The following is a 102935-nucleotide window of genomic DNA, read 5'->3' as shown; positions in this document are numbered from 1 at the left end:
GTGTTTCTCCAACAACAAACCTTGGATTACCCCAGAAATTAAAGCTGTCCTCAAGCAGAAGAGGAGGGCCTTCAAATCCAGAGACAAAGAGGAGTTGAAAAGGGTGCAGAGAGAGCTGAGGGGACTGATAAGGAATGGGAAGGACAGCTACAGGCAGAAGATGGAGAACCAGCTTCAACAAAACAACGTTGGTGAAGTCTGGAGAGGCCTCAGAACCATCTCAGGCCACAAACAGCAGAACTCTCTGCCTGGGAGGGATGTGAGATGGGCAAATGAACTGAATCATTTCTTCAACAGATTTGATTCAACCATGAGACAGTCTACAACATCGGCTGCAGACTCACCCACCCCCACTGCTGCTGTTCCACCTCTGACACCTCAGACACTTCACACCTCCTCTATTCACCCTGCTCACTCCTCCCCACCCCCAACAACAGCATCCAATACACACTCAACACAAGGCTCCAGCCTGTCTCTCTCAACCACCCAGGTTAGGAGGGAACTGAGGAGGATTAATGGCAAGAAGGCAGCGGGCCCAGATGGCATCAGCTCGAGGGTCGTCAGGTCCTGCGCGGACCAACTGTGTGGGGTGATGGAGCACCTCTTCAACCTGAGCCTGAGGTTGGGAAGAGTCCCACAGCTCTGGAAAACCTCCTGTGTTGTACCAGTGCCAAAGACTTCACGCCCCAAGGACCTCAACAGCTACAGGCCGGTGGCTCTGACATCCCACCTGATGAAGACCCTGGAGCGGTTGGTCCTGGCTCAGCTTCGGCGCCTAACAAGCTCATCACTGGACCCACTTCAGTTTGCCTACCAGCCTGGCATTGGCGCGGATGATGCCGTCATTCACCTCCTACATCGTTCCCTCGCTCACCTGGAGACCGCTGGAAGCACTGTGAGAATCATGTTCTTTGATTTCTCCAGTGCCTTCAACACCATTCTTCCCTCGGTTCTAAAGGACAAGCTGGAGAACTCTGGAGTGGACCATCACCTCACTACCTGGATTTTGGACTACCTCACCGACCGACCACAGTATGTGAGGACTCAGGGCTGTGTGTCGGACAGGGTCGTCTGCAGTACGGGGGCCCCACAGGGAACGGTTCTGGCTCCGTTCCCCTTCACCATCTACACTGCAGACTTCTCCCACAATTCCACCCAGTGCTTCCTGCAGAAGTTCTCTGATGACTCTGCAATAGTCGGCCTCATCACTGATGGGGACGACAAGGAGTACAGAGGTCTGACCCAAGACTTTGTGGACTGGTGCCAGCTGAACTACCTCCAGATCAACGCCAGTAAAACCAAGGAACTGGTGGTAGACTTCCGCAGGCACAAGCATTCTCCACTGCAACCACTGAACATCCAAGGTATGGACATTGAGGCTGTGGACAGCTACAGGTACCTTGGTGTTCATCTGAACAACAGACTGGACTGGACTCATAACTCAGACGCCCTCTACAGGAAAGGGCAGAGCAGGTTGTACCTGCTGCGGAGACTCAGGTCGTTTGGGGTGGAGGGCCCACTCCTGAAGACCTTCTATGACTCTGTGGTGGCTTCTGCTATCTTTTATGGTGTGGTCTGCTGGGGCGGCAGCATCTCTCCTGGGGACAGGAAGAGACTGAACAGGGTGATCCGAAGGGCCAGCTCTGTTCTAGGATGCCCTCTGGACCCAGTGGAGGTGGTGAGTGACAGGAGAATGGCGGCTAAGCTGTCATCCCTGTTGGACAACGTCTCCCACCCCATGCAGCAGACTGTGACAGCACTGAGCAGCTCCTTCAGTGGGAGACTGCGGCACCCACGGTGTGGGACGGAGAGATTTCGCAGGTCTTTCCTCCCCACTGCTGTCAGACTCCATAATAAAGACTTTAACTGAACAAACACACACATCCACACATGTGCAATAACACTAAGTGCAATAATCTTTTCTGGCATCGTTGTATTTTTACTCAGTTGTATATAGCATTCGTATTCTATTTTTATCTTATTGTATATTTTTATTCTATTTTATTCTACTGTATATAGTATATTATTTTATTCTATTCTGTACAGCTGTGTACTGTATTTATTCTTATTGTATTCTAATTTTTGCATCATAACTTTTGCACTGTCCACTTCCTGCTGTGACAAAACAAATTTCCCACGTGTGGGACTAATAAAGGTTATCTTATCTTATCTTATCTTATCTTATCTTATCTTATCTTATCTTATCTTATCTTATCTTATCTTATCTTATTAAGATATCTCAGAGGTTAAATGTGTACTTAGACTTCCTTACTTCTGATAGAAATGTGAGTTTTCATTGGTGTGGCCCATTTAGCGTGGGCTGTATTTGCTTGACATCTCTCACCTACAGACTGTAGCGCACACCTGCCTCTCTTTCTCTCTCTCCCTCCCAGTAAGCGATACCTGCTTATATACACGTGACATTAGTCAACAGATGGGGAGAATAAAAGCTGCTGCAGCTAAATGCTGAAAGCCAGTCTCCACCAGAGACAAAGTCAGTCAAAAACACTCTAAAATATGCACAGTTAACCACTTTTCCATTGTTACAGCTCACGTTTAGTGTAAGTAAACATGTTTCCAATTAGTAAATGTGAAATACTGGTTTGAAAGTCTGAGCTCACGCTCTATCTCATTCTCAATTTAAAAGATGTAGACTGATTGTTCTGTATGTGCTCTGACTGGTGTATTCCTGGTGAGTTTTTAATGGGGCACCTTTGGCATTTGTGTATTTTGACAACTTCTTTCTGTTAGTCCCAAGTATTTTATACTTGTAATATGAGTAACTGTTGTCCAAACATAGTGGATAGATGCCAGACTGAGGGGAAGTCACCAGAACCAGAATGTAAGTAGCTACTTCAGCTCACGATCCATGACAATTTACAGGTCATTTCCTGTACAAAACAAAAAATGTGACCTTGACCATGATCTTAAACACAATTTGGTTGAAGAACCTTTAGGTCAAGAGTGCCAAATATAAGGCCTGGGGGCCAGAATCGGCCTGGCACGACTCCAATCCGGCCCAAGGGACGGATTTGGAAAATGTGAAGCAGTGCATAAAGATTTTTTTTGTAAATTGACGAAAACTGTTTGACTTTCATACCTTTTTGTCCAAATTTAAACATTTATCTCGCAGTTTCGCTGGTCCAGCCCACTTAAGATCAAAATGAGCTCCCAACGAACAATGAACAAAGCATTCAGTGGACCTGTACACATGATTATGTCTTAGCACAAAAGCTGAGGTGTAACCAATAACATTATAAGCATGACAACTCTCTCCGCCGCAGATCTGATGACACATAGTAGCTAGAAAGCATAGGTGTAATTAATAAACTTAATTATTGATGGATGCAGTCGTCCCACATTCACATTCCTGGCATCATCGACAGAAGTGAAACAGATGCAAGATTAATGTGAATATAACGCGACCTCTTCACTTGTTTTTGAACTTGAAGTTCTGACATTGTGTAAAATGTAACTCAAAAGCAAAATGCAATAATTTAAAGCCTGCATGTAACTAAAGATAGTTTTATGTTATTGTTTGATGCTGGTTTTTTGTTTTTGTTTTTAAAGCTTTTCATACAGCAACACTTTGTGTTTGGGTACTCGAGAGAGCAGATGCTGTGGTTTTGAAAGCCAAATGTCCTCCCACTCTTGCTTGAGATAGGATTTCATCTGCTCGCTAGTTCGGGACCTCTTTTAATGGAGTCATGCTCTTTTTACAGCAGCTCATGTTACTTTCCTGTTGCCAATTTACCTAATTAGTTGGGGTTATGTGGCCTGATATTCAAAACAATAACAATCCTCAGGGCGCACCAATGACTGAAGTGAAATGAGGGTTTTGAAGGTTTTTCCGTCTTTTTCATTTTCATGCTGTTAATAAAAACTGAAATCACACGCTCATCCAACGTGAATCATAATGTAGCTCAGTGTGTGTGTGTGTGTGTGTGTGTGTGTGTGTGTGTGTGTGTGGCCTCCACATGTCTGCATACACTCTCAACAATGTCTGGGCATGCTTCTACTGAGACAGACGAGATTGTTCTCGTGGACCTCACAGACCTTCAGGGCATCAGTGAGCTCCTGGACTGTCTGTTGGCAGCATTGGATGCACTGACACATAACATATCAGAGGTTCTCAATTGGATTCAAGTCTGGGGAACGCAAGGACCTGTCACTGACATCTGTGTCTTCATCATCCGTGAAGTTTTTACATATTTTGGTGTTGGTGAATACATGGAGAGCATGTGGTCCCAGATATTGAATGACCCACTGCCAAATCTGTTATGCTGGATGATGTAAGCAATGTAACATTCACCACCATGTGCTCTGTGGGAACTTGCTCCCATGTATGAAGAGAGTGGTGATGCCCCTCTACTGCCCGCCTATCTCTCCTCATACCAGGAGAGATGGTCTCCTAATAGGACATATTATGTGATGGCCCATGTCCTGGTATCTGGCCCATGAGTTCAAGGTAGCGTCTCATGCTATTTTTGTTACCTTTGCCTTTTTTTCAGGAATTTTTGTTACTTTAGGGTCATTTTGCATGTGTAGTCTAACGCTACTTTGTAGTCACTGTAGATGTGTGGTTGTGTGGTGTGACTTTGTGGTTATTTTGTGTCAAATTGTATCAATTTGTGATTTTATGTTACCTGGTGTCCCTTTATAGCTGTTTTTTGACTCTGACACTCATTCATCAATGAGTTTATCAGCCACAAAGAGCAAACATGTCATACAACTTGCGTTCATTGCATTCAGTTTTATTATTCTGCTTTAGGTTTAAAAAATGTAACATTAGTGCAAGATGGGATTCAATAAGCTTACATTCAGCTCCAACCAACCGATTCAGCACAGGGACTAACAAGGGCCGCACTCCAAAAGACGATGTACAAAAAACCTATGTGGTTCTAAACAGGTGGGCTATTCAACCCCACTATTATTCTGTAGAATCGTATTGTGTAGCACCTTTTAATGGTCATAACATAATCAGTTGCTTTTGAAGCGGGAGAGCCCTGGAGAAGGATTCATAAATACAGAGGCGTTCCTCAGCGTGAGTCAGGACAGGAACTGAGACACGAAGGTCACGGCCTGGTGAACATCATCTGTCAGCTCGTCTGGCAGTAACAGCACCATCGATGTTAAGCTTTGAGTTATTTCTAATATCCTGCACAGAGAACAGAACATGTTTGCCATCAGATTCTTGCTGAATTAATCATCACCTCATTCACAGCTAATTATTTCAATGTAAACCCACCAGTTGATATAATGAACAGCCAGCTGAGGCTCATGCCTTGAGCCTTCCTCTACCACCAGAGACTGTTTCATCTGTTTGAAGTTGGCCTCAATATCCTTCTTTATTTCTGAGAAGACCTGAATTCCCCTGAAAGAGCTGAGGACTTGCTGTAAAACAGAGACATTAAATAGCACAAAGCAATTTTTTGTGGAATGAAACAAAATGCACACATTTTGCAAAAGGCACAGCTAAACAGAGGATGGTTATAGTTCATCACTCTTACATATATAACTGAGAGCTGGTGGGCAATGTACTTATGACTTCCAAGGTGCCTGATATCCTCTTCTAGCTGTTGACTCAGCACAAGGAGCTGGTTCAGTTTGGCAATGTGGAAGTAGTATTCTGCAACAGAAGTATCAAGGCAGCAGAACTTAAGAGTCAAAAACTGCAATAAAAGGAAAAGTCCTACAAAGAAACTCTCACATGCTTGTTTTTTTTGTTTTATAGACATTGTTAGTTAAGAAGCATCCACGTAGTGGTGCAACGGATCACGGTTTATCCGTAATCTGAACCGATCCCACTCCACGGTTCGGTACGCACGTGATCTGAAGATTCGAAAAAGAAGGAAAAAAAGTATGTGTATGGTGCGCGTGGTGGGTCTGTCAAGCGATAGTTATGGCCCGCGCTAGCGGTCCAAGTGGAGGAGCAGAGGAGTTTGCGATATTTAAGCAGCCCTTTGCTGCCCAGTCCGACCGGGCTAAAGCTATTACAAAAGCTATTGGGGTGTTTAGCTGCAGACTTGAGGCCATATTCCGTTGTGCAAAACAAGGGGTTTAACAAGGGGCAATGATATCCCGTTGCACGTCCACTTTAGTGGCAAGATCGTTCCAAGCATGTATGAGCAGGAAAAGATTTAAGTTATGGCTGAACTGTCCCAGGCATCTTCTGTTGCCCTAACTACTACAAATGGTTGGACGTCCAGGGCAACGGAAAGCTACGTGACCGTGACAGCTCATTATATCACAGCGGTGTGCGATATAATTAGCGGCATGTGTTAATGTAGGGTCTACCTTACAATATAAAGCGCCTTGAGGCGACTGTTGTTGTGATTTGGCTCTTTATAAATAAAATTGAATTGAACTGAATTGAGATACAAAGCCCTATACTGCCCTATATTGTATCTTTTTTTTTAAATAATTGCGTGGAATGAGTCTTGAGTTGAATGTTTTTAACAGGCAAAAATAATTCAATAAGTAAATGTAAAATTTTCGTCTTTTTTCTTTTTTTGCTGATCCGAAAATTGATCCGATCTGTGACTTGAAACCGTGATCCGATCCGAACTGTGAGATTTTTGATCCGTTGCACCACTAGTAGGACGTGTTCACAGAGACTTGACCATGACCACAAGGAAAGGAAAGTAACAAGGGGATGGTCTTTTCTCAATATACTGTCAGTCTACAAACACATTAAAGATGCCTTATGCTCAAAGATTTAACAATAAATTAATAATGTTACTGTCAACATACAAGAAAAGTTACGTGTTTGTGTGTATGAATTGGAAACACGTTCCTCTCACCATCCATTGGTGGCCTTTCCAGCATGTCAACAGGACTACCTTGAATAAGGAACACCTCAACTCGAGGAAACATTGCTGACAGTCCCACCATGTCCAGGTAGTCCTGAGGAAACACATGCACCACTTGATCCTTGATATTGACAGTTACAACTCACTGTTTTAGGGGTTGGGGGCGGATAATATGTGAAGTGCTCAGTTGTTTCTAATGTTACTGTTTCATTAGGACAGAACGGTTTAAGGTCATACCTCTAACTGTGGCATAGGCTTTGGTAGATGTTCAAGGCACTGCAGCATCTGGTCAAGAATCTCAGATCCTTTAAGCCATAAACAAAATATATATATATATACAGAAGATCAGAAAATATCCAAGACATCTTTTGTTCTTAGATTTCATCACACATACCTTGAGCCTGGAATGTGTCTGACTCCTCTGGACTACACCCTTGTCCTAACTGCTCCTGGAACTGTGACAGAGTAACAGTGATTAAACATCAAAGCAGTACAGACTGAACAATGTTACACCATAATTACTATTTCCTGGTGTTATTTATTGTGTTATAAACATCATCATTAACATAATAAACATCGTAATTATACATTGTTATTTAGTTTTAAGCTCGAGAAAAGCTGCTGGAAAGAAATGACGATGATGGAAAAAAATCCATGTGCACGTCCCAAATTAGGTCACAATATGTGTATGGGCATTAATTTGCTCATTAGGTCCTATCCAGTGCACTTCCTGTTCTCTTAATACAATGATCTAAGGTCTGTGTGTGACAGTACAGAGTAATTAACCAGCTACCCACCCAAAGCTAATTGACTGATTTATTAGGTGTGTAGGAACATTAGCTGTGCATCCAAAATGACTGTTTATTTGCTGTAGACTATGGGGATCCAAGAGCACCAACATAAAAAAAAAAAACCAACAACAACTTGTGAAGTGAAAATTAAGTGAAGTTTTAAAGTACTGCAGTTTCTGTGTCACCAGCATAGGAGCACTTTTGCAAACTGACTCTATCTTGACAAATCAACCAGATTTTTAAGATTATGCCACAGTGGTCTCACCTAAAAATCCTAAAAAATTTATTTGGTGACACAGAAAAAGTAGTATCACAAACCTTTACTTACAGTTTGGGAACTGCTGCTTGTAATGTTTTTCAAAATATATTCTGGGATCCCTGACCTCCTCAAGTCCTTACCACATACCAACATGTATAAGTCATATTTTTTCCCATTTAGATTAATTGATGACACATTTACTTTTGTGTTTAATGATGTGTGTGTTTTATTTTATTATTTCATTTTGGCACTTTTGGCCCTCCATATTCTCACCAGATTCACATTTGAATAATGAAATGTTTGATGGAACATCTGACTGAAGTTTCACTTGAAAATTGATGAAAACTAACACAAAGTTGAGGAGACATACATATACCTGCTGCATCTGTGCCCTGATGAGGAGGTCCAGCTGCCCACAAAGACACAGCATCTCCAGGCCCACCTGCTCAGGACTCAGCTGGACAGGCATCAGAGGTCTCTTCACCTGTAACTCCACTGACCACAGAGCAGTCACATCACTCCATGACATTTCTCACATTTGCCGGAAAAAATAATCTCTTAACACACACAAGCACACGGGTGCACCATTGCAGACTATAAATCAGTGCGCACACGCTGTCTATTCTACAGGTCCAAGGAAGGATGGTTGATGAGGACTGAAGGGGAGTGGTCAGTGGGCTGTAAGGAGTCGGAGCCTGCAGGGCGCACTCCTCCGAAGTGAACTTGAAACGCCTCAAAACGCTGCATGAACCCGACTAAAAAGCGTGATGCTGGGACTTACCTTTAAATGCTTCATGGTAACCGCAGGGCTGACAGAGCGGCTCCGATATCCTCACTGCCATGGCTCGGACCGGCTGTGTTATATCACTCCTATTCTCCTGATTCGGTCCCGCTAATTAAAGCCATATGAAGACAATGAACGCGATGACAACTTGCTAGAGTGGGACTAGATAATAACAGATCAGATCTGTCGGTTTATTTTATTGCATTTGGTCGGAAGTCTCTTTCGCAGGTGGTGCGTTCGAGTGTCAAACGTTCAGGTGAAACACTGTTTCTTCATCCCTGATTCGCCGCTTCCTCTTAGATGACGATGCCCCCACGCAACCGCGCACTGATCAATAGAGCCTCGTTCATGCAGCCGCTGAAAGGTTGATGCAACGACGGTAACAATAAAAAGCCCGCGCCCCTTTTGCAACAACGGCGGCGCAGTCACAGCCCGTGATTTGCGGCAGGGAACGCCCCTCAAGCGGCACGCGCGCAGAGGACCAGCCTTTCACAATGATGTCATGCTTTAGGGATGAGGAGCACAGCATCACTTTAGTGAGGATGCAGGCAGAAAACAGCGATTTTTTCCCCTGGGAAACAAACCTCCTTTCACGACCTGGATTGAGTATTTGTGTTATTTATATTCACAATCAATGTTCAGAAGAGGTTATTGCACACTAAAAAATCTATATAATTATTGTATTTTTGCAAGTGATAAATGATGTAAAAAAACCAAAAAAAAAACACTTCCTAAAACGTGAGGAGTCCAACAGGCCATAAACTGATAATAATCAGTTCATAAATCCCATAACATGTAACTAATCTTCACAACATAATGAGATTGCAGAATAATTTTGGAAAATAAAGGACTGAAAACAAAACCGCAACATGGTGGAGCAGTGGTTAGTCCTGCTGCCTCACAGTGAGAACATCAGGGGTTTAAATCCTCTGTCTCTTCTTATTGTGTGCCGTATACATGGGTTCTCTCTGGGTACTCCAGCTTCCTCCCACAGCGGGGTTAGGTTAAATGGTGTGAATGGGTGTTTTTCTATGACAGGTTAAGTGTACTCCACCTTTGACAGCTGGGGTATGCTCCAGCTGGGAGACATTGGATGGAAAGCAAAGCCTTGGCCTTTTATATTTAAGTAGGCCATCCAGTGGCTCTTTTACTTACTGTGGGTCATTTTTTGGTGTTGTTTGGGTCCATTGAACTTTTATCCTACAATGAGAATTTTCTCCCTCAGTGGAAGTGATCTCTGTGACTCAGGGTCACTGAATGGCGTGATGAGCAGGAATGACACTTTTGGGGAGATTTGGGACAGATTTTTTAAGACCGTGCTCACTGTCACCATGAAAAAACACCAAATGGAGGAAAAAGAATAAATAATGCAAAGTTTTTCTTTTAACACCGTTTTTTTGTTGTTGTTTTGTTTGTTTGGTAACTTACCCGATTCTTTTCCATTTCTGGTGCAAAATCCTCAAACCACAAACCAACTCAGAATTTGGTTAAATAAAATACCAAAAGTCAGAAAAGATGTCTCAAATCCTTTAATCAGGACTCCAAATGGTTCTTAATAAAATACAACTGGCTTATAAAGTTTATCACAGTTTTTACAGTATCCAAAGTGTACGTCTGAAATTAGATTGCAGAGGAATGACAAGGTAAAGGCAAGAAGCCAGTTAAATAGTGTGCTAAGGAAAATATCTCCTGATACTACAACAATATCAGTTTTTACCAAAAAAAAAAAAAAAAAACAAGTCAGCGGTCTAGCAAAAAGAAAAATCTCTCACCTCATTCTTTTAAACACTTAAATATACATATTTCTGTAAAAAAAAAACAACTCAATACATAAGTTTTGTTTACAAGTGCACCTGGAGGAAGAACAAACGAACATTTATATCCATTTGCATCCAATGTCGTCCTTGTTTTAAGGTCTACCTGAATGGCAAATCTTAAAGACCGTCTCCAAGACTGTCAAAATTGAATCCCCTTTGAAATCATCCATCACATCAAAGTCCAGTGGCTGTATCAAAGGGGACGCAAGCTGGATTTTGACCTCTCGGGACCACAGCTTTTACACTCATGCGTCGAGTAAGCTCGTCTTCTGTCTTTAAAGGGACTTGGGTTGAATTTCCGCTCTGGGTTTGACGTCATCGTTTCTACTGACGGGTGCCAGGGGGAAGGGTGAGGCTGGCCATCAGGTCGTGAACAGATGCAAATATGGTGCACTCGCCTGGGAGGAAAAGAATACAGTCAGTGTTAGCAAAGCTGTTTTACATCTAATTAGAATATTCAGTTGGAAAAGGTTTAGGTACAGTAAATTATTCAGTGCTCGTCAGCTGAGGGAGGCCAGAGTCTCACCCTGTCTGGCAGGATGCAGCTCATTGAACCTCTTGAGGATATTAGAGACCAAGAGTGCTGCGGCTCCAGAGGAGCTGTGCTGTCTGGGGATGTCAGCCTGCTGAGTGAGGCCTGTGGCCATGTCGTACACAATGGGTACGATAATGCTCACTGGTTCCTGGGGTACCGGGATGCGCTGGGTCAGCTGCAGCTGTGGGACAAAACAGACCAAATACAAAGGGTGAGGTGGCTTCAACATATTCATGTTTTTTTTTCTCTTTTCCATCAAATGAAAATGAAGTACATGTTTCAAAAAGGTAAAGCACTGCAGTGACTTACAAAGAAAAGCATTTTAGATTTGAGCACCACGGCAATGGTTCCAGGAGGAGCGATGGGTGGAGCGCTGGGGGGGATGGTGAGGCAGAACTGGACATTCCACTTCAGCTGTGCAGCCTGGTCAGGGAACTGCAGGAGAAGAAAAGGCTTATTCATGCATTACCTTTCAAACGCAAAGACTATTAAGTGGGGGTTAAAGGGGCGGTCCAAATGTGCAACAACACTCCATATAAAAGAAGTTCCTCACCAATTCAAGCTTCATGATGCGCACACAATCTCTAAGGATATTAGTGGGTGCACCCAGCAGCTTAGTGAAGGCATTCAGAGTGTTGTACTTAAAGGGAGGACCAGCAACCTAGAAGGGAGGACAGCAGTAGATGGATTAATGATTAATGCTGGTGTCTGTTACTAGTCATATATCATATAATATTCAAACTATGTTTTAATGGATACAAAATAGCAAGGGATTGTTTACCCATTTTTATGATCAGTTCAGGAAAAATCAATAAATAAAAACATGAAGACTTACACGGGTCTCGAAGAATCTCTCCAGCACCTGAAGTTCTTCCTGGGACCAGGGACCTGTGTTTTCTGGAGTGACTTTGAGCTGCAGCGTCTGGTAGTTATTTGGGTTGAGAGCCACACGGCACTTGAGCACTTCAGTTTTAAACATGATCACCCCCGGCTCGTTAGAGTTCACGATAGTTAACTGGAGGAGAGGAAAGATGACACAGTGATTACTGCACTGGGGAGGGGAAAAAACCCCAAACAAAAACAAAAAAGCCAATCGGGCAGTTGGTGAATTTGCATATACAGACTTCTTATAGCCAACATGACTGAATTCATATTTCAGTTTAGTCTTTTACGTGTCATCCTATATTTAAGGATGTTTAATCTATTACAATCCTTAGGTATACCAAAACACTTTACAGAAAATGTTAATTTAACATAAAGACTCATGTTAATCTATAAAATGAAAATGATCCAATTACAACTGAGAAAACTCATGTTGGCTAACATGGCCTTGCTGCGTGCTTCCATAACTCAGTGCACAGTGCAGAAAGGATATCATTTAGGAAATGAAAGACAACAGACTGATTTTTGGCTCTGCTCGTCACTCACATTGGCTTCCTGCTGGATGATCCTCTGTAGGTGCCGTCTCATAATAACTGAACCCAAAAAGCGCTCCAGAGGTGAGCAGAGGTAGCTTCCTGCCAGGCCGGGCACATGGCAGGGAGTGGGGGAAGGGAGCAGAAGCACATGCAAGGCATTGTGGGTGAGGATAGTAGGAATGGAGGCAGCCCAGGGGCGCTGAGGTAGCTTGCGGGGTGGAGGCATACTGGTAGGCATGACTTGTGAACCTAAATCAAAGACAGAGACACATGTTACAAAAAAAAAAATAATAAAAATAAAAATAATATATATATTTAAACTCTATTTTTACAAAGTGTTTGTCTTTAAATACAAGGATACAAAGACAATGTGAGGCAGTACTTACTGGACCCAGCACGTGGAGAATTCGGGTCAGGAATGGGTGAATTCAACGAAGGGTTGCCAGGGGACATGCCGTGGATCCTTGCCCCAGGAGAAGGCCCTGAGACCTGGGGTGAACCTGGCCACTGGTTCCTATTGGTGGGAGACACCATGGCATATGGAGAGCTGGGGTCTAAAACACCTAGGTTAAAGGAGAGTCAGTCATCACCATCACATTAACACTTCTCATACAACAATAAACATAATCAGATGAATGAAAAATAAACCACTGTGTGCCCGTGCTGTGTAGACCATTTGTCATATGTCTGTTAATGTCTGCAGCCTAGAAAAGATATTCAGTCCAGCCCGCTCCAGCCCATGCCCAGCAGAACAAAATTACTACCAGGCCAGTATTTATCCTGCTGCTTACCGTGGGGACTGGCAAAGCTGGTCTGGCCCATGGCTATGCCCAAAGAAGACGGGGACGGGGTTGGCCCAAAAGGAGAAGGTGCCCTTAGAGCTCCACTAGGGGAGCCAGAGGCATGGATGTTCCCTGCACACATCCGCACAACACACACACGCACACACATCAAAGGGCTCATCAGACTAAAGATGACAAGTACTCTTTACACACACTCACTCCATGTGCACACAAGCTAAAGCTGGGCGGAAGGGCTGTAGACTCTGGCTGGCGGGCTGAGATGGAGGGGAATGGAAGGAGCATGACTAAATGCATGCTTTGTTCCCTTTTGGCTGCGAGGTGTGCATGTTGCAAGAGAAACAACTGATCGCATGGTTTCACAAAATTAAAATGGGCACACATGGTTGTGCAATCGCATTCTTTTTGCATAATTTGCTATTGCAACAAATGCATAAGTCAGCGGGGTGGCTGATGACACAATGTGTGGTGAGAAAACAATGCTGTATGGCAGCTTAACAAGCTTATATGACACAAACACTTTACTGCAACATTCACACAGGCACAATTAAGCAATCAGTGTACGATAGGTCCAAATACCTGGTGATGGGGTGGGCATCATGGATGGTGAGGGAGTAACGTTAGCATAATAATTGGGTGGCGGTGAAGTTAGGGGAGGATATACCCCTCCCGGACCACCTCTCATAGTCTGTGGTTGTGGTTGAGGCTGCAACTGGTTCATAAGACTGTCCATAACATCTACACCCACAGGTGAAGGCGGGTTGTCATCTTCATTGACCGATCGCCTGCGAGCATCCTGATTGCTGTCTACAAACATGTTTAGGAATGTCTAGAAAGAAGAGAGAGAATAAATTAAGAAGTAAGTACCTGTACACTGAATTGGATCCATTTTAATGTCTCAATCTATTTTAAAGTCATTCAACATCTGGGAAACTGGCTTATTTGTGTGCTTGGCAAGAGTCAGACAAAAACAGTGATAATTTAGCGTATCCCTGCAGCAGAGCTGGGCTGGGCATCCTTTTCTCTAGTCTTTACAGTAAGGAAAGCTAATATGGTCCAGGAAGTGGTTTAATATTTAGCACCCAATATTTAGTGTCCTTTCAAGAGGTCACAATGCTTGTAATGACAGCTTCAAGTGTAATGACTTTTTGTGTGGAAGTTCAACTAATAATTTAAGCTTAAAGGACTTCTGCTGCATATTGTCTGTTACATTATTACTGTGCCAGTGTGTCTGGCATACCTTTAATCCTGGAGCAGGATGAAAGCCCTCTACAATCTTAGTGTTGTCAAAGAGACTGTAGGCTCCATCTCGGATAGCAACCACTCCGCGGCTTCGGCAGTAGATGTCGATGCAGTACATGTTTCGGAACGCCAGTCGGATGTGTGTGGGTGACTGGGGCAGGATGGAGAAGCACTGGTAGGCAGTGTTGGTGCGCTGGGTGAGGCCCAACATGGGCACCGTAGGTAGCTTGTTGATTGCATTCAGAGGAGCCTGTGTGTCTGAAAGGACCTGGAGAGAAAGAAAATGTAAAAATTAAAAACATTTTTTCATTTAAACAAAAAGCAAATACATTAATTTCAGGTAATTATTCATCCGCTGCCACTCGCAAAATTCAGTTCCTCACACGTAAAATCAGGACGCAAAGCAAGTATTACACTCACGAGAGTGTCTACTTGGCTTGTGCTGCAGGTTTCACTTTCACCAGCAGCTCTGCTCTCAAACCTGAATTCTCCTCGTCAATGACTCTCACCTGACAGTTTGAGGGGCGTCGCTCAAAGAAGGAAGGGAAGTAATGTGAGTGGTCACTTTCAAAGTAAGTGTTCTCTGATTGGCAGGTTGAGTTTTAACTGCTAAATTCAGTTACACCATGTCAGCAACGTGGGCACTGTTTTATACAGTATAGGATTACAATTTGGAAAAAAAAGTTTGGAGAATCAACGGCTGATTTATTTAAAGGTGTATCAGCCAAAGTACTGAGAACTGGCAGTGGATTACTTTAATGCTGAAGAAATCTTAAAATAATAAATAAATTAGAGGATCCTAATAGGCACGTTTTGAAGCAGCCCCATCCAGTCACAGTGCATGCAGTTACCTCGCTGAAGACTGGGCAACTTTTTTTGGTAGGTAAATATGCCTTTGTTTTGGCTGTTATTCTAAAATCCTAGATACTGATCCACCCTTACTCTCCGGATCCTCAGTTTCTGTTCTATTTTTTTAATTAAGTATAATAAAAGTGTGAGATATTGTACTACAGCCTAATGGTTCAGGAGTGCGGAGGCTTATCGCACAGATCTTTAACTTGAATACAATTCCATAAGCAAAGCAGTGTCACAGTGGGCAGTGTGGGTTTGGATTTTAATCGGTACGACTGATAGAAGAAATAAATATGGTTCAGTCTGATGTATTTCTCCTCCACCTGGACTAAACGCACAGCTTTTGAAGGTCTGGGTAAAGCACTGCAACTCAACGGCACCACAGTGCTGCATGTAATACGACACTGCTGCATTCACTAAGCCACACCCAATGTTTGAAGCAATCCAATCACATCCTTTTGATTTTATTTAATTTCAAATCGTCCCTTAATCCAGCTCCAAAAAGTGCATGTGTTCATTCCGTGGTTACATTTTGTAACTGGGTCACAGTGTACCTGTAGCAGCTGCATCACTTGTGGGTTTTTGTTGAACATCTCTTGAAGCTGATGGAGGATGATATTATGGCAGTTGGAGCAGCCAGAGTTAGGCCCCACAGTTCCCAGGGCGAGGTGGAAACGCTGAGTGCTGGAGTTCCACTGGATGGTGACAGAGCTGCCCTTGGTGGTGCCGTAGCACAGCACCAGCTTACGGTAGTTATACAGCCGCACCTCTGAGAAGGTACTCAAATGAGATGGCATCTCTAGAGGGGGGGAATCATAATGTGCAGCTACGTTAAACAGGTGTACATGTGACAATACAAATCTGGGATTTACTTTTCGGAAAAAAACATGCACTCACCTGGCAGTGCACGAGAGAAGGTGAGGACACACTGGTAGAGCTGACTAATGGCATTCCAGTCGTTAAGGAACATCTCAACCACTTTCCGCCCGCCCACTGGCTCCGACAGAGGGTTCTCATAGGTCAGATACACGTGTCGCGTGGAGGCTAATACAGCAAAAAACATGGGGTTGTTTAGAAGCTGGTATATGAAGAAAATACAGATTCCTTGCTCTCAAACACTAAACGCATTTTATTCTTTTTTGCTCCAGTTTAGAGCCTTTTATGGAGTTACAGCTGCTGTCTTTGCCATCTAATTTGGACACAACATCCATAAAAACACTAATACTACAGTTGTTTCAAGACTAAATCAAAGTATATAAATAAGACTTTGTAAATGCTGTGCACCTTGCTCCTTACTATGGGTGCTGTTAAGAGGACAGTTAGCCAGCACCAGTTCAGCCACCCAGGTTCTGTTGTTCCTGCCCTGCAGGCGGAAGGTGCAGTCCAGTAGGGAACGCTCTAAAGCTCTCCTGGTCTCCTCTCCTACACCTTTACAGGGAGGAATCCTGTAAAAGAAAGCCCAATAAACCGTGGAGTCACTGTGGAGTTTTCACTTTTCCTACAGTTTATAACACTTTAATTAAAATAAATTGTGTCAATATGTGTCTCTATTATAATTACTTTATTAGACGTATTGCATGACTGCTGCCATCTCCTTCCACTTGGACGCCCTGATTTGGAATCTCCATGTTGGACATCTAAAAGGCAGAGAAAGGGATCCAGCATCAACCAGAAAACACTAAACTGGGCTTGTCTAATCACCACATGTGGGAATGATTCAAAGTATCCAAGCACTCTGAAGTACCTCTGCTCTAAGGCCAATAAAAGGCATGTTGATATCACACATTGCAACTAGGTGAGCCAGCTCTTTGTTGAAGGCACACATTTCTCCAGACCGTTTAGGCTTTTTTGGCTCTGGCTCCCCTTGGTCTCCAACAATCTACAGAATAACAGAAACAAAAAAAATAAATAAATAGCCCACACTGAAAGGACATAATTGCAGTTTTAAGTGTCCAACTGACCACAAATGTTTTTCCCTAGCAATGCCATGCCACACATAAGAAAATGAGTGTGTGAGTGGGTGATGAAAGCAGTCTGTGCAGCTACCTTTCTCTTAGTCCCAGGCTGAGCCCCTCTCCCTGTTGTCGAGTCCTGCACAAGGTGCTCTAGATTGGGTTTGAAATGCTGCAGAAGCTGCGCGCACATCGGTCCATCATCTCCTTCCAGCTGAGACACTGACAGGAAAGAGTACTTGTACTGCAACGCTGTGGGAGTGCTAGGCACTTCAAGCATCTCCACTATCTAAAAACAAAACAAAAAAAATAGATGTGAGGAAAAGATTCAGAGTTGGAAGGAGGATATAAAAATCTAAGTAACAGAGTTGTTCGAGCTCAACGTTTGTCGGTAATGTACTGGCTGAAAAACTCACTATGTAGTACTGCGGTAGCCGCGTGAGCTTGATGAAGAGCCTGTGTTTTGACAGGCTGCCGATGGGGTGAGAAGCTGAGTTGGAGAGGTGAAGGACATCGGTGCACACAGTGGGAAGGTGTTTCACAGACTGCCGGCAGCGCTGCTCTCCCAACCAGAACCTGGCCAGAAAGAAAGAAAGTGTCAGTCTTCATGAGAGCTGAGTTGCAGAAACTGATACTCACTGACCAATCACTGTTCACTCGTGCAAGACTCACAACACAGACAATTCATCTCAACACCCATCATCCCACCAGCTGAGCCAAGTGTTGCTACTGACTGCAATTAGTCAACTCTGACAAGCTACAGTCAGCCGTCAGACTCCATCTCCTACTACTGACTCCTTTGTGCATTTGCATCTTTAATGTGTGCTAACAACACTTTGTTCTGTTAGCTGTAAAGATATACTGCTCTGACTTGTATCTCTGTTTGATGTGGACTTACTTCAGTTGCTGAAGCCATGAGATGATGCGCTTCATATCATCGTTGATGGTCTTTTCAATGTCATCCAATATGGACTGATCTATAGAGAGAGAGAGAAAGCACACCTAGGGTTTTATCTTCAACAAAGGGTTGAAGGTGTAGGCTCATTCTAATAATGTGATCCACATTACCATTAAATAAATACATGTTCCTATTGTAATACAACACAAACACAAGCTTACCTAACCCATACAGCATTGGCTGGAACATGCCCGAGTGCAGGTCTACGAAAATGTGTAGACACTCTGAGCGGCCGCAGGGCTCAAGTATTGGAATAACAAGTGTAGGTAAAGCAGTCTCGATGAATGCTGAAATAAACAAACAAACATTTAAGTGTACGTCTTTTCACTGCGAATGACTCAAAGGACTGGTTGCAGATACTAGTTGACAGAAGGAGAATGAAGTATGTGTGAACGACAACATCTCTAAGTTTTTTTTAACTCATGACCACAAACACTCATCAGTCTTATCTGCAGCCTGCTGATTAAGTCTGGCTGCAGTTGATAGAAGGAAACAGAAGTTTGAAAGGCTTTGCTAAATAAACACGTTTGAAGGGATTAAAAATAAATAAATAAATAAAAAATGAGGAGTGGATGCATACAGTTGTCGCTGGGATTGCTGGTCTTTAGAATTGCCTTCAGTTCCTGCAGCTTCTGATGTGACCGGGCATGCACACTGTCAATCAAAAGCTTCTCCACTGACAGGTGATCAATCTAAAATGTAAAAAAAAAAAAAAAAAAAGTAGAGAGGGGGAAAAGTTATACTAAACTGGAAGGTAATTGTACTGTAAAACAGTGAAAATACTGATATTTGTGTGAATTTCACCTTCATTGCTCTGTCCATTAATTTGGAGTCACAGACAGGGAGAGGGGGCTCATGAGAAATTTGTAATGGCTTCGATCCATCTGATTCATCGATCCTGATAGTGACCTTATGTACTGATGCTGTACCCGTTTTCCTACCCAAAACCTGCTGACTGGAGAAACAGTAAAAAAAAAAAAAGTCAGCTTGAGCCTCTCTCTGTGTGACTGTTCATGTGTTCACGCATGTGAGGGCCGCTTATAAGCTCTTACTTCCAAACAGAGAGTGTGAGGTATTTCGCTGGCACGTATCTCTCCTCCTGCACCAGGTCTCCCCAGCGCTCTCTGATCAGCATCAGAGTCTGAGAGTGGAGCACTTCTAGCTGTAGCGACAAACAGAAGGAGTCTGGCAACAATGAGGTTAAAGAAAACACACCGTGGGAAAATACCGGGCCAGGTGGGTAGAGGTAGAGTGATGTACCCATCTTCCCATTAAAATTCAAAACACACAGTCCAGTAGTAAAAGAGGTATCTGTGCCTCATACAGACTGCTCTTTGACATGCTGGGGGGAAAAGGCGGAGCAGAGATGTACTGATTAGCATTGTGATAAGCACAGTTGTGCTCAGCTCGCATGCTTGATTAAGGACTCTGATTAAAGTGAATACTGCTCACTAACAGTTTTTTTTTACCTCTCTCTGCATTTAAGCTACACTTAACCAAAGACTTACAACTGTCTGACACATGGGAACAAATCGGCACTATTACAAGATATCATCTACACATATGCTCGCTCAAGTGATTTTCAGGTTGACAACATAATACTTGTATTTTGCAGAAAACTGAACAAAGAAAAGGACTATTTTCTTCACTGTGACTTTAACAAGCCCACATCTCTCAGGGAGGTTAAAATACTGAAGCACCTGACCTGGATGGGTGACCTCGCTATAGTCAGAACAGTGCTGCTCTTTCCTTGTCATTAACAAAAGGCTGTTTTAGTGAAGGGGGGACTACACAGGATTCACTCCTGCAGCTGTGTTTCTCATTGGAATTCTACACTCATCTGCTTGACCGGTCAATACTCTATATGCTCCGACACACACTCCCGCCCTACTGCAGCAGTTGAGAGCAGACTGGGATAAAAGCCAAGTGGATGCAGGCAGGACATACACACGCAAACACATTTTCTGTATGTGTAAATGTGCATGTGTGTGGTTAAATACAAAGGAAAAAAAGGATACGCAAGCAGTTGTACATGTCTTGAAGAGGCTTTTCATCAGCACAAAGACGTGCCTGGACCAACTCGTGGATGAAGTTCACCTGCAAACTGTGGACCAAGGCTCGGCCATCTGTTACAATAGAGCGGGAAGGGGGATGTGACAGAAAGACAAACCAGTTGAGTCCATTAGCACTCGAGTACATTATCAATCAGTTTGTGTTGGAGTGAGTGAGTGCCCCCCTGTCCCTTTACCTCCAGTTTCTTTGTCCTCCACCAGAATATCTAACTTCAGCAGCCTCCAGGGAATATCAGGGTCATCCCCCATCACGGTCAAGGTGGCCTCGAACTCTCCTTCCACACGAAACTTTACGCGCCCATTAGCTACATAAACACACACACAAGATCTTTTCAGCACAGATGAAAATAATCTGATTAAGACATGAGAATGGTGCCAGTTAAAACACCACACAAACTGCTTACCGACTGTGAGATTTGCTAGCTGAGGTGGCAAGTCTGTGGTGACAAGGCGGTGTCGTAGAATCTGATTAAGCTGGTTCAGAGTGGTCTGCTTCTCTGCCTTGGTGATGGGGTCTGGAGGAATGATCTTATCCTAAGCAAATAGACACAGAAACAGTTGAGCTCACATACCAAAAAGCTTCAAGAGAACAAGTTTTAGCTACATCCATCATTTCATGCAGGGAAAGAAGTCCAAGACTTACTCTTATGCAGGTGGGCAGACGCGGGTACGACCCAGTGGTGAGCACATCGATGGCAAAGGGGATGGCAAAACTGGGCAAACGAGCATGCACCAGGGCCTCTCTGGCCAGTGATGCCAGTCTATCAGCTGTGTCTACAAACAAGATGGTCTGCTGGTCCAGGAAGCTGGAGATCATCTGTTACCATGGAGAGTTCAGCATAACTTAATGTAGTGCTCTGATGACCAGAATGAATGTTAATAATAATTGTACTAATCCACACACACAACATACCGCACACTTCTCCACTTTTCCTGCATTGCTCGCCCACTTCACCAGCGCCAGGAGACGGACGAACAGCTGCCTAGTCCGGCTGGCGAACTGAACGATTTCAATTTTCCTAAGGTGGGAACAGCAGTCTTTTGTTATGGGTTTTAAAATATGACACAGTAACTAAATGTGTGAGTGGATAAAGGAGAATGAATGAATGAAATGTGAGAAAACAAACATACCTCTCCATGTCTGTTTTTCTGGGCAGCCTGGAAGAGCAACAAAAGATCTTTAAGCATCATTTATTAAGCTCTTGAACTCAAGACCTATGTCCTGTCAAATGATCAAATTATGTATCCTTGCTCTTTACAATGAAAACATTATTCATAATAGTATTTCGGTCAAAGGGTACTAATATATTAACTCTATGGGAGCAATCAGATATTCATCTCCAAACATAATCACCGATCCTGGCTCTATATTCCTATAGTCATGTATTGTTTACATGTACGCCCTTAACATATCAGCAGTTACCTGTGCTGCTGTGCTAATCGTCTTTACTGTTAAAGCTTTTTGCTCCTTTGAATATAAATATAAAACTGTTGGTCCCAGTTTGATGAGCCTGTTAGGCTTTCTTTTAGCATCTGGAAGACGAACATCCTCACAGTTTACTCAAGTTAGAAGGTTAGCCCGCCAGGTCAACATCACTTAGCTCTGAGGCCTGCAGCAGTAAATGCTACTCACAGTTCCGCCAGTGTGGTGATTTCCTGGTAGGTCCTTTGGAGAAGAAACTCAATAAGCATGCTGAGTCGGACCCCCGGTGTACCCGGGGCACCGAGCGCTGGTGCCTGTGGACCCGAAACAATCATACCTCCGACGTGAACGAGCGGCCCGTCTGAGCCGATCTGCACCGGAGCCATTTTACAATGACGAGACAGACTCGTTAGCTACGCCGAAGCCAGAGCTGCTACACCAAACTGCTGTAGCAGCTAACTGCTTCAGAAAAGAAGCTTTTCTGTCCCTCAAAATGTCCTTGCCCAGATGAGGTTCTCCGCACGGAATGGTTTTTCTTGTCCAGAAGAAAACTCAACAAATAGACAAAATTTGGTAACTCATTATAGAGAACAGTTAGTGCCGCTCGGCCGCCATCTTTTCTGTCGGGTCTGATCGCCTAGAAGGCGGTCGGACAGAAAACCCCGACAAGACCTTAGAGGAACGACAAACAGGGACACCGCACAGTCTATACGTTTGTTTCCAGAGCAAAAGCACGAGTTTGACATCTGCTACAATACTGTGAAAACTGTGCACAATGTTTCGTGTTAACAGGCTCAACTTGAAAGCAATTCTTTGTCTCAAATTATTATAATTAATAATAATAATAAAAAAATATTAATGACAAAGAAACGCATTCTGAACAAGTCTCCCTTTTCTGTTTCCGACAAATTCTACTAAAACAACGCTGTTTAATACTACTCATTTAACCTATTAAACTCGTAATATCTGATTGATAAATAGAGTCTTCCTAATATCTATTACATGAACTTGATCTGTCAATAGCTTATTTATAGCGGTAATGCCAAAATTATTCTGCTCAATTCTCCTTGTTTACACCCCTCAGAAATATAAATATATTTACATAACCTAAATAATCTCATATTTATAAATGTATTTATATATTCTACGTTATGAACATTTCACAGTCTTTAAATGTTTTAGGTAATGTGCAATATTCTCCTGTTTAACTCTAAATGTTTACATATCCAGATGTTTATATAATCACCATTTTTCCTGTACATTTCATAGTCTGCAGATGTGCTAATGTGCAATGTCCTCATTTACAATCTTATTGTTTACATCCTTTAAACGCAAAAGCACTTTTATACATATGTACGCATATGCAGTATAGGTGTATCTGTTATCTCCATGTTGTTGTTGTTCCTACATCATCATATAAAATGTTGGTCCAGGATCAACGTTACAACTGACCAATCGTGTTGTTGTGATGTCATAGCTTTGAAATGTGGTGGGAAAATTAAAAAAAAAAAAAAAAAGAAGCTTTGTTTACATAAAACTATCTTCTGAAACAAAATGTACAAAATTTAAAGCGTTATATTTATCAATGTATGCAATTTAACAAATATATTATCAATTTGCTGTTAGCCAAATTTAGGTTAATCCTGTAGCTTTTCTAGTTTTTAATAGCATTAGCTTACTTCTTGGCTAATGCTAACCGAATGGCCAGACAAACAACAATGCTGTGATGAAGTAGGAACAACATCAGGGGATGTCTGATCATATAATTGTATATGGATAATATACATGTATATGTTATACTTATAAACATTTTATAAATGTCAGTATATTTATCTGTTCTTCTATTTTGTGCACCATCTAATTGAGTATAACTGTTATTTATACTCTCTCACATGCATACAGCCCCTATATAAATTAATGGTCACCAAAATTTGTATCCACAATGACGTTTTCTTTAACTCATCACTAAATACAGAATAAAGAATCTGAAGAAGTTGGATCGCATATTTAATATACTCTGTTCTACTTTGCAATTTAGTCTGTTTGTTTATAACAAACAGGTAGCACTGTATGAGCACTCTGCATCAAAGTTTGAGGTGCATATGCATGTAGCTATTGAACCTTATATGCCTTCTCTAGGTTTATATGGCAGGGGAAAAAACCACGGATTAAGTACCAAACTATTCAGTTGGCTAAAGACAAAGGAGGGTTGGGGTTCCCATGTTTGAAAGACTATTATATTTCTGCTCAATTGAGGACATTAGTGTGTTGGTGTAATGTAGATTATCAAGCGAGATGGAAAGAACTAGAAACAGTGACCTTAAAAGATTCTCCAATTCAGGCAATTCTAGGGGATGTGACACTTATTAAAAAACAAATTCATCAAGGAAACCAATGGATTAACCTACCTTTAAAACTCTGGTTACAATTTCTTAATAAGAATGATTGGATTGAAGAGGTTAGGATTTTAAGATGGTGCGCTTTTGACAGTGATTTTTTACCTAATGAATTAGACGTAAGATATAAAAAATGGTCTGGACAAGGTTTAACGGCATATTGTATGTTTTACGATAAGGGAATTCTTAGGGACTTCCAATCAATAAAAGATCAATACCAGTTAAGTAAAACGGACTTTTTTAGGTTCTTACAAATTAGGCATCATCTATATAATTTTATACCTAAGAGAACAGATCTTTTTTCTTTACCTGTTCTGAGTATATTTGTCAAGGCTTATCAGGCTGACACAGGCCTTAAGGTGATTTCAAGATTGTACAAGGGTATACAAGAGGTTAAGAAGTGGAATACTACCTACATCAAAAAAAAATGGGAAAATGAAACAAATATAGCAATATCAGATAACATTTGTGTCATGCGGCGGCTGTGTGAAGGCAAGAGAGGACCCAAATGCACGGCTCTAGACACATGGGGATGAACTCAAAGGCCGGTCTTTATTAACAGGAACATAAGAAGTCATATAAAACTATACTGGGAGCAACTAAAAGCTGAGGCGCTGGGAAGACACGGAAAATGCACACAACCTAGAGGGACGACGCAACACAGAACAAAGGGACACTCTGACATAAATACACAGAAGGTAACGAGGGAAGTGGGAACACACGGGGAACACAGCTGAAGACAATTACTCATGGCCGAGCAGGGAAGACACGAAACTGACGATACTGACACCAAGATGTGGACCTTAAACACAACACAGTACACAGAGATGAGCACAGAGAGAGAGGCAGAGAGGCAGAGAAGAAGGATGAATACGAGGGGATGAGGAGAACACAGAACACATAGGATGGGAACACGGTACCAGAGCAAACACCACAATAAAAACATGGACACAGAGGGAATCCAAATACCAAACCAAACAATCCAATGGACATAAGAAACAAAATACAAAACTACAGAAAAACTAAGAACACCGGGTCAAAATGACCCAGGACCATGACAATTTGGTATGAGCAGTGCGCTTTTCAGTGGAGAATTTCTAGTTCTAATACATGGAGATGTTACGGTTGGAAGAGTATCTGTAGGTTTTTTATTACCCCTGCACAAAGTAAACATTATTTTAATCACTCTAATTGCTGGAGAAATTGTGGGGCCCAAGGAGTAAAACATTTTCATCTGTTCTGGTCTTGCCCAAGGATCAACATTTTTTGGGTATTGATCCACTCTGAGTTGCAGATTATTTTTGGTATGCAGCTTCCCTTTAATTGGGACGAACTTTTGTTTGGATATTTATACTCAGTAAATGTAGATAAAATGTCTAAGCAGTTGTATGGTATCCTGAGTTTGGCTGCCCGTAAAATTATTACCAAGAAATGGCTTAGTGTGAAAATTCCATCACTGGGTGATTGGCATGAGACTGTACATGGGATGTTTAAAATGGAAAGAATTACCTTCATTAAAAGACTCCAGTTTGATATATTTAGTGAAATTTGGGGTAAATGGAAACACTACATCCGGTTAAGGAGACCCGATCTTGTTTGAATCTCTGTAACTATATATGCCACATTTCTGAATCGTTATGTGTTTATATGTATATGTTAGTATGTATGAGACTACAAGTGAACACATATGTAAGTAGGTATGTGTATGTATGCTTAAGAATATGGGTGTGTGAGTGAATATGTGTGTGCGAGTACATACACACTAGAGGGTACACCCGTCTGTTTTTCTTATTTTTTTTTTATTTTTTTTTATTATTTACGTCTGTTCTTGATTATATGTTTATTTTGGATTATTTGTGTTTATATAGGTTGTTTAATAAAAAGAGAATAACAAAAAAAAAAAAAAAATGAACCTTATATGCCTTATCCCTTGCATTAAGCCACACACAGACAATTTACATATAAAGCACACAAATGTTATCAGGTGAGTCTTCAAGACGCCTTGTCTGTGAAAGCCAGCTTAAACAGCAGTGAAGCAGTCACGTTGGAGGTGGGGTCATTTAAGCTGTTTCGTGCTTTGATTTCTGTGTTTTCTCTCAACATCTTCCTGTAGTTGTCAACACATCTTTCATCACTTGGCCTGTACAGCATGATAAAAAATGACCCCCTTTTTTTTCAGTTAGTGCTTACAGCTACACAGTCAAGCTGCCATGGCAACTGGGCCCTGCTGAACTGCTTTTACCCCTCACTGCTGCTTACAGCTATATTGATAATTTTATAAGCTGTCTCTGTAATTTACTGTTACCTCTCCCCACCTACTTGCATCTACATCTCTCTTACCAGGACCTCTTTTGCATGCAGCACCAGTGTGGTCAGAATGCTGCATTAGTGCACACTGACAAAACAGAAAGAAGTGTGCTGTTGATCAAACTGGAAACAAACCTGTGAGATTTGTTTGCTGTTTTAGTTAAGGTTAAGATGTTAACAAGGTTGACCCTCACCATGGAAAAATACCATGCGGTGCTTGTTTGGAGTATATCTTGCTATCCCATTATTGGCACTCGAATGCAACAGTAAAACTGTGACGAATGTGGTGCTTATATTGATAAATTAATTTGTTTATTCAAATTACTATCCTGCATATTCGAGGCTAACATTTAAAATTATAAGTTCAAGGAAGAAACCTTTCTACTGCCTGCAAATGTTGCTATTATGATTTTACATTGTAATATAGCTATAATATAACTTTTACTTATGTGAGGGATCTGAATTTTTCTTCTAAATTTGTAATTTTCCATCTCTCATGCTATTTAACGTGACATCATGTGTACTGGGGTGGAGGTAATCAGAGAATTCATCGGCTGGTCTGCTGCCTTGACCTTTGAAAGACTGGCCAGATAATTAAACAGCCATATTGTTATTAGACCAAGGGTTTAAAGATGACATTTCAACAAATGTAATCCCTGTTTTGCTCACAATGCGGGCTGTTAACTTATACACAATCAAGCTTCATTCTTCAGTGGAGCTTTCACAAGAAATCTTGTCTTGTGCTAATGTGTTGTTCACGTACACATTTACGATGCAGGGCACTGTAAAGGTGTATGAAAAAACCTGTTCAGTGTTTTCCAACTCAATTTTCAGTCCTGTATTAATTTCTGATAGATTTTTTGTTTAAATTTCCTTCAGACTCCTTTTCACTGGTTCTTGGTCCCTACCATTGCCATAACATTTAAAAGATCCTGGAACCAGGCCTGAATATACTTTAATATATGAAGTATGCATTTGCAAAAATGTTTCTTGATTTGAATTCTCTTCAGTCACAGTGTACTGTGTATAAGTCTTGAGCCACTCCACATATTGTCCTTCCAAAGAGCCTTGTCATTTTTAAAGTGGTCTTAAGCAATAGTTCCCCAGGCATTCTGAAAGCCTTTCAATGTTTGTAGTTCTAAAACTTGCCATATCTAAGCTTGCTATGCAGTGCGTCCTTCAAAAAATCTGGGGGAAATGGACAAGTGGAGTACAAAAGAAGAAGTGGCAGGCCTAAAAATATCTAAGAAAAAGATCCAGCAAAGATCTGACACAGGGCGTGAGAGATGCATCTGACCTTTCAGTTGATCTGTCTACTGTTTATTGGAGCCTCATGAGAAATGATCTCAGTTTATGTGTGGCTATCAAGAAGCCATTCTTCATGAATGGAAACAGGAAGAAAAATTACACTACAACTAGAAATCAGTGGCAGTGGGTCGTATGCAGCGATGAATCCAAATGTGAAATTTTTGCTTGAACTCATCACCAGTATGTACAGAAGAGGTCAGGAGAGACTGAGTGTCTACAGCCAACTGTAAAACAGGGTGGAGGCTCTGTCATGGTTTGGAGACTGCATTTTAGCCAGTGTGCTTAAAGAGCTTGTTGCAATTGATGGGATAATGAAGAAAAGTACTATTAGATTTTGATCCGCCATGCAATATCTAATTGGCTTAATTTTATTAGCATGACAGTGATCCCAAACACACTCCCAATGCAGTAAAAGCATACCTACATAGACAAAGGAACAACAGAACACTATCAGACCTCAACAGTATTGAAGCAGTGTGGGATCATCTTGACAGAGAACAGAAGAAAAGGCAGTTAGCATCTAAAAAAAGAGCTTTGAATGTCCTTCAAGATGCCTGAAGAACTATTCCCGAAGTAGTTTTTGGGACTAGGTCTCCAGAAAAGACAGAAATGACATGAAAGCTTGCCTTAGACAGTTCAGACTGTGTCGAAGAATAAAAGTGATCACACCAAATATCGACTTTCAAGCTTGTTAGAACTGAACAAACTGAAAAATCTAAAGAAATGAGGGGTGGTTCAAGACTTTTGCACAGTACTGTACCTTCTTTGGTAAGTGCTCAAGTTTGAATTTGCTCGCATTCTGTTATTCATTGTCATTACTTTTTAATTGATGACCACCCCAAGCGATAGGAGGCGATATAGTCAAGTGCATCGTACCGCTCGGCTTTTTTCCGCCTGGTTTTGTTCAAACTATGGATCGGATATCAATGCCGGAGCTGGAGTGAGTTATCAGAATCGAGAAGGGGTTTTATTCGCTTTCCATTCAGCGGGTGTTGTGTTAGCTGAGCTGTGCTCGGTTGTGGTGCAAACTAGCTTACAGACATCGCTGACTGTTGGAGTTCACACAGTCGTCTAGTCTGTTTTAGTGAGCTGCATTTGTGTCCGACTGCGCTTCCGCCATGTTGAACTGAATCAAGTTGTGACTGACTGCTGGGACCGAAGTGACAAGCCCCAGAAATCGGACTAGATAGAGTTAGGGGGGCTGTTACCGCGCCGGTGACGCAGGAAAAACACCCAGAAGCAGAGGAAAAAAACGTAGGAATTAGATCATTCTAGTAACAGGTTTGTGTCCTGTGAAACTGTCACTGATATAGGCCACGTTTATGTAATACACGACGACACCATCGTTCAAGGCTGGACGTAGCCCGTGAATAGAGGGGAAGTCATATCAAATTCCTGGTGAGTTGTTAGCCAACTAGCTCGCTGTGCTGGCTGGTGATTGTTAGCTGGCTACTGCTAGTACTAGCGTCAGCTGTTGGTGTATGAAAGGTAACATTATAGCATTTTGGGTTGTTGGTGTTATTCACTTGCTGATGGAGTTTTCTCTGTTAGCTACTGCTTACTGAATCTTTGACAATGTCAATGCGATTAAATTGCAATTCATAGTCCTGACAGTACGTGCAGGCTGCCTAGCTCATCCCGCTAGATTCACTGAAGTCAAGCTAGCGCTAGCTACCTGCGATTGGTCCTGTTTAAAGACTGAGAAGGAACATTTCCTTTAAACGTCTAATGTTTACATGTTGGCGAATTTAAATTTCATCCACCCAGAGTTGTTAATTGTTTTATTACAGCGGCTTTATCAAAACTACATTGCAGCTAACCTGTTCTATAACCCGGGCCTCTGATATGTTATTTTCAGTTTGTTTTAGCTAAGTTAGAACTTAGCGTTAGGCGATACGGGTCAGAACAGTGAGTTAAATTTCAGGAAATAGACGCCTCCACTGTCACTGACATTTTATGCGTTATCCCAGAAAGCTAAAATGGCCACGAAGTGGCATTGAGTTGAATAGGAAAATTATAATTTTATGGGTTGAACACTAATTACTTGTCGAGTCATCTCAGCAAGCCGCTTGTCAAAACAGAAAGGTTAGCTACGGTGAATACATTTACTTAAACAGAAGCTAACGGCTGGCTAACATTAACTGTTTAGATTACTTCTTATTAGCTCGACTAATGTACTTTGCAAATGGCGTTATGGTAACACAGATGGTCGACAGTAGTGAGGAGAAACGCGATATTCTCTCAGTATTGGTTTTAGCTATTTAACCAAATTCTCTACGTATTTAGGCTCATCGGCTATGCAGCAGAGGTTTGCAGGACAACTATAACGTCAGGCCTGAGCGAATGATGAGGCCTGTGTTTCTCAGCGCAGTGGGCTTTGGACGACCAGGCCTTCACTGCTGTGCTGTCTGGGCGGATCGCCTTGCAGGCTAACCATCGTTAGTTGCCGCAGCTAGCTAGCAGCCAGGGTTATTAACTAACTAGACCACCAGCTGTTAGTAGTAGTTGACGGCGCTAGTTTGCGACGACAGTTACGTAATGTCACCGTTTACTTCATCTGCATCTGGGCTGTGTGTCATTTTGAAGATATTCCATCTTAGAGCATATGACATTACATGACCGATTTACCCGTTAATAATGTCGCTAAATAACACTATTATTTCAAAGCCGGGCGCTCCAAAAGGCCCCAGTTGCACCTAGCATAGAGAGCTAGCGTTAGTTATGGCTGTTGTTAAATTTGTATATCACTTTGTTGACTGTGGTTAAAAAACAAACAAAACATGATAGTATGTTTTTTTTTTTCTTCGTGCGTCATGAAAGTAACCCACCGTCCCTGTTTTGGCAGATAGTTAGTTAATAATGGCTGGCTTTACAGATAGCACACTTGGCTAAATGCTGTGACATTTAGTTCTCTGCAAGCTAAAGATACTCCTAACGTTTTGCCTTTATTAATAACTGTTATGGACTGCATGTTATGCTACCTGCTGCACCATCAAAATGTTGGTGGTGCAGCAGGTAGCATGTAAAGTGGAATTTGCGCTAGTTTCACCTCTGTTAAACCAATAAATATTAAATCAGCTATTTTTCCACACCCATGTTAACTTTCTTTCAGATAGTTGGTATGATACAAGGGAGCAGAACAGCTGCAGTTTATGTGTATCTCGTTTTGCTTGTTTGTTTTTTGTATAATGTACAACTAGCACTCTGTTTCAATTATGTTCTTAGTTCTAGTCTTATATTGAGCTGCTAAATGATGTTTCTAAGTTGAGCTGCGGTTTGAGTATTTGCTTTGTTAGATTTTATACCACGCCAGCTGCTTTCAGCTGGTAAAATGGTGTAGAGAATATGTTGATATTCCCTCTTTATTACAAGGGCATTGCAGAAGGGACTAAGGTTCTGGGTTCAGACCTTGTCAGTAAATCTCTCATATATGCTCCTTCTTGATTTGTGTGGGGAAAGAAATTAAATGGAAAACATGTTCACTCTGAATAAGAATATATCCTAAGTGCTCATTTTAATAACTGAAAACCTAGAAGGTTTGCTCCAGCAACATAACATTTTATTTTGGTAATTTGAATTTTCACTTATTTTTTGACTATTGTAATGGGAAGACTTTCTAGTGGTGGTTTTAGGCAATGTGATAAATACAAAATATTTAAATTAACAATTGAAATTGGTTTTCTTTCTGTATTCTTTTGAATATGAAAAAGTGATGAGCTTTAGACTATTTGATGTAATGAAAGTGATCTAAAGGTCTGATGGTTTAGAACTGAAATCCAGGGAGAAGGTTAAATGACATTTATTTTCAGAAATATGTGGTTATCGGTGACCCCACACACAGTGCCAGTGCTAAACTGGTGTCTAAAATTGCTTACTGATGAGCATATCTGACCTTAAAGGGAATATATGGTCCATTTATTTTGTGGTTCTCATTAAATTCATTGCTGTGATGTGTTCAGTCTATGGTACTGAACAAAATAACTCAAATTGGTCAGGGAATTTGATTTAAAATGTGAATGAAAATTGTATTACCCAAGCTCTATTTGTTAGACATCCTTGACAGTTTACAGGAAAACTTCCTGGCTTAACTTTGACCTGCTCTTCTCATCACAGTTGCACATGGACACATAGTTTTGCAGTGCAGTGAGAGAATTTTACTGACATAACAGGTTTTCCGTTCAAGTAAAGCAACGTGATTAAATAATCAGGCCAGACTGCCTTACTGTCTAATCATGAGCTGCTTGGGGTTCTTGTCCCATTGAACTGTACCATTTAGCAGTATCACCAAGGTCGTTAAATCTCAGAAATTACTTTGGCAGGCACACTTGTATTGTAATCTAAAAAATGATTGCTGAAGAGTAAGAAACAGAATAAATGTGAACTAAGGTATTGTGAGCTAATACATGACAGTGCTCAAAAGGCGTTTCATGATGGTGTAAAAGCTATAATTTTCAGTCTTAAATGGGAGTATAGTTTAAAACAAGGGATCAATTAGCTGATAACTAATGCAGTAGCACTAAATCTGTTTTTTCCTATACAGTCCATTGTTAACCCGTTCCTTCATATACAATCGGATGTTTATGTCTGCATTTGAGATTATTATTTTTCTTGTTGTGGGATTCAGGCAGACAGCATCTTCTGGGTTAAATATTAGAATTAAAATGAAAACTGGCTTTTGGATGATGACTTATGGTTTGCCTCATATTGGCTAATCCCAGGGACATATATCAAAGTGTTACAATAGTAGTTTATTGTTCTTTATCTTTCTTTTCTTATTAAGTTAGTAAGGGGTAATGTTATTACTTTAAGGCTTGATGGGCTGAGACTGAACTCTCCAGTTTTGTCCTTTTTGGCAAATCATCTTCCTTTCTGAATAAAAGAGAAAAGAACATGTAGGCAGTCACTGAAAAACTGAGTGATACAAGCTGAACTGAGCTGACAGGCACAGCTCAGTTCAGTTTATTTTATTTTAGATTTAAACATGTATTTTAGATATTACAAAGTCTCCTAACCCATTCAGCTTTTACATGTTAAGCAGTCAGCTGATAATTCTGACCTTTGCCCCCTCTTCTCTGCTCCAGGTTATGCAATGGTCTCAGCAGCACACCCAGATCTCCAGGTGCTTGTGTCCCTCTCTCGTGTGTTCCGGCTCTCTTCCCTCTGCTCTACAGCTGAGGTGGCTGTGATTTCCCTCCTGGCCAGCGCTCCCTAAGAGGCCAAGATTGCCAAGATCTGCCCCGTGGCGAGCATGACGGCCACCACGCGTGGCTCTCCGGTGGGGGGCAATGACAGTCAGGGCCAGGGCCAGGCTCCTGATGCTCAGAGCCAACCCCCACTGCCACAAAACCAGGTCAGCATCATCTTTCTAACACTCGTTTTAGATAGGTGAAATGAAGAAAAGAAAAAAACCCAAAAACGGTTATAGGAATGAAAAAAGATATTTGTTTTTGTTTTGTTTTGCTTTTTTCAGTCAACACAGCACAGTTTTTTTTCTTTTTCTTTTGCTGATATTGCTCGTACCTAACCACACACAGATGCCCAGGGAGATGAAGAGAGAGGGGAGGTGGGGGTGGAAAAGGAGGGAGAAAGGGAGAGAAGGCGAAGCATCAATGAACAGAGCCTCCTGAGTGATGGATAAAGGGTGTGTGTGTGCGTGTCTTTGTGCGTGTGCAGGCCTGTGTTGGTTAGAGATGAGCTGTGGTGAGACGTGAGAGGCAAGCTGCCTATGTAGGTCAGCCAAGCAGAAGGAGCCTTCACCACACACCCCCACATTTTATATTTCTCAGTTATGCATCTCTTTCCACGTTGAGTATCCCTCCTTTACTCTTATACACAGCTGCTCACACCACCACCACTGTTGATGCGCACTCAAAAGATGAAAGAAAAAATAAAGTGGTTAAATGCATATTCATCGATGTACATTTTTGATTGTATTTCTCAAATACTCTTACTGTAGCCCTAAGATTCACCCACATACTAACACATTTATACGTGACCCATGTCAACTCTTATTATATTTCCTGTATGGTGAAATGAGTAATACTTCATGTTTAAAGTATCAGAGTTATGATCACTTGAATGACCTTTCTTTTTTCTTTTGTTTTAAATCAAGCTTTTCACCAAAACTAGCGTAAGCAGGAAGTTAGAAAATGTCTATAATAGGAGCAGGTGGTCACAAACTAGCAGATCCTGTCCTAGCTGTTTGGTAACTATAGGACCTAATTTGGAGGAAAAAAATCCCTTTACATGTGAAAGGTTAATGTTTTTTTTCAGTCCTACCTTATTTTTGGGAATCCAATCTTCTCTCATGACAATGCATGCAAACTTCAGTATTTATTGCCTATTGACACTATCTCATCAAGCCAAACAGTTTAAAATCTGTTTGTCGGTTGAAAGCTTTTGTTTCAGTCAGTTCTCTTGGAAACTGTATGTAGTGCAGTTTCTTTTAATTGCACCCCTACTGGGAGATCCTTATGCAGCCTCTCCAAAGCTGACCCTAGTTGTTTGTTTAGTGTAGGATCATGGCTGTGCTAGCCCATATCTACTAACAAGCATCTTTGTCATGACATTGTTAGGCTTTGCCATAAGCCTCTCTGAACATATTCCACTTGTTGATATTTTGTTGACTATGTAAAAGCCATGCAGATTACAGAAGTTGAAAGTTGGCTTTTATGTAGGTTTATAGCGGCTGTATTCTGCTGCCAGGAGTACACAGAATATATCTTAAAACAAACAAAAAAACTTGTGTTATCAAACCACAGTCCAAAACGAATAAAATGGCTGTTTTGGCTTGTGGGAAAATTCTCTTAAATATTTATCATCACATAAGGTAAATCATTCAGTCCCTAACACACTGGTTTTTGTATCTTTAGTTTATTTGTTTTAAGTTAGCTGTAAGTGTTTTTGTTGTTAGGACAGATTTTTAAACAAAATGTGGGACTTCTTGTCCAACGGCTTTAGCCTGAACTAACATATTGTCTTGACTTGGCCACTGTGTCTGTAAAGGAACAACCTGCACCTGTTTCACCTCATCAGTGATGAAACTCTGAGACACACACTAATGTGATATCAGTAGCGGTACAACCAGCATTAGAGCAGAACATATTTCCTTTTCTAAAAGCAGAAACAAAAAGCCCCTGTTTTGAGCAGGTCTTCTGGTGCATCTCCAGCCTTGCTTTTGGTTCTTGAATGTACCTGGTTGACACATTCCCGCCCATTGTTATGCTTTCTAGCAGTACCTCACAGGTGATGTGTAAATCTACCATTTTGTGGGTTTTTATTTTTTGATAAAGTTATAAATGTGACTAAGTAAGCTATGCAATAAATGATCTTCCTTTGTGAGACGTAACGCATTCAGTGATTTGTTTCTATATTTTGGTAAATTCCCTCTTTACTTGCTTTTTGTGGTTGAAAATTAAGCTCTAAACCTCAACCCAGTCAAAAATACAAAAAAACAAAACAGATTTACACTTGCCTGAAAAAGTAAATGATCCTGAGTGATAGTGTGACCTTCAGCTATACAAGCTAAGGCTTGAGTTAAGCATGCCTAGAGACCAGTTGGTGGCCTCTGTCAACCGTTGCTCATTGGGGGGGGGGGAAAGTGTGCTGTGTGACCGGTCGGGAAGTGGTTGTAGGCAGTCACTGTAAAATTGATTGCTAAAGCCCCAGTCATACAGGCCTAGAAATCAGTCAGTCAGTGGTAATCCCAAGTTACAAAGGAAAAAAAGCATTATTCCTTCACTGGTTAGCTAGTGGTTCCTGGGTGATGTTAGCAGACACTCTGTGAAATTGGTCATAAAGAGAGAGGTTTTTTTTTTTTTTTTTTTTAAAATCAAAGGCATGTGGATGTGTTTAAAAAAAGAAGAAAAAAAAGATAGGGGTGATATTTTATGACTTATGTCTTTTGCCCACTGAGCTAAAAAAATGAAAGATAACTGACTGTTAAGTGAACTGGATTTAATGGAGGTAATTGTCAGAAAAGATGAGAACAGTGAAATTGTTAGACAATGCTGCTTTTAAAGGTTAGGGTATTAAAGTTTAAATAAACTGAGGAAAAATGAAAATATAATTAGTTGGCCACTAACACTAGTTAGATGTTTTAGTAAAAACAAAGGAGTGAGTGTGCTGGAATAAAGCCATTGTTTTCCAAAATGCTGCCCAGGTGCAGGTCTTTTGAAATGAGGCATACTGCACATCGAGGGCCGTGCTGTCGTGTGTTTGTAAGCTGGTTCAGGCATTTTCTTTACATCAACTTATTGTTTGGTGCACTTTTTTGGAATTGGTGAATTTATTTGGATTTGTAGAAGCTAGGAATTGTTAATGTGTGAGTGCATTTTTTTTCAATTTGTTTCTGCATTCGTAATTAACCACATATATATCATTAGGTTTTTAGTTTGGATTTTAAGCTACATTTGCTTTTGATACTTGGTCTGCCATTGCATTTTTTTCCTTTCATAGCAGCATAGACCTGAAATCCAGAAAGATTATTACATGAGATCTGATTTTGATGGTCTGCATTTTTTCTAGACGTCATCTCCTAACTCATCTAATGAGAACTCTCCAGTGAGCCCACCAGATGAGCAGGGCCAGGGGGATGGTCCCCCTCAGCTGGAAGAGGAAGAGCCAGCTTTTCCTCACACTGACCTAGCCAAGCTCGATGACATGATCAACAGGTAGGTCACATTTAAATCTCAGCTATGACAGAGAGTAAACTCAAATTGTTTTGTAAGCATACATAACTTGGTTAAAAACATTTTTTAAATTGGGGGGATGGGAGGACCCATGTCTCCTGGCATACTCTGCGGAGTCCATTTAAAGTTTGCTTCGTGTTCAGTCTGAACACATCACACCATTCACACTCTCACAGCAGAGTTGCCTAACAGCAAAGTAAATATAGCTCTTTGGGGTGCAGGTAGACAATATCAATGTAATATTTATGCATTTTACACAGGTGAATATTACAAATATTGCACAGTATCCTTTTCCTCTTTTTTTCTGGCGATTCATGTCTTTCTGTTCTCCTAGGCCTCGTTGGGTTGTTCCAGTTTTGCCAAAAGGAGAGTTAGAAGTCCTCTTGGAAGCTGCTATAGACCTGAGTAAAAAAGGTGGGAGTGCACAGAATGTTCTTTTTCATAGAGGAGCTTTGTGGCACTGACATCCTGCAGTCTGTGCTTATGGCTTTCACTGGCTAGTTTTTTGTCAATATAATATAATGTGAAACATCTAACACATGTAGGAAATCTCTTTCCTTTGAGCTTGTTAAATAATGAAACACTCAGTAGAATATAAAATAGTCAGTGATTTCTTTTGCCTGTTTTACTTAATTTTCCTTGCGTGCTTTGCACATCAAGAGTTCCTGGATGTGTAAAAATACTTAAATAATTTACAAAGACATAAAATGGAATATTACAAAATCTTCATGTGTAGTTGTAAATTTCAGATGCAAGTGTTTTTGTAACTTTTTTAGAACTTCATCATATTGATTAATTGATTAAAAAGATTAGCACTAAACTCAAACATTTTCCCATTTGGTACTTGGTTTTGTACTTTTTGTTAAATACACATAACCTTTACTTTTTACTTAATCTGCAATATTGACATAATTATGTAAAGAGAACAGTGAAGAACTGGCCTTGCTATTGCAGTGTAGGTGTTCAGCTCTGTGCTGCCTATAACATTGCTAACAATTACCTTTTAAATGTTCTTTAAATTGATCCAAGATTTACAGTTATGCAATCAAAATATGTTGTTAACATATGTTTTGTATTTCTTATATGAAGTATACCAAAAGGACTTAACTTTTAAATTGCATCAGTGATGATATTAATCTCGTGCATATAGGGCAGTTGTCTCTTTTGATGAAATCCACCAAAGTCAGTGAGGAATCAAAAAGAGCGAGTTGTATACAGAGACATTTTTTGTACTGGAAGTGCCCATGACCTCCTTAGCAGAGGCTTCTCTCAGGTGCTTGTTGTTGCTAGGTTACAAAACCGTCTTCTTTAAAGTTTTCTCCTCTGTCATTATTTTTAGTGTTGCTACTGTAAGTTATGCCCCTTCTGATTGGTCTCTAAGAGAGAAGTGACATTGATGAGAGCAGGAGTATTCCCAAAACTGACCTGTGTTCAGCTGAGAGGCCTGTAAAGCGCAGCGGAAAACTGCTGTGTGCCTGAGGGCATTTTTTCTCTGAGGACTATGAGTGGTATCAGTGCTCAGCTTCATAGGATTTCTATAGAAAAGATGTGCTGACAGCACATAAAACTGCATATGGACACGGGTCCTTAGTTAGGTTCTTATTTTATGTTTATGTTAACTGAACAAGTTTATTATTCTTAGGCTTCAGACTCCTCTAAACACTTTTTCCAAGTGTTTTTCTTTTTCTACTGTTTGCCCTGGATAATGTCAGAAAGAAAGGAAATCCTTGACTCTCCAAACGTTCTGTTTATTAGAGGCACCCAATCAGAAGATAGTCAACTCAAATATGTTTTTCACTATATGAATGCTTTGTTGTTGTTGTTGTGCCTCTCATTCTTATTTTTCATCTCCTTTACCTTGCTATTATTATTATTATTATTATTATTATTATTATTATTATTATTATTATCTAATGGGTGACTTTTCTTGCAGGACTGGATGTGAAGTGTGAAGCATGTCAGAGGTTTTTCCGAGATGGTTTGACTATTTCCTTCACAAAAATCCTCACAGACGAGGCAGTCAGTGGTTGGAAGTTTGAAATCCATGTGAGTTTTTTTTGCTTCTGCCTTACAGTTTGGTTTGATTTTTTTTAAGATGACCATGCTTTCAAATAATCACAATAAAGAACCTATATAGTATATTTAAAAGCAAATTCACATTTTTATGAGATACAAAATCGTTCTTGTATGTTAGATGCTTTTCTAAAATTTGATTTAAAGGTCCAGATTGTCCTGATGAGGGATGGCGGTCTGTAAAACCTGTTTCTTCATTCTTTGCCTTTATCTCATTAGATACATCCATTGTTCAGATCTTAGGTTGGTCTGCAAAGTGAGTTGTTATGTAGTTTTTGTAGATTTAATAGAAAGAGGCATTTCCAGCAGTGATCAGTGATCTTTTTTTCTTAAGCTCTTGTTCTTGAAATTGATCTGTGGAACGTACTTGAAATAAACCAGTAAGACAGATGTGTGAGGATTTAAAGGCGGAAAAGGGGTTTTTGTTTCTCTTCCTCACTGTGGATTCTTTTTTAAAATCTAATCTTTTTCAGTATATTATACATCATCATGCTTGTCACCTGCAGCTCCTTTTAAAATGAGACACTGAGAAGATGAAGCAGTCAGAGACTTGTAAAGTCTAAAAGCTTGCTGGGAATGCTGTGATGAGTCAGTCCTGTATTGATTGCTCATATCTGGTTTCTACAGACATGTGAACTAGCCAGGAGCCATGCAGAACAGCCTGGTTGCTGGAATTTGACCAATGGCGTGACTAGCAGGAGTGCTCTTCCTTTGTTTGTGTGGAAGTGTAATTTCTTTTGTTGACAATGTGGAATCCTCATTAAAGGCAACAAAATGTGGGTGTAATGAGTGAAATGTGCAATTTTTCTCTAGCTTGGGAGCTGAAGAGTTAAGCCTGTCAGACTTCAGGGTTACTAGGGAGAAACCATGAATAGTAAAATGTGTGTTGTAAGGCTGACCAGAAGTTAATCACAGCAGCGTCGAGGCTGGGCTTTTTCCAGTTCTTGATATTGTTCTTGTGATCCTGCCTTTCTTTCTTTTAAACTCGGGTTTTATTCCACAGAGGTGTATCATAAATAACACACACCGGTTGGTGGAGCTATGTGTGGCCAAGCTCTCTCAGGACTGGTTTCCTCTACTGGAGCTGTTGGCCATGGCCACCAACCCTCACTGCAAGTTCCACATCTACAATGGCACACGGCCCTCTGAGACCGTCCCTGCTGGAGCACAGCTGGCTGATGATGAACTCTACGCTCGACCACCAGACCCTCGATCTCCCAAGGTGACTCAGTACAACAGTTGACCATAAAAACTGTAAAATGACTAGTTTATAATCTGATTCGCATTAAGTGATCCAGACTGATCCAGTCATGCGTTTTGTATTGTATAACAAATCCTTAGGTGTATGGAAAATTGTCAAGATATGTCATGCAGAAGATGAGCTTTGAGTTTTCTTTCTTTTGAGGAGAGTTAGCTCATCTTTCTTCCTCAAGACAAACTCCATCAAGTGACATTTTAGTCTCGCCCTGAAGACCCTTTTGAAATAAAGAATCCCTCTCTGGAGCTGCCTGATAAAAAATAACATGGACTTCACTGTCCCTAAGACATTTAATGCTTATGTCAGAAAGCAGATTGTATAAAAGGGAAGGTGGATACACCAGAGAATAAGAATTGTACAGTAAAGGAGTGATGAATGCAGTGTGGGCACAGGGTCAGTAGAAGCAGTACTGCAGTATTGCTTGCCTGTCTGGCTGTCTATTGGCAGGGGGCCCAGGACTACTTAGTGTTTTACTGTGCTGTTACGTCAGAGATTATTATTATTATTATTATTATTATTATTATTACTATTATTTTTAGGAAATTTAAATCAAATTACTCATTACTAAATATTTAACAGCAGTGCCAAATTTAAAGTTAATTTTTAGCTAAAGGAAATGGTAAATGGCCTGTATTTATATAGCGCTTTACTAGTCCCTAAGGACCCCAAAGCGCTTTACATATCCAGTCATCCACCCATTCACACACACATTCACACACTGGTGATGGCAAGCTACATTGTAGCCACAGCCACCCTGGGGGGCACTGACAGAGGCAGTGGAAGACCAAAGGAAGACCAGCTACATTAAAATAAGAGTTGAAGTTTGAAGCTTGTTCTCCTTAGCAGTGTGCCTCTTTCACAAGCCATGCATCTCAACTGAGAATAAATATAGAAAACCAAAGAATAGATATGTTTCTTCAAGCTTGCCAATAGGAATTTAGTTTGAGAAGTTGTTCATTTACACAGAGAAAACAATTTCTGTTGTAGTTTCAACCTAAAGTCTCTGAATGGAAACTGATGATAGTTTAGCCTGTGTAACCAACCTGACTTCACATTAAAGGGTGCTTATACAGTTTGTTTTTGTCCCTTGTTTATTCTGATCACAGGGTTGGTTGGTGGACTTAATAAACAAATTTGGCACGTTAAACGGGTTTCAAATTTTGCACGATCGCTTCATGAGCGGCCAAGCACTGAATGTCCAGATCATCGCTGCACTTATCAAGTAAGTGCTGACACAGCACAAGGTTTTACACCACGTTGCAAAGTGCTTTTGGTGCAATGGTCTTGTTTCTGGAACTGACTTTCTGTTTCTACTTTCTGTTTTACAGGCCTTTTGGCCAGTGTTATGAGTTTCTCACATTGCACACAGTAAAGAAGTACTTCCTTCCAGTCATCGAGATGGTTCCCCAGTTTCTAGAGAATCTCACAGATGAGGAGCTAAAGAAAGAGGCCAAGAATGAAGCCAAAAATGACGCACTGTCCATGATAATCAAGTCTCTGAAGAATCTGGCTTCTCGTGTACCAGGGCAGGAGGAGACCGTGAAGAATTTAGAGATTTTTAGGTTAAAAATGATTCTTAGGTAAATATCAAATTCAGTCTTCTCTGATAAAGATTTTGTTTAACTTTAAGTTTGATCAGGTTTTAAACATTTTATTTTTGTTTTTTACCACCAGGTTATTGCAAATTTCTTCTTTTAATGGCAAAATGAATGCACTAAATGAAGTTAACAAGGTCATCTCCAGTGTGTCCTACTACACCCATCGGCATAACCCTGAGGAGGAGGAATGGCTGACTGCAGAGCGTATGGCGGTACGCTCAGCTCTTAACATTTGTGTTTTACATCAGGGATTTTAATGTCTGTGAAATTCATTTCTCCTTTACACATCTCATTATGGTGCTTCAGGAATGGATCCAACAGAACCACATCCTGTCCATTGTGCTGAGGGACAGTTTGCATCAACCACAGTATGTCGAGAAACTGGAGAAGATCCTTCGCTTTGTTATCAAAGAGAAAGCTCTTACCATGCAGGATCTGGACAACATCTGGGCTGCACAGGTACTCTGCAATTGATCATTTAAAAAAAATAAAAAATTATAGCCTAAGAGCCCTTACTCGTGGTTTTATCAACTACTCTTATTTTCATACGGAGGCAAAAATCAAAGTTAGATAAAACCTTGCAGATGGTTGAACAGATGCAGCAATACAGCACAGTACGGCATTGTTGCAAGATTACAAAACATGTTTTATGGGGCTTTGATCCAGGACGTGGTACGCACTGTGCTTGACGTTTGCGTTCAGTGCACTGTTTCAGGGACCTGTGGCCAAAGGAGCAAAATGGGCACTTTCAAAAACTTGTGCAAGATGTCAGTCATCTAAACTATTAACCCTTATTGCGGATATGCAGCAAGCTATGTCACTGTTAAAATGCATACCTGGTGCAGCTCTTTCCAAGAAAAGAATGCAGTAAATGCAGTACAATGGTACAAGCATACATGCACCAACGCACAATATCAAATTTTCCTCCCTTTTGTATTTGCTGTAGCAAAGGCAACTTCATTCTTCACAAGAGCTCCTGAGGTCTATGTTTGGGCTTTGCTCTGCATGGCGACAGACTGCCATTGCACAGTACAAGTCATTAAAAACGATGGCTTTCAGATTGCAGCGTGAAAGCACCTTTTAAATGTGTGGTTTTGTTTTGTCTTTTTCTTTTTTAGAGAGAGATTTTACTAGTGGTTTCTAAGAATCCTGAAGATTATAATTGTTTTGCACTGGCGCCAGCTTTATTGGACTATGTTTTACAATTTTAAGATTTTAAAGATTGCCACATTCTTGTCAGTAGTGCGGAACAAATAATAAATAAATAAAAAGATGTGTCCTTGCCCAGGTATGTTTTATAGATTTGTTTTTTTTCTAACCTCAACCCTGTTTGTGCAGTATCTGTACAAACTGTGCCTCCATGGTGTGATCATGGCACACAGCTCTAGATTTCTGCAGTGCTCACACCTATAAATCGCTGAGAATGTATACGTCATCTTTCAAATCTGTCTTACAAGAAAGAGCTGGCAAAGATTCAAAAGAATACAATCAGCTGACAGAACAGAACAATAATCAACGAATCATTAAAAACAATTGCAAGGATAATTAAACCTGTTAGCAATGATCACAACTTTAATTTAAGGACAGGTTCGACTTTATTCTAGTTGAAGAGTGCGTATGTACTTGACATGCCAAGTTTGCTGCTTGCATTGGGGAATATTGAAGGTTATGTTTTTACTGGGTTTTGAATTGTAGTTAGAAAATTTAAAGAGATGAGAAATATGAGGAGGATTGGGAGCAGTAATAGTCTCTTATAAATGGATGACATGTACAAAGCACCACTACTTATTGGCTAAAAGCAATTGAATCCAACCTTTTCAATACATAAGTTTAAAGTTTTTCATAACTTTTGAAGTGTTGTATTCTATGGTAGATACTGATGTAGTTTTGTTTTGCAGCAGGACACTAAAATGTATGCACATAGTCAAGGACAGACATGAAGGTTGGACTGCATGATATTTTTTTTAAGCTGGCAAAATACAGACATCCTTTTATTCTTAGCAAAAAGGTTAGATAGAAAGTATGAGATGGAAGGTGAGTCAGGGCTGAGCTGGGGTGGAGCCTGAAGCATGTAGAACACTGTCATCACCAAGAAAAGGACGTGATTTGGAAAGTAAACTTCTCTGGACCAGACTTCACGCACTTTCAACATTCTAGTAAATTGACTTAAAATGATCCACTGTTAATAGGGAATTTTCTCTCATTTAAACAAGCAAATTAGAATATACTTTTTGTAGTGTCTTTATAATAGCCAGAGTAAACCCTTTATCACAAAGTTTCTGGTAGAATATAAATATTGTGACCCTGACAGCTGAACTGTTCTGTGTATGTCTGCAGGCTGGTAAACACGAGGCCATCGTTAAAAATGTCCACGACCTGTTGGCTAAGCTGGCGTGGGACTTCTCGCCTGAGCAGCTGGATCACCTTTTTGACTGTTTCAAGGTGAGTAAGACTTGTCCTCAGTAGTTACAGGCGATAAAGGATTTTTGTCCACAATGTATATTTTTCATTTGCTTTCAGCTGAATCGTGCTGCAGTGTAATTGTTCCACTGATACTACTGTAACCCCCCCCCCAACTTCTATAGGCAAGCTGGACCAATGCCAGCAAGAAGCAGCGTGAAAAACTGTTGGAACTTATTCGCCGCTTGGCTGAGGATGATAAGGATGGTGTGATGGCCCACAAGGTCCTTAACTTGCTGTGGAACCTAGCACACAGCGATGATGTGCCTGTAGACATCATGGACCAGGCTCTCAGTGCTCACATCAAGATATTGGACTATAGTTGCTCACAGGTACATGCTGCGGTTTATGTTTGACTCCAAAAATATGAAAATAATAGGCTGGTCTTTCTTAACTCTATACTGATGATGTTTAATTTTCATTCACAGGACAGAGACACCCAGAAGATTCAATGGATAGATCGCTTCATAGAGGAGCTGCGAACCAATGACAAATGGGTGATCCCTGCCCTTAAGCAAATCAGAGAAATCTGTAGCCTCTTTGGAGAAGCTCCTCAAAACCTCAGGTAAGGTCATGGTGGAAATATATTCCTACATAAATGCACAAAAAGCACAGTTCTAATACTGGCAATTATTTTTTTTTTTTAAAGGTATCATTTACTGTACTTTTAATGCTTTATAATGAATTATTTATATTTATTTTGCACAGAATGCCTGAACACTCATAAAGAAAACATAATTTTCTGTGTTTGAGCTGAGCATTTATCCCAATGGCTGAGGCGTGTCAATTTTGCATTTCAGAAAATTAATGGCATTGCAGTTTACATTTTATTACACCGCTGTAAGATAACATTTTTTGTCTGCAACTCATTCCAGTGCACTAATTATCCATCAGCACTAACCAACAAAGCTGGACAACCTTTTTTTTTTCTTCCTTATTTGTTCAATATCTCTCAGTAAATCAGTCAAGCAGCATGGGTTGGTGAGCATTGTTTTGTTTTGAATACACTGGAAAGAGCTGAAAAGCTGCACTTTCCGCTTTAATTCGGACCAAAAGCTTTTACATAAGATCGCATCATGCCAGTCAAAATACACAATACTTTATAGACACGATACTAGTTCTGTCCAGTAAATAATATTAGTTAATTAAGTTCATCTGAGCAACTTTACAGATCACAAATATACCTTAATGGAATTCAGCCATTATCAATTTAATTATTAACACTTGGCTTTTTCCCAAAGTGTAAGTCAAGCATACATTAAAGCTTGTTCTGCGAGTGAATCAGGTTATCGTGCAGCCCCCCCCCCCCCCTTTCTTTTTTCTTTTTTCTTTTCTTTTCTTTTTTTTTTTTTAAGCTGTGTACTCTAGCAACTCAGGGTCTTCAGGCCCCAGAGTAGCATTGATTTAAAGTTACTATAATAAATAATTTTAAGTTTGATTGTGCAACATTAAATTGTTTAGACTTGGAGTAGTGTTTTTCTTTAATAGTAACTGTAGAAAATATGTAGCACACATGCCTGTTGTTTTTCAGAAAGAAAATGCCAATTTACATACAAACGAGCTTAGCGGGGTAAGTTTAATGCTAATTCCAGGGCTCTTCCTATTTCTGTGTTACGTCAAGTCTAACTTTCTCTTTGACATATTAAAATGTATAAAAAATGCAAAATCCCTGCCGTGAATACGCTTAAGCAATTCCTTCATGGGTTTCATCTCAAATGACTTACTGCTTATTCAAATTCCTTAAAGTTTGTGCATGTGTAGGTCAGGCAAGATTAGGACAGCTCTAAATTGCATTAACTTTTATCATTAATGTTGTGTTGTTTGAAACCTTGGTGACCCAGGTGGCAAGTGTTTGCTTAGCTGTCAGGTTGTTTATAGGAGCAATTCCCCTTAAGAGCAAAAATGAGTCCTACAGAGAATTATAGCTTATATACCAAAGTTGCATCAGTTTGTTTCATAATTGTAATTGATGACTGTCTTTAGTAAGGATTTTTGTTTTGAAGTCACATGAGGCTTCTAACAACTTAAGTGTGACAGGTCTGTGGACTGCTTACATGAGTAACTAATGTTGTGCTCTCAGATTTGAACAGAATCAGGGTAATCTCGGTATTTATGGTGACATTAATACATTCAGGGTGTGGTTGATTCTTTCAAAGCGGTTACTCAATGATGTAAAATGTAGTTATTTAATAGGTGAAGAACAGCCATCACTGGATAAACTCTAGTGTGTTTAATTTCTCTAGAGACGCTTGGTGGGAGTTTCTTGGTGGGAGCCATGGTGCATACACAGCATTTAATCTAGTAGTGAGTTGCACAGCTCAATGAAAGGTCCTTTGAGATGGAGCCCAGCTCTTCCTGATGCCTTTCAGCTCAAATCATTCAATGCAAAAATATCAGGGGTATTTCATGCCTTGGATCCACATGTCTCATTTATGTTAACATGTTTTTTTCCCCCTTTTTTTAGTGTTATATATATTTTTTTAAATGTTATATTTTTTTATGAATTCAAATTGATAATTGGTGTCATCACTGTACTGTTTTTTTTTTTAAGTTGTTCTTATAAGACAATATAGCTGATGAGTATAATGGGATGGGGGAAAAGAAAAAATATTAAAATGATTTTTAAGTATCTGCTGATTCTCGCAGGACTCTTTATGGTTTATACTGGCTCTCAAAAGTACAGGTTTGCAGGCTTATTCATTTTCAGACCAAAACATTCTTGTGGAAATAAGGCATGAAATGGCCTTTATTGATATGACTTTCTTTGCTGGTTATTCTATAGCATACATACACACAGAGATGCAATAAAAGCTGCTTTATTTATGCCCCTAATACAGACATATGAGAAATCAGTCTTGCTATGTTTTCTCAATCACAGTTGTATCACTAAAAGTATGTAGATTCAATTTCAGGCTGGTCAACAGTCTTGTGTTTTTACTCACTGCTTTAAAACCGCCTATATCCACCAATCATCCTGCTGTTCTCTCTTCAGTCAAACTCAGAGAAGTCCCCATGTTTTTTACCGCCATGACCTGATCAACCAGCTGCAGCATAACCACGCACTGGTGACGCTTGTGGCTGAGAACCTCTCAGCCTACATGGAGACCATGAGGCAGTTGTCTAAAGGTACTTTGGTCAGACCAGATATGGTCCTCTATATTAGTTGTGTCAGTTGAATTGTGTACAACCTGCTGTGTGACTCAACATGTCTCTTTTTCAGAGGAACAAGCAGAGTTCGACCCACAGACAGTTAGACCAGGAAGCCGCTATAGCCATGTCCAGGAAGTCCAGGAAAGGCTCAACTTCCTGAGGTACATTACATTGGGCATTGCATAGTTAAATATATAAAATGTAGTAGTAAAGTAGTACTCCTTGGAGGGAAAAAGAAAGAAACAAGGTAGGATCCTGTGTAAAAATGTGCAAATATGATACAAGTCCACATATTGCGTCAACATCACTCTGACCTTCTGGCCACCAGGGTCCATTTAAATTTAAATTTGTATGTACCAGGTTTCTGCTAAAAGATGGCCAGCTGTGGCTGTGTGCCCCGCAGGCCAAGCAGATCTGGAAGTGTCTGGCTGAGAACGCAGTGTTTCTCTGTGACCGTGAGGCTTGCTTTAAATGGTATGGCTCTATTTCTCCTTGCCTATGGCATAATTAGTTTCTTAATTGAAATTTGATAATCACAAAGTATGCTTTCTGAACGATGTGTTTCTTTCCCATCACTTAATAGGTACTCCAAACTGATGGGTGACGAGCCAGATCTGGACCCAGACATCAATAAGGACTTCTTTGAGAACAATGTTTTGCAGTTGGATCCCTCTCTGCTGACAGAGAATGGGATGAAGTGCTTTGAGAGGTTCTTCAAGGCTGTCAACTGCAGGGAGGGGAAATTGGTAGCAAAGCGCAGGGCCTACATGATGGATGACCTGGAACTAATAGGCTTGGACTATCTCTGGAGGGTGAGGAGAGAAGTTGCAACAGGCACACATGAACATTTTATTTTTCTTTAACATTTATTTTTTAAGGTCATGAGAATTTGATTTAGGAGAAAAAAAATTGTACCTTGAAGATTGTAATCACGTTCTCTTTTTTTTTCACCTTTCTTGCCACTTTAGTGCCCCAGAGCTAAGATGTCTAACTTACAAATTCTCTGTTTAGGTGCTTTAATAAAGATTTACTGTGCATGCTCTGCAGCTTTGAAGCTTCACACAACTACCTGATGTTTGGGTTGTTAATGTTTTCACATGGCCTTTAAAGATGAGGCTGCTGTGCACTTATCTCAGACATCCACACACATGAATGTATTAAAGACTGACTTGCAGCTCTTCTGTTTTCTCCCAGGTGGTGATTCAAGGAAGTGACGACATTGCAAACCGAGCCATAGACCTGCTGAAAGAAATCTATACCAATCTGGGACCAAAACTACAAGTTAACCAGGTACTGTGACTTCTCTCAGTTAGAGAAACTGTTTCATCTGCTGTTCCAAATTGTTAGTTCGCATGTGTCAGTTAACAAATGTACTATATACATTAGTAATATCGAAGTCTTTGACCATTTTTTTTCTTGTCTCCCCTTTTAGGTTGAAATTCACGAAGACTTCATCCAGTCATGTTTTGACCGCCTGAAGGCATCCTACGACACCCTTTGTGTGTTAGATGGAGATAAAGACAGCATTAACTGTGCCCGTCAGGAGGCCATCCGCATGGTACGAGTTCTCACTGTGCTTAAGGAGTACATCAATGAGTGTGACAGTGACTATCATGAAGAGAGGACTATACTGCCCATGTCAAGGTACTGTCGCAATTACATCATTGATTCAGTTATCATAAATGCCCATATCTCATTTGTCGAATGTCATCCGATTGACAAATAAAAACATGAGACATGAAAACAAAACTACAGCACAAACATTTTGCAACATTTCTCTTCATGAGATAAGTAAGGTGTTGACATTACTTTTACTATATTTCAGTTATTTGAACCTCTTTACTCTTTTCTTCTTGCAGAGCTTTCCGTGGGAAGCATATCACATTGATTGTACGTTTCCCCAACCAAGGTCGACAGGTGGATGATTTGGATATCTGGTCACACACAAATGACACAATTGGCTCGGTTCGGCGTGGTATTCTAAACAGGATAAAAGCAAATGCTGCCCATACCAAGATCGAGCTCTTTATTGGTGGAGAGGTTGTTGATCCAGCTGACGACAGGAAGCTGATTGGACAGCTCAATTTGAAGGACAAAACGGTGAGAGAGTGATATTCTGTTGGACTGACAAAAGAATCACTCTGATGAAGCTGCTGTACTGTGATTATTTTTTTTGTACTAATATATGTACTAATATATTTATTTTTGCTCTTTATTAATAATGCATTAACGCTGCCTATACCAATATTAAGACTTTGAAATAAAAATGTTTCCTTGCACGGTAACTGTTTTTATACAGCTTATCACAGCCAAGCTGACCCAGGTGAGTGCCAATATGCCCTCGAGTCCAGACAGCTCATCTGACTCATCCACTGGCTCTCCTGGTAACCACGGTAACCACTACAGTGATGGCCCCAACCCTGAGGTGGAGAGCTGTCTTCCGGGTGTGGTAAGTAAAGTGAATAGATTCTGCATAAGCTGCACATGCAGTTTCCATGTTCCATATATATTCCATATACTTGTACAGCACTAACAAGTGCTAGTTGATAGTTAATCAGACCCCTCTAAATATGATGCAGTAATGCAATTATGTGCTGCTCAGTATGTAAGCAGACGTACTGTAACACCCTCTGCTCTCTTTTAGATTATGTCGCTGCATCTGCGCTACATTTCCTTCCTGTGGCAAGTGGCCGACCTGGGGTGTAACCTTAACATGCCCCTGCTTAGAGATGGAGCTCGAGATCTCATGAAACTCATGCCCCCGGGTATTACACACACCTGTGCTCACAATATTACACACCTAGGTTGCTTGGTGATAATGTACTCTTATGCTAATGCACACAGACGGTGTTATTTTAAGTGGTCTTGTTTGTGCGGTTTCTTTGTCCTTAGATAACACTACAGTGGAGAATCTGAGAGCTGTTTGTCTGGACCATGCCAAGCTTGGTGAGAACAGCCTGAGTCCTTCTCTGGACTCACGCTTCTTTGGCCCCTCACCCTCACAAGTGCTCTACCTCATTGAGGTGAGTGTCACTGTGCCCTGCCTTGTTATACATTGTGTTCCCTTTTATCTATATACCCTTCATTATCAGATTTGCATAATGTATGCTGCTGTACATTGACCAGCAGTGGAACAACCCCAATGGCACCTGTAATTTTATAGTGTAATCTGTATTTAATAGGAATATTACACAGGAGTGAGTTTTGTTAGGGTTTTTTTTTTTTTTCCCAGCCCTCATTATGTTTTTAAAGAACTTTTTTTCCTCCACTAATAGGGCATGCAGTCACTGCCTATGGGGAGTTGACAAGCAAGGGAGAAAAATGAAATAAACATACATTGGATGAATATGATTTTTGCTGAGAATGTGTTTTTAAAAATGAGTTTGCTGAAGCTGCCATGCTGGTTGTTTCATCCAGATTAAACTTTCAGTCCCAACAATTGACAAAGGCTGTGGGGTGTGGCTTTTGAACCTGTTTGATTCTTGGATGTGGGGCGTGCTAGAAAAATGTAAGATTGATTTTTTTCTTGTGTGCGTTCCAGGTTGTGTATGCTTTGCTGATGCCAGCCAGTGCCACTCTGGGCGAGGATGCCAGCGACTTCCAGTATAATTTCTTGAAAAGCGGTGGTCTGCCCCTGGTTTTAAGCATGCTCACCAGAAACAACTTCCTCCCATCTGCTGACATGGAGACACGGCGTGGAGCTTACCTCAATGCGCTCAAGATCGCCAAGCTCCTCCTGACTGCAGTAGGCTTTGGACACGTGAAGGCTGTTGCTGAGGCCTGCCAGCCTAATGCAGAGGGAAATATTCCTGTCTCTCCGGTTAGGTCACACTCATGATGCACACATAGACAAACCTGTATTACTTGTTTGACACTAGCACATATGCTTGCCATACTCTTACGTGCCTGCTTCTTTCTCAACACCTCTCTGCAGATAAATCAGGCTACTCATGACCAGGCACTGGTCCTCCAGAGTGCCCTGCAAAACATCCCCAACCCTGCCTCAGAATGCATGCTACGAAATGTAGCCATTCGCTTGGCCCAGCAGATTTCTGATGAGGTAAATTTTAGTGAGATAAGTTAAAGGAACTGATTTCTTTAAATTGTTTTTTGTTTGGTTTTTTAGGGAGGTCACGGTATCTTACCTTTAAAAATAAAAAAATAAAAAAAATAATTATTTTTTATGATAAAGGCAAATGTGTTTATAAGCATTAAAAGGGCTGCGATTAAGGGCTGACATAAGTAGGTTGATATATAGTTATAATTATTATATGTTGATATGAAAAGCATAAAATATATTCAAGCAAACACTGGATGAGTAGACCCATTTGAGCTATTATGTCTGTAACAGTAGATTTTCTGGAACTGTTTTTTTCACTAGAATTTCTTCCAGGCATCGAAGTACATCCCGGACATTTGTGTGATCCGTGCTATACAGAAAATTGTGTGGGCATCAGGCTGTGGTACAGTGCAGCTTGTTTTCAGTTCCAATGAGGAAATCAGCAAAATCTATGAGAAGGTAAAAATGACTCTGAATGCTGATGTGTTTTGTTGACTGTGTTCCAGCAGCACTTTAAACTGTCTGCCATCAGGTGTTTGATGTATGAGGAAAGAATGCTAAAGCTTGATCAGCAAAAGTCTAAATCTATATGAGGTTTTGATCAGCCTGGTGACCTTTATCTGTCTTTGTTTTTGTAGACGAATGCAGCAAAGGAACCAGATGGAGAGGATGAGCAGGTGTGCTGTGAGGCCCTGGAGGTGATGACACTGTGTTTTGCCCTCATGCCCACAGCTCTGGACACACTCAGTAAAGAGAAGGCGTGGCAGACCTTCATCATAGACTTGCTGCTACACTGCCACAGCAAGTAAGGATACCAGTTTGCATTCTAGCCACCTTCTGAGGCATGAGATTTAAGCTTTGGGTGGGGGAGACATGATGCTGATTTTGAAATCTGTTTTCAACAGATCGGTGCGGCAAATGGCCCAGGAGCAGTTCTTCCTTATGGCAACTAGGTGCTGTATGGGCCATCGACCCCTTCTCTTTTTTATCACCCTCCTCTTTACTGTACTAGGGGTGAGTGGCTATATTTCTTTTGTATTTTAATACCATAACATCACTGCAGTCCACACAACAGAATCCTAACTTAATCCATGTCTGTTTCTAGAGTACGGCCAAAGAGCGAGCCAAGCATGCTGGGGACTACTTCACGTTGCTCAGACACTTATTAAACTATGCCTACAATAGCAACATCAACCTGCCAAACGCTGAGGTGCTGCTCAACAATGAGATCGACTGGCTGAAACGAATACGGGTAAAAGAGCCTTTTAATCATTGTTAATGATTTGTTTTAGCTGTGCAAAATGTGTAAGGAATCATAATATATGCTGTTGTTCAACTAGTTATTTAAGGCAGAAGTGAGGCTGTACTGTATGTTTTCATTTGCCAGGACGAAGTGAAGAGGACAGGGGAAACTGGAGTGGAGGAGACGATCTTGGAGGGCCACCTTGGAGTCACCAAAGAGCTGCTTGCCTTCCAAACCCCAGAGAAGAAGTATTACATCGGCTGCGAGAAGGGAGGAGCAAACCTCATTAAGGTGAAACACACATTCATGAAAACAGTGCTACTATAATGAGAATATGTCCATCCTGTATTTTTCTTGTTTCACATAACATCACTAAGAAACCATATCTTCTTCTTCTCCTTTTTTTCCTGCTTGATTTAGGAGCTGATTGATGACTTCATCTTCCCAGCATCTAATGTTTACCTGCAGTACATGAAGACTGGCGAGTTCCCCACAGAGCAGGCCATCCCAGTGTGCAGCACTCCTGCTTCCATCAATGCTGGTTTTGAGCTCCTCGTGGCGCTGGCTGTTGGCTGTGTCCGCAACTTGAAACAGATAGTTGACACTCTGACTGACATGTACTATTTAGGTATGGAGATTGCTTTGGCTTTAGAGATGACGCCGCCCAAGCAGCTTGTAAATTACAGTATACATGAGGGTGTTTTTACTTTGTTCTCCATCTAGGTTGTGAGACGCTGACAGAGTGGGAGTACTTGCCTCCAGTGGGACCACGGCCCAACAAAGGATTTGTAGGTCTGAAGAACGCTGGGGCCACTTGTTACATGAACTCTGTCATTCAGCAGCTATACATGATCCCTCCTATCCGCAATGGCATCCTTGCCATTGAGGGCACGGGGACCGATGTGGATGATGACATGTCGGGGGATGAGAAGCAGGAGAATGAGGTACAGTGAGAGTTTGTGTTGCAAGAGATTTAGTCCCAGTTTTCATCCTTTATCAGCATCCAGTGACTGACAGACTGGCCAACTATAAGCATGGAGGTCATGTAGGTAGAGCTTGGAGCTGAGGGCAGCATAATTACAAGACCAAATAGCAAATCACTTCACACAGTGACTTTCCCTCCCAGTTGTCATTTAGCTGCTATGATTTGTTTTCCCAACTAAACAGCAGCAGTTAAAAACGATAAACAATTTTAGATTTAATGACACATGTGGATATCAATATTTCACCTGCGTATTTTGTTTCCACAGAGCAATGTAGATCCTCGTGATGAGGTGTTCAGCTATCATCACCAGTTTGATGACAAACCTTCCAGTAAGTCAGAAGACAGGAAAGAGTACAACATCGGGGTCCTGCGTCACCTGCAGGTCATCTTTGGCCACCTGGCTGCATCCAGACTGCAGTACTACGTCCCTAGGGGATTCTGGAAACAGTTCAGGTATTGCAAAGACTCATTTGTTTTGAGCATCAGCAGTTTGCCTAGTTACCTGTTCCTGAAGTCTAGCGGGCTCTTATACCAAATGTTCTCGTCCTTGCGAATGGGGGATTCCAGAAGTTATGTCAGATCTCCTGCCACAGGCGGCATTTTTGTGTTGTTTTCAGCCAGCCGTGGGTACCACAGCGGTTGAGTTGAAGACGCAGTCTATGATCATGTCCGTTTTTACCACAATGTCAATGCCACATCAATATAGAAGCTTAGTGTGTCCCAGATTATACAGTTATTCTGAAAAGAAAAAGATGTCGAAAGGGGGGAAAAAGAAACTTGTTGATTTCTTTGCTTCCAGCTTCAACGTCTTTTACTCCTACACCAGCGTCGAAGTTGATGTTGTATCTGAGTGCCTGTGCCCTCAGCACTGCTATAAATGCTTTCAGAGCTGTGGTGGTGTCAATGTTTGCTAGCAAGGCGACCAACGTAGCAACCATAATGTATCCGTGTCTTCCTGTTTTAGGTTATGGGGTGAGCCAGTTAACTTGAGGGAACAGCATGATGCACTGGAGTTTTTCAACTCTTTGGTGGACAGTTTAGACGAGGCTTTAAAAGCACTGGGCCACCCTGCCATGCTCAGTAAGGTGCTGGGAGGATCTTTTGCTGACCAGAAAATCTGTCAAGGATGCCCACACAGGTAAGTACACATACTTTGTGTTTGGTGACTGAATATGGGCAGCAGTTTAAGACACTGTATACTTAACCCACAAAAAATGTGTTGTCAGATATGAGTGTGAAGAGTCGTTCACAACACTCAATGTAGACATCAGAAACCATCAGAACCTGTTGGACTCAATGGAGCAGTATGTAAAAGGAGATCTGCTGGAAGGAGCAAACGCCTACCACTGTGAGAAGTGTAACAAAAAGGTGAGAAGTTGGTGTCCTTCTGTTTAGTATGTGATGCTTGTAACTAGGGGTGGGGGGAAAAATCGATACTGTGTAGTATCGTGATATTTTGTTTGCTAATAATGTATCGATACAGGGACAGCAGAAATCAATATCTTGTTACAAAAAAGGTTTTTGTGGACTGGAACTGCTCTGACTTCAGAGCATGTTAATCCTTTTTCTAAGCAAGAATCCTGACACTGTCCAAATGTGTTTAACTTTTTTTTTGGCAGCAATAAACATGACAGTTTACTTATTTTAATTTAAGACATGTTTTATTTTAATTAAGTTTAAAACTTTTTTATTTAATGTAAAATTATATTTTGTTTTAATTTACTTTCAAATTCTTCAGTTGCTGAAGGGGCTGCATAGTTTTCATATTGCATAGTTCAGAATAGCTATAATTGTACCAGATGGTTGCATTCAGTTAAGTTGGACTAGACTGTAATACAAACCGTTCAGTTTGTCAACAATAAAACTGACTGAAATGAGAGAAAGACTGAGTGTGAGACTTTGATATTAGATAAAATGAATATTGAAAACGTTTACCTTTATGTACAGAATCTGAATATCGCAAAATATTTTTAAAAATTGCAATAATATCGTATCGTGAGTTAAATATTGTGATAATATCATATCGTGGGATGTATGGTTATTCCCACCTCTACTTGTAACTGCTCATGGGAAATTCACGCCAACTTTTACCATCATTTTCACACTGAATCTAAACAAACTTTGTTGTCCTCTGTTTAACTTCTCACCAGTTCCCTTTTCCTCACCTGTTTTTATGCTTTTTGCTTTAAAGGAGCCGTAGATAATCTGTGATGCTTGTTCTCCCTGTCAGGTGGACACAGTGAAACGTCTGCTGATCAAGAAGCTGCCTCCTGTCCTCGCTATCCAGCTGAAGCGCTTCGACTACGACTGGGAGAGGGAGTGTGCCATCAAGTTTAATGACTATTTTGAGTTCCCTAGGGAGCTCGACATGGAGCCGTACACGGTAGCAGGTGTGGCCAAGCTAGAAGGCGACGACGTAAATCCGGAAAACCAGGTTATCCAACAGAATGAGCCCTCTGAACCGACGCCACCAGGCAGCTCCAAGTATCGCCTGGTGGGAGTGCTGGTCCACTCAGGCCAGGCCAGTGGCGGACACTACTATTCGTATATAATCCAGAGGAATGGGGGTGATGGTGAGAAGAACCGCTGGTATAAATTTGATGATGGTGATGTGACTGAGTGCAAGATGGACGATGAGGAGGAAATGAAGAACCAGTGCTTTGGAGGGGAATACATGGGCGAGGTTTTTGATCATATGATGAAAAGGATGTCGTACAGGAGGCAGAAACGCTGGTGGAATGCCTACATCCTGTTCTACGAACGTATGGACTCAATGGACAAGGACAGCGAGCTTGTCAAATACATCTCGGACTTGAATATCTCCTCCACTAAGCCGCATCAGGTCAAGATGCCTGGTGTTATCGAGTGCAGCGTCCGCAAACAGAACGTCCAATTCATGCACAACCGAATGCAATACAGCCTGGAATATTTCCAGTTCATTAAGAAACTTCTGACCTGTAACAGTGTCTATTTAAACCCTCCTCCAGGTATGCATCAGTTTTGTGTGTGCGGGTAAATTCAGAGCTAACTCTTTGGATCCGAAAAAACGAATGACTCTTTTTAGCTAGAGTTTAGTTTAGTGCTAGTTTCTTTTTGCTTTATGTTTGCTCAGACCTTTTGAGACATGGTTCCAATACTGGAAACATTAACTGTAGCAGATGTTTACAAAGCCATCTGCTGCCAGATGTAATGCTGGTAAATCAAGGTTGCAAACACCAGCTAATATAGCTGTGTGTGATCATTTTATTAATCAAGGTAAGGTCCATGTAATCTGGAAAGCCTCTTAAGAGAGGGAGACCTGAACAAGATGGCAATGAAAACAGGCAATCGATAAAATGATACCAGCGAGAATAAAATAAACAATACTCAGATAAGACAGTCCAACCATCCACTCATGTTGACAGGTTGTATGAAAAATAATAGCATATATTTCATTACTGATGCACAGATTGTGTTGTTCCTCCAGTAATGGCCGTGCTCTTAAATTCCCCCTGAAACCTACTTTGATCTTTTTGATTAATTCCTCATTGTATCTGATCTGTGGGTTTCAAAGCTTCTCTCTTAAAGATACAGCTGCTGCCAAAAATATTTGTATCACTAATCTATGCCTAAAAAAAAATTATATGTATATATTATATCTCACTCAACTCAATGTTGTAAATAAAATTCTCATGGAGGGGAAAAAAAAATTGATGTTTAGTAGGTCAGCACAGACTGCTTAATACTGCACTACCTCTGTGTTAGGCATTACAAAGCTCTGATGCATTATTATTTGAACCAGAGCCCAGTGATGCCATAACCCCAAAAACACAGAATTTGTTCTGATCATAAGAAAATAAGAAAACAGTGTCAGTTTAGGTAGTTTCACATTTTATCTGAGCTTGCTCTGAGCCTTTAAGCTGCTGCCTCATTTTGTGAGCCGACAACTTCCCATCTGCTGTTTCATTATGTGCATTTCATGTTTCATCTAACTCCAAACAAAGGAAATGTCTGTTTGCTATTTACACACTCCAGTGGAGTTGCATATTTCACTTCCTTTGTGTGTTTCTTAGCCAGCTCTGTTGATGTGCAGTAGTTACTTTAAGGAGAAGTAGTTGCGTGAAGCCTTAGTTGCATGTTTAAGCATTGAAGAATTAGCTGCAGTTACATGGAATATTTTCTTTGTTTTGGTAACCGCTACTCTTTCTTTTAGGACAAGACCACCTTTTGCCAGAGGCAGAGGAGATTGCTATGATAAGTGCTCAGCTGGCTGCTAGGTTTCTCTTCAGCACAGGTTTTCACACCAAGAAAGTAGTACGGGGTCCTGCCAGTGACTGGTGAGCCTTGCTGTTTCTTTTTTCCTTTTTTTTCCCCCTCAAGTGTTCCTGCCCTTGTTTACACATGTTTATCTTGTTTTCCCCTCTAGGTATGATGCCCTTTGCATCCTGCTGAGACACAGTAAGAATGTACGCTACTGGTTTGCACACAACGTTCTGTTTGCTTATCCTAACCGGTTCTCTGAGTACCTGCTTGAGTGCCCGAGCGCTGAGGTCCGTGGGGCATTTGCCAAGCTCATTGTCTTCATCGCTCACTTCTCCCTGCAAGATGGCCCCTGCCCCTCCCCCACTGCCTCGCCTGGACCCTCAGCTCAGGTTGGTGCCAGGCTTACATCTGGGCACTGGAAAAAGGACTTTAATTCGCTCTGTCTGGCCTCACATGTTAACACGATGCCTTTGATGGACTCCAACTGATTTCATGTTTGTGTTTTAGGGCTGTGATAACCTCAGTCTAAGTGACCACTTATTGAGAGCTGTCCTCAACCTGCTCAGACGAGAAGTTTCTGAGCACGGCCGTCATCTGCAGCAGTACTTCAACCTCTTTGTCATGTACGCCAATCTGGGTAAGGAGCGCACAGAGATTGTTAAGCTTTTATGTACATTTGTTCCTCAATGAATTCTACAAAATTTTATGTAAATTATAATTCAGTTCTTTAATAATTGAAGTTATTTGGTGCTTGGAATGCTTTTACTTTCTTCTGACCTGTCATTACTCCTGCCACATGCAGGCCTGGCTGAAAAGACGCAACTGCTGAAGCTGAATGTTCCTGCCACGTTCATGTTGGTCGCTCTGGACGAGGGGCCTGGCCCTCCAATTAAGTATCAGTATGCTGAACTGGGCAAGCTCTACACTGTCGTCTCTCAGCTGGTTCGCTGTTGTGATGTCTCTTCACGCATGCAGTCCTCCATCAATGGTGAGTTGTTGGGGTTCCCCCCCCCCCTTCTCCTTTTAGGCACAAGTTGTATGAGCTCAGTTAAAGTGAACAAGTGATTGTGTGAAAAGGGTTAGTGAGAGCCCAGTGAGGATTTTCATCCTTGCTCAGGATCTAGTGACTGACAAACAGCCACTCTGAGCCTCTGTGCTGTGTAGGCACAGCTTGGAGCTGAGGGCTCTCAAAGATGATGCATGAGGGACTTTGCTAATATCCGCCTGCATTTGTAGGATAGTCCATCTTAACTTTTGTTTTGTATTTCCTGCAGGTAATCCCCCTCTTCCTAACCCATATGGGGACACCAACCTGACGGCTCCAGTGATGCCTGTGCAGCAGCTGGTGGCAGAGATCCTGTTTGTGAGGACGAGCTACGTGAAGAAGATCATTGAGGACTGCAGCAACTCTGAAGAGACAGTGAAGCTGCTTCGCTTCAGCTGTTGGGAGAACCCTCAGTTCTCCTCCACTGTGCTCAGTGAGCTGCTCTGGCAGGTAAACATCTAATGCTTCTTCAGAGCAACATGATATTCAGAACTCCATAGGTTTCTTACTTATAAACGTCTACAAGTGCTTGTAATTAGACTGTACACATTGTCTGCAGGTGGCATACTCGTACACCTATGAGCTGAGGCCTTACCTGGACTTGCTGCTACAAATCCTGCTCATCGAGGACTCCTGGCAAACACACAGGTCAGACTTGATTGCTGAGTGCAGAAAGTTACAATTTTTAAACTTGAACGTGGTTTTAAATTTCTCCTTTGCTTCTTTTTGTGTGTGTAGGATTCACAATGCGCTGAAGGGCATTCCCGATGACAGAGATGGGCTTTTTGACACCATCCAGCGCTCCAAGAACCACTATCAGAAACGAGCTTATCAGTGCATTAAGTGCATGGTGGCCCTTTTCAGCAACTGCTCTGTGGCTTACCAGATCTTACAGGTAAACAGGCTGTCTCTCTTTAACTAATGCAGACCAAAGTAAGCACTAAGTAACATAACAACAAGAAAGAGGTATATTGATGTGCTTTGGCATGTGAAAAGACTGGAAGCTTTAAAACATTTAAACGTTTGTTACATTTCTGTGCTTGTCTGTACAGAGTAACGGTGACCTGAAGCGAAAGTGGACGTGGGCAGTGGAGTGGCTGGGCGATGAGCTGGAAAGGAGGCCATACACAGGAAATCCACAGTACACCTACAACAACTGGTCACCTCCTGTTCAGAGCAACGAGACCTCCAACGGATATTTCCTGGAGCGCTCTCACAGTGCACGTATGACACTGGCCAAGGCCTGTGAGCTCTGTCCCGAGGAGGTAATACCATTAACCTTGTACTGTACACACCCACAGATTCTCTTTAACACTATCTTGCAGTCTTAGGGAGAGGTAACAGAAAAAATATTGTAAGACTGAGGCTGAATGTGAATGTGTATCACATCACTTCAACACAAATAGCCCAAATGAATGGTCTAACATGACCAGCATTTAACATGTGGATATGTATGAGTACTAACATGGCGATTAATCGAATATTAAGCCGATCAGAAAATTTGTAATTTACCATTTTCTCTACCTCTTGTAGTTACGCACGAAATGTGTTGTGTATTTTTAGCTTTGTATCCTGATTTTTTTTTAAACATACAGAGAGTAAATTATCTGGAATCTAAGTGCTCAGCTAAAAGAAACTGAGCTTGATTAAAGTACAACTTACCATGTTTGACTCTGTGTTGTTTACATGGCTGCAGTTCACAATACACACAGATATGATTGTGTTGTTTTCACTTAAAATGCGTTACTTGTATATATTTTTTTATGAATGGAAAATCCAGTCAAATGACACACTTCTCCTGTAATATTCCATACACAGCTCAAGTGTACTCAGGGAAGCCCAGGGAAGGTCAGTATTCCAGGCACCACGACATAAAAGAAGGAAGTGAGACAAAACCTACCAAAAGAATCAGCAGAGAAACAACAGTTTTAGCTTCCATCACATTTAACACTAGTTTAAATCGAATTGCACAGCTTTGAGTTTCTTGTAGATTAGTCAGAGGCTTGAAACACTATGACGATGAGCCTTTTGCATGTATTTTCAATATAAATGTCATGTAAATAATTTAGGATGTGCAGTTAGAGTAAACTACTCCAATTTTGTACATGTCCACTCTGCGTAGGTAAAGCAGATTGTGAGCGTACATGATATTTTATTTAAAAAAATAAATAAATAAATCATTTCTTGGCTGTTCAAGTAAAAGGCAAGGTGTACTGGCCACTGGTGAGATATGAGATGCTATGTAGTGTAACTAAGCATGAGAAGTCATGTTACGCAGCTGCACACAGTGAACAGATCTTTGTTCTCTTCCTGTCCTGTTGCCCAGTCTCAGCAGCACTGACATAGCCAGTCTTCAATCTCAGTCTAGTGCTCTTTTGCCAGTTTTTGCTTCCTCCCCAACTTGCAGTGTGGTACGGCCAGCCACCTGCATCTCCTAGCCTCAGCTGTACTTGAGCATTCAATGCTAGTTACAGTATTTTAACTGTTAAGCCGTTGTGCTTTTTTAGCCGCTGTTTTGCAGATTTGTACATTTCTAGATCTCAAAGGTTGCACATTACTCTTAAAGGCGTAAGCAGCCCCTAATGTGAAGCTGTCAGTTTTGTTATTTGGATCAAATCAAAAGCCAGAACTTATCATATTCATAGTATTAAGTTTTAATCTGTGACAAAATAATGAACAAAAGCTAAATTGAAAAGTTTATAAACTCGTGATGTTTCAGATAGCTTTCAGGTCCTGTCCGTTACATCATGTTGTAATGTTGATGTGTACTTGACCTTGCCTCAGAGATAAGACTGTAAAACGATGAGGCTGATGTTATTCGATATAGCATGATAAAAGTACAAATGCCAATGAGCCTTGTCCTTTAAAAACGACGCACTGAAATTGCCTCCACAGTAGAGGTTCATGTGCACCTTCTGTTAGCTCCATTTTTTTCATGCTCTCAGCTGTAGACGCCACCCACACACGTAATTCAATCTCCTAAACCTTATTTACTTGACAACACAGTAGGAAGTTTGACTTTCCCACACAAGCTACTCTCTGATGTCAGACTATTATACTTTGTTCAAATAGATGAGCACATTTCCAGTTTTTGTCTTGATATGTGATTACAAACATATATTCATCTCTTTTATTCTAGGAGCCAGATGAACAGGAAGCACCCGATGATCAGGACTCCTCCCCACCTGAGGATACGTCTCTGTACCCACATTCTCCCGGAACAACCCAGTTTCAGCAGGTAGTGTCTCAGAGGACAGCTTACTGCCCATTCCCATCAAAGGATGTTCTATCTTTCTAAATCATAACATGTGAGGAAAAGAACTTGCAATAGAAAGCAGCCTAAGCTTTTAGCAGCATAACTAAGAGAGTATCCAGCTCTTTACTAAAGAAAAAAGGATAATCTTACAGTACAGTTCAAGTATTTGTCTCCCATACTCAAACTGGGAGCTCGGTCCACAGCAGAGGGGCCTGCTAGCTGAACATGGGGTTTCTGAACTTTGGTGTGTGAGAGGAAAGACTTTAAGATGAATTCTGGATTTAACAGGGACACAGAAATATGACATCTCCTAGTTTCTGTTTGCCAACAACTTTTGCTTAACTGGAAACTTTTCAGGGAGGGGTTACGACACCTGATTTTACAAAAATAAATAAATAAATCCATCCCAGAAGTGCGGAGCTTGTGAAGTGTTTTTTCAGTGTCACTCTGAGACAGGATGTTCTCGAGTTTTCATATTGCACAGGTAAAAGAACGCAGTCTTAGACAGTGGTTTCCATCCCCGTAGCGAGTCTTGTATTATCTGTTAATGATGCTGGTAACCATGGTGAAAAGTGTTTTTTCCTGAGTATTATTTCGTGCCCAAGCACTCACACAATCAGTGACTCAGGTTTGTCAGTTTGTGATAATGCTGTACTGCAGACAACTTTGTGTCCTTCTGTACTTGAGTTCATCCCTTTACACTGATTTTGGCACGTTTTGTCTGTGTATTCAGTAATTTACCACACCAGGCTCATTTCTTTCATCAGAAACACTTCATCCGTCTTTGAGGTCAAGTGCAAGTAAAATGTAGACAGGAAGCGGCATGTGGCTTCACCTTGAGTGACTCTGTGGCTGTCAGGGCATTTATCCCTACTGAAGACATACATTACTAGTCATAGATGGGGATTTTTTAAAAATTTTTTATAGGTTCTGCTTCGTGAAAGGCAGGGTAATTTCCTGTTTAGTGCATTTACAGCAAGCAAACACGGACTAAAAACAATCTGTGGTGCACATGTTGACTGTAGTGAAGAAATGTGGCTCTGATGTTTTTGCTGATTCAGCAGCAGAGGTGAGGTCTGTCAGTTTAGATTAGTTTGGAGTTATTGGCCCCAGCAGCGTTGCACGTGCATAAAACACGTGGCTGTGGATGCAATTAAAGCATGTCATGTTTTCATTTGAGTGCATTTCTTATATGATGTGCTGATTTTTCTCCACGCTCTCCCCCCGAACAGAACAACCACCCTCACGGGCAGCCGTACACCGGGCCTGCTGCTCAGCACATGAACAACCCCCAGCGCCCCGGTCCGGCCTCCGCTCCGACTCCAGCCCCGACCCAGACTTCCGCCCCCGCCCCTGCCCCCGGTACCACTCCAGGAACAGGCCCGCGAGCACAAGAGAACTGGGAGGGCACAGAGGAGGTCGCTCCCGCCCCCACCTCCACCCCAGCGCCCGCCCCGCCTAAGGAGTAACCTCCCCCTCCCTTCCTCTGCTGTGCCTCGAGCCTCCATCGTCCCACTCTCTCCTCTCGCCGGGTCCCACCTTTCTCTTTCTCTCTCTCTGGCCCCAGGGCAGGGTAGAGCCTGGCCACTTCTCTCTCCACTGTCCCCACTCCCCCCGACAGCCTGCGGGAGACGCTCTCCCCTGACCTGAGGCCGCCTGACTGTGTGACAGGGGCCCGTTCTCGGCTGCAGAGGCGAGGGAGTGGACAAGAGTTCTAATAACGAAAAAAACAAATTTACCTGGAGCTGACGATGCTGATGCGCTTGTCTACACGACGAAAAGGTGTACATAGTATGTTAATGTTTTTGACTGTTCAGATTCCCCAGTAGCATAACTCTGTGTGGTTTGCTGTTGGGAGATGTTGCAGATGTTATGAAAAACAAAATGGATATTATAAATAATAAAAATTCCCCCCCAGAAAAAAAAACTGTAAGAAGACAACAACTCCTTTGTTTTATCACCCATGCTCAGCAGTAAAACTTTGTTCTGCCATCGGACGGTTTCTGGTCATTCACCTGTAGAAGGACGCATTGTTATCATAATAATTATATTCTTCTTAAGCTCCTTGGCAACCTTACGACCCACGCCAAATCAACCCCCGAGCTGTGGTTGGGTTTTACTGCGAGACGTGGAATGGTTGGGTGGACTTTAATGGTGTTTGGTTGATGTGAAACAGCATTGATGCAACATTGCTCTGAAACTCATTGCCTTTCTCTCACTTTTGTCTTTTTTTTTCTTTTTTTCTTTTTTTTTTTTGGTTCTGGTAATTAATTCAATCCTTTCTGAAGCTCTAGTTAATATGCTGTAACATTTAGCATGGCTTCTCACCAGAATAGTGTAGCCCATGGGAAGACTTGTGATCATAACAACCTAAAAGCTGTTCTTAATCCACATCTCCAGAGGGGTGTTGTTTCCCTTTAGGTTGTCTTTTTTTTCTACTCATCTACCCTGTCTACAAAGAGGGCGATACTTTTTTTGTTTTTTTGGAACCAATGTATGAATAAGTGGCTTTTCAATTGCACATTATAATCCTCCAACTTCACATTTGGCAGTCAGTTTCGGTGGGTTAGACAACTTTAGCTTTCATCTATAGGAAAATGAACACATATGCAACAGAACTGCTGTACTGGGCTTTCTGGTGTATAATAGACTGTGTGGTTTGCTTCTGTCTCTTCAATAGAGCCTAGTCGTAGACAGACTTTGTTGCCCATCGGCCTCCTTTCTGCCGTGGAGCTGGTCAGGTTTGGCATCTGGCTGCGGTTTGGGATGATGTGACTGATCCTGAGCAGCAGCGAGCACCCACCGCACCTAACCCCACCCATCCCCACCTTTGAGAGTAGGTCCCACAGCAGGGTTTTACCGTAAGAATAGCGGCTGGTTAGTCATGTTGCAACTTGAGCTAACTTGTGATTATGTAGGAGTAAAGGTAAACATCAGTAAATACTGTATTTAATTGGTAACTTGAATGCGTGTAATTTTCTTTTTTTTTATTCATTTTTTTTTCTTTTATTTTGTCAAAAACATACCAAATACTCCTGCAAATGAAAATATTCTGCCCACCGTATTATATTTAAATATTTTGCTCTTATTTTATAGAATTTATTTTGTTGTATTTCACTAAAAAAATAGAATTTGATTTAAGAGGAACATTTTTGTCCTTGTGTTATTTTTAAAGAAGATATTTGACTGTACAGAGTTCTGCGCCCTGTTTTTTGCCGACTTTTGTTTTGGCCATGGTGTGACGTTGAATTCTGGAGCTACAGTCGCGATGTGGACTTTCACTTTGTGAGGTTTTTTGTGCACAGAAATATAACAAAAAAAAAAAAGCATTGCGCCCTTAGCAAATAAAGAACATGGAATCTTGCCTGCGTGTCATTTTTAAGCGTTGGACAGTTCAGAAGATACTTGACTTGTTTTCGATTCTGCATGAACTGTTCTGTTGAGCGATTGGTTAATTGATAAATGTACATCAATTTGTCCCTGGACGGGTCTCCACTAAATGGAATCCACCACTAATAAATTACAGCTGTGGTGCTCCTGCTTTGATGGCCAAAACCTGACTGCTGTGAAAATGTCTCAAATCTCTGTCTATCAGAGACACTCACACTCACTTCCTGAACTGCACATCCTCAATTCCTCCCCTTCCCCTTTGGTACCTCCCACCGAAGATGCGAGGTAGCAGCCATGTAGTAAAATGAGACTTTTTTTTCCTTTTACAATGTCAATTAAATATGTTTGACTAAAAACTAAACTGTTTAACAAAACTTAATAAAAAAAGACTAGCTCTTCAAACAACTGCCACAAACAACTTGTGTGTGCAGTGTGACTTTTACTGAATCTGTGCCTTAATAAAGGCCCAACTTCAAGGGAGTCATACTTTGAAAAGCACATAGTATTTGTTGAAAGTGTGAATCTTACATAGCGGCCACAAGAGCAAAATAATTAAGTCTCTTTAACAAACTCTTGCCAATCACGTGGCTGTTTCGCCTCCATCAAGTCTCCAGTCTGTTTTCCACGTACCCTTCACTATTACTGATTTCTGGGTCACACTCAGAAGGCTGAGAGCAGGGATGAATTACTAAGGTCAGGCTATTTTATTGCTTATATACTTCAATGCATTGAAAGTTCAATCACCTGCCCAATAAGATGCCCTCTAGTGTTTAGAAGTGGTCACTACACTAAAGCAGCTAAAATTGATTTTGTTTTCCAAAAAACCCCAAAGAACTTTTGAAATCTTTCAGATAAGGGAAACACTCCGACCCTCGCTCCTCAAAGACCATAACCTAAAAACAAAGATTAAGACAAAGGGATTTGGTATAACAAGTTATTCCTGTCACCAAACAGTAAAATAATAACTGGTGACCTCAGTGTGATTTGTTTTCCCCCAGTAAATCTGACTAAATCTTTAAAACCTGATGCAAATTCTAACTTGTATACAAATTGTTTCAAATTAAAAACTAATTAGCCTTAACAGGGTTAAAAAACATCTGAGTATTTTTTTAAATTGTGTTAAAGCTTTGCTGGTGTGACAGCTGAAACACCTGCTCCTGATTATCACAACTCAGGAAGAACCCCCCCCCCCCCCACTATATTCCTTTTTTTTTTAAACTCCCCAAAGTTTGTGCATGTTGAAAGCTTGTTGAGCAAAGTCAACACTGTCAAATTTAACTTCAGATTATAATATCACAGCTTCACCTTTAAAATTCTGCAACTACTCAGTTTCACACAAGGAAAACCTGCTCATCTAACCACCTCACTGAAATGGGGTTCATTGTTTTGTATGTGGTGTGGACTCCGGAATGACTTCAGCCAATCAAATGTTTTGGAACAGGTTTTTATTATCAACACGGTCAGATTTAGTTCTCCTTCTCCTGGACGGTCTTTGTTCCGCGCAGTCTGCCTGTACGACGGGCAGCAATAAGACCGACCTTGCGACCAGCAGGTGCATCCCTCCTGATTGTTGAGGGTTTGCCGATGTGCTGATGGTTACCACCACCGAAGGGATGCTCAACAGGCTGCAGGAGGACAGGAGAGGGGGGGGGAGAAGCATCTTTAGTATGAGGACTTTCAAAAGGGAATCCATCCTCTACTCTTTTCTTCCTCACTGACTAATTTAACAGCAAGCACACAACCAGGTATTGTGATAAACATCCTTTCACCAGCCTCTTAGCTCTGAGAATCAGAACCAACAGGCCTTTATTTCATATGTTCAATAAAGATTGTTTTCTTTGTGACCAGAAAGGCTCAAACATGGACTTTCTTCATGTGGTTGGTGCTCTGACAACACAGGCAGCACCATCTAAAACCTCAAAGCAGGTTGTTCCTCTAAACGTTTTGAGATTCGCCCGCCCACAGACTCATTGCAGTGTGTGTGAGTTCTGCAGACTCTTCTGGAAACCCATTAGGGTAACTGTAATACCGAGTGATTAGCTATTATCTTCACCACCTCTGAGAATAGGCAATCATCTGCATCAGTGCTGAGACTTTTTATGGGGCTCCATAGTAAACTTTTCTAAAGATTCAATGCCCAAAATAACACAATCTGATTATCTGCCTACATGACATGTCTTTCAGTTCAATGCATAAATACATGCATCTGTCTGCTGCTCTGCCTGCAGTCCTGTATGTGTTTCTAATCACAGCACAGTGCCGGTACGCTCATGTTCACTTACGTTCATAGCCACACCACGGACACGTGGCCAGCAGTTCCTCTTGGCCTTGTACTTGTGGTAGGCACGACCGGCCTTCAGGATGGGCTTGTCAATACGTCCACCTCCAGCAACGACACCTTCACCACAGAAGGAGGGCAGACACGTTTAAACGCTTTCCTCAGTCCAAAGACTAGATCAAATGCGCGGCTGTTTCGTTACGCTTTCTTACCAACGACGGCTCTGTTGGCAGAGGCAATGACCTTCTTGGCGCCTGAGGGCAGCTTGACTCTGGACTTCTTGGTCTCGGGGTTGTGGGAGATGACTGTGGCGTAGTTTCCTGAAGCACGGGCCAGCTTGCCTCTGTCACCGGGCTTCTCCTCAAGGCAGCAGATGATGGTTCCCTCAGGCATTGTGCCAACGGGCAAGACATTACCAATGTTCAGCTGAGCTGTGGGACAAGGGATGAGAGGACAAGCTTCAAACTTCCATCTGACAATCTGAAAACAGTGTCACCTAAGCAACAGCTCTGTTCGCGTTTCATTGGAGGCTGACTGAAGACAGGTAATCAAAAAATGTAACAGAAACACGAGGCAGCAGATAAGCAGGTGCTGCACAGCACAAAAGCAAATAATCGCCCTCTGATTACACCCTAGGATTCTTCTGCTATTTTCACGGATGCTCATCTTTGCTTAATGAGCTAAATAAGACAATAGTTCAATTAGAACCAACACTGAGACTGAAAATTATTATTAAAACATCTTGTGGTTCATTCAGATAACTTTATCCATCTTCTCCATCAAGGACCACCAATGGAACAGATTTATGTTTAGACCAGAAAATATTTAACCATGCAGATGAAAGCTCAAACATTACACACTTCATGGTTAAAATTGCTGTTATCATGTTTGTCATTTAACAACCACAACTTAAAAGTCTCAGGGGAAAACAGAGATCCCCCTGAAGTGGGCAGTGTGGCTGAGGACAGCTGAAGTCCTGACCTATATATCAGAATAGAGCTGCTGGTTCCAACCCCATAACAAGTACAGGAGGGCAACTGTCGCCATCTTCTACTACCAAACACATGGTACTGGGTGCTTCTTCTGTCCCCACAAAGCACAAGTGTGGACCACAGCCCCAAAACTACAGATACCAAGTTTAAAAAAAAAGTGTGTAAATGCCTTCAAACTGTTGAGTTTCTGTCAGCAGATATTAAAATAAAAAACATCACGGCAGTCCCAAACAGCTGACTCTCTGCACAACAGCACCATTATCAATGAAGGAAATGCTGATTTTTATTCATGTAGAAGGAAATACAAATAAAAGTAATCAAGTAGTGTAATTACACTTTGACTAAAGCTAAAAAACAACTTTAACAGCTACATCCTGCAAGGACTTTAAGACGTATGAGTGAAAACACAGAGAGTGAAGTTGAGATCTCAAGTGTGTCCAGCACTAACCCAAACTATGAAAGAGCAGAAAACATTCAGGCAGCTTCTTGTCGAGTTGCTCTGTATGTTGCATATTCTATCAGCTCCTATATCATATATGATCATTACTCCTGTGACTAACTTTATGACAGGAAAACATTAAATCATATCATTACATGGCTCCCTGGAACTACTGCCACCTCTGAAGCCACTCAATCTTAACAGGAACTTTAAAAGAGAGTCTGAGTGAGACAGAGGTCCAAAATTCCTTCTCAAGCTTGATTTAGACTTCTGTGGGAAATCTATGTCATAACTTGCACAGTAACCGGAAACTACTTTCATCCGTACACCTCAACCTTCCACGCCATTCAAGTCATCTTTTTATGTGTCGACCTGATGTTTAGTTACATTTCTCAGGAGATGGATGCCAGATTATGTAGCAGGTTGTGGCGTAAGGTTAAAATGGGGATCCAGCTATGGTGTAAGATCGGACGCAGAAATATAATTCATGCATTAGCGTCACGTTGTGGAAAGATCCATGGCAACAGATGAAAATCTAAGAGCAGCTCATACACCCTTGCTCAGCGTCTTACCCTTCTTGCCACAGTAGATGAACTGTCCGGTGTGGATGCCCTCGGCAGCAATGAAGAGCTCCGTCCTCTTCTTGAACCGGTATGGGTCACGGAAGGCCACTTTGGCCAGGGGGGCACCACGGCCAGGGTCGTGGATAATGTCCTGCAAGGGGAAACCAGCAGGAAAGACATTACAAATCCGTCCACCCTCACCACTGCCCAAAACAGCTCGGATTTATCATCAAATTACCTTCACAATCCCTTTGATGTAACCATGGCGTTCAGCGAAGTCAATGTGACGGAGTTTAGCAGCACCTTTCCTGTGCTTGACGTGGGCTTTAAACACAGAGCCCGCACCTTTTCTCTGTCCCCTGATTACACGTCCCATCGTGTACTGAAAAACAGAGCATTTAATGAAAAAAAAAAGTTACATTCTAGTGTCTTGTTTAATACAGGATAAAATTAAATCCAGCATCTCCATCAAACAGGTCAAAACAGAGAAACATGTGGCTACCCCTCTAAGCAGACCTGTGTAGTAATTACTAAAGCTAAACCTCATTGAATGGATCCAACCTTAACTTATGATACATAAAAACACTTTAAAGCAAACATTTAACCAGTAGCAAGTTAAAGAAAACGTTTCAAAGGCCTGAGTTTAAATGTGAGGATTTAATGAGTTCCACTGGTTTTTAAAAGCTTGAAACAGACACGTATCTGTCGGCTTGACATATGAAATGCTAACAGGGCTGCTACTAATGTAAAGTCACATTAAGTTTTCCTTTATGGGAACTTTAACTTAAAGCTTATGTATGTTTGTCGGTATAGTGGCTGAAACACTGCACAAAGCGAGTTTGGCTTCTCATATGCAGTAATACATCTCTCATAATGCTAGCTGTCGTTAGCCCGCCAAGCTAGCCTCCGTTAAGTCAATTTGTTAAAGTAACGGTTCAGGTTTAACACAAATTTCCTTTATTCCAACACTTACACGAGTATATACAAATTTAATTATTAGCAGCTTGCCAAATTTGCTCATATGAAAGGCTGCCGGCCTTTTAGCTACCAGCACACCGCTGTAAGTGCGCCATGTCGCCCAACAGGGACACACAAGCACGAAAAAAAACTTAAAATCAAAAGTCTGTCGTTAAAATGCTCGTTAGGTCTTAGTCTTATACACTTGTTCCGTATTTAGAAATGTCTTTTTAAAGCGGATGGCCTAATTAAATCTGGATTTAGAACAGATTTTTAGGACGGGGATCAGAAAGTAGACATCCTACCTAAACTCCGTTGACGGAAAGAGGAAGTGCAAAGGAAAAAGCCAAGGTTTTCTTCCGGAGAAATCACCGCGGGGGCCGACGGGAAATGTAGGCTTCGTCCTCGTTTTCTTAGTTTAACTCGGAAGTAAGCAGCGATTGTCGCAAATAGAAGAATCGCAGCACTGAGGTATTAAAACTCTATATGTGTTAAATGATGGGAGCACAATCTTAGCATAAATACAGAATAAATAAACCTAAACGCTACCTTTAAGCAATTTGGATTACAAACATTTTCACACATTGAATGATAGAAGATAGAAAAATAACAAAAAGAAACATTTTTGGGGGGCTATAAGGATGTTTATAGTAGCCTATAATGAGTTTCTTTCTAAATGTAGCTGAGCATTACACAAAAAAAGTATACAGGGATCTTTGAGTCTTTACTGAGGAGTATGATGACAGAAGAACAGCCCTCTTAAAAAAAAGAAAAAGAAAAAAGAAAAAGAAAGACTGTGGGAATAAATGAACTCCAGGAGATGGCAGCAAAATAATGTCAGAGTGGTTTTTATGCTCAACCATGAAATAATTGCCTGAAATATTTTTGAAAATTAAAGCTTCTGACAATTTAAAAAACATATTAAATATGAATTTGCATATAAGCAAAGCTTGCTAAAGCAGAATCGTGACATTTGTGACATGTGAACTACTAAGCAGAATTTTTGGCCTGCGTTAAATGATGTTGGTAATTATGTTTTAGGGATATTATCAGTACTTTTAGTGTGAAATGTGCTTGCACTGTCATTCTAGTGATGTTTAGTAAAGTCATCCCAGTTCTAAAAGATCATGTGGCCCCTGAAGTAATGCCACTGGACTCTGGGATTCTGTTATTTTGTCCTCTAGCTTCACCATTGAAAGTCAGCAGGGTGGTATTAGTGCATTAGCGCATACCTCCGGACAGCTGAACTCGAGATGCACTAACTCTTAATGGGAAAATTAGCAGGAAGTGTAAATTTAGTGCAAAAGTCAAAATTCACCTCAAGTCCCCTGTGATTTTTCTCACCACAGAAGAAGATGTGAGAGCAACAGTTGGCTCCCCTTCTGAGATCCGAGTGTCCCGCTGGTGGAACCAATCCACTGTGATTAATGGGGGCATGCACACACCCACAGAGCTGACAGTGTCCATGATAAATAGGTGGTTCACTTATTGTGATGCTGCATTGTTTTATAAAGTCCCACAGGCTTAACATGAATAAATGCTGCACACATGCACACAGGTTTTACACGTTACTGTGTTTTTGTTTCTTCTGAGGACACAGGAGTCATCCTAATTAAGATCCTCCAAATGACCCTGCAGATGTTTGTTTAATACACTGCAGTCTCAGATCTTCATGTCTTTACCAGTCACATCCGTGTTTCATTGTTTCTGTTCACTGTTTAATGCATTGAAATAAAGCAGTCACTTTAAATTGTTGTAACAAAAGCGAGAAGCGAGTTCATACAAGCTCAGAAACAAAGCATTCCTTTCTGTATTATTGTGTTACCTGGATGCTAAAGTGAGAAAGATGATGAAAGAATATTTATCATCACTGGTAAGAAACTCCAGGCAGCACAGCAACACGGTGATTAGCACCGTCTCAAAGCAAGAACAGTTCAATTCAACCACCTGGCTGGAGCCACGCAACCCTGACAACAATAAGAAAAAGGTAAGAAAAATATCATTCAATCACACTTCTCATGGCTTCATCTACAGTAAGAGGGTTGCAAGGTTACCTTGCTTGAGGCTTCTGCTAATAAAATCTGTATCTATGTGTGTCACTAAAAGATAAAACCTATCCTTATTTTATTATATTTATATATACTAACAAATTCCCAAGCTATGTGTGGGAGGCAGGGAAAGTACATACATACATATGATCATTACAGTATGATGCTATGATACATTATATTGTGACACTCCAGTCTAACCTGACATTCGTCAACTGCTGAACTGAACTGTCAAATATAGATACACAAATATATACGATTGTGGTATTTGTACAAAATACGCCATATAGATGTTGCCACTCACGGTAACTGTTTGTGCAAGAATGGTTCACCAATCATAAGGATACATACACCAAGGTTTTTACTTGATGTGTCTTAATCAGAATCAGAATTTGACTTATCCCTAAGTTTGTACACAAATGAGGAATTTGTCCTGATGTCATTGTGCAAAAACCTGTGATACAGAAATGAAATATATCATATAATATAGGCATTGGTACAAAAACATTGATGTAATAACAAATGATGAAAATCCATGCTTAGTACTTATAGATGCTAGAATAGAAATTAAGAAAATATAAAAAATCTTTAAAAAATAAAAATAAAAAGACAGAGGGAAAAATTCTAACTGTTGGTAGAAAAGGATGTTCCCTGACCGGGAATCGAACCCGGGCCGCGGCGGTGAGAGCGCCGAATCCTAACCACTAGACCACCAGGGACCTGCGACAAAATCCGCAACCTCTACAATCAGAATTTAATACACCTGACCGCCAGATGGCGTTGTTGAGCTTGGTGGCAATCCAAACGCAGAAGTTTTTCCATGAACTTTAAAACTGTCAAAATATTCATCGTTTGATCCGCAGCAGTGGAGGAACAGCGGTGAACACCAGAACTGCCTGTTCAGCATTCAGCAGCACACAGGATCAACACCACAGAGACAAAAGAATTAAGCTAAAGAGTGAGTGCGGACTCGTAATCATCTGGTGGACGCAGATGTCTGAGCTTTATGAGGTGGTAATGTTGTGTTTAAACCTTTTTACTTCTCTACTCTAAATGCTACAGATTTAAAGGCTGCTACATTTTTTAGGTGGAAAGAGTGGAAGTAGAAAGAAGCCCTGCCCATTAAATAAAAGAAAGAACCTGTGGTTTTGCATTTAAAACCCAACTTTTCACATACCTGCTGATCTTCACTGCTCCTCATTGGTATCTAATTAATACACTCTACATTATACTCTCATCTGCCACTTTATTGGGTACACCCTTTCAACTGCTTGTTTTTTTGACTATCTAACTAGCCAATCACACGGCAGCAGCTCACGTGGTCAAGACTACCTGCTGAAGTTCAAGCCGAGCATCAACAGGCGAAAAACTATGATTTAAGTGACTTTGAATTTGGTTGTTGGTGTCAGACGGGCTGGTATGAATATTTCAGAAAATGCTGATCTACTGGGTTTTTCGTCACAACTATCTATGGGGTTAGAGACAATGGTATGACAAAGAGAAAATATCCAGAGGTCAGCGGTCAGAGGAGAATGGCCAGACTGCATTGACCTGTTAGGAATGTAACAGTAGCTAAGATAACGACTCATTGCAACCAAGGTATGCAGAAGTCAAACCTTGAAGCAGAAGACCACACTTGGTGCTTCTCTTATCAGCTAAGAACAGGCAACCGAGGCTACAATTCACGCAAGACCACAAACTGGACAAGAAAAGATTGTAAAAACGCTGCAAGTTTAATGTGCCTCGATTTCTGCAGTCACATTTGGATGGTATGGTCAGAGATTGGGATGAACAACATAAAAGTATGGATCTATTCTGCTCAGTAGGATGGTGTGGGGGATATTTTCTTGGCACACTTTGGGCCCTTCAGTAATAACTGATAATCATTTAAACCTCACAGCTTACCTGAGAATTGCTGCTGACCATTTCACCCCCTTTATGACCACAGTGTACCCATGTCAAAGCACAAATCAGCTCATACTTGTTTCCTGAACACGACGATAGCTTCACGGTACTCAAATGGCCTCCACAGTCACCACATCTCAATCCAGTCGAGCACCTCTGGGATGTGCTGGAACAGGAGATTGACATCAGGGAATCTCCCATAATGCTATGTGTGTGTGGACCCAAATCTCCAAGGGATGTTTCCAGCACCTTGCTGAGTCTATGCCATGAAGAAGGCAGCTAAGACAGTTCTGAAGGCAAAAGTAGGGAAAAGTAAGGTGTGCTTAATAAACTGTCCGTGACTGTAGTTGATCCTTGTAGCATGTTGTTTGCTAATGAAAATGAACTGCTTCCTCATAAAAAGCAAGGTTCAGGACATCCGAAACGGAGGGAGCGGCTGCGGGTACGAGGAGGAGGAGGTGACCTCTGACTTCTGACCTCCCAGTGGTGGAATAACCTTCGGCCTCTGTATGAAGGAAAATGCACACAGCTGCAGATGTGACAACAGAGCTCCATTCTGCTGTCCAACAACTAAACACTGCACTGCCTCGGCGTGCGTGTGTGTATATTAGCCTCTTCATCATTAATACAGTTAGCTTTGTCAGATCTGGGACAAAACAGAACAATAGAGCTAAAACCCCAATAACATACATAGACTCTTCTGTATATTCTACTGTTTGCTGTCCTGTTTCTCTCCAATTTAATCAGAAAATGTCCAGCAGTGGTTCTCCTCCTCCACTGCAGCTGCACAGTTATGCGTCCCTGTATACTGCTGCACACCAAGGAGGCTCCTATTGTCCTGTGGAGTTCATATCTGCTCACTCTGCGTATGGACGTTTGTGTGTATTTGTGCGTTGCTATACAATCAAACACATCCTCGGTCTCTCCCACAGTCTCCATGGGAACTACAGACAGGAAGTACAAATTTAAACTTTAATTAACTTTAAAACACACATGTGCATGCATACAAACACACACACATGGTTGTGATTCATATTTCAGGTCGGATGTCAGTGTTGCCACTGTTTCTTTGTAAATGCTCTGCAGTTTTGCAGAGGGTACTGAAATGTTTCTCAACCAGTAGATCAACAAATAATGAATAAAATATTAGAGGAATTTAGTGGAATCAGCTGCCCTTTAACTTAATAAAACTGGACGTGCACTACGACAGCGCAGACCTCTGCCAGTGTCAATATTCTGAATTTAATAATCCATTTCTCCCCCAAAAATAAACTAAACTGAACATTTTGGACTTCAAGGGTTAACATCAAATAACATATAACAATATTTCTTCTTAGAACTCTGTCACACATTGTTCTGTTTATGCTTGAGCTGTTGGTGGTCCCAATCACAGAAAAAACAGAAATCACAGCAGAAACATTGCCTGTATATAAAAGATGGAGGTAGTGACATTCACGTCACCCACTGGTTTGTGAAGCTCTGTTCTGAAGCCTCGTGGTTATGATTTTGGAGCCAGAAGTGAGCATATTAAGATTTATGAACTAAGTTATAAACAAAACTGTGTATTTGAGGCCGATCACGTCACAGCGACGCAATGAAGGCTGTCCAAACTTGTAGACTCCTCCGAATGCAACTGACAAATGTGTCCTCCTTTTCCCCGAATTTGAAGGATGTGCCGGGTGTGTCCTTCGTGGCCCACCATATCCCAGAATTCATAGCGCGGACCAGCCAATTCCAGTTTTCAACAATGGCGGCCGCTACTAAGTTTTTAATATTACTCTTATTACTCTTTCTGGGTCACAAAATAGACTTTTAACATATTTTCAGGCGAGAATGTAGCTGTGTAAACTTCAAATATCTGCTTGGTTTATCAAGACATCGGATATTTGCAAAAGTGCTCCGATGTTGTCGGAGATGTCTGTTATCCACCAGCTCGATAGCTAGCCGGGAGCTCGAGGGTCACTAGAGCCGGCGAGAGCGGCAAACTCTCGGCACATCATTTTCAGATCACCGCGGTCTTTCGCTACTCAGGTTAAACGTAATATATAAATCACTTAGATAATCTAAAAATGTTATTGTTGGGCTTTTTTCAGTGTTTTATTTGTTCGTGAGTAAATCGGTTTGGCTGAGATTAAAGTTATTAGATTAGATAAAATAAAACTTTATTAATCCCCCGGGTGGGTTCCTCCTTGGTTTTCACACAGCTGAATAAACTTCAAACAGAAAACTGATTAAACAGAAGTATGAGACAGTCGAGAATTTACACCAGTGTCCTGTTATATTCTAGATAGCAAGGAGCAGACAGCTGAGTTTATTAAACTCCACCGAGACAGCGGTGACGCAAATCTGAAGGCTAGACCGTCCAATTTCACAGCCGTTTACTTTCGGCCTACCCGACCTTCTGAGGACCCGACCCACGTAGACCACGAAGGCCGGGTCCTCAGGAGGATGCAGCCAATAAATTTGAACACGACTGTAGTTCTCCAGAGACCTGCTAATGAATTCATCATTTGATTCAGGTGTGTTGACCCAGGGTGATATCTAAAACCTGCAGGACAACGGCCCTTGAGGCCTGGAGTTGCCCATCCCTGCTTTAGACTGACTTACTTTTGGACCCGGCCTCAAGTGGCCTTTAGAGGAACTGCAGTTTTTGGTACATAATTGAATTTCCCAGCCTGCAGGTTGCTGTTTGAATAGGGAAAAAAGCTTGTTTCCAATAGAGCAGAGTTGAGTTTGAAACCGCCCTGGAACATTTCCTGTTTGCTAGTAAATCTAGCTTTCTCGCTACTTTCCAGTTTCCTCTCTGCTTTCCTATCAAAGTAAAGGTCTAAATAAGGTTTTTCATATCTTTCTTCTTCATGGTGTCACATCAGGAGACATGCTGGTGGGTGGCGCGGTTGTCTGACATGGCTTTTAATGAGCGGCTGGTGTGAGTGAATTATAAAATAAATTCTGGCATCCATCCTTCTTCCAATAAAAATGGGTAGTTTCATCATTTCCCCTTGCTTCATCGTTCTAACCTCGTGAAACAGTTTCTGCTTTAATAAAGGTTTCCTTAAAAAAGTTCTTTTGATTCCCAGCTCTGACAGTCTGCACGGGGGTGGACAGGTTGCTGAACCCCAAATTTACCTGATGTAACATGACAATAGACAAAACAAAAGTATGAATGTTTGTGAGAACTGATAGATGAGCTTTCAGGCTAAGTGTAGCTAAATAAACTAAAGGTCCACTGAAGCTGCCTTTAATGAAGTGAAACTCACAGTTTGGGACAGAGTGAAGTTCGAGGAATTCAGATAGTGATGCTGTCAGCATTCCACTGTGTGTGGGAACTCGTGCGCCCCAATGTCAGCCCCCATATTAGTAAAACTGTGTCTCTCTCTGTCTCTCTCATTCGCACAGTCTCTGTCTTTTTCTGGGTCTCTCGCCCCTGGACAGAACAGCTGCTTTGCTCCAGAGGCATTGTGGGTCTGGGTTGCTGTGGCGATGCCTCCAGTTATGGCAGATGTTCTATTTCCTTATGTCAATATTGCTACTGGCAACACCAAAGAAAATAATAACACAGTGGCCACGAAGCTAAAAAACAACAACACAATTTCATTAGGACAAACAGAGGATGTGTGTGTGTGGTGTGTGCCTTCCTCTCTGCTTGCTGCAGCATTTATACACGCTGACTTCACAAAGCTGTTTCAGAGTTTACCATGTGACGGCACTGACCTGACAGGAAGTGACCTCACTGCAGCTCCCGTCTCCGATTGGATTGGATTAATACTGAGGCTGTCCTCTTACAGGACATCCCATTTCCCCCATCCTGTCTCACTTCCTGTTTGTTTTGAGGGGGTTTAGCCGAGAAGACAAACAGCGTGATGGAGATTGTGCAAAGTGGTTACTATGGAGACTCTGTTCGCTCTCTCTCTCTCTCTCTCTCTGAGTGCAGCTGTCAGCTGGTTGAGAAGACTTCCTCCTTGTTTGGGAGAGATGAATGAACACTGGAGATATTGTCAAGAAAACAATCAAGTAAACATAACATTCAAAGGATAATTCTTGTTTATTTCAATTTACCTTATTTCCCATTAATGTGCCTGTCAATCATGACTGTGAGTTTAGCCAACTTTGCACTCTGGAGACACAGGAAAACAAAGAGTCAGACAAAATGGCACAAAACTAGCACAAGCTCCCTGCAGCACTGCAACAAACGTGAATTTTTCCATGGATGGAGAAAAGCCTGCAGACAAGTCAAGATGCTGTGTGTCATACACACATAGCATGCCTCTCTCCTCACACGACACACCAAGCACAACCTCCCGGTTTGGGAGTCTATTTAAACTGCAGAATTTTCCATCCCTTCCTCTGACATGTCAGTGCTTTTCCTGTCCTGCATCCCCGTCTGCTGTTTCAGCCCCTCCACCAACCCAGCACCCACCCATGGACCTCAAACTGTAACTAAATTGTGCTGCTGTGATATAACATTCTGGACAGGAGTCTTCTAAATGAAATCATTTTAAACACTTGTCTTTTGGACTGAAATGAGGGGTAAATAGAAACCTGCATATTCATCCGCAGACAATAAAGTGGAAAGAGCCACACGAGCTGTAATTAGAGATGATTATGACCAGTTATAGCTTCACTTTGAGAGATCCGTGTTTTTTAGTGTCAGAGCAGCAGGCCAGCAAATCCCCAGGGTAGGTGAACTAGAAAATAGTGTTCTACAAGTATATAATTATATTAGGGTGTATTATAGAAAAACTATACACTCACCAACCACTTTGTTGAATACACCTGTTTATCTCCTTGTTAGGGCAAATATCTAAGCAGCCAATCGCAGGACAGCAACTCAGTCCATTTAATCATGTACACATGATCAAGATGCTTCTCTCACACTTTGGCCTCTTACTACCTGTGCATTTGTTTTTATTTCCACAGCCTGAGTATTGTAGTTGCCCATGTCCTGTATGATCACAGTGTATCCATCTTGAACTCACAAAGCTCAAATCATCTAAAATTGGTTTCTTGATGTGAAAATTGTGCTCAAATAAGAGAATTCCATCAAGGATGTGCAGCTAACAAATCTGCAGCAACTGTGTGATGGACCAAAATCTTTAAGGAGTGTTTCCAGCACCTAGTTTAATGCAAGCCATGAAAACTTAAAACAATTTTGAAGTCAAAGGGGGATTCAACCCACTACTAGCAAGGAGTGAAGTATAAATACGGATTAAACAGGGTTGAAGCTCATTGATGACCGTCCACATGGACTCTGGTTTTTTGTCTCCGACCTGCCTCCTCTAGGCTGCTTCCCAGTCAGGTCCATTTAGTTTAAAGCAACATAAGCCCCGTGTTGAATGTTGAGTGTATACCAATCACATTGACGAATACTGATTCAGCACTCAACTTAAACCTGCCTCTTGTTTAATGTCTTGACACTGATTGATTATTTTTTTCTTCCTGTATGATAGGGGTTACATTTTTAAATTGTCACTCCACAGTTTGACATCTTGTATAATCTGCTGATTTACAAAAAAAAAAACAACCCACATAGGACAAGATGTTAATTAACTGCCACGCTACGCAGCGTGCAGATTACAGTGTCAGTATGTAGAGTGGGGACGGGAACACGGTGCATTAAATTAACCTTCACTTTGACAAATTAGAGGGTCTCGTCACTGACTGGGACCCTCTTCTATTCCTTCAACCTACAGCTTTCTTGGGGTGGAAAATGATTATGTCAGCGTTAAAGGTATTAAAGACACTGCAGTGGGATGTTTTCACTGCAAAAACACTCTCACGTTAGCAGCTGTGTCGTCTCCCACAGACAGGTTTCCAACTGTTGATTCATTAACACGCTCCGCTGGAGATGGAGCGCTCTCTCTCTCTCCTGATGCGAAGCGTTGTGTTGGAGAACTGTTTGTCCTCTACGCTGTGGTCGTCGCGTACTGTCACACAGAGATGCGCACAGCTGTACTTCATCAGGAGGAAGTGCCACGAGGCTTCTGGCCACATCACACAGCTCATCTTAGACCGTTTTTGCTTTGGCTATTTTTTTGCTTTTTAAGAGTCTAACTACTCTCCATATTTCCAAATCCACCACAGTGAGTTAGTAAATGAGTAAATGACCTGCGGCACGATACCGCTGTTGGCAGGGCAACATACAGTTTTTGTGCTTTTGATTTGAAGGTTTAGAGCTCAACAGCAAAACGTAGAGACTTATGTTTTTTTAATTTTAACCATCTATCTGTTCATGTTCCTGGCAGCCATCATGACTGCATGTCTAATAGCTTCATGTATCACTTAACCTGTCAAGCACACGCATTCCTCCTGCCATGCTTTGCTAGTACAATTAGATTCATTGTCCAGCACACAATTGATCATTTGTTTATTTACTGAACAGAGGCTGAACAGCAGGTTGGTTACTTTTAAGACTTTTACATTAGAGACAGAATCAGTCTGGTTATATCGTTTTTTTTCTGGTAGGTTTCAACTACTTCAAGGACTTGTAACCCTTAACTGAACACAAACTTCGGGTAATTCTGTGTCATGAAGCAATTCAAAAGTAAAACTATCAAAGGGAAACATCAGGGCCCTATTTCAGGAAGCCGGTTTAGTGGAAAAACTGAGTAAGTATACCCTGAGTTAACGAAAACTCTGGGTTTTCAGTTTCACAAAGCGAGTTCAGATGAAGCCTCAGTGAGTCACTATGACGACACACTCCGTGAAGCTAACCTGCCCCCTAGCAGGTTTACTACAACTAACCCTGACTGTCTCCGCCCCTTTGTCAGAAACCTGACAGTAGGAAGTGTCGGACATGGCTTGCTCCTTCCTTGAAGAGCCAGTAGATCGTGAAGCCCAAATTCTCCGCAGAGCTCTCCGCCGGGAGAGAGTGATCAGAGCGCGTTTGGACATTTTATCATTTCCTGATGATTTTCTGTGCGAACGTTACCGTTTCTCAGCACAATCTATAAGTTATTTGGATAACATCCTCAGGCCATATATTACGCATGTGACACATCGCGGACATGCTCTCAGTTCTGTACATATTATTTGTATTGCACTTCGGTTTTTTGCAAACGGGAGCTTTCTGTATAATATTGGTGACGCTGAGCACGTTTCCAAGGCTACCGTCTGTCGGGCAGTCAGGAATGTTACAGTTGCACTGAAACGTCTCCTGTACTCGTTTGTGGTGTTCCCCGGTCACAGACCCACAAGATTTATCAAAGAGGGATGCCACAAAGTTGTAGGTAGCAGGATGAACAAAACTTAATTCATGATGTGGTGATACTTGAACTACTACTTAAATATTACATTTATTTTCAGGGTTCCCAGGCGTGATTGGCTGTATAGATGGCACTCACATTCCAATCATTGCTCCTTCAGTAAATGAAGGAGACTATGTGAACAGGAAGTCTTTCCACAGCATTAATGTACAGGTACATAGTTCCCTGTAGCATTTCAAACTAACAAATTATTTCATTATAGTAATGGATGCTAATTTGTGTTCTCTGCACTGTGAAGATCATATGTGATGCTGCCAACATTATCACAAATGTGGAAGCCAAGTGGCCAGGCTCTGTCCATGACTCACAAATATTCCGTGAATGTACACTGAGCACAAAATTTGGACATGGTGAGTTGAAAATACTTTAAAATATATAAAGACCAATTGCTTCAGGGACATTTGAACTGAAGTGTATCCTTCTGTCTTAGGAGAGTTCACTGGCTACTTGCTTGGTGATAGGGGGTATCCATGTTTACCCTATTTGCTTACCCCTTACCCTGACCCTGAACCGGGCCCACAGCAGCGATATAATCTGGCTAATTGCAGGACAAGAGCCAGAATTGAAATGACTATCGGAATGCTTAAGGCCCGGTTCCAGTGCCTGCAAAGACTCAGGGTCACCCCAGAAAGGGCATGTGACATTATTGTGGCATGTGTGATTCTTCACAACATTGCCACAATTAGAGGAGAACACTGTCCTTCTGAACCAAACATCAGCAGTGATCCAAACCATGAACATCCTGACCCTCCCACGGACATACAAGATGGAAGCGCAGTCAGAGACACCATATGTCACAATCATTTCCTTTGACCCATCACCTCAACATGTTGAAAGACGAATAAACAGATTTTTTGTTCAACTGGCTTTATTGGTCGCCTGTATTTCCTGTACACAAAGTATTAAAAGATGTAAACCTCATAAAGTGTCTCTGTTGCTTCCTCCTCTGTAACAGCTGTCAATGTTTCTTCATTATTTTCCTGTAGTAAAGAAATAAACAACATTGCTGTTCTACTGTAAACTCATATAATCTGTGGAGTATTACTCACAACTGCATGTTGGTCTGGCTCAACAGGAGGCTGCACCAGATGCAGTACACCACCACCATCAACTGATAGAATATGAGGTTTATACAGGTCACTTATAACTTACAAGGGACCAAATGGCAATTAACAAACATACCAAGCACCTTACACTTCATTGTCATTATGCTCTCAAAGACAACCAAGACTGAGGGAAGGCAAAATCAGTCGGAAAATAACTTCACTACAAAATAATTCATTATGGTGAAGAGTTTATCAAATGAATGTGTCGCACTGCAAAGGTGACTGTGAAGAAAGGATGTATGCACATCATGTATTATTTTGAATTTACCCCCTATGTAGGCACTTGTGTCTTGCGGGGTTATTGACTCAGAGGATGTCCCCACAGAGATGCCTTCAGCCACAGGGCGCCCACTGTTTTGGCTGAGGGCCAACTGCTCAGCCTCTGTGAGTGGTGGTGGTGGAGGACCCCCACCTGTTTTTCGGGCCTCCGCTTTTTTTCTGTTGGCTATAACGGGGTCACATTTGAGCATACAGAGCAAGTGCTTACAGAAAGAAAATTAATGTAGCCTCTAACTGCAATTGATTTACATGGGACAAACAGACCAAGCACTATGGCTCATAATACAATTACACCTTACCTGTTTGGACTATATTTTTATATTTCATTTTTACTTGCTGCCAGGAACGTTTGGGGCCTGTTGGGTTGCACCTGCGCTCACATCACAACATAAAATGTATAAAATAACAAATAAAATAACATATGATAAAATAACGTGTTAAATGGGTGGAAATCCCTAGATCAATGTTTATATTAACACTCACGCATTGACTCTGTCGGCTTTGTTTTGCCATGCATGCTCCCTTTCTTTTGCAGCTGAGGCTGTGTTACCTTTTTTTCTGCAAAATTTGCATGTTATCGGCATATGCTGCCATCAGAATTTCGGCCTCAAGCGCTGTAAAATACATTGACCGCGCCTTCTTTCCCTCCGTCTCCATGGTGACTCGCTTACTCTGTGCTCCTCTTATCAGGGCTTTATGTATCCTCTAGGGGTGCAACGATACACAAAATTCATGGTTCGGTTCGGTTCGATACTTTGGTGTCACGGTTCAATATTTTTTCGATACAAAAAAAATGTTCATGCCTTTTTAATTTGTCATTTATTAAAATTATAAATATATATTTTAACTCAAAAGTACAGTTTTTAAATTTAACCCTAACCCTTGTGCGCGTTTTTTATTTTGACAGCGAATGCGCACCTGCGGACCACTTATGTGCAGCCCTGGTTATTTAGCTCATCATATTGCAGCCACAGAAATTCTTTTGTCCATGAAACCATAAAGCTGCACTTTCTTTTTGCCTTATAGTCTGATTTGTCATAACTTCTCCGTTTTGTGGTAAGCTTTTCTTTGGCTGTCACTTCTTCACCCTGACCTGTCTTATTTGGCTCAGAAGAAATGAAATATATATCCTCCTGCTTTTACACACGCACTCACATAAGCTCAGCGATTCTCTGCGCGATCAACCTCTCATATGTTTAAGCTTGCTGCGGGAGATTTCACTTGTCATGTTTGCATAGTGAGCTAACGATTAATAAGACGATGTCAGAGGAATTGGTGCACAAATTTTCATCACTCACAGATCAGTGCTGTCGCTCTCTATACACAGTTTGCACATTGCAAAGTGAAAGCAAAAAAACAAGCGCAAATTCAAACGCGATTTCAATATGTCACATATTGACAGTGGCTCACCGATGCCAATGACATAATTACCCAGCTACATTTCTGAAAGAATGCAAAAGCATAGTTTTTTTTTTTTTCTTCCTACAATAGCCCGACGGGCAGGGAAGAGATAGATTTTGGTAGCCCGACTGAAAAAAATCGCTAGCCCCAGGACGTCGGGCTAGCGATATTGCAAGCCCTGTATCTGATTGAGGAATCACTCATCTTTGGAAAAGAGAGTTTATTACAGAGAAATGTCTCTTTCCAAAATAAAAGCTATACTATCCGCTTCTTCCGGGCTATATTCTCAGCAGCATAAGGAGAATCATGTGCTAACAGCTGTCTAAATGACTCGGCTAAAGTTAGTAGCATGCTTGTTGTTTTTGTCTTTGCACTAGGATGATGTCGGCGTAAATGTGCAGTCATATTCGTTGTGTTCCCACTAGTGATTTCAGGTTAATCTCGTTGAAATGACCTTAACGCCACAACACGGCAAATCTCCGTTAACGAGCTACCGCCGATCGCCCCGTGCATGGGGCTAGACGGCCAACACGTTAACGAGCTAACTGCGCTAACACACTAGCTCCCACCCATGTAATTGAGCATTGCATGGCACATCCAACATACTGTTTTACTTTAGTCCATGACTCGCTTACCTTCAGGGTCATACGTCACATGAAAACCAAAATAATTCCAAACGCCAGATCTGGAGAGCTTAACTTCTGTCTTGCTAGCTTGCCCTGCGCTCTTCCTTCTGACTATGCTGTCTGTGTTGAGCACTCAGTGGATCTGCGCTCGACAGTGCAGCCTAGGCGGAGTAGTCGAACGCAGATTCACTGAGCGCTCAACACAGACAGCATCGTCAGAAGGAAAGTTGATAAAATAAATTACAAATGTTGTATTGTTCATACATATGCGTACCGAACCGAAAGCACTGTATCGAACGGTTCAATATCGATACGAATATCGTTGCACCCCTAGTATCCTCGTCCGCGCGCTTCACTTGGGGTTAGAGCAACTCCGCGTTGATTGAACTACTTGTTATCAGCCTTTCTGAAACCGAATATTCCGAGTTGGACAGTTCGGGGTTACTCAACCCTGAGTATCGTTTTTCACTCTGAGTTTTCTAAACCGGCTTCCTGAAATAGGGCCCTGGGGCTGAAAAAATCTACTTAAACCTGAAGATAACAAAAACAAAACAAAAGCAAACAAAAAACCCCAAAACCTGCAGTTACTTTATTGGCCACTAGAGGCTGGCTCCCAAACCAAAAGGCAGTCAGTCACCTAAGACTCCTGTGTTAAAATGCTCCACATTACAGCATTACAAAGGGATAAAAACTGTTTTTATATCCATATACTGGCGTTAGGGGCGTGGGCACTTTGATTGACAGGTGTGTCACTCAACTTCTGTGGTGTTTGGTGCCTTTGGGAGCATTTTTAATACAAATATGGTAAATGGCCTGTATTTGTATAGCGCTTTACTTAGTCTCAATGGACCCCAAAGCGCTTTACACTACATTCAGTCACCCACCCATTCACACACTGGTGATGGCAAGCTACATTGTAGCCACAGCTGCCCTGGGGCGCACTGACAGAGGCGAGGCTGCCGGACACTGGCGCCACCAGGCCCTCTGACCACCATCAGTAGGCAACAGGTGAAGTGTCTTGTCCAAGCACATCTACTGCTAATAATGATAGTACCCGTATGACACAGTATATGGCTATGGTCTGTGTTTCATGTAGTGTGAGCAGGAATCTGAGGTATCTTTTTCCTCAGTGTCGAACCAGTTCAGTCAAAATCCTCCAGAGATCTCGCTGCCCTGGTCCCTCTTTAGGGTGCTTTGAGAGTCATGTGACTCTGAGGAATGAGGAAGCCTTAGAATTGTCTTTAACCCCATCAGACAGTTTTCCTTGTCTTCACCAGTGTGGTTGTTCCATAAACAAAAACATTTTTGTTTATGTCCGTGTCCAATAACTTGTCAGGTACGTACTTCTGGCAGACCATAGTGACTGGTTAGTTTTACTTATTTTTACTCAGTCTTACTCATTCTGGGAGTTGTTTTTAAAGCACTTTTAGTTCTTTCAGAGAAACTCCCAGTAAAAGGTCTGTGATTACATAGTAACCCAAGGTCAAAGTTCACGACACTAACCACTGTTTCCCCTCAGCTGATTTTGGTTGTAAATACCTTGGTAACCATGGCGACTGCACCAAACTTCCTCTGTGCTCTTCCACAGCAGGGATGGAGGTTTTGGTGCAACACTGGACAGCTGATGGCTCATGTTTGTGCCTCGCCCTCTTCCCGTTGTCACAGGATGTTCGTCTATGTCAAGGTCTTCCCTTTGTAACAACATCAAAATAAAAGCACAACATGCCGACCTTGGGTCAGAATAAGAGTTGAACTCTTCATCTTTTTGTCAGTGAGAAAAACAACATCCTGAACATGCTTTACTAAAACACACACATTCCTGTATCTCTGTTTTCCTGCCTCCCTCAATCTCTCCTAAGCAGCCGCTCATTGTTTTATCTTTCTTCTTCAAAGCAGAAGTTAATGAGTAAAGCCCCATCTTTGCTTCCTCTTAACTAGACAAGAGAAAAGGCTTCGACAATTATATACTAGCTGTGGAAGAAAAGGTTTGTTAGATTAGACATCACACCTTCATGAATCCCCCAAATCAGAAAAACCTAAACTATAACTGGTATATTCTTCTTTAAATCCTCAAGTGACTTAATACCTCGCTCCAGGATGAACTGAGATGAGGATAAAAACAATAAGTTTGAGGTTTTGTGTTGAGTGCTTAATTTACATAGCTTGAGTCCAATTTTCAGCTTGTTTAAGTTGATTTTTCAGGTCAGATTTAAAGCATGAGATCTAAAACATGTCTTCCACATTACAATATACTGATACGATTAATATACACAACAATATTAAAAATCCTTAGACAAGCTACACCATCAAACAGCTGCTCACTGTATAGCAAAACAATACTTTTGTTTTGCTATGGAGCGGCTATTATTTTTACTATTACCTTTTTATACACTGGAATATTCTTATACATTTGGTTTGGATTACAATCCAGTTTTACGTCCACCACTGGATAATGAAATGCCTTGGATGTGATAACATAGTAGTTATTAATCAACTTGCTGGCATGTTATAGATTAAAAAAAGGTTAGTTATTACTGTTTTTGATTATTATTTTTGTCAAAATTCAATGAAAGATATCAAAAGACTGATTTAAACTTAAATTATTGAAAAGGGGTAGATATGCAGTTAGTGGAGAGCAGCTTAGCTGACTGTCTTCAAAACATGCAGCCACCAATGAGCTGACAGGCTATCGGTGCTTATCAATGTTTGCATGATGCCAGAGGACGCAGGGATGCAAAATCTTCACTCAGCTCCTGTGGACACGATGCTCCTGAAAATTCAAATATTTCACCTCCCTTTTTTATTTTTAGTGACACCACAAAAATGTGACTTTTAGAGGGTTCAGCAGAAATACCTTTTGGAAAGTATGTGCACACTGTGCATAGAGCAAACAGATACTCAGGTACTTTTCATAAAACCTCACCCAGACCAATGTAAAATTTGGAAAACAGATATTACTTTAAAAATATGCAAACATGTGTCCTATAAAAACCTAAATAATGTCAGCTTAAGATGGGCAAGTTATACCAACTTCTTTAACTAAGTTAGTATACTTTACCAGAGTGAACGCTAAAATGTCTAAATTTAACACTGACGTCTCTTCATCAAAAGTTCTCTTCAGTTTTATTTGTATAGTGCCAAGTTAGAGCAACACCCACCTCAAGGCGCTTTACATTGCTGTTGATGTCTCAACAGTGTATGAATTTTTAGGTTTTTGCATTGTTGTGGCCCACACAGTTAGAGGAATAGTGTTTTTATTAACATTCAGTCAGCCACAAATGATTAGAAATTGTTGAAAAATAAATCAGTTTCACGATGTGAACAAAGGTTAGGGTTTAGCTTCCCCTGAGCACCACTTCCCTAGAGGAATATTCCAACTGCTGTCAAGGTCTGCTGTTTTGCTGACCCATCCCTCCACCCTGACCTCCAGCTTCTACTGATGTATTATAATGACAGGCAACTTCCCTCTTTGTTGCCAGTGAATAAGTCTTACTTCCTGAGCACAGAGTCTACATAAGACACACCTAGTGATCTGTTACACCTAGTTCTTGTGAAGTGCCACTGAGCCATGTCAAAGGAATGTAATTAAAGTTATTAAAGACTATTCAAAGGGCCATAAAATAAGAGAAGGGGGGGGGGGGGGAGGCATGAGACTAATTAAAAAAGGGGTATAACTGTGACCATTTTCAGAAAAAGACTAAATTAGAAAAGTGAGGTCCCATACAGAAAAGGATTTACATGGTTTTAGAAAATGAGCGATAAAATAAATGGTTTAAATTGTGCATTTTGTCAACACAAATCTGACTTCGCTTAACCTGTTTGGTAAATGTCCTCCATCTGCCAGACCTTCGCTCAGACGCACACGCTCAGCCTTCATTAGAGACGATGTTGGTGGGAGCCGCTCATCGCTTCCTTCCCTCAACACCCCCACACGCATGCACGCCCACCGCAGGAGGCCACAGAAATGAAGCCAACAGCTGGATCCAGCACACAGACACACACCCAAGACCTTGTCTCCTGCCAGACAGGAAGAGGTCTGTGTGTTTGTGCGCGTGTGTTTGTGAATGAGGAGGGGGGCTTCATCCTGAATTTTATCTCTCTGTAGCCCTGACCTGCTTATCTCGCACTACTACTACTACACAAACACACACACAAACACACACCACACACAGAGCCGCTAACGACTGCTTAAACCAGCCATCAGCTCGTTAACAGACTATCTGTTTCCCTCCAGGAGAGATTTTAACTGTAGCTCATTAACATAATTAATTGAGGCTCGTTAGCTTAATGAAACTGCAGGCTAACAGACAGAACAAAGTCCTTGGTGTTCATTTAAGGCTCCTGCGCTTTGCTGTTATTAAAAGAGATGCATGGCAGGTGGAGTCTACAAATTGAATGAACAATAAAACAGAAAGTAGTATGAATGTAATAAGGAACATGTTATTCACTTTGTATAATTGACAATGCTGTTGCACGGCCATGAGCCTGTCTTGTTCTGGCTGAACATACTAGCAAATATGCTGCAATATTAGAGAGCGAACAATGCAGCGTTGTGCCAGGAGCCTGTGCTATGAATCAGGTTCAGGATGCCCAGCATAGATTTTCCTTATCTGGCTCCACTTCTCCTAACATCAGCAATCTGGCTAAGGCTCACATGAAGGATAAGTTATCAGCTGGATAAGTCAAACCGGGGTTTCGCAATCAAGAGCATGTCCACAAGAAAGAGTCAGTGTTAGCAGCACACGGCCAGTCAGAAACATGAGCAGGTCTGCTCGCAGGACATATAGCAGAGATGATCAAACAACAAAAACATGGAGAGGTTAAACAGGTAATACAGGCTGAATGCAACAGTGGCAGTGTGTGAGATTATCCAGTAAGTAAAGGATTAAAAGTTGCTGTATGACTGCTGTGTTAGCAAAGAAGGAGCTGGGGTACGAATAGATTTAGAATAACAGCTTCTGTTAATTAAAAAAAAGATGGTCTGAGAAGAAGTTACTGGCAGTTTTTTGTATAATGTATAAATCTTGGGTGTCTGTTTTAGGATCATATTACTGTATTAAAGCTTACAGAACAATAACATTGGTTTAAACTTGTTGGAGTCAATCAGGAAATGGCACCATCAAGTAAATGACCAGTACTTACACGGTGCTTTTATATATGTATCTAACAATCACACACCAATGTTTGCATCAGGGATCGCCCCATCCACCTTCATGTTGGTAGACAATCTGCTCCTAACTTTTTTTTTCTTTGATCGATGCTCATCAGAGAAAAACAAAAACCCACAGACCCCCACCTCCCTGTGTACTGAAGTCCACAGACCTTTACAGGAAACCGTTTGGTCAGTGAGCGCTGATTTTGTACACAGACTGTTTTGCCTTATCTTGAATATAACTGGCTCCAGAGCAGGTTAACACTTGGGAAAAACCCCTGTATAAGATGAAAGTTTCCCATATGCAGAATCATTTCATGTGCAGTGTAATAACAAGAAAGGGGAATGTTTTGTCTATTAAGGTGGCTGCTGCTCCCTCCATTGTTTCCAATGTAAACACTTAGTAACTGGTATCTAGTTTATTTCATCCTATCCAAATGGACTCAACAGGACATGGTCAGTTGTCGGGGAAAGTGCATCTGAAAGTCAGCAATGCTAATTCAGTCACATATTGGTGTGTGACTGTAAAACAAACAACTCCCTCATTATTTAATGAGGGTTAAACACTGATGCTCAAATTCTGAGTGACTTTCACAGAAAAGGATCTTTTTTTACTCTGTGGCTAAAAAAAAAATCCCAAATTCGCCTACAGTGATAAACTGCTGAATAAGAAAACCGCTGAGATTCTCTGCCAACAGCAAAAAACATGAACTAAATATAAAGGTAACTTCATCTTAATTTCGGGTAATCGTGTATGAGAAAATGTGTAGTTACAAGGGCAGACATAAGCATTTTTTCTCTATTAGATTTGATTTCGCTGACATTACCACTGAAGAGAATGGAAACAAAAGATTAACAGGATTTTTATTTTTAAAATTTTGTGTCCTTATATTTAAAGACATTTATGGCTTTAATTTGCTGTTAACAGTAGACACAGACAGGAAATGTAGCGGGAGGATGGGAAAATGAGAAATAGGAATGGACCCCGAGGCTCTGGTGCTGCAGGCAGTCTGCTGATCATATCCATCATCACCGCATCACCCCTGTGAGCTCTGCATGTTACCCAGCTACAAGAATGCTTTGCTTTTCCATTTGCTTTCAGAAGACCAGCGTGCAGCTGTTACTGTCAGCTAGAAAAAGTACTCATATCCTTTATATAAATGAAACCATAATTAAATCACAGTTTCACAACACTTAACATAAACATCTTGCAACAGAATAATCAGATAAATGCAGCGGCAAACTTTCTCAGCACCTGGATGCCAGTCTCTCCATCACTGCTGTATAACTCAAAGAACACCGTACGCACAGTCACGCACGGTGGTGGAAACATTATGATGTGGGGCTGTTTTTCTGCTAAGGGTGCAGGATGACATCACTGCATTGATGGGGCAATGTACTGTAAAATCAGGAACCTCCTTCCTTTAGCAAGAACACTGAAGACACCGAAGACAATGACCCAAAAGATACCGATAATAGGAGTGGTTAAAGAAGAAGCCCATTAAGGTTATAAAGTGTCCTCTATAGCAGACCTTAGTCCTATTAAAAATCAGTGGAGGGAGCTAATGCCTTGAGTTTGTTTCTTTTTAAGTGAGCAAACTTACAAATTCAACAGCGGCTCAAATAATTATTTCCCTCACTGTAATTACAGTTGTTTAAGTGGAAGGAAACGGAGGTTTAGAGGGGAAATCACTGTTTAGTAGAACTGTTAATGACTTGTAAATCTCCCACACGTTTGTTTTTTTAACTTGTAAACCAGAATGTTTGAAAAGCACAGAGTTCATCTTAGGTAGCATCCATGTGCACATCAGACCATGAGATAACTGTTCTTTCTTCAGTCAGCGGTTCTGAGGTGAATGACTTCTGATTTTTAGTCAAATAAGTAAATATCAGTTGAAAAGCTTGTTTTTTGTTATTGATGTGAAATGTAGGCCATGAACTTGTCCAGCTTCTGAATGGGAAAAAGGTCTGACTGACCTAAAACTGCATAAACACTGCCTTGCATGCTCTTCCTGTCCAGCAGCATCATGAGTGTGAGACTGAACTGATTCCCCAAAATGGGAAGAACAAGCTCCGCACGGGAAGCTTACTTCCTGGAGATCACAATGGCAGTTGTTTCAGACAGAATGTAACATCATAACCAAGGACTTTGCCAGAGGATGTGGTTGAAACTCTGCGTCTCCTGTAACATGGAGGCAGCGTATCTGCCCATCTGTGTCCTGATGTGCACTGTTGTTACAGCAGAGGTCTCAGAGTGGCGTTTGTTCATTGTTGTGGGTCCGCTGCAGTCTGATATCAGACTATGTTATTGAAAGTTTATATTTTTCTCTCTCTGAGTGTTCAGGAGGAAGTGTCCTAAAGCAAAAGCTTCAAAAATTCAATGAATGATGATTGTTATTTTTTTAAGTATTTACTTTCACCACTGTGGCCAAAACCTTGTTTATTTGCAGGAGCTTTGAAGAGTAACTGCAGACAGGTCACGCTGGCTGATTAGTTTTCTTTGGACTCTTTTTGTAGGGCTTGAAAATTACCAGAAATTTAATACACAGTTTGACGTCTCTCTTTTGCAAAACTTGGGAGAAAACTAAACGTAACGCTGGGTTTTTAGTTTAGAATCAAGTCCTTCGACCTTTACGTCTGTGTTGGATGTGATGCATGCATCCTTGCAGTGCTTACCCTCCTGAAACTCCCATTCGCTTCTGTCCAATCACATAAAAGGTCAACTGACTTTTCCCCCCTCGGTTCATCAGGAGGATATGTGGATTATGTATTAAATCTGTATCTGTATTTTATTTATGTATACGTAATTTTTGCATGGGTATTTGTGTGTCACTAGTTTAGATTGATTACACTTAAGATAATCACAAAAATGTTGCGTAATTGTTCTTTTTCTTAGGTTTTGGTACACTTGTGGTTGGAAACTCTTTCAGTCTCCATGCACATATGTGTCTTTAGTTTGTTGAATGTGCCAAAAACGATTCACGTGCAATGAAATCAGATTAATTTGGCTGATAGTATTTTTTTTTCCCCTAATGACGTCATTGTGATTTTTTTTTCAACCACTGTGATCATGAAATAAAGATCCTATAAAGTGATGGTCTTTCCCTGAGACTGATGTCACGATCCTGGGTCTTTTGACCCAGCGTTTTGAGTTTAGTTTATGTTTAAGCCCTTCAGGTTTTCTAAGTGCATTTTTTTTATCATGCCTAGGTTGTTCTAGTTCTTTGTTATTAGATTCCCCTTGTGTCTTCCACCCATGTCAAGTCTCCCTTCCCCTTCATGTGTTTCATGTCTGTGTCTTACGTTTTCAAGTTCAGGTTGTCATGTCTGCGTCTTATGTTTCCTGTTTTATTTTGAAGAGGTCTGGTGTTCCTGTGTTCATCGTGTTTAGTTTTACTCTTCCACTGTGACGTCGTTGTGTTCATGTGTGTCAGCTGTCCCCCGTGTGTTCCCACTTCTCTCATTAGCCTCCTGTGTGTATTTAGTCTGTGCGTTCTCATTCAGTCTTGCTCGGATCGTCTGTGTTGTTCCCATGCCAAGTCCTGCGTTCAGGTTTTCATATATATGTGCTCATCATCATTGCCATGTTTAGAGTTTTGTTTGTTTTTCTGTTTGCCATGGTTTTTCATAGTTCGTGTTTCCTTTCTAGTTTACCCAGTTTAGGTTATTGCTTAGTTTGCATTGTTTTTGCCCTTTTATTTTGTACTGTTCTGTTTGCCTTAATAAACAGCTCATCAGTTAAGTTTGAGTTTTAGAATGTCTGCACCTGGGTCCACTCTTCACTCCACGCAGTTTGCCTTGGCAAACTGTGACAACTGATGTCATTCAGTCTGACACTGATTGCTTACATTTGTGCTTTGTCCAGTTGGAGTTATGGGACTAAAATATGTCCTTGAATATTTTTATACTTCTTTTGATAAAGTTAATTATGAATATCATTTCACGCCAGGAGAGATTTTACTGTGTACACTCTTCTGTCCTCCATGTGTGTGTGTCACAGGTGACACGGTGTCACTAGTCAGGTCATCATGTTTAGGCTCATTCACTCCAAATTTATTTCAGCCAAATCTTTCAAACGGTGTCACTGCATACACATTTTTAATTCATTTCAATCGCACAAATGCAGAAATAATTGTTTGCAGTATTTTACCTGATTTATTGTGAGGATTTCATGCCCAACCATTTGTCTTTGGTACTTAATTTAAATGTACCACAAATATTTAACCCGTTTTGCCTTCACAAGTCATCGTATGTTTTGTCTATCCACAGTCACTCCGACCCACATACTGAACACATGAACACATTGTCACATGCTCTATGTGACAAAGCCTTCAAATCAGGAGACCAGCAAGTCTACAAAGAGGCACGCCAATCTCTGCTGAAGGGCATAAAACAAGCCAAGGGCAAATACAATCAGTGCATCGAGGAACACTTTAACGCAAACAACTCCTGAAACATGTGGCAGGGGATCAAGACACTCACTGGGTACAAAAGACATCACCTTACCTGACGCCCTAAACCAGTTCTTCGCCTGCTTTGACAAACAAAACAGGGACACCATCACCTAATCTTGTTCCTCTATTTACTTGTTTAACTTTTGGTTTTTAGCTTGTTCCTCTATTTACTTGTTTCTTTGTTTACCAACCAATTGATCCTTTGAGTATTTTCATCTAATCTTTACAGAATTTTTCCGAAACATTTTCAAGCATTTGAATCTTTCTGTTTTTTTTCTTCTTGAAACCTCATAAATGGTGAACTAAAAACCCTGGAATAGTTTGAAACACTGAAATTGTTTCAGTTGAAACTGACGAAGTCATACGTGTGTGTGTGTGTGTGTGTGTGTGTGTGTGTGTGTGTGTGTCCGAAGGCATCTTCTTCAGTAACAGCTTGTGTTGCCTGTGGGACAACACTCACCCATCCGCACTCACCCACACACACACGCACACACACACACACACACACACAGTGCTTCTGCTTCAGGCCTGTAGCTCATTAAAAATTCAACACATGGCCATGCATACACAAACACACACAGTAAACACTTGAACTCTTGTGATCTTGTTATTAATTACTGTATTATTGTATTAAAATGAGACAGACGGACAGATGGTATGAACTCTGACCCACTTTTGCTGGACCGAGTTTATTTACGTTGTGTGTCACAGTTGGGACTCCTGCGTCGTTCCGCTCGCAGCATTGAGTCAAAGACAGCTGGATCCTCTTTGGTTTATTCCTGAAGATGTTTCTCTTCTTCAGTTCAATTATAGCCCAACTATTCTTGTCCAACTATTTTTGGCCTTTTTTCCATGTTTCCGCCCAGTCTGTAACATCCAGTCCTCTCTCGCTGCAGTCCTCGCCCAGGTTAAGACCCTGACATGCACTGAGATGATTCAGGACAGACCCTGAAATATGCTCTGGTCACAAGACAATTAACATTCATCTTTGAATTCATGTCTGCAACAGCAAAATGATCTTTCCACACTGATGAATCGGTTATTATGACCAACTGATCCTTGGAGGATGTCAAGATGCTTTGCAAAATGTTTAATGCCTTACTTGGACTCATATTTCTGCACAGTAGTAATTCTCCTTTACCCCATTGGTGCACTGCATGTAGTCACAGGCTGTCTTCCATTTGAAAACTTTCCGGTGTGATATTTCAGCTGGAACGCTTCCTCGAGTCAGACTTCTAAGTTGGTAACACATGGAAGAGCCAGCGCAGCAAACCTTTACAACCACTACTGTGTATTTGTGACTTGTTAAATAGGCCATACAGAGACCAGGTACTGTGAATCTGAGAAACAAAACAAAACAAAACCCCCTTAAAATAACAAGAAACAGCCAGTATGCTGTTGTGTCACTCCTAGATCAGACAGTTTGACATCTGGGGGAAAAGGAGCAGTGTACTACAAGTGAGGTCACATCTGCTGGCACAGCCTGGCCTAACTTTGTGTGAATCCCCTTGTCCCCACAGCTGGGTTTTAGATAAGAGATCGTGGTGGTTTTTACTGCTATTTTTATGTTATATCAGAAAAGAAGCTTGGACAGACTATACGGAAAGGATGCTTAAACTGTTTGGAAAGAGGTTTTATTTGAGTGGCGGCATGTTTCATCCAGGGGAACACTGCAACAAGTACTCACTCCTATGAAAGGTCGATAAAACGTGCAGGACTGCACTGTTTGAATGCAAATCGACCAATGCTGGGAGCATCACTGGACCCTTCCATGAACCTCCATGATCGTGTTTAGCCCCTTTTTCATTAGCATCTACTCAGATCAACTCACCACGGGTCATCACAGTTTTCAGGGTTTTCCATTTGGTCATAGTACCTGATACAAGGCAATGAAATATAATCAGAATGCATGCCACTGATTGGCTGGTCAGTAGCGATGAGTCATCAGCAGAGATGGGCAGTAACGCGTTACTGTAATCTGATTACTTTTTTCAGGTAACGAATAAAGTAAGGGATTACTGTTACAAAAATGGTAATTAGATTACCGTTACCTTCCCGTAGGAACGCTGCGTTACTGCGTTACTAAAACCGTGATTTTTTTGCGAGAATGTCTCATGAAAGTGAAGTAAGCGAGTGCGCCGTTAGTGACAACAGCTGTGTGCAGATCAACAATGGATCATATATCGAGTGCGGGCGAGAGTATGAGCATGCAGCGTTTAAAGCGTGGAAGTACTGACCTTACTTTGAGTTTGATTCCATAAAAAGTGACAAAAACATTAGTGTCCGTTGTGTGTGGGAAGAAAACTTCTTTTTACAGCGAAAAAACCCCCTAAACTTCCAAGCAAGCACCGAGTGCGCTACCACGTAATGGGAAATTCACAGAGAAACTCGCGGATTCTTCCACTGACCGCTGCGGCACACCTGCACCAGGGTAAACCTCCGCCTACCCCACTCCTGCTTTACAGGTGAAAATAGAGCAACAGGACCGCTAGTCTTTGATTTTATTTATATTCTGCTGTGTTTTACTTGCATCTATTTGAAAGAGTGAGTGTAAACACACACACAAAAAAAATATTTTGTGTGCTGGAATGTGCAGAAAATAGGTTTAAATGTTAAACAAATTTATTCCAGTCAGAGAATGTTGCATATAATTATATTTTTTAAAAGATTAAAACGAATAAAAAGAAGTTTTAAAAAGGGACTTTTCCATTTGATTACATTTTGTATGATGGATTATGCAGAAAAAGTAGAATTGGGCTGAAAGATCTATCGCTTTATCACCTCTTCAGGTTGTAAGTCATGTTTTTAAAAAGTAACTAAGTAACTAAGTAATTAATTACTTTTGAAAATAAGTAATCAGTAAATTAACGGGATTACTTTTTTTGGGAAGTAATCGGTATTTAGTTACTGATTACTTTTTTCAAGTAACTTGACCAACACTGGTCATCAAAGCGTCTCGTTTACAAATATCAAAAATCAGCCTTTTTTGAAACCCATTAATGAGGGAAATGGCTACAAAAACCACGTTTTTGTATTCCCGGGTCTGATGAAAAGCCACAGATCGAGGAGCAGGTATATTCTCTCCTCAACGTCCACCTTTGTTGTAGCGTTTGTTTCACATACTAATTACGTCACGGGATAATGGGCCGTGAGGCTATATTGACAACCACGCACACTAGGAGGTACTTGATTGTAAAGGACAACCAGCCAATCCGAGTCGAGCTGTGTTGAGTTGATCCAAATAGGTACTAATGGAAAAGGGGCTTTTGTGTCCTTCACACTTTGAAGGACGTGTGAGGTCACATGCATGTGTCATCACACACAAAAGTATGAAGTGATTTCAGGATGTGGTGTCAGAGTATCGTCCTTCCTCGTGTGGTGAGGCGCAATCCTCTCTGCTGTCATCTACAGTGGGGCAAAAAGTATTTAGTCAGCCACCGATTGTGCAAGTTCCCCCACTTAAAATGATGACAGAGGTCAGTAATTTGCACCAGAGGTACACTTCAACTGTGAGAGACAGAATGTGAAAAAAAAATCCATGAATTCACATGGTAGGATTTGTAAAGAATTTATTCGTAAATCAGGGTGGAAAATAAGTATTTGGTCACCTCAAACAAGGAAAATCTCTGGCTCTCACAGACCTGTAACGTCTTCTGTAAGAAGCTTTTCTGTCCCCCACTCGTTACCTGTATGAATGGCACCTGTTTGAACTCATCATCTGTATAAAAGACACCTGTCCACAGCCTCAAACAGTCAGACTCCAAACTCCGCCATGGCCAAGACCAAAGAGCTTTCGAAGGACACCAGGAAAAGTATTGTAGACCTGCACCAGACTGGGAAGAGTGAATCTACAATAGGCAAGCAGCTTGGTGTGAAAAAATCAACTGTGGGAGCAATCATCAGAAAATGGAAGACATACAAGACCACTGATAATCTCCCTCGATCTGGGGCTCCACGCAAGATCTCATCCCGTGGGGTCAAAATGATCATGAGAACGGTGAGCAAAGATCCCAGAACCACACGGGGGGACCTGGTGAATGACCTGCAGAGAGCTGGGACCAAAGTAACAAAGGTCACCATCAGTAACACACTACAACGGCAGGGAATCAAATCCCGCAGTGCCAGACGTGTTCCGCTGCTGAAGCCAGTGCATGTCCAGGCCCGTCTGAAGTTTGCCAGAGAGCACATGGATGATACAGCAGAGGATTGGGAGAATGTCATGTGGTCAGATGAAACCAAAGTAGAACTTTTTGGTATAAACTCAACTCGTCGTGTTTGGAGGAAGAAGAATACTGAGTTGCATCCCAAGAACACCATACCTACTGTGAAGCATGGGGGTGGAAACATCATGCTATGGGGCTGTTTTTCTGCCAAGGGGACAGGACGACTGATCCGTGTTAAGGACAGAATGAATGGGGCCATGTATCGTGAGATTTTGAGCCAAAACCTCCTTCCATCAGTGAGAACTTTGAAGATGAAACTAGGCTGGGTCTTCCAACATGACAATGATCCAAAACACACCGCCCGGGCAACAAAGGAGTGGCTCCGTAAGAAGCATTTGAAAGTCCTGGAGTGGCCTAGCCAGTCTCCAGACCTCGACCCCATAGAAAATCTGTGGCGGGAGTTGAAAGTCCGTGTTGCTCGGCGACAGCCCCAAAACATCACTGCTCTCGAGAAGATCTGCATGGAGGAATGGGCCAAAATACCAGCTACTGTGTGTGCAAACCTGGTAAAGACCTATAGTAAACGTTTGACCTCTGTTATTGCCAACAAAGGTTATGTTACAAAGTATTGAGTTGTATTTTTGTTATTGACCAAATACTTATTTTCCACCCTGATTTACGAATAAATTCTTTACAAATCCTACCATGTGGATTCATGGATTTTTTTTTCACATTCTGTCTCTCACAGTTGAAGTGTACCTCTGGTGCAAATTACTGACCTCTGTCATCATTTTAGGTGGGGGAACTTGCACAATCGGTGGCTGACTAAATACTTTTTTGCCCCACTGTACAAGCTGACAGCAAATGTTGCTCTTCACAGATTTTCTTCCATCAGCGTCCGGAAGACCAATTTATTATACTTCTACTTCTATGCCCTCTACTTCCACTTCTTTTGCATTTGCTTCCAACTTTGTATTATAATGTCAGTGTAACAGATGGTCCATGACAGGTGCGTCGATGACGGTCAGACCTTCCTTGAGTAGGTCTTGAAAAGCTTTGAGCTGTTCTTGAGCTCACAAACCTCGTACAATATGAATCCCCATGAAGATACAAAGACGAGGGTGGAGCACATCTCTGAAGAATGGAGAAGCACTTCATCTTGATCAGGGTGGGGTCCATTTGGTGGAGTTGTCCATCTCCAAGGTATCAAAAAACCCCAACCCAGACTTGAATATTTCACCACCGTGTTTCACTTCCACTTCAAAAACCCTTTATTCCTTAGCCCAACCCAAAAACTGAGGTTACTATCAGACAGACTTCTTTTGACAAAGCATTTTCAGTCTTGAGTTACATTTTGACTCTTGTGCTTATTAAGTAAATGTTGGGTTTCTTTAATCTCTCAATGAGCAGAGTGTGTGTTCACTTTTGTGTGCACTGCTCCCTTAGAAACCTTCAGTCGGATCATGATTTCATGCTGAGGAATGATCTCTTTGCTGTAATTAATAAACTAACTTCAGGTTCCCATGTTTTCCACCATCACATCCTACTTATGACATAATGTAAACTACAAGTTCATTTATTAATTGAACTCACTTCTGGTTTGTCCACTCAATCCACCCGAGTGACATCTGGATCAACAGAAGATTTTAGGAATATTTTAGGAATTGCAATCTTGTGTGCAAAAAAAGTTAGCAAGGTGAAGGCTTCAGATTTGTTGCTCCCAAATATTTATTTTACATTTCACCTCTTCTAGTTTCCACATCCTTAAACCATTTGATTATTTCCAGGTTTACTTGAAAATCAGATTTGATGTGCTTTCAGACTGTATTGAGTGTAAAGATGTTGGATTTTTTTTGTCATAGTTCTTTTGAAAGACGTGAAAAAGTAGCTTAAAACTGAAACAAACTGGCATGATGTATGTGACTGACTGGAACACTCTCTCTCTCTCTCTCTCTCTCTCTCACACACACACACACACACACACTGAAGCCTGATGGAACCAATTAGCAGACGTTATCATGGCCTGGAGACGTCACAAGCTGTTCACACACCCCCATCCTCCCCTCCTCCCTCCGGGGGGTCTCTGTGTGTGTGTGTGTGTGTGTGTGTGTGTGTGTGTGTGCGGGTGTGTTTGTGTGTGTGTGTGTGTGCGGGTGCGGGTGTGTCACAGCACATACATCACTCCTAAAATATTTACAGTCCTCTGTGTGTTACGGTTTATATTACTGACCTACATTAATCTGTGTGTGTGTGCGTCTGATGTCATGGCTATCTGTCAATGACCTCAGTCACAGGAACATCACCATATTTGGCTGGAAACACACTTCACAATACTCTGTGTGTCCTCATGTTTAACATCAGGCAGTTTTCTGTCTGAGAGGTTCCTCACACTCAGCTACATTTGTCTCCCACATTAAAGCCCTCCATCCACACCAAATCTACATCTCACTGCATCCATGAGCTGCTCAGTGAGAGTTGAGACTGCGTGGGCATTAAAAATCACACAGACTCGAAATGTCACTTTTTTCCACCAAAATGCTCCATGACTCACTGTCGGAGCACATCCTTTCCGGTTCAGTCATCAGTACATATGACTAACATGCATGGTCTGAATTACCGTGGAACCGCCTCTGAAAATGGAAAATGTAATAAGCGCCCCATTCAACTTTAAAGACATGGGGAACAAAAGCATGGATTCAAGATTCAAATTCTAAAACCCTGAGACACTAAGGTGACCCACAGCATTTCCATACACAACAGTCTGTGTAATGAAAGCTGTAAGTGCCTATTTGATTATCATTTATTCGTCATTGCTCATGAGCAGCTTCATGGATTTGGTGTCATGTCAGCAACCTGCTGGAAATAATTCAGCGCCGTCTGCTTTTTGATTCTGTTAACTCTATCCCAGAATATCGTGTCGCGAAATCGATCAATGTAGAGCAGTGAGACAAACCACGGAGACCCCAGAAAAGTGCAATCAAACGGTGAGTTTATTAACAGCCAGGAGAAAACATCAGCATATGTCTTCTGACAAAAATACATATGGAGAACACTTATAAAGCAGTGGGGTATAAGCCCCCCCATGGCGTCAATTACAGATTAAAATAGGTTAAAGACATTAGTTACAGTGAATGGTACATCTTGTACATCTTTAATGGCTATAAACAGACATAGAACTTCTCTTTTCTATAACACCTTCCATACAAGGTAATAAACTTCAAGCCCTCAGGGTCTCTGGGGCTAATTATTGACTCTGGTCATCTGTTGCCAAGTTGACTAAAATATAGTTAGAAGCTAAATGAGTTAAGGCCTCAGGCCTGACACATTCCTAGATTATATGTATTATATGTATTGTAAGCATGTATTGCAGTTATCCTTCTATGCTCTAGTCTCTAACACAATAGATTGTGAAGACGTCGCGCTTCACAAAGCTTAAGACCCTCTGTAGACTAAGCAACAACTCTTAATGAGCACAAATACTATGCAATGTGTATGAAATACTTCTGTTAACATGATGGAAGGATCCTCAAATGAACATCTTCAATAAACAACTTTAATGCAATATCAATACTGTGAGAAATATTATTAGATGAAACAATGCTGTAAAGAATGTTATCAATGCAGTTATAATGATGCAGATTATATGGCAGCAATAAAAGAATTTCTGTATCTCCACAATCGACTCCTCTGATTGAGGTTTACTCTAACTCCCACATTACCTTTCTATAAGAGAGGGTCAGACCAGGCTTAAATATTCTGTGAGTGTCTAATTATGGGTAAAATACAAATAAAAACACACCATGCAACTTCACATACAGCAAATTCTGCTGTATATGATTTTGACTGACTTCAGCTGCTATGTAATCATTCTTTATTAACTACAGCAACAACGAAGCAGCAAAGCAGAACTTCTTTAGATTAAATAAACAGTTTAAGCCATGACTATTTATAGCTCTCTGTGTCTTTTTCTCTAAACTGTGTCAGTGTTGAGGGAAATGTGGATGGATGCAGACAGTAGTTCAGTATGTACAGGAGGAATAAACAGTCATTTCCTTCTATTTTCAGTAATGTCAGCAGCTGCACCCACCTCCACCCTGACTGTATGCAGTCTGCACACACACACACACACAC

The 102935-nt window shown here is 41.3% G+C and overlaps 4 protein-coding genes and 1 non-coding gene across 15 annotated transcripts; 1 reads left to right on the top strand and 4 right to left on the bottom strand.

The window, feature by feature from the left end:
• Window positions 1-4733: 4733 nt before the first annotated feature.
• Window positions 4734-9077, bottom strand: LOC146556481 (uncharacterized). Its single transcript, XM_085249232.1, has 8 exons — window positions 8644-9077; window positions 8239-8357; window positions 7207-7267; window positions 7050-7117; window positions 6804-6906; window positions 5511-5629; window positions 5249-5394; window positions 4734-5158 (listed from the first exon to the last, which is right to left on the bottom strand). Exons 1-8 carry the CDS (start codon window positions 8702-8704, stop codon window positions 5050-5052), a joined length of 786 nt encoding a protein of 261 aa, XP_085105358.1. The 5' UTR covers window positions 8705-9077; the 3' UTR covers window positions 4734-5049.
• Window positions 9078-10159: 1082 nt separating this feature from the next.
• On the bottom strand, window positions 10160-22362 carry med14 (mediator complex subunit 14). 3 transcript variants are annotated; one of them, XM_085249806.1, is made up of 29 exons: window positions 21926-22362; window positions 21424-21450; window positions 21206-21311; window positions 20936-21109; window positions 20697-20826; window positions 20469-20597; window positions 20239-20346; window positions 19273-19405; window positions 19025-19175; window positions 18801-18912; window positions 18382-18507; window positions 18161-18239; window positions 17679-17838; window positions 17357-17551; window positions 17055-17189; window positions 16871-16947; window positions 16595-16755; window positions 16208-16354; window positions 15865-16109; window positions 14457-14726; window positions 13796-14045; window positions 13208-13330; window positions 12803-12979; window positions 12427-12665; window positions 11834-12013; window positions 11552-11659; window positions 11308-11433; window positions 10990-11179; window positions 10160-10861 (listed from the first exon to the last, which is right to left on the bottom strand). In XM_085249806.1, the coding sequence occupies exons 1-29, from the start codon at window positions 22099-22101 to the stop codon at window positions 10788-10790; spliced, it is 4308 nt and encodes a 1435-aa protein (XP_085105932.1). In that variant the 5' UTR covers window positions 22102-22362; the 3' UTR covers window positions 10160-10787. The 3 variants fall into 3 exon arrangements, with proteins under 3 accessions (XP_085105932.1, XP_085105933.1, XP_085105934.1); XM_085249807.1 differs by having other exon boundaries at window positions 16607-16755; XM_085249808.1 differs by lacking the exon at window positions 13208-13330.
• A 6211-nt stretch (window positions 22363-28573) lies between these two features.
• On the top strand, window positions 28574-65150 carry usp9 (ubiquitin specific peptidase 9). 9 transcript variants are annotated; one of them, XM_085249791.1, is made up of 48 exons: window positions 28574-28666; window positions 32808-33076; window positions 36253-36398; window positions 36751-36830; window positions 38350-38462; window positions 39493-39711; window positions 40854-40969; window positions 41076-41327; window positions 41422-41557; window positions 41652-41804; window positions 43683-43787; window positions 43931-44137; window positions 44234-44370; window positions 45337-45375; window positions 46798-46931; window positions 47026-47116; window positions 47316-47429; window positions 47539-47767; window positions 48150-48245; window positions 48388-48599; window positions 48815-49055; window positions 49255-49404; window positions 49600-49720; window positions 49848-49978; window positions 50497-50775; window positions 50890-51015; window positions 51337-51474; window positions 51654-51820; window positions 51921-52029; window positions 52121-52267; window positions 52403-52549; window positions 52679-52886; window positions 52982-53202; window positions 53509-53696; window positions 54208-54381; window positions 54470-54611; window positions 55474-56230; window positions 57436-57559; window positions 57649-57874; window positions 57993-58122; window positions 58288-58473; window positions 58760-58980; window positions 59090-59178; window positions 59269-59425; window positions 59583-59795; window positions 60349-60378; window positions 61670-61768; window positions 63019-65150. In XM_085249791.1, exons 2-48 carry the CDS (start codon window positions 32975-32977, stop codon window positions 63253-63255), a joined length of 7839 nt encoding a protein of 2612 aa, XP_085105917.1. In that variant the 5' UTR covers window positions 28574-28666; window positions 32808-32974; the 3' UTR covers window positions 63256-65150. The 9 variants fall into 9 exon arrangements, with proteins under 9 accessions (XP_085105917.1, XP_085105918.1, XP_085105920.1 ...); XM_085249792.1 differs by lacking the exon at window positions 28574-28666 and adding an exon at window positions 28703-29007; XM_085249794.1 differs by lacking the exon at window positions 28574-28666 and adding an exon at window positions 28703-29124 and having other exon boundaries at window positions 51349-51474.
• A 1454-nt stretch (window positions 65151-66604) lies between these two features.
• Window positions 66605-70837, bottom strand: rpl8 (ribosomal protein L8). Its single transcript, XM_085249799.1, has 6 exons — window positions 70711-70837; window positions 69687-69830; window positions 69458-69599; window positions 67667-67885; window positions 67459-67574; window positions 66605-66801 (listed from the first exon to the last, which is right to left on the bottom strand). Exons 2-6 carry the CDS (start codon window positions 69822-69824, stop codon window positions 66643-66645), a joined length of 774 nt encoding a protein of 257 aa, XP_085105925.1. The 5' UTR covers window positions 69825-69830; window positions 70711-70837; the 3' UTR covers window positions 66605-66642.
• A 2263-nt stretch (window positions 70838-73100) lies between these two features.
• On the bottom strand, window positions 73101-73172 carry trnae-cuc (transfer RNA glutamic acid (anticodon CUC)). The gene has a single exon. It is a non-coding gene; the product is annotated as a tRNA-Glu (tRNA).
• Window positions 73173-102935: the final 29763 nt, after the last annotated feature.

This window comes from Mchenga conophoros, linkage group LG16 (genome assembly GCF_057382185.1).
Source record: "Mchenga conophoros isolate Kocher_MC1m ecotype Shallow Benthic linkage group LG16, M_conophoros_male_GT1.1, whole genome shotgun sequence".
In the NCBI taxonomy this organism is placed as follows: Eukaryota; Metazoa; Chordata; class Actinopteri; order Cichliformes; family Cichlidae; genus Mchenga; species Mchenga conophoros.
This window is presented reverse-complemented; position numbering and strand designations above follow the sequence as displayed.

What these genes read in the sequence shown, in the direction of transcription:
- LOC146556481 (XM_085249232.1), bottom strand. Translation starts at nt 8,704, where the DNA reads ATGGCAGTGAGGATATCGGAGCCGCTCTGTCAGCCCTGCGGTTACCAT. An exon ending in TCAGGGCACAGATGCAGCAG is followed by an intron (nt 7,268 to 8,238) that starts GTATATGTATGT and finishes ACTCTGTCACAG; the next exon opens with TTCCAGGAGCAGTTAGGACA. An exon ending in GGAAAGGCCACCAATGGATG is followed by an intron (nt 5,630 to 6,803) that starts GTGAGAGGAACG and finishes CTTCTGTTGCAG; the next exon opens with AATACTACTTCCACATTGCC.
- med14 (XM_085249806.1), bottom strand. Translation starts at nt 22,101, where the DNA reads ATGGCTCCGGTGCAGATCGGCTCAGACGGGCCGCTCGTTCACGTCGGA. An exon ending in AGCCTGGGACTAAGAGAAAG is followed by an intron (nt 17,190 to 17,356) that starts GTAGCTGCACAG and finishes GTTATTCTGTAG; the next exon opens with ATTGTTGGAGACCAAGGGGA. An exon ending in GATGCCCACCCCATCACCAG is followed by an intron (nt 13,331 to 13,795) that starts GTATTTGGACCT and finishes GGATGTGTGCAG; the next exon opens with GGAACATCCATGCCTCTGGC.
- usp9 (XM_085249791.1), top strand. Translation starts at nt 32,975, where the DNA reads ATGACGGCCACCACGCGTGGCTCTCCGGTGGGGGGCAATGACAGTCAG. An exon ending in CTCGATGACATGATCAACAG is followed by an intron (nt 36,399 to 36,750) that starts GTAGGTCACATT and finishes CTGTTCTCCTAG; the next exon opens with GCCTCGTTGGGTTGTTCCAG. An exon ending in TCCTCTTTACTGTACTAGGG is followed by an intron (nt 52,030 to 52,120) that starts GTGAGTGGCTAT and finishes GTCTGTTTCTAG; the next exon opens with AGTACGGCCAAAGAGCGAGC.
- rpl8 (XM_085249799.1), bottom strand. Translation starts at nt 69,824, where the DNA reads ATGGGACGTGTAATCAGGGGACAGAGAAAAGGTGCGGGCTCTGTGTTT. An exon ending in ACATCAAAGGGATTGTGAAG is followed by an intron (nt 69,600 to 69,686) that starts GTAATTTGATGA and finishes TTCCCCTTGCAG; the next exon opens with GACATTATCCACGACCCTGG. An exon ending in CATCTACTGTGGCAAGAAGG is followed by an intron (nt 67,886 to 69,457) that starts GTAAGACGCTGA and finishes CTTGTCCCACAG; the next exon opens with CTCAGCTGAACATTGGTAAT.